A 144179-nucleotide genomic window follows, 5' to 3' on the forward strand; every position below is an offset into this window, starting at 1 on the left:
CATTACAAAGAAGGGACATTCCCAGTACTAGCTAAGTCTGATAATGTCCACAGTGATCTGTTTACCACGTTTCTGATCATAGCAGCAGTGAGGCCAGATCCTCCCTGCCTCCGGGGTCCCAACCAGGCTGCATCCTCAGTGGCTCTGGCCATCTGTGCGGGTTTCTTTCCCCTCATTAACTGCGACAGCCTCACCTCAGGCTTCTCTCTCTGCAATCGACTCCTTCCACCTGCCTCTAACTGACATGCTGCTGAAATCACACATACACAGATTTTTAAATTATAACAATGTTGTCTTCCCTTCCTTTTCCTTCAGGGGGTTCTCTGTGACCCTTATTATAATGCCTTTCCCCAGAAGGCTGCATATCATCTCTCTTTTTCCTGGGACATGGAACATTTGGAACATTTAGAAACTTGGTTCTGTTCTTGACTTTGAGTGGTTTATTGGTGGTATGTTTACCCATCCCCTTACTAAACTCCTTTGCACACATTATTTTAACAGTTTGGGGAACCCCATGGCCTATATGACATCTCAGACCGGTCAGAAAAGACCAGGCAGATTTTTCCTTCTTCATCTTATTTGTGCAAAATGGATTCCCCCATGACTCCTTCGAATAGGCCCTACTACTTTTCAAACATATGTTTATCACTGTTGTATATACAATGCAAACACTTTGCTCTGTAGTGATGTGTTTCTGTTGCATTATCCAACAATCCGTGTCACAAATAGTTATGGAGTACCTGCTGTATGCAAGGCATATAAACTAGAATGAACAAACATGAGAAATATTTCTTTGAATCAGGGAGCTAGCACCTTTGAGTTTTCCAAAAAACACGTCTCCCCAGTGTGTTCAGTGATGTGGTGTAGAAGGTCCACATTTAACATACTTAAACTACTTAAACTCAGATGACATCACTCTGAAGTATACTACCAAAATGTTAATTGAGAAAAGCTGAAAATAGTTTTAGTTTACTTATTATCACATGCTAGAAGAAAATTTTGCATGAGAAACACTGAAGAGGTAATTTTTTTTTAATCCAGATTTCAGAAACTCATGGTGCAAAATGGGTCCCACAGCTTCCTCTATTATAACTGCTCTTAACTGCTTGTTGGCTGCCTGGATGTCATACCAAGATAGATAAGAAAGGATCCCTGTTTTCAATGGGGACTGGAGGAAACAGAAGCACGTGCAAATAGAAATCAGATTGGACACAGCCACCCCCATTTTCTGTTCTACATTGATCTTTGTCAAGACATTTGCTGCTTATCAATAGTGAGTACAGAAAACAGAGCTTTGCAAAGATAGTGATAACATCTGAAGGAATGCAGCACAATGTAATATTGAAAATGTGAACTAACTCAAGTTAGTCTTTTGCAGGATGTCAAGCAGATGTTGAGTAGCCCTGTGTTTCTCCTGAAATTTTAAGATATCATGCACAATCCCTGTGACTCTATTGTAGCACCCTGGGGTGTCCTAAAGCACATTTTGGGAGCTGTAGCTATTTTAAAGAAAATCAGATTATCATGAAGCTTTCACAAGCTTTAAAATATTTTATTTTTGTTTTTCTTGCTATTTAGCAGCTCATATCAATTTGCCATGCAGTTAAAATGTACAATTCTATCTGTGTATATCATACATGCCCTTTTTTATAACAATGTTAGTTGCTATATGCATGAGCCTTGAGGGAAGCAAATTGCTACTGTCAGGTGTTAGGTTAGAAAGCTGGACATTTTATTTTATTCAGACAATTGTAAACCAGTAAATAATTATTTTTGGCTATACCTAGTAAAGATGGTCTAACAGGTTCTCTTTTCTTTGACCAATTATATTTTTATTTTAATTAGATGAATGATGGAGGATGGGGTTCAGAGAAGTAAGGAGTGAGTAGTTACAGGTGTGTTCGATGCCTGTCACCTGTGAGTGCATGGGCACACAGGCACATGCACTCACACCTCTCAATCCTCTCCATTTGCTGCCAGCCTTTGTCAGAAAGCTGCTTCTGCTCTGTTCAGGGTAAGGGAGCTACCTTGCTGAGATGGAAACACTTGAGCGATTGCTGCAGAAGAGGACTGAGGAGACACCTTCCTTTCTCCTTGGCTTCCCTAAGCCAGCTATTTTCCTGGAGTTCCTGTAGGTCAGTCCTGAAGCAGGCATCTCCCTTGGCCACCTGCTCCGGCAGAACCCCTGGGCTGTGACATGATTCTGAGCACATGCTTTTCGGCTGTGTCTCTTCATTCTTTATTGTATAACTCATGAGGAGCCTGTGGAAAATGGGCATGTGTTCCTTTACTTGCATTTCTAGACACCTGCTCTTTCTAGTAGATACATAAGTAGTGGTAATATAATTCTTATACTCAGTATTAATGCAATTCACCTGTTTGCAATTATAATTGAGGGTAATACAATTCTTATACTCAGTAGCAATTCACCTGTTTGCAATCATAATTGAGGGTAACACAATTCTTATACTCAGTAGCAATTCACCTGTTTGCAATCATAATTGGCAGCATGATGCATCATTTGGGAGCTGTGAGAGGATGAGCTTCAGAGTTCTAAACTACATTAGATCACATTGCTGTCTAGGGGCTAACAAGTAAGTGCACACTACATGATAAAAATAAATATTGATGTGTACATGACACTTGAATAAGTATGTTAACCTGAAATTAAAAACAGACTCTCTAAAAGAAAAGATATTTATTTGGGAATACAGCACTGCAACGGGAACACACATGCCATGGTAAACTATGTGCATATTCAGGGAGGCAAAGTTTCGCTCCGTCACCCAGGCTGGAGTGCAATGGCGCGATCTCGGCTCACCGCAACCTCCGCCTCCTGGGTTCAGGCAATTCTCCTGCCTCAGCCTCCTGAGTAGCTGGGATTACAGGCACGCGCCACCATGCCCAGCTAATTTTTTGTATTTTTAGTAGAGACGGGGTTTCACCATGTTGACCAGGATGGTCTCGATCTCTTGATCTTGTGATCCACCCGCCTCGGCCTCCCAAAGTGCTGGGATTACAGGCTTGAGCCACCGCGCCCGGCCCGACAAAAGTCTTTAAAGGAAAAAAATGAGGAGGACTGGATAACTATTTTAAAATCATTATCTTTGGCTACAAAGACCAAAACCAAGAGGGAAGAGCAGGAGGTTAGACAGGCAGATGCTGGGCAGGGATCCTTGCAGAAGCATCTTTTGCATAAGGTTGTGATGGCATTTGTGCAAACTTGTGGTTGTTGCAGAGTCTTTCTCATTATCAAGCATATATGCGTGAGATCCTCTCCTCATCCTCTTCTCTGGCTCTATTTGTCACTTTTCTTAACATTAATGAGTTCTTTTCGATTCTGACAAATTTCATAAGGATAAAGATTTCCTATGAGCTTTCTGTAATGCACAAGCAGTATTATTTGTAATTATGAATTCTAGAAACAAAGCAATGAGAGACTAAATGAAACTTAACAAGTTTCCCTGTTGCAGGAATTCTCTGAGCCTTTAATATGCTTATATGAATGGTTAAGCTTCCAAAGGGGGCCACAGTGTTTAGTATTTTATAAACTTTATTTTAGAAAGTTTTACTTTCAGAAGCAAATCTGGCTAATGCTCACAAAATATAAAGTAGCGTTCTTTCGAAGTTGAGCTATGGTGATAGGATCCAAAAGTTTGTACTTTCCTTGGTGTTCTTTCTCATTGTTGAAACGGAGATCATCAGCCCATCTGTCAAAGACTCAGGAAGCCTGTTGGTAATTTGGGCTCGCATAAGCACATAAAAGCATTGGAAGTGTAAGGTATAACCATATATTTGAGCTGTACATCTTACACAGAATCCACTTTATAATACATACTTATAGTTTTATAATCTGTAAACTTTGCTTGCAGATTGAAGGCCAAATTTTCAAAGAGTAGCTTTTCGTTTGCATCCTGAAGGACGTGCAGGGGCAAACATTACATGTGTGGCTTGCTGGATTGGCAATTCTTACCAAGGCAGCTGAGAACTGCTGCTTAAATCTGATGAAAAAGACTCCTTAAAAATGATCTCCAGTTATACAGTCTTAATCTTGAAAAAGTTATCTATTAGTCAAATATTTGCATTCCTTTTGATTTGAGATATTTCACCAGAATGTCATTTAAACATTTAATGACTCACAATAGAAAATATCCAGAGTGTTACTGTAGAAATCTGACTTTGAAGCCTGCTCATGTAAAGATCTAGGAGCTGAAAAGAGCCCATTTTACAAATGTGTGTTCCACCTACAGGTTGCTGAGTAAACACTACTTAGGGATGGAGAAAAGAATGACTAAGTGTTTCAAACATTTTAAGTGAATAAGAACAACAGAATACCAGTGCATACATATTTGCAAGAAGAAACTCTGAAAGACATGAATTAAGAAACATTACCATTTAGTTTTTAAAACTGTGGTAAAATATACAGAACACAAAATTTATTATTTTAACTATTTTTAAATGTACAGTTTATTGGCGTTAAGTACATTCACAATGTTGTGCAACCATTACCACTATCTAGTTCCAGAATTTATGACCACAAATGGAAACTTCTTACCCATTGAGCAATGACTCCCCATTTTCCACTCCCTCAAGCCTTCAGTAACCATTAATCTTTCTTCTGTTTTTCTGATTTTCTTGTTCTGGTGGTTTCACATAAATGGAATTATACATTATGTGGCCTTTTGTGATTGGTTTATTTCACTTAGCATAATATTTTTAAGGTTTACCCATTGTGTTAGAAAAAAACTCAGATTTTTTCCTCTGCTGTCACACCACAGCAATCATCAACACAGTTGACTTAGGTGACCAAATGTTGGGGGGTCTCTCCTCACAAATCAAGCAATCAGTTCTCTAGCACACACCAACAGGGTGTCTGCTGTCCTCCAATTCAGTTCTGACACTATCTACCTGGAGATACCATTAGCGCCCACAGGTTGAGGAGGCATCAATCCTCCTGCCTCCCCACCTCAGGACATGTTGCAAGTCCAGGACTTTGAAACTTCTGACTGATTGGCTTCAGGTTGGGGTCTCATGGCTCCTTCTTTGGATTCAATTAATTTTCTAGAAAGGCTCACAGAACTCAGGGAAACCTGTACTTAACGTTTACCAGTTTATTACAAAGAATATTTTTAAGGATGCAAATAAATAGCCAGAAGAAGAGATACATCATAGAGTGAGATCTGGAAGGGTCCCGAGCACAGAACTCCTGTTACCATGAGTTGGAGTGTACCACCCTCCCCAGCACATTGATAGTTCTTGTTCACCTCCTTGTAAGCCTCCATAGGTTCAGCTATGTGGAAGCTCTCCAAATCCTGTCCTTTTAGGCTTTTATGAATCATTATTACGTAAGCACAATTGATTAAATCATTGGCCATTGGTGATCAAGTTACCTTCAGCCTCATTCCCCTCTCAGCAGATTGATAGGTGGTACTTAAAATTTTAGCCCTCTGGGGACTGAGCTGGCCTCCCTGGCAGCCAGCCCCTCATCCTGTGGTTTCCAGGGGTTGTTCATAAATCACCTTATTAACATAAGCTCACATGTGTTGAAAGGGCTTGCTGTAAATAATAGAAGATTCACCTTTATCATTAGGAGTTACTTTAGGAACCGAAGTCAAGGGGTCAAATACTTTATCAAAAGTCACATGTGAAATAACAAGGCTTGCTGGAGCTGAGGGCCATGAATTGCTTCCACATTTTCGCTATTGTGAGTAGTGGTGTGATGAACATTCTTGTAAAAGTATTTTATCTGAACTTTTTATCTATATTTTAGCTGTATAAGATTTTATCTGAACACAGGATTTCAATTATCTTGGTATGTTGCTGGTCTTGTAGTAATTCTATATGTAACTTGCTGAGGAATTACCAAACTGTTTTGCACAAAGGCTGTCCTGTTTACGTTATCCTGACCCTACAGATTCCTCCACTAGGCATTCTAAGAGAAATGTATTGCTTAGATGCAGGAGTTTTAAATAAAAGTATATATTTGTGGAGAAACAATGACTTGGAGGAAGGAAACCTATTGTGATAAGAACTTTTAAATTTTCTTGTAAAATCTACTTACTGCTCAGTAGAGGTCAGTAATGGAACACGACAGAAAAAGATAAAGAAATGGAAACAAATATGAAAAACTTGAAGATATTAATATTAAAGTTTTTATGTATGATTCTCAAAAAGTCAAGTTAGAGATATGCCTTAGCTTAAACAATACACTTTAAAAATGTGCATGCATTTGGTTTTTAAAAAGCCATTTTTATGGAAGCATAATTTACTGTCAATAAAATCACACCTTTTAAGCAAACAATTCAGTGACTTCTGAATAATGTATGTGCCTATGAAACCACCCCCACAATCAAGATACAGGACATTCCTATCACCTCCAAAGTTTCCTTGAGTCCCTTCTCAGGCAATGACTAATTTTTGCCAGGACTATATATTTGTTCCTTGGGTATAGATGCACATTAAACCTTTCACTGTATATCTTAAATAATTTTAAAGGTGGTAAGATAACCATCCGTTAAACTACAACAAAAATCCTAGGTGAAATGTATTATAATTTTAAAAATATTAATCCTATGAATTATTACTTTTGAAATTGTTCAATTTGTCTTGCTAAAATAATTCTCTTAAGTTGTTTTTTTCTTTTCCACAAGTAAAATAATAGTTTAAAAGTTCTATTAAAAAAATTTTTTTTGAGACAGAATCTTGACCTATCACCCATGTCGGAGTACAGTGATATGATCTCAGCTCACTGCAACCTCTACCTCCCAGGTTTAATCGATTCTTCTGCCTCAGCCTCCCAAGTAGCTGGGACTACAGGCGCATGTCACCACACCTGGCTAACTTTTGTATTTTTCGTAAAGACAGGGTTTTGCTTTGTTGGCCAAGCTGGTCTCAAACTCCTGACCTCAAATTATCTGCTTGCCTTGGCCCCCAAAAGTGCTGGGATTACAGACGTAAGCCACTGCACCCAGCCTAAAAGTTCTATTAATATTTTAATATGAAAAATTTCTTTGGTTGCTTTAGAATCAAGGTTCATGCTTATTTTTCAAGCAAGTAGTCACGGTTATTTACAGAGCAAATGTGGATTAGAGGCAAGCAGAACGGAACATTTTGGAATGATTCCCAGCTAAGGTACATGAAAATGATGTTTAAACAAGCCCTGCTATTTTGCAAGAGATATTGCTTAAAAGTTAAGACAAATAATCTAGTAACAGACTAGATACGTGGACCATTTTAGAAGAGCACTGCGCTGATCAAAAAGTAGACTTTTAAAATTTGTACCTATGCACACATTTCCACTCCACATCTTCCAGCTGTCATACATCCTGAATGTGGTAAACACTAATGCTCCATTTGGCTGTTCCTGGTTTCAGCAGTTTTGGGGCTATTACTATGTAACCTGACAAAGAGGTTACACAGTAATATATATCATACATGGGGGATGATTGTAAACTCCTTTTAATTTCTTTTCTAAAATATGTGCTTTTATTTAAAGTTGTATATCTTTTACCTCTGATTTGTTTGGGACACCTTAACAAATGAATTACAGAAAAAAAACTATTAAAAAGTATATACTGTTAGACTTTGAACCACTTTACCACTATTCGTCCCTCTGTCATTCAGGGTGCAGAAGGGAGGGTCAGCAGCTTTCCTAAGCTGACAACCAGGAGTGCCAACAAAGCTCTACAAAGTAATCAGTAAAACACACCCAATTAACAGACCACGGAGAAGGGCCTTTTTGTATTTTCATCAAATACACAGTGCTCAGTCCTCTTGGACCTCTCCGAGAATCAGAGCTACTTTTCAGCAAACTGGCAGTTCTCAAAGGTAATCTGTAAATTCCAGCTTCTGAGAAAATGACCATTTTTGACATCACATGTCAGAAATGCTACATTTAAGAAAAGCAGGCCGGGCGCGGTGGCTCAAGCCTGTAATCCCAGCACTTTGGGAGGCCGAGGCGTGTGGATCACAAGGTTGAGAGATCGAGACCATCCTGGTCAACATGGTGAAACCCCGTCTCTACTAAAAATACAAAAAACTAGCTGGGCATGGTGGCGCGTGCCTGTAATCCCAGCTACTTAGGAGGCTGAGGCCGGAGAATTGCCTGAACCCAGGAGGCGGAGATTGCGGTGAGCCGAGATCGCACCATTGCACTCCAGCCTGGGTAACAAGATCGAAACTCTGTCTCAAAAAAAAAAAAAAGAAAAACAAAAGCAGTGAAAATGGAAGCAGCAGTTGAAATAGACCACTGACACCCACAAATGATGGAAGTGTCAAGTAAAAAGTTGGCAATATTGAGTAAAAGACCGGGCTAAATAATGCAGTGTTCACTCTGTGCTACACGAGGGACGTTGGAAACCTGCAGTAATACTGATGATGGGCTGGGTGTGTGGTTCCTTCGCTGGGTGGTGGTCCTATTGTGTCAAACTATTGGAGTGGCTTTGTGGAGAGATGTGTGTGTGTGTGTGTGCGTGTTTGTGTGGACAGCCCATGCTGGTCTGGGTCTTTTGGCCTGGGAACCAGGAGGACTGAGGTCAGGAAAGATTGACATCCCAGATAAACAGTCAAGTAAGGAGAGAGTTCAACTTTCTTCCACCTTTCTGTTCTCATCAGGCCTTCTGTGGATTCGATGATACCCACCTACATTGAGGAGGACCACCTGTCTTATTCAGTTCACCCGTCTAAATACTAATCTTGTCCAGAAACACCCTCACAGACACAAGAACTAATGTTTTGGCAGCTATCTGAGCATCTTTTAACCCAGTCAAGTGGACACATAAAATTAACTACCACCATGGATGATCCACATTTTTCCTGTCTCTTTGCATGCTAGATGAAAGGGCCTTCTGTCATCAGTAGAAATGGCACAGTAAGTCTGACCCAATGCAGGGGAAGCTGCATGCTCTGATTAACCTTCTAGTGGGAAAACCATCGAGTGTGCTGGCCTCTCAACACTGCAGCACAACTGCTACTTTAAATTTTTCATAAAAAGTTTGTGGCATTTAATACTCCTCCAAGTACTTCCTTGTATATCATTGGAGATGGCTTAGTGAGGAACTGATTTTCACTTTGTTCTACAGATCCTAGGGTTCTGTAGGGGATTTCCTAGCATCCTCACGCTACTTAAACCACACCAGCTGGGTTTATCAATCTATTTACTATGAATCTGGGTACTCTTTAGATGAAAGTGCTTAACTGATGAAAAAAAAAAGTTTGGAAAATATGAATAAAATACCTTAAAAGCCTGGATTTTACTCATGGCTTTACCCTATCTAGCCTGTGGTTTGGATGTTTAACTCATCTAAACTTTAAATTATCTGTCTACAAAAGAAGAACGGCAATATCTCACAGGGTTCTTATGAGAACAAGAGTTGATGATGATCATAAAACGTTCACTGCAATGCTTGACACCTAGTGCTCAAAACACAGTAGTGGTTGTTAAGACTGTTGTAATTTTATCAGATCTAGAAGTTTAGAAAATGTCTGGAGTGGTCTTCAGCATTATGAGGTTATAGTTATCTCTGTGTCCAGCTTTAGCACAGAGCAGAGTCTGCTCCTTAATGCACCCCTGGATCGCTGTAGACTTTGCCTATAGAGAGAGGCCTGGGGTCTCTGTGGCAGCACTCCTATCAAGAAAGTAGAGTCGTGGACAACCAACTGCACAGGTTGGGAGGTAAGAACCTTTTTTTTTTTTTTTTTTTGGAATTGAGAATAAGCTCTGGGGTGACATAATGGTGTAGTTTGCTTTAGATCCTTGTCTTTTTAATAAACTAAGCTGGGTGAGCAGGTGTTTTAGAAAAATATCTTAGGATCATAAGAGAGCTAAAAAAGCCATAGAGAAATCATTACAGGATGCATTTTAGTTTTGGAAATTATATTTAATGCAAACTGATTAGTTCATAAAATGATTTACAGATCCAATAATAGCTACCATATTTAACCACTGTACTTACATTTTAAAATTCCCATTCCCATAACACATTGCAAGGCAATGTTGTAAATATGAAAACACTTCCCTAAAATCAGAAGCTGGAAAGTAGCAGTAGCTGGATGAGGACCCGTCTTTCTGACTCCAAAAGTCATTCAGTATGTGCTTTACCGTATCTATAGTATCCCAGAAAATGTCAAAATCCTAGAAGATAGGAGCCCCTTATTGGGGATAGATGCTCCAAGTCTATCTGCTTAGATGGGACTTACACTTCACTTTCCCTGGTGCCCTGCCCCAGTGCCTCCTCTCCACAGGAGATTTGATCAAATACGGGCATCAGAGAGGTAGACATCATAAATCTTCCTCTGCACCAGTCTTGGGACTATGAGAGAGAGAGAAACTTGCCCCTCTCATTTTCTCTCACCCATCCTTCCCCTACCTAGTCTTTATTTAGAGCGTAATCAGAAATACTGTTACAGAGAACACCAGAATTCTAGAGCCAAGGAAATATGTTTACACTGGAATCATCCCTGTGGCTTATCCCTGCAGATGTCCCCATTAGAATTGTCATTTAGTTAATATTATAATGTCAAAATTTAAACTAAAAGGAGGTGGGCACTTACATTTGCGGTGAATCGAGCCACACCCTTTTCTTTGTTATTGGCACAGAGACAACCTGTAGGAAGATCATTGCCAATGAGTGGGTCATTTATTTTTTTTCTAGAAGAACTTACAGCCTCCATTAGAGTGGCAGTCAGAGTAAGACTCAATGAAAGATTAGTGCTTGGTTCAGAGCCTAAATCCTTACTTTGGTTTGCAAGTAAACATTTGAAAAGAGCCATGGCCTGGAGAGAGAGCTAGTGTCCAGGGAAGAGCAGACAAACAGGGATTGCCTCTGCCAACTGCCACGTTGGGCTGCCACTGGCACAGCTGCTGAGTCTGCAGGTGCGGTGATTATGGCTGTGAAAGATTTAAGCAGGACAAGCCTATGTAGCAGTGGCCGGGGAGCAGGTGAGATGTATGACTCTGGAAAAGGTTCTTGTTATTTTCAGCTGGAATTCTAGCAAGATAATGACAATTGGTACTAAAATGAGCTTAAAATGATCATCTTTCCAACATATTTTTTTTTTCCAGGTTTCTAGTGAATTTAATGCATGAGTCCCAAAAATCAATGGCAGAGGAGAAATGAATAAAATTAAAATGGGGTCAGGAGAAGAGGGCCATGGGCACACACAGGAGGGACAGTGAGTGGCCGAGTTAGGAGCTGGAGCATATATATATATATTTAATTAATTTTTTTTTTTTTTGCCTCCTCTTCCTTCCGGAAGCCAAACTGCTCCTTTATTTTTTAGAGCTGCTGATTGATTGTGAATCTCAGAGTCTTAAGAGAGAAGCCAAATATATTCCTCTTGTAAATGAAGAAATAAACCTATTTAAATCACCCCCTGTGGCTCCCTCAGCAAAAAGGCCCTGGAGTGGGGGGGAGTGATTTGAGTAACGGTCACACCTGTACCCAGCCTGCAGCCAGCATGTCACCCTGTACCCACCCAGGCGAACCCCAGAGCCCTGAACCTGGCCCATAGGGCCCTGAAGCCACAGTCCCAGCCTAGAACCAGGGGGGTCTCTGCATCCTGGGACCCGTGCAGGAACGGCTTGGGCTGTGCTTACCAGAGCAGGATGCCTGGGCAGGCAGTGACACCCTCCCTGGGGACAGAGCCTTAGAAGTGGCTTATATATTCAAATCGTGGTAGAAAAACAGGAGTCTTGGACAGATGGAGGCTGAGGGTGGCCTGCACTCAGGGCTTCCCGGCCTTCCTCAGATGTGCTTTCTTCTTCTTGCTCCCACTCTGGAGCAGGGTAGGGCTCCTGATGACCAAAGGCGGCCTTGTCTTTTTCCGTGCCAGTGTGGATGGTGGCGATTTGTTCAAGACCCCCTTTTTGGGAAGAGCCTCGTGGTGCTTCTTTTGGCCTGCAGGCTTCGTCGGGGAGCCGGGAGCTCCATTCACCTGGGACAGCTTCTGGTTGTTCTTCTGCAGTTTTGGGGACTTGGCAGGGGTGCTGGGGCTCAGGGTGGGGGTGCCAGGGGCTGGGTCCTTGGTGGTAGGTGTCCCGTTGGCCCGGGCCGGGACCTCGGCCTTCGTCCTGTTCCTCCTCCTGCCCGTGCCGGGGGCTGGCTCCCGCCGGTGGCTGCAGGCGTGCCGTCCTCTGACGTGTGTTTCTTGCGCTTCTTTGTCTCTGGCAAGAATTCCTTTTTCTTCCGCTTCCTGCTGATGGGGCTCTGGGTGGCGCTGGGGATCTCCTTGGCATCCTTCTTCTCCAACTTGGGGCGCGGGACTCCCAGGGTTTTCATGGCCTGTCAGTAGAGGTCGAGCAGGCTGCTGGAGCCGGTGGAGTGCGCGCCCTGCCGCAGGCCCTGCTGCTGCCCCTGCAGCACGCCCAGGAGCACCGTCAGGTCCAAGGTCAGCTTCTCGCGTTGGCAGGTCCTGAAGACAGTATTGAGCAGCTCCAGGGAGGACGGCGCCTGCTGGTGCTCCGCCTTGGTCTGCGCCTCCCCCAGTGTGCGCAGGTTCTCCGTGACCTTTCTCAGGACCTGGCCGATGAGCTGCTTCCACTCGGGGTCCTGGAAGCACGACCTCACCTCCCGCATGGGACAGGGTCTTCTGGAGCAGCAGGCAGGCCTGGGCCTGGTGGCGGGGCCGCCCTGGGCCTGTGACGTGCTGGATCAGGACGGGGAGCAGGCTCTCACAGAGCACCGGGTGCCGGGAGAAGAGGCTGAGAAACACTGGGACCGTGAGGGGGCTGTGGCGCTTGGTCAGGAAGGAGCTCAATGCTGACGAGAAGACGCGCATCGCGAGGTTCAAGTCCAGGGAGCCGGCAGCCTGCGGGCCCTCAGGCGCGGGGCTGGGGTCGGTGCCAGCCTCCAGCTCCTCCTGCGTCTCGTGCACGCGCCCCTTGGCATTGCCGCCCTTCAAGACCCGGAGCAGGTAAAGGGAGGCGTTGAAGTGGTAGAGGGCGGTGGAGGAGTCGGGCTGGCGGCCAGCCTGCTCCATCAGCCGCAGCACCTGGCCATGCAGGGCCTTGCAGAATGTTGCCATAGAAAACTCTAGACCCAGATCAAGACGCATTCGGCTTGTAACTATCGCTACAGACCCAAGTAAACAATCAAGAATAATAAACGCCCTGGAATAATGAAGAGCAACATAATCAATTGGTAAAGAGCTTTTTGAAAAATCACTGTTGAGCATTTTCAGAAATAAAAATTAAGAATTTAGTACAAATACTAAAGTCGAGCTCTCTAAAACCTCAATGGATAATTAAGAATTCTCTGAAAATTACAGATAATGCACACATCCATTTGTTCTTAACATTGACTATATTTGTCAATTTTATCAATCAAAAAAGTTCTAATTTCTAATTATAATGTTTTGTTTATTACTGAGCTTGAACATTTTTCACCGAAAAAAAAAAAAAAAAAAAAAAAAAAAAAGAATTTAGTACAAATAATAGTAAAATCCTTAAGGGAACATAGAAAGAGGGGATAGCTTTGTGTTCAAGACAATGTTTCACAAGACAATGTTTCACAATTACTTTTCCACTAGGTGAATTATCATTATCCACAGCTCGTTTTTCTTTTCTTCCTTCAGAATATGCCAAGTTAATATACTCATAAGAAGCTGCTTCTTGAAGAAGCAGGGGCCTGAGCATTGTGTATCCCAGGAATCTGGTCAGGTTCAATGGGACAGTTCAAAGGTTCAACAGGTGTGTATGAAGAGGGCCAGTCCTCCATGGGCTGCACTTTGTAGAACCTGGGAGAGTGACCTATGTGGCTGGTTCATGAGGGAAAATTTCTTTTTATTTTTCTTATTATACTTTAAGTTCTGGGGTACATGTGCAGAACATGCAGGTTTGTTACCTAGGTATACACATGCCATGGTGGATTGCTACATCCATCACCCTGTCATCTACATTAGGTGTTTCTCCTAACGATATCCCTTCCCTAGCCCTCCACCCTCTACTGTCTTTCTCTTAGCTCTCCGTCTCCCAAACAGGCACAGGTGTGTGATGTTCCCCTCCCTGTGTCCATGCATTCTCATTGCTCAACACCCATTTATGAATGAGAACATGCTGTGTTTGGTTTTCTGTTCTGTCTCTGTTTGCTGAGAATGATGGTTTCCATCTTCATACATGTCCCTGCAAAGGACATGAACTCATCCTTTTTTATGGCTGCCTAGTATTCCATGGTGTATATGTGCTGCATTTTCTTTATCCAGTCCATCACTGATGGGCATTTGGGTTGGGTAGATCACGGAACAGTTTGCTTAATCAAGGAAACTAGACAGAGTGGGAGGATCCAGGTTCAAGGAAAAGGTACAGAATTTTAGGGAAAGGGATGACAGCAAGTGGACTGTGAACAGTGGCTGGTTAGGGGAGCCTGATGAGTGTTCTGAACCCAGCAAAGTAGCTGCAACCTAGTCACAGGGACACTGGGCTTCAGGCATTGGTGGTGGGAGGAGAGGTACTGGTAACTTGGACATGATGGAGTATTTCAGTGCTCCATTGCCAGGTGACTGCCTTCCAACAAGACAACAGTGGTTTACTCATTCTCACAATACCATGGGTTTATGTCTATGTGGTTCTTCTGCATATCACAAACGGCTTGACTGGAGCTGGTGGCCAGACTGGCCTCTCTCACATGGCTGACAGTTGGTACTGGCTGGTGACTATGGCAGCTTTGTTCTCCCCAGTGTGGCCTCTCATCCTCCAATAGGCTAGACTCAGCTTCAATAGGCTTCCGGAAGAGCAAGAACAGAATCTGCAAAATCTTTGAGGGACTAGGCTTTGTGATTTGTAGGATGCCTTATTTCACATTCTGTTGGCCAAAGAAATTTTGAGTCAGCGCAGATTCAAGGGAGTAAAGCAATCGACTATCTTTTGATGGGAAGAACAGCAGCCACACATTGCAAAACAGTGTGGACATGGGGAGGTCTGGCTCATTAAGGATCCTCATTGTAACACTCTTAACACATAGAGTATTTTTCTTAACATGGCTTCACTCTTTTGGGGTATGCATTACGTTACATAGATACCCTCGTTCTTTATGCTTATTTTTGATTTCACGTAGGCCTTTCAAAATTTATTCAGTAAGTATCTTTTAGACACCTATTGTTTTCTTGGCAGTGTGCTAGGTTTTGGGAACATTATGGTGACCAAGATTAGACATAATCTTAAAGGAATTTTCTTTTTCTTTTCCATAAAATCAGGGGAATGGTGAGTTTATGCATGGAGTGAGAAGGGGGAGAAATACAACAGGATATATCAGGATAGAAGGATGGCAGTAGAAAGCTAGCAACACGGTAAAGTGGATTGGAAGAAGCAGGATTATATTCTCTGATTTTCTAAAAAGCTACCAATAAGGGATGATTTTATTCTTCCAGGTATAAAGTTATTTTTTTCTTTCTTTTTCAGGAATAATCTGACTTTAAAGAAGGGAGAAATCGGTGCTGGGATTTCTTGGTTCTAGTGAAAAGTAGTTTTTAAAAATTTAATTGACAAAAGTTATGTATATTCAGGTACATGATGTGATGATTTTATATACATGTACATATATAGTGATAGTCACAACCAATTAATTAATGTAACCATCACCACCTATAGTTACCCTTTTGTGTGCACATGTGTGTGTGTATATGTGCATGCAGTGAGGACACTTAAAATATACTCTTATAAATTTGAAGTAAACAATACAGTATTATTAACTGTAGGTCCCATATTGTACGTTAGATTTTAGAACTTATCCATCTTAAAACAAAACGTTTGTACCCTTGACCAACATCTTTCAATTTCCCCTGTGCCTGAGCCCCTGACAACCACCTTTCTACTGTCTACGTTTTTGAGTTCAACTTTTTTAGATTCCACATGTAAGTGATATCATACAGTATTTCCACATACAAATGAGACCATATAGCATTTGTTCCTGTGACTTTTTAAATTCTGTTTACCATAACCTAAGTTTCATCCATGCTGTTGCAAATGACAGGATTTTCTTCCTTTTATGGTCAAGTAATATTCTACATTTTCTTCATCCATTCATAAATTCATGAACATTTAGTTTGATTCCATATCTTGGCTACTGTAAATGGTGCAGCATTATTTGCAATAGCCAAGGTATGGACTCAAACCAGATATTAATTCAACATGCTTATTTTATTTTGTCTGGATACATACCCGGAAGTGGTGGGATTGCTGGATCATATGATCTGTGCAGCCTTGTGTTGTTGTCTGTGCATTTCAAGTACCAAACACGTCTTTCAGTTTGTGTAGCTGGTTTCTCTAGATAAAGGGCTTCTTCTGTTGGGTCCCCACGCTGACTCTGAGATTTCCTCTGGGATTACGGTTGAGCAGGGTTAGAGGTAGGTCATGTAGCTTCTACTGAGTGCATAGTGAGGTATACAGTAGGTGAGGTTGTTACCAGGGGCTCAAGCAAACATGGATCCTGTCTGGGTTCTGGGTGGACTGGACTATCCCCAGAAGCATGGCTGGTAGGGCTGGTGCTGAATAAGGGTCTACTTCAGAATCTGCAGATGGCAGGTCTGTGCATGGTGTATGGATAGGTGTGGCTTCCTCCAGGTTTCTGGATTGGTTTACTCTGGGTCACTGGGTGGGTCCCTAGGCAGGCAGTGATGGCCTTCAGACATGGCTGAGAGGGGCTGGACCTGAGTCACAGGGCTGATACAGGGTCCACAGATAAGACTGAGATCTGCAGGGCATAAATGATTTGGGAACACAAATGGTGTGTCTCTCTCTGGGGTCCTGGAAAGGCAGGCTGCTTTCAGACTGTAGCTGAGAGGAACTAAAGCAGATTCTCAGGGCTATTTCAGGATCTGCTGATGGTAGAAAGTAGTTTTAATGCTCTGGGCCATCTCCTAGAGAAAAGAAATATCCAATGATGACTTAGAACTACAGTAAGCCAAATGTGGGTTATCCACGACATTTCCCACACTCAGAGTTAAGGCCAAATGTGTTCATTCAAATAACTGTACCTGAAGCCTTCACTCCTGGAGCAATCCCATATGGATAGGAGCCATGGCATATTTCCTGGGTACAGCAGTGAGAGGAGAACCTCCTGCACTGGCAAATCTGATTGGTGCAAATGTGCCATCTGTCATTTGTCTGGCCTGCAACTACCCCTTCAAGTATGCCAGTGTGGGGCGAAGCACAGAAAACAGAGCCCGGGTCTGTTAAGTCCCTTGCTAAGCAGAAATGGCTGCCAGGGTGCCTCCTACTCAACTATGGGCCACCAGGGCTTGAAACAAGCAGAATCTCATAGTTTCTCAATCTTATACCTTTATGTTTTGTAAAAAAGTCAGAAAATACACTGTCACCTGGCACAATGAAAATCTATGCGGATTTATTACTTGGTAAATAAGATTAAAACTCTGATTATGATAATTTAAATAATCTGTTTTCATAACACTTAATTGCAGAAACCCAATGTTTTCTGGACTTTCTTTATAAATTCTTTTTCTTTCTTTCTTTCTTTCTTTTTTTTTTTTTTTTTTTTTTTTTTTTTGAGATGAAATTTCACTTTTGTCATCCAGGTTAGTGTAATGGCATGATCTTGGCTCACTGCAACCTCTGCCTGCCAACTTCAAGTGGTTCTCCTGCCTCAGCCTGCCGAGAGGCTGGGATTACAGGTGCGTGCCACCACACCCGACTAATTTTTATATTTTTAGTAGAGACAGGGTTTCACCGCATTGGCCAGGCTGGTCTCGAACTCCTGACCTCAGGTGGTTCACCCATCTTGGCCTCCCAAAGTTCTGGGATTACAGGCGTAAGCCACCATGCCTGGCTTTTTTTGTGAATTCTTTTAATATTTTCCTGAGATAGATGGAAAAGAAATACGTCTATTACAGGTGCTCAGACAATCTACTATAGGGAATTATACTGAGAAGAACTTAACACATGTCTCTTTCTATACAAGCACTCAGGTACCCTGCACTGATGTTAGAATGGTCCCAGGTGGGCATTCGCTTTCTGTGAAACCATGGGTGCCTGTCCTACAGTCTTTCAGAACATCTGCCAGTGCTACCCAAACAAATCCTGGTGTAATGAGGCAGTCCTAATGCAAATGCTTAATAGAGGCATGGCATTCTTGTTTGATTGCTTTGCTGCTGCAGAGAAACAGGGCCCAATTTAACATTAAGCCTATAATTAGTAAACAGTACTCTTTTGCTTATGTAAACAAAACCCCTTGCATTTTGATAACAACATATTCATAATTAAAATTAAACCAAGCTAGAAAATCATAACTCCAGGGTAGCAACTAAGTCATTCTCACACAGAGTGTTTATAAAAAGTAAGTTGAGGGTTGGACATGGTGGCTCACACCTGTAATCCTGGTGCTTTAAGAGACTAAGACAACAGCAAACTGACACAAGAACAGAAAATCAAACACTGCATGGTCTCACTCATAAGCCAGTGTTGAACAATGAGAACACATGGACACAGGGAGGGAAGCACCACACACTAGGGTCTGCGCGGGGGTGGGGGGGAACTAAGGGAGGGATAGCAGGGGGTGGGGAGTTGGGGAGGGATAACATGGGGAGAAATGTCACATATAGGTGATGGGGAGGAAGGCAGCAAACCACATTGCCATGTATGTACCTATGCAACAATTTTGCATGTTTTTCACATGTACCCCAAAACCTAAAACGCAATTAAAAAAAAAAAGACTGAGACAAAAGGATTGTTTGAGCTCAGGATTTCAAGACCAGACTGGGCAACATAGCAAGATCCCTGTCTCTACCAAAATACACACACACACACACACACACACACACACACATATTAGCCAGGCATGGTGGTGTGCACCTGTAGTTCCTGCTACTCCGGAGGCTGAAATGGGAAGGTCATTTGAGAGGAGAGCAGGACTGTGTCACTGCGCTCCAGCCTACATGACAGAGTGAGACCCTGTCCCAAAATTTAAAAAAAATAAAATCAAAAATAAGTTGACATGACAGTGTAGTAGAGTTGACTTTATGGAAAGAAGGTGGGGGCACTGGCTGTAACTTCTTTTTGTCCTTTACCCTGGGGAATTTCTTGTGGCTTCTAGTAATTTATTTATCTATATTTGTTTGTTGATTCAAAAGCACTTGTGGGGAATGTGTATGGATACTAGACAGACTATGTATTTTATTTAAGGGACGAATGGTGTAAATAATACAAAATAGGCCTTGATGTTCATCTTCCTGTGGGCTTCTATATATAAACCAAAAAGATTCTCTTTTATTTTCTGAGTGGGGGAAGTAGAGTTGGTCAGTGTCTCCATGTTTGTGGACGTTTATTGCTAAATATTGCTGTAAGGGCTCTTGTTGATAACCAGGGCAGCTCTATTCTCGTGTATCTCAGGCTGTCGACTGAGGTCTGAGCAGAGGCTGTCATTCTGTTTAGCAGTTACTGATAATGACAGATCTACTCATTTACTGAAAGTAACTGACTGCTGTCAGTCAGTTACTGATATTGACAGATATCACCACAGGAGGGGGTGGATGACATACAGAGGGTGAGTAAGACTGTTGTAGAGAGGAGACCAAGAAACTGAAGGATCAGGCTGTTGTAAGGATCATCTCTGTTGTAGATTAAAATTTCTAAGAATGAATTCAGGAGAGAGTCTCAGTTCTAGAGAAGAATGATGGGGGGCCAGGAGCACCCATCACTTGGAAATGTAGAGTGATGACCGGGGGTCTATAGGTGACAGGAAAAATAAGGAGTTACAAGTGGTGTTATTTTATGATATAATTTTCAAAGCTGGAGTGTTTCAGAGAAAAAGGAAGGGGGGGTGGTTTAAACGTGAGAAGGAGGAACAAGAATATCCTCCCCACCTCTGGGGAAAACTGTATCAGGATGGTGAAAGAAAAACATTTCTTAGAAGGATTACAGGAGAAGTAATATTTTCAGGGAAAGCCAGGTTTTTATTCTAAAGGTGAAATGAATATTTAGAGATGAGGTTAAAAATATGGGGGATTCAAGTGAATTAACACAGGAACAGAAAACTAAGTCCTGCATGTTCTCACTCAGAAGTGGGAGCTTATGCATTGAGCAGACATGGACGTTAATATGGGAAGAATAGATACTACCTACGGGGGTAGGAGAGGAGAGAGGCGTGGGTTGAAACTACCTATCCGGTACCATGCTCACTACCTGAGTGCAATATACTCATATAACAAACCTGCATCTAACATAGAAGTTGAAATTAAAAAAAAAAAAGAATATAGAGATTTTGCAGATAATGGATGGTGAGTTCTAAAAGGCACAATACAAGGAGAAAGGTGAGAAGAGAAAAAATAAAAGGGTCGGCGAAGAGCTAACAGGGATTGAAGACTGGAAGATGGTTGAAGGAGTCCAGTCTTGGGTGACAAAGAGAAAAAAGGCGTGAGTTTAATTCCAATGCATAATCGAGGCAGAGATTATTGGGGGATAAAAAAGTGTGTATTTCAGCAGCTTCCTGTTCATCTCTGATGAGGTATAGAAGGCCTAAAGGAGGAGACTCCTGCTTGACTTGTAATCCCTGTTGGTGGAGCAGAAAGTGTGTATCCTCCATCTTCATCCCCTTGGATGGAAGGGAATCTTCTCGGGAAAGCCCGATGTTCTGCACTCAGCCAGGCCTTTCACCCCTGAAGAGTCATGTGGGGATCGGCTCCTCCTTGTGCACTGGTTCATTTCAGACCCTGGGATAATGTGATGTACTGCCTAAATTGTCAAGGATTTGAGGTGTTCTCCCAATTCACAGGGATGTAGAATATTGAAGGTAAAAGAAATCTAAGAGAATTTCAGGCTCAACCGTTCAGTTTCACGAGAGAGAAAACTGAGTCTGAGGGGGTCGAGTACCTTGGCTCAGGTCTCCCCTATGAATAGAATTATAACACAGATATCCTGATTTTAGGCAATGACTCCCACATTTCAGTCAACAACCCTGTTTTGGTGTGTTGGTGCTGAGAAGTTCTTTTTTTTGAGACACAGTCTCGCCCTGTCACCAGACTGAAGTGCAGTGGAGCGATTTCGGCTCACAGCAACCTCTGCTTCCCAGGTTCACCCTCCGCCTCCCGATTCCCCTGCCACAGCCTCCTGAGTAGCTGGGACTACAGGCATGCACCACATATCTGGCTAACTTTCTGTATTTTAGTAGAGATGGGGTTTCACCTTGTTGACCAGAATGGTCTTGATCACCTGACCTCGTGATCTGCCCACCTCGGCTTCCCAAAGTGAGCTACTGCACCCGGCCAGGTTCATAGTTTAATTAAAAAAAAATTTCCCAGTCAGAAAATATATAGACTTTTTACTATATAAAGTATAGTAAAAACTTTATTATAAAAAAGACCTTGCTTGGTTTCAAGCATTTTCCACAATGTATGAAATACCGTTCCATAGACAATCTGGCATGTGTTCAAGGGGATGGTCTTCCATCAAGGCTACTCAGATTCCTTAAATTCACAGGTAGAGCCTTCACAGGGCACACCAAGGCTGTGCCCTATGAAGCCTCTGCCCTATGAAGGCTCTGCCTGTGAATTTACGGAATCTGGTACATGGGAACTGTATTGTAAGAAGGGTTTCTAAACTTCTGAGGGTAAAATAAAGCCTTTCCTTCAATACCTTTAGAAATACAAAACCCATTAGATCATCAAGATTCCAGAATTTTATAGCTGTTTCTTTAGTCAATAGTTTTTGAACTCTTTTTTTGAGGAGGTCTTTCCTGGGTTACTTGGGACTCTGCTTCATCTCTTTAGAACAAAAGTGGATAGTCCTCCACTGGTATTATATATCTGATGACACTTTATATCAATGCAATTATATAATAGGTGGCCTATTACAGGCCATAAAGCATAATCTTTTCAAGGTATATCCACGTTGCTGCATACATCACTATTGCATTCCTTTTGTTGTTTGAATAATATTCCATTGCATGTGAGGGAATGTATTCTCTTCCTGGGTCCGTGAGGGGGCCCAGTTTCAAGGGCAAGAACTTCCCAGTGCCATAAACTTGCCCCTCCCACCTCTCCATCTGGGGATTAGAGGTCTTTGTTTAAATTTTCCTGTGCTCTGGAAAGAATCAAAGATCAATCACTCCAGAAGTTTAAAGGAACTACTTTCTTAGGCCAGGGCACTTGGAGGAGCAGGGAATTCCTCCCAGGCTAAAAGTTCCCTTCTTCCACAGCCCTTTGGATTCCATAGTTGGGTCCCCTTCCACAATCTTTATGGATGCTTTCTCTCTCTCATCTTTTTCTCTCTCCTTTTCCTCTTTCTCTGCCTAAATAAATCACTTCCTGCAAAAACTCTTTGGGGTCCGATATTTACTTGGAAATGCACTGCACCTGGCATGGTCCCCTCTTCTATTCTTGGGTGAGTGAGAGACCAAGAGCCTGGAGCCTACTGGGGAGTGAGCTAAGGCTCCCCTGCACCCTGGAACCTGGCCAACAGCATGGATACATCCCATTTTGTTTATCTTTTCGTTGATTGCTGGAAATTTGTATTGTTTCCACATTTTGGCTCTCACGAGTATTACTCCTATGAACATTCTGGTAGAAGTTTTTGTTTGACACTTGTTTTCATTGTGTTGTGTGTTCGTGTGTGTGTGTGTGTGTGTGTGTGCGCGCGCGCACGTGCATATACCTAGTATTAGAATTTCTGGGTTATATAGTAATTCTATAAATAACTTATTGAAGATTTGCCAAACCGTTTTCCAAAATATCTACATCATTTTACATTTACACCAGCAATGTATAAGGGTTCTAATTTATCCAACTTCTTTCCAACACTTGTTCTTGTCTCTCTTTTTGATTTCAGCCATTCTGGTGTGTGTGTGAAGGGTTATCCCCTTGTGGTTTTGATTTGCATTTCCTTAATGACCAATGACATTGATCGTCTTTCTGCATGTTTATTATCTCCATGCATATCTTCTTTTTTGGAAAAATGACTACGCAAATATTTTGCTCATTTTTAAATTGGATATTTGCCTTTTCATTGCAAATTGGGAGAATTCTTCGTATATTCTGGAAACTAGACTTTTATTGGAGATATGATTTGCAAATATTTTCTACCATTCTGTGTTGTATTTTTCTTTGTTAGTGTGTCTATAAGTGCTATATATTATTGATAAACATTGACACTTTTATAATTATAAATATCCTTCTTTGTCTCTACTATAATTTTTTAAAATTAAAATTTATTTTATTTTAAGTTCTGGGATATATGTGTGGGATGTGCCGTTTTGTTACATAGGTAAACGTGTCCCATGGTGGTTTGCTGCACCTATCTACCCAACACCTAGGTATTTAAGCCAGCATGCATTAGCTATTTATTTTGATGCTTTCCCTCTCCCTGGCCTCCCCAACAGGCCCCAGTGTGTGTTGTTCCCGTTCTTGTGTCTATGTGTTCGCATTGTTTAGCTCCCACTTAAAAGTGAGAACATGTGGTGTTTGGTTTTCTGTTCCTGTGTTAGTTTGCTGAGGATGATGGCTTCCAGCTCTAACCATGTCAAAGGGCACGATCTCATTCCTTTTTATGGCTGCTTAGTATTTTGTGTTTATTGTGTGATATTATTATAGCCACTCTGGCCTTCATTTGGTTACTGTTTAAATGATACATTATTTTTTTGGTAGAAATTTTGCTTTCAACCTATTTGTGTTTTTGGATCTAAAGTGTACCTCTTTTATACAGCATTTAGTTGTGTCATTTAAAAAATTGATTCTGCCAATCTCTCCTTTTTTATTGGCATGTTAATTCATTTATATTTGACATAATTACTGATGTATTAGGATTTACGACAGCCAGTTGCTGTCTTTCCTATATCTTTCTTCTTGCCCTTGTATTTTTCTATTACTATCTGTTTTGTGTTAAATAGATGGACTATTCTACTGCACGCTTTTAATTTTCTTAGTTTGCAAATTTTTTGAGTTATTTCTTAGTGCCTGCTATTAAAATTAGCAGATTAGATTAAAAAATCTAGTTCACAATAAAATCAGCTAAATTTCAATAATATACAAAAACTTCACTCCAGCCTAACTCTATTCCTTCCTCCTCCTTTTTGCTATTTTCTAATATAAATTATATCTTTATGCATTGTAAGCTGAGAAGCACGCTCGTGTAATTATTACTTTATGCAGTTGTCTTTTACATCAGATGGGGAGCAAAGGAGTTAAAGACAAAAAATACATTTATGCTATCTTTTATTTTTATCTATGTAGGTACTCACTGGAACTATTTATTTCTTCATGTTCCTTCTGCTTACTGTTTCCTGTTCTTTTATTTTAGCCTGAAGAAATCCCTAGAGTATTTATTTTTTGTAGGCCAGTTTTGCTAGCAACAAAATTCTTTTAGTTTTTGTTTATCTGCAAATATCTTACATTTCTCTTTCTTTTTGAAGGATAGTTTTGTCAAATATAGATTCTTGGTCAAGGGTCTTTTTCTTTCAGCACTTTGAACACGTCATCTCACCGCCTTTTGGCTTCTAGTTGTTTTTGATGATAAAATAAGTTAACTTATTGGGAAATTATTTGTAGGTAATAAGTTGATTTTCTCTTGCTGCTTTCAATATATTTTTTCCTTTCCAGCTTTTGATACTTTTGACAGTTTGACTATAGTGTGTCTACGTGTGGATTTCTTTGAGATTACCCTCTTTGAAGTTTGTTGCATTTCTTAGATTCATAGATAAAATATTTTCATAAATTTGTAAAGGTAGCCATTATTTCTTCAATTGTTCTTTGTGCCTCTTTCTTTCTTTCTCTCCTCTACTTTTGGGACTCATATTATACATGCATTGACATATTAAAAATATCCCACATATATCTGAGGACTCTTAATTTTTTTAAATTTGTTCAGACTTGATTCATCTTCAAGTTTACTTTGTTCTGCTAGCTTACATCTGCTACTGAGACTCTCCTATGAATTTCACATGTCAGTTATTGTACTTTTCAATACTTGTCTATTTGGTTCTTTTTTAAAAAAAATTCTATATCTTTACTGATAGTCTCAATTGGTTATTCATATACTCCCTTTTAATTCTTTAAACATAGTTTCTTCTAGTTTTTGACTATATTTGTAACAGCTGGTTTTAAGTATTTGTCTAGTAAGTTCAATATCTAGGCTTCCTTGCATAATATTTCTATTGAATATATTTTCTTTTATTGTGCTATGAGCCATACTGTATCTTTGTGTGCCTCATAAGTCTTTGCTTAAAGCTGGACATTTAAAATAATGTTATGCAGCAATTCTAAAACTCAGACTCTCCCTTACTTACCATCATTTTTCATTATTGCTATTTGTTTTGGTTGTTGCTATTTACTGTTTAGTAACTTTTCTGGTCTAATTCTGTAAAGGCTGTAAGCTTTATCATGTGCAACCACTGAAATCTCTCCTTGGTTAACTTAGTGGTCAGCAAATGATTGGGCAGAAGGTTTGTTAAGTTCTTTGAAAGAATAAGTGTCCTATTCTTTCCAAGGGTCTCTCAGTGAGTGTGTGTGTGTGTGTGTGTGTGTGTGTGTGTGCGCGCACACGCGTGCGTGCATGTATGTGTGTATGTTAGAGTATGCCTTGAATGGAAGTTGACAACTTTAACTTAGCCTTCCCTCCTGCTTTCAAAGAACCTAAGGGTCAGTGAAAAGGGATATATTAAGGCAGTCTTAGGTCTTTCCTGGAAATACACATAGCCTCACACATGCATGTGACTTTCTAGATCTCCATGTATATGTCAGAGCTTTTCCAAGAGCTCTGTGGGCACTTTGTCCCCAAGACCTTGTTTATGGTTTCGTTACTGTTGTTGTTGTTGGCCAACCTTTTTAAAATCTTACTTGTTTTTTAATTTTTAAACAACTTTTATGTAATAAAAACTGAAAAATACTCTTGTTGAGTGTTTTTTTCCTACACCAGAAGCTATTCAAATAATGTACTATTTTTGTAGACACATTTTCTCATATTTTGCATGTATAGATTATTAAAAATCATGTAATACCAATCCTTTACTTGTTCTTCTCTACTGACAAGTCTTTGGAGACCAGAATTATATCTTGTTTACCATTCTATGTACAATAAACTCGTACTTTGGTTGACACATGTTATTCAGTCAATAAATACACAGAGGCAACTTTTAGTGGGAGAATTTATTGAAGAAAATATTATGATTGATTTTCTTTTAACGAAATGCCTAAACATCTTAATACTTTCATACTTGGTGATAACTGTAATGTGAGATAAATTTCCTTTGTCATTTCTGTAAAAAACCCATCTGAGTGGCTGGGCACAGTGGCTCAAACCTGTAATCCCAGCACTTTGGGAGGCTGAGGTGGGTGGATCATTTGAGGTCAGGAGTTCAATACCAGCCTGGCAAACATGATAAAACCCCATCTCTACTAAAAATACAAAAATTAGTCAGGTGTGGTAGCACATACCTGTAATCCCAGCTACTCGGGAAGCTGAGGCAGGAGAATCTCTTGAATCTGGGAAGCGGAGGTTGCGGTGAGCCGAGATCGTGCCACTGCACTCCAGCCTGGGTGACAGAGCGAGACTTCATTTCAAACAAACAAGCAAACAAACCAACAACCCATCTGAGCTAAAATATTCAATAGTGAGTGTGATAATTCAAACAACTTCTGACATGTTCCATAGATGTTCTCATGTTTTAGCATGCATTGTTTTCATGAGTTATTTCTGTGCACCATGGAAGAAACTCCTCCCTAGCCAGCATTGAGCAGCTCAGTTGATAACTGAAAATATTAACTATTAGAGGAGGAAGATGTTTACAAGATTAACCTGTCACTAATCCGGTATACAAAAATTCACGTGATGCTTCTGTCAAGGACGTGGATCATGCCATCAATAGAAATGTTTTGAAATTTGCATGTTATGTTTTGTCATTCTTCAGATAGAAAATCAAATCCACATATGGAAAATAATACTTAATGTTATTACTGTATGTCGTACATGACTAATGATGCTTTTCACGTGAAATCAATAGTATTTAAAATCATCTTTTCTTTTTGTAACCTCCAAATTTACTTTCAATTGAGTCCAAAATTTGCATCTGTGCTATTTTCATTATGTATATAGAAGAATTTATACATTAGCTTATGCACCAGCCTAAGAAAAATGTAAAGTTCCATACTTTTTTTTTTTTAATCAAGTGACTCCTTTAACTTTACAAGAATTAAAAATTTGCAGTTGTTTTTATGGAAAACTGTAGGAAGATATACTTTCTGCGTTTATGCATTCAAAAATATGTTTGAATGATGTTTTTGAGTCCAATTTCTGAATTGATAGAAAATGAATACACACATATATACAATGTCAAAAGCAAAACATCTCATTTAGATATATTACTGAAGTAATTGGTCTTATTTTAATGGATATATCATGAAGAAATCTGAATTATCTAAATGTTCTCCACTCCCTCAAAATCTTCCTGACTTAAAAAGTTCAAGTCATAGAATTTCTATAATATGATTAACATTCAGAGTAATTTTATATTAATCACATAAGATATAAATCAAAATGTTCTCCAGGTGTACAGAGTGTGTGGTGCTTGGAGCCAGAGAGATTGTAAAATAAGAGAAGCAATTCAGTCATAGGACTGACCTTTTGCTCCATCAGATATAAAACCTAATTTCAGCAGTTTGATATTAGCATTCTTTTCTGGATAAGACTTTATGCCATTATCAGTATAGAGTACATTTGTAACAACTTAGTAGCACTCAAAGTAGATAAATATTTAAGTAGAAAAAAATAAATAATAATTGTTTAACCTTATTAAAAATATCAATTGGCTGTGTCTATTGGCTCATGCCTGTAATCCAGCACTTTGAGAGGCTGAGGTGGGAGGATTGCCTAAGCACAGAAGTTTGAGACCAGCCTGGGCAACAAAAGAAGACACTAGTTTCACAGAACAAAACAAAACCAAAAAAAAAAAAAAAAGAAAAAAATAGGCAGATGTGGTGGTACATGCTTGTGGGCCCAGCTACTTAGGAAGCTGAGGTGAGAGGATAGCTTGAGCCTGGGAAGTCAAGGCTGCAGTCAGCCACGATCATGCCATTGCATTCCAGTCTGAGCAACAGTGAGAACCTGTCAAAAAAAAAAAGCAAATTGATTGGAGGGTTATTATTTATTTAATTTTTAATTGATTGTTATACCATTATATAATCTCATCATCATTAGCAAAAGCAACTGAGAAAATATCCTATGAAAGAAAAAGACATTAATTCTCAATATTTCAACTTAATCAATGATATGATTAATTCATTGGAAAATACATGGAATAGACCATTGATTTACTTATTTTTTTCAAGCTCTCTCATTTAATGGCTTCTGTGGTAAAAGTTAAGCTTCTCAACATCAAAGAGACTACAAACATAGATATTAGGCACATACACTTGAGAGTCCTAGTACTTGGGCTTAAAATCCAGCTTGTCTACTGACCAGCTGCATAACCCTGGGCAAGATGACTCAACTCAACCTCTTTATTCTCAGTTTCTTTATCTGTAAACTAGAGCTAATATTCACATTTCAGGTTGTTGGTATGAAGGTTAAATGAAAAAGTATATGCCAAACATTTTGAACAGTGCCTGGCATATAATAAGTACTATATGTGTTTGTCAATATTACTATTATTAAATTATTTTATAGGACAGAACACATCAGAAATTTTAAGAATAGTGTATTAGTTATCATAGCTAAATAATATCCTTATATATTGCTTTTACTTTAATTATCCATTCACTATTAATTTAAAAATAGATACCATTTTTACTTTTGAGGTCTTTATACAGTAGAGGCATCTGGGGCATTTTCACGAAATCATTCATCAGAAGGTCCATTACCATTAGTTGAACTAATGGCTACTTGCACCATTAGCTTAAATCAATTAATAGGCAGCAGCAATTTCCTCAGTCTTTTTTTATGAGTAACTTTTTTTTCTGCTTGGACACTTATTTAGGTTTAAATCTAGAAGAGTTACTAAGGATTTGTTTCACTAGTTATATAATGTGAGAATCTTGACAATTACTCATATTCTAGCTCATTTCCTGCTCCCAAATTCAGTGCATATGTTTAAAAAGCTTTCACTTAAAGAACAGAAGGAGGAAAATAAAACTATTGAGGTCAGGGCAGATGGAGAGTACATATGGACTGTTTTCTGATTGTGGTGAAGTACTAGATTTAAAAAAAAAAAATTAAATTTCTAAAACTTTCCATCCTGTTGCTGACCAATACTTTTATAAAATACAATAGAATTGAACTTTTAACAAAGTTGATCATGCGAGTAGATGACATAGTAATGTCAAATTGCCATAAATGTTTCTGAGCTTCTGATTTTAAATTCCGTATCTTGAAATGCACTGGTAACAAATACTTTGTGTGCTGGTACCTTGGGTAGCACTAACATAGAGCACATTAAGATGGGCATATTTCCAAGGATTACTTCAGGACATTGGTTTCTTAGGTAAGTGGTAACAAATTTCCACCATCCTCCACAGAAGTGGCTTTATATAATTACTTATTACTCATTCAGTATTTAAATTCTAATTTAAAATTTAAGTATAGTAACAGAAAACAATTCAGTATTTGCCTGAGTATGAGGGTGGGAGGATATGGACTAGAAACAGTCATAAGGAACTTTCTGGGGTGCTGAAAATGTTTCTTACCTTCTTTGTATTGGTGGATTCACTGACATATACATTTTTAAAACTTTTTGAATTATGTGCTTAAAATGAGTTCCCTTTATCGAATGTAAATTATATCTCACTAAAGTTGGTTTAACAATACTGGTTTTAGAAAATATGTTGTTTGCTTTGCGAGGAATGAAGAAATTGAGGAACAGACAAAGTTCTTCCCTTACTTCCAAGATAAAGTATTATGGACATATATCTTTCTCATTTTGGTTCTCACCATAACCCTGTTGTCACTTACCATGCATCAGGTGGCACTGCCTGGTGACAAGAACCTCATGGTGTGGGAAACTTCTGCATGTGATAAAAGTGGCTGTTTTGCTCATTGTGTCATCTTTCTTGGCCTGAAGAAAGATCTCCTTCCATTTTCACAGAAGCTATTTTTTTAAAATAAGAAGATCCTAAGTTTTTCACAAGAAAATTTGAACTCCTTTTAGAACATGTTTTATTATTGTTGAAGGTAAAGTAAATTTGGGTTCTTCTCAAAGGGTAATTTTAAATTAAAATTTTAAAACAGCCAAATAAAATTTTAACAAATTACACAAAATACAAATATTTTTGGAGAACCAGTAACCATGCATCAAAATATGGAAACTTGAGATTAAGCTACTAAGAAAATCACAGAATAAATATACAAAGTCCCTTTATAGTTTTTATATTACAGACACACATTCATGATTTTGTTACTAGCAAAAAGCTCTTATTTATCCAAGTTGACAATACTGATTGGTTACTCAGCATAGACTAAAAATACATTTTTCTGCCAAGTGCAGTGGCTCACGCCTGTAATCCCAGCACTTTGGGAGGCAGAGGCGGGTGGATCACGAAGTCAAGAGATTGAGACCATCCTGGTCAACATGGTGAAACCCCGTCTCTACCAAAAATACAAAAAATTAGCCAGGCATGGTGCCTGTAATCTCAGCTACTCAAGAGGCTGAGGCACGAGAATTGCCTGAACCCAGGAGAGGGAGGTAGCAGTGAGCTGAGATCGCGCCATTGCACTCCAGCCTGGGCAACAAGGGCGAAACTCCATCTCAAAAAAAAAAAAAAAATACATTTTTCTCTACCATAATCACAAAGCATTTTAAGCAAATTTCTTCTATCATAATAGCATACTGTACCATACTACACTATGCATTGAATGAGCAGTAAACATCTTTTAACAAACGAATATATTATGGACTACCTAAAACCTCAGACTAGACAGCGAAGTGATTTTTCTTCTAAATAGCATATAGGAGTGGTCGTTTGAAGCTGCCCAAATTTCCTATCTTTTTGTTTCTGTCTATCTATCTATTATATATCCATCTTTCTGTCTTCCCATCATCTACATAGGCACAGGAGAATTATTTTCTTTATTTTGGTGGGTTGTTGCCCTAGTTTCAATAATTGAGTTTTGTATTTCAAATAATATTTGCTTTCTTCCTGTTTATTACATAGAGAAGTGTAAGAAACATTAATATCATTCTTAATCCATAATAAAGAGATAACCAGTATTATTATGCTATGTATCCTTTCTTTTCTTACTCTATTGACCATATATATATATATATATATATGGTCATATAGAAATATGACTTTTGACTTTCTTTAGCCAGGACACCAAATTTATTATTTGATATGATTTGGCTGTGTTCCCACCCAAATTTCACCTTGCATTGTAATAATTCCCACATGTCAAGGGCAGGACCAGGTGGAGATAATTGAATCATGAGGGCAGTTTCCCCCATACTGTTCTCATGGTATTCTCATAAGATCTGATGGTTTAATAAACGCGAGTTCCCCTGCCTCAGCTCTCTTGCCTGCCATCATGTTAGATGTCCCTTTTCTTCTCCTTTGCCTTCCACCATGATTGTGAAGCCTCCCCAGCCACGTGGAACTGTGAGCCCATTAAACCTCTTTCCTTTATAAATTACCCAGTCTTGGGTATATCTTTATTAGCAGCCTGAGAACAAACTATTACATTATTATATATCAGGTGTTCATATAATGGAGAAACCTTGAACATAGGACAAGAACCCCGGGAGCTCTGGACGACTAAACAACACACACTTCAGCCTCATTCACACAGCAGATGGGAACTTATGAATCAGACCACCAAGTATTGCCTCCTCCTTCAGTCACTTTAATTGTAAAGAACATAATTTTCTGTAAGCCAGAGAGAGATGGAATCAGCAATTCTGGCTTCCACAATGGGAGGCTACTACTTCTTTCTCTGGACTCTCACGGTGGAGAATTCTCCAGAGAAGACTGGGATACTGGAGGAAGTGGGTGGTTGAGTGCTAGATAGCTAGAAATTTACCAGTGACCACTGTGGGCCTCAGATTTTCCCACCCAACACCCACACACACCGTGTTAATATACTTATACATTAAAATAAAACCTATCCCCACCTAGCAGAGTGAGACATCTCTCACACAACTCACAGGAAATGATCCAAAGTCTAGTTGGTTTCTACAGGCAGATCTGAATAAGCCCAGGATAATTATGTGCAAAACTGCAACGTTAACTAAACACAGGGTATGTATATCAAAAAAAATGAAAAAGCGGAGAGAAATGATTAACAACAATTTTAGTCATGACATAAAGAGGTGGGAATGTAGGAGGAGGGTATAGTCTGTTTCTGCGATTTATCAAAAGGCTTTTGCTGATAGTTTTTATGACTTCTTTACTATTCATTCTCTGTTCCTCTTGCCTTTGGTCTTCATATCAGCTTGTCTGAGTTTTTTCGTAATGGATTGACCCAAACATTCATTCCTGAGGTATCTGTGTTCATGTGGATTACCCTCATATAGGACTGCCCATGCCTCCTATTCAATTATGTGTTTGAACCTGCTGGCAGTACAATGAGGCATCCCAGGATTTTCCTGATTTCTCTTCTCCCTGTGTTCGGTGTGCAATAATCACTGCACCTTTTCCCCCTTTCTACTCAGAATTTCACCCAAGTCATTTGCTGACCCCCCCCCCCATACTTGTTTTTTCAGTGGCATAAGGATCTTAACATGGTCAGGCATCAACGGCAGCTCCAGCTTCTTGTTTGGTGGAATCGCATGGTGCCCTGGGAGAAGTCTGCCTTCACTGGATATTTTGACAAACTGGGTTTTCGAAAATGGTCACAATAATATATCCCCTCCCCCATGCTCTTTTTATTGTGTACCTTTGATAGTCTTCTATCAAGATATGGGGTCTATGTTCCCTTCCCGTGAATCTTAGTGGGCCATGACTCCCAGGGAAGTAACACTGTATGACCTCTCAGGCTTGGATATGAAAGGCAATACAGCTTCCAGCTGGCTTTCTCTTTCTCAAAGCATGTGCTTGAAGGAGGTACATGTGATGGTCGGCCTGATAAAAGAGGCCCAGCTATTCAGAAGCCACCATGCAAGAGTGATCCTGTAGAGAGACCACAGAGCTAGAAATGCTCAAGGAGTTCCAGCTGCTCCAGTCCCCAGCTATTCGCATCTTCTCAGTGGAGAGTCCAGGTGTGTGAGTGAGTGAGCCTTCAGATGATTTCAACCCTTAGCCTCCGGGCCTCTTCAGCTGTTGCTTATTCCTGACAAGCCCTCTCTAAATGGCACATGCATGAGAAAAGTAAATGTTCTTGACTTTTAAAGCCAATGTATACTGGGTAAGTGTTCATATGGAAAAATAGATAACCCAACTAGATATTATGATCTCTAAACCGGCAGAGCCCAGAGTCTCTGGGATGGAAGGCAAACATTTTGTGAAAGGGTGATTAGATGTAATTGTGAGTGGTACAACCTCCACTCCACCCCTTGGCTCCTGAACCTGGATATTCTAGATATGGGAGAAAGTATTATATTACCATATTACGTTCACTAGTTCAGACAACGTTCTGTATCTTGTGAGAGAGAACCAAACATTAAAAATTACAGCTAGCATTGTGACTGAGAACTTGATAGATCATTACAGAGTTGTGTAAAGCCAACTCCTTCTGGAGGATGAAGACGCATATGAATTCCACATGAGTTAGTTCATGCCATATTACTGTCATTGTAAAGTGAATTTCATAGAAGCAATGCTGTGGCTAATACTGTACTTCTGTATTGGGTACTTGTTATTCTGCAGATGGTGGTGTTGGCTCTGTTGTGAAAGGTGTGGAGAACAAATCTAAATCCAGAATAAATGTTTATTCCATTTATTGCCAGTGATTGCCTACTTCATGGTGGAAAGAGTCCAGTGTACACAATTGCCAAGCAGCTGCTTAGTTACCTTGAAGCATGAGGTCTTATCGAGAGCTCAAGGTTAGTCACTACTTCTGGTAAGCTGTATATTTGGCAGAGGCTCTGGTCAGATAAGCAAGCTATGGATCCATTTAAATCCGCCATTCTTCTGCCTATGGCCACTGCTTTCATGAGTCTGTTGAATAAGCAGGTGGAGTAGGGAGAATATTGAAGAAGAAATGGATAGAAATAATAGTTTTGTCCATTTGATCCATGAAAGACTTCTCTATAGGAGTGGTCTTTTGTCAGGCATTCATATGAAGCACATATTATCACACTCTCACACCCTGGGCCCATTCAGAGAGGTCCAATCACATGTTCCTTCCCCAAACCACTTCGTCATCAATCCTCTATCCTTGCTTTTTCCAAGCCCTTGACCCTCTGGTCAAAGGTTTTTCTATTGCTCATAAGTTTATATATTAGCAGTTCCTCTCTTCTAGAAAAAGTGGACATTGAGGTGTGCTGTGCAACGTTCTGCTCAGTGAAGGTGTTTCACTTCCTCATTGTTCTCTAAGCCCTCCCTGCATGGGAAGTACCATGGCACAGGTCTCCTCTGCCTCTATCAGCATAGGAGGCAGACCTACCTGTAAATTAAACTCAAGTTTCCTCAGGTGAAAGCAAAATGCTTAAAAACTTTTATATTTATTACAAAAGAGAAGCTAATATTTTCAGGATAAACAGCTATAAGCCAAGCACTAGAGTCTATCGATTTGCTTCAATGAAATAAAATCCGAAATAGTAGCTTTCATTTGTGTCGTCACCTGATTAAGTTTAGGACAATTCACTGTCTTTCTCAAAAACCCATTTATCTTGGCCGGGTGCGGTGGCTCACGGCTGTAATCCCAGCACTTTGGGAGGCCGAGGTGGGTGGATCACCTAAGATCAGGAGTTCAAGACCAGCCTGGCCATCATGGTGAAACCTCATCTTTATTAACAAAACAAAACAAAATTTATCTTTGGTGTACTACACTGGAAAATTAAATGAAAATGAGATAAATTACCACCCTGGTATCATTTAAGTTTTTAAATGATGTCCCTATCCCTGTGATTTTTCTGGGAATGTGAGAGTTTTTAACGTACTATTAGTGGGAATGCAAATTCCAAGGACTTCCACTTGAACTTTTCTATCAGAATATCTATTGATGAAGGAGTCAATATGGGAATTCTGACAATTTTTACAGATGTCTTTTCAAAATATATGACTCAACAGGGTGGTTCTTCCCAAAGAGTGCCCAGTCTCCTCTTTATTCAAGGAGTTCTTTGTTTTTGAATTAATTAAAGCCTGAGAATTGAATGAGAACTACAATTCTCTACTGTGGTTGCTGTAGACTGGATTCTGTTCTCCAGATCTGTTTTCTTTTTTTTTTCTATACAATCAAAGCAGGATCTTTTTGGGCTGCTTATCTCTGCTTGCTCTAGAAAATCCCTGTTCAGTAAGCTGCCATGGATATTACTGTGCTCAGATCATGTGATTACCATGTGACAACCTGGTTCTTATTAGGATAACCATGCCCACTTTGCTTTTACTTAAGTGCTGCTACTTGACTTTTGATAGACTGAAGTCCTTTAATTAATTAATTAATTTATTTATTTATTATTTTTATTTTTGGGACAGGGTCTCATTGTGTTGCCTAGGATGGAATGCAGTGGCATGATCATGGCTCCCTATAGCCTCGACCCCCCCCAGGCTCAAGCAGTCTTCCCCCATCAGCTTCCTGAGCAGCTGGGACCACAGATGTGCACCACCATGCCTGCTCTTTTATTCATTCACTTATTAGAGATGGGGTTGCACTATGTTGCCCTGCTGGGCTCAAGCAATCTTTCTATATCAGTCTCCCAAAGTGCTAGGACTACAGGCATAAACCACTGCACCTGGCTTTCTATACTCTATATGTCAGCAGGAATGCAGCCACTCAAAGTGTTATCCTAAAAAGAACTTGGTTTGGAGAGACTATAGGTGATAATATAGTTTTGTGGCTACTTTGTAAAGTTCTGCATTTCCACCTGGGCTTATTATTGAGAATTTCATTGCCTTCTGTTTTACCTTAGACAGGTGACTAGATTCAAATTCTCCATATTCCCTTTGGAACCTGTTGCCTACACCTATTTTGGGAAATAATTTCTATACCAGGTAGGATTTGGGGATGCAATTAGCAAAAGTAATCTCTTAGCAAAAAGAGGGATTTATCAAAATGCTACAAAAGGAGCTCGTAAAATTGATGAGGGCTAGACCATTAAAGGGCCTGCTGGGACCAGGAAGTTCAGAGGGCTGGGTAGGAGGGGTGACAGTGTCTTAAGACAGAGGCAGGGCTGCCAGAGTCCACTGTGGTTCACAGTGTGAGAAGCAAGTCTACTCTTAGAAGTGATTATTCTTAGCATGTATTGACTTCTTTTGATAGGGGCAGACTTCTAAACACAAATAGACTTCTCAGCTAACAAACTTAAATGTACATATATCTTTCAAAGTATTTGAAGAGTTTAATTAAAAGGCATTTCCACTGCCTCTAAAAAGTTTTTATATTCAAAATATCTATCCTAGTAGACAAACACACAAGAGAGAAAAAACATGAATAATTTTCCCATTTCCAAGCATGAACATCTTTGAGCCATTTATCAGATTCTCAAGGAAAGAATTGAGTGTAGGTGAGACAATAGATGCATAGACATATGGTAAACCATCAACCTGCACAGTCATGTCTTGTCTAATGTATTTTAGAATACCTGCGGGACATCTTGGTTTAGAATTAGAGACATTAATTAGGACAAATGTTCTTACTAATTCAGGAACGAAATAGGTTATTTGAAGATTTAAAATCAGACAAACACTTTCGGGAAAATATCTATGAGCTGACTGAAGTTGCCATCCAGTGAAGAGGATAAATATTTGAATTAAGGGTGTTTTAAGAATTCAGATTACAATGACCCAGCATGGTGGTTTATGCTTGCAATCCCAGAACTTTAGGAGGGCAAGATGGGCAGATCACCTGAGATCAGGAGTTCAAGACCAGCCTGGCCAACATGGTGAAACCCTGTCTCTACTAAAAATACAAAAAATGAGTCAGACGTAGTGGTGCACACCTGTAATCCCAGCTACTCTGGAGGCTGAGGCAGGAGAATCTCTTGAAACCGGGAGGCAGAGAATGCAGTAAGCTGAGATTGCGCCATTGCACTCCAGCCTGGGCAACAAGAGCAAAACTCTATCTCAAAAACAAACAAAGAACAAACAAATAAGTAAAACAAAAATTTAGATTGTGGCAATTTAGTGGAGGATGGTATGAAGTATAAAGAGGCAAAGAGACAAAGTCATAGATGCGACTTATCTTACAGGGAAAAAACATCAACAAAAATGCTAAACAAACAAGCATGCAAGAACAATAAACTCCATTTTCTTTTTCTGTTTTTGAAACCATGGAAAAAATATAACCGAGTGGTTGACAATTTCACATGGTATGACATTCCATGTAAACCCTCAGACGGCTTCTAATTGCAAAAATAAATTATCCACAAGTAGAGAAAATGGTGAAGAAAACTTAATCAGTGGACTTGTAAAAAAAAAAAAAAATTCTTCTCTCAAAAAGGAAAGCCAATTACAGGCTTGCACCTGTAATCCTTGAACTTTGGGAGACAGAGGGAGGAGGATGGTTTGAGGCTAGGAGTTTGAGATCAGCCTTGTTAAGAGAGAGAGACCATGTCTCTACAAAATAATGATAATAATGATAATAATAATAAGCGAAGTGTGGTGACAAGTGCAGGTACTCCCAGCTACATGGAAGTCTGAGGCAGGGAGATAGCTCAAGTTCAGCAATATAAGGCTGCAGTGAGCTATATCAATACCATTGTGTTCATAGCTGTTCCCCAGGGTAGAGATTTAAGCTGTCTTAAACCTCAGCTTCTTCTAGCCTGGGCCACAGAGTGAGACACTGTCGAAAGAAGAAAGAAGAAAGAAAGAAAGAAAGAAAGAAAGAAAGAAAGAAAGAAAGAAAGAAAGAAAGAAAGAAGGAAAGAAAGAAAGAAAGAGAGAAAGAAAAAAGGACAGCCTTGTAAACTGTGGTTAGGGCAGACAATCACTGAGTGATTGCTTCAGTTCACCACAAGGGAAGCAAAAATTTGTGATCTGAATTGGGCTAAGAAAGAATTCTGTGTCTCTGTCCCTGTCTTTCACTTTACTTAGGTAACATCTATTTGTCCTCACAGCCTCAGGGAGGGGAGACTACCTGTTTCTTGCTCCCAGCGGGTGGTCATGGTCTACAAGGCTGTTTGTCCTAGTGATGGTGGCGTTGCTGCCCAGAGTGGTGGTTGGATTTGAAAACCCAGCGATTATCTTCACATACTTGTAGAAAAGATTTGAGGCCAGTGTAGCCAGAGAGAAAGAAGTGGTTCCCACAAAACAATGCAGATGGTGCTCTATTAACCCTGAAAAGTCTTCCTCAGATTAACTCCATCAAAATCAGAAGCTGAATTTGAACCTATCTGTTTCATTCTCTGTGTATGTTTCTGTGCTAACTATATAATTTACAGAAGGTGAATTATTTTATTTTGGAACACATTTTTTCTTTCTTTTGTGTTTTGAGTGAAAGAAAATGTCATTTCTCAAACTGCCATGTTTTTCCTTCAGGGGTTTTAGATTTCACATTTACTTATTGTGGACACTAGGGGTCAGCAAAGAATAGATGTATTTTCCACTAGCGCTCAAACTTCAGCTGCTGCTGTTTTAAGCTGCCTAAAGATTCAAGAAGTGGCGATTCCTCAATGACCTAAAAATAGAAATCCCATTTGACCCAGCGATCCCATTACTGGGTATATATGCAAAGGATTATAAATCATTCTACTATAAGGACACATGCACACGAATGTTCATTGCAGCACTGTTTACAATAGCAAAGACCTGGAACCAACCCAAATGCCCATCGATGATAGACTGGACAGGGAAAATGTGGTACATATACACCATGGAATATTACACAGCCATCAAAAACGATGAGTTCCTGTCCTTTGTAGGGACATGGATGAACCTGGAAACCATCATTCTCAGCAAACTGACACAAGAGCAGAAAATCAAACACCACATGTTCTCACTCATAGGCGGGTGCTGAGCAATGAGAACACATGGACACAGGGAGGGGAGCACTACACATTGGGGTCCGTTGGGGGGAAATGGGGGAGTAACGGGGGGTGGGGAGGTGGGGAGAGATAGCATGGGGAGAAATGACAGATATAGTTGAGGGGAAGGAAGGCAGCAAATCACACTGCCATGTGTGTACCTATGCAATAATCTTGCATGTTCTTCACATGTACCCCAAAACCTAAAATGCAATTAAAAAAAAAAAAGAAAAAAAAAATAGATTCAAAAAGGCTCCACGCGGACGCTCACACCTGTAATCGCAGGTGTTTGGGTGGCCTAGGCAAGCGGGATCGCTTGAGATCAGGAGTTCGAGACCAGCCTGGCTAACATGTTGAAACCCCGTCTCTGCTAAAAATACAAAAATTAGCCAGGCGTGGTGGCGGGCTCCCTTAATCTCAGCTACTTGGGAGGCTGAGGCAGGAAAATCGCTTGAACCTGGGAGGTGGAGGTTGCAGTGAGCTGAGAGAGCTTGATTGCACTCTAGCCTGGGCAGCAAGAGTGAAACTCTGTATCCAAAAAAAAGGAGGGGGGGATTAAAAAACAAGCCATGGTATATGCACTATGAAGATTTAGATATCTATATTTGACGGAGTCTTTTGAATGATCGTTTTTATTTTTTTAACCTACATTCACCATTGGTTCACAATGAAACATCTTTCCCAAAAGCTTAAAAATCAAGGTTGTAAATAATATACTTTTAATACTTATTCCAAAGGTTTTCCTGATAATATCACACAATACACATAATCATTTGAGGAAAGTCTGAATATAAAATTTACAATCAAATGAATGATAATTAGTAGTCTGCATTCTTTTAACCAAAATAGGCAATGTACTTTTCCTATGCTTACTGTCCCAGTGCCTTTCTCTTCCCTTCCGCCCTTTTCATATTTCTTACTAATAAAAATTATAAGTACAAGATTAGCAATAATTTCCCACAATCTCAGAAAACCCTTGAAAACCAAAGAAAAATAAATTATAACAAGGTAGAATTAACAAACTTCTTGCTGGATTTTAATATCTAGGTTGTGGCACACTTATAAGGGTATATTTTATGAATTGCACTTTATTATTAAGTTCGGCTTTCCTACTTATTCCAGTGTGCCATATACACAAACACACACAATACACACACACACACACACACACACACACACAAATGAACACTGTGTTAAGTTCTTCATTGTTTCACTGCTAGCCAAGGTGAGTTAATCCATTGCCAATTAAATTAACTACTTCGGAATAGCAGCAGGAAGAATATTAAAGGGAAGTAAAAGTGTAAAGAAGAACAATTTTTTAAAAATGAAACTAAAGTTGAAACTATTTCAATGCACAAATGGGGAGGTTCCATATTCCTGTGACCCCCTTGTAACCAATGAGGTTAACACGGTTCAAGTTCAGATGAAAAGGGTTTCTCTGAAGATAAAATGTACATCTTACTTTATGAAAAGAACTTCAGGACTAAATAAAAAAATCAAAAGCATCTTTTTCCCTTTAAAAGTACATATTTTTTTCTTCATTCAATTGTATTAGTTTATACATTTCTAGAGAGCGATCACTCAGTCATTTTATGTTTTGCTTAACATGACACTCCATACACAAAGATCCTTAAATAAAATTTAAAAAAAAGCAACTCTCCCTTATCTAGTAAAAAAAAAAAAAAAAAAAAAAAAAAAAAAAAAAAAAAAAAGAACAAAAGGAGTCTGCACTCCTCTAAAAGAGAGGATTAGTAAAAGAAATATTCTTGAATTTCCAATTGTATCTATTGCCCAGTGTAGTCAATCATCTTCAAATTAGAAGGTCTTTACTTGCAGAATCATTTGATAAAGAAGTGTCAAGTCACAGCACAGAGGGAAGACGTCCTAATGAGGTTCCCGATGTTGAGACACTCTGAGCCCAGGAGAGTTCTCCCTGTCAGTCATCTCCAGCTTGCTCTGAACCAGCGCTTTGTGGACTGCAGCTCAGCTCACCCGTTGTGGAGAGGCCATGCGCTCTCGCTGCCAGGCAGTTTGGATCAATTGACCTTTAATGATTTTTATTGTTTACACTGCCCTTTAAAGTATCCATCATCTCTTTTTTAAAACCTCTAGTCTAAGGATCTTTCCAGACCTAGATAGGCAGAATGCTTCTTTATCTAGGAAAATGAAGACTCTTCTCAGGGTTTAGTGGTGGGAATACAAGTCATGGGGTGGAGAAAGCCCTGAAGCTAAGAACAGGGCACACATTTCTTTCTCTTTTTTCCTTCCTTCCTTCCTTACTCCCTCCCTCCCTCCCTCCTCCCCCCCTCCTCCCCTCCCTCTCTCTCACTTTTTTTTTCCTCTCTCTCCCCTTCCCTCCTTCCCTCTCCCTCCCTCCCTCCCGTCCTTCCTTCCTTCCTTCCTTCCTTCCTTCCTTCCTTCCTTCCTTCCTTCCTTCTTTCCAGGGTTTCACTTTGTCTCCCAGCCTGGAGTGTAGTAGTGCTATTTTGGCTCACTCTAACTTCTACCAAAATGAATTTCTTTTGTATTTGTAGTAGAGACAGGGTTTTACCATGTTGGCCAGGCTGGTCTCGAACTCCTGACCTTGTGATCCGCCCGCCTCGGCCTTCCAAAGTGCTGGGATTATTGGTGTCAGCCATCGCGCCCAGCTTTGGGCACCCTTCTTATATGTCATTAAAGTATTCCCAAGTTATAATAAGCATCTAAATATTGATGCTTAAATATTGAATAGGGTAAAACAGAATGATAAGATAAAGATAAAAAGTGGTTCAGGTACTGATTTATTGGGCTGTGGAAGTAAGATGGTGCTTACTGTGAACATTTTGAATAATAAATAGGGAAAGTTAATTATTAGTTAATACACCACTGAAAATAAAAGGAGTAAGGCTTAGTAGCTGTGATCAAGTACCACTACTCAGTAAGAAATGCTGAAGGCGATATGAAGTGTGGTGTTAGGACATAAAAGGGAAATGTACGTTATTTTTTACCCTCTTGCCGTTTATGTGGGTGATGCTGAAAGAAAACAATGCCGAATGAAATCTACAGGGAACTGGAGCGAAAAACACATCAGCAGGTGCACTCCATTTTCCTCACGGAAACACCAAGCAGCAGGCATATGAGAAAGGCAAGCTCGCAATGGCCTTGTGAAATAAGAACTCGGTTTTAAAGTCCTCAGGAAAAGGATGCTAGGAAAAGATTTGTATCAATAAAGCCAAGAAGATCAGTAACAAAGTGTAGAGAAAGAAAAGCCTTCTTCTGCTCCACCGTTCGCTCCACCGTTCTAAGTTTAGGAACCAAACAGCTGCTGGAGAGGCTCTTTGGGCGAAGGGAGGGAGTAATTTTGTTGGGAAATGAGAAGCCTTTATAATAGAAATGTCTTAACAGGGCTTAGTACTTCTTAGCATACTTACAAGACTCAAAATTGTCTGGTTTACTTTTTCCAACACTATCTTCGGATGTTTATGAAGCTCTCGTCAAAATCACGGCCCAGTAATAGGAATCCGCTTGAGGGACTAAGTCCCAGTGCAAGACTGTCGTGCTTAAGATGGAAAGTTAGCATGCCAGGTATAGGCTCGGAGATGAAGAGGTTACACGGATGTAAGAGAAATTACTCTGAAGAAAATAAATAGAAAATAGAATGAGACAGACTGTCTTGCAAAATGCTGGAGGGAAGAGAAATTGGTTGAAAAGTTTCCAGTCAGTTATTTTGTAAAATACATAGACCCCTAAAACAAAACCCATTTCACCTATCAACTCTATTTTTTTCCCAAGAATCTATCCTTAATATAAATTAAACAATTACTTAACTAAGAATAATACAGGTAAGTGTCATGTGCAAACATGTTGCACTGTACTGTTTTAATAAAAATTACCAAAAAAAGGTAGGTACTAGAATGCATAATGCTTTCACAAATAAACATTTATAGTGTTAAAATAATTATATAGGAAACAAAACTTTGGAAATGTTTAGACATCGGCTGTTGTCCTTAAGTGGTGTGTCCTTAAGTAGAGATTTGAAACATTTAGATTTGTTTCATTTTAACACTGAGCAAAATTAAATCAATCAGCTAGTAAAGTATGGCTAGGTCCCCAGGATACAGGCACTATAAAAAGAACCAGTGGGAGATATATATTAACAGATTTGTTGCAAATGACTGGCTTACACATTGTGGGGTGTGTTAAACAAGTCTGAAATCTTTAGGGCAAGCCATTCAGTTCTTGGGCATGAATTGAATGGCTGTCCACTGGCAGAATTTCTTTTCTTTCTGGAAAGCCTCAACCCTACACTGAAGGCCTTTCAAACACATTGAATCAACTCCATCCAGGTTTTCTAAGTCAAGTTTGCTTGCGTAAAGTCAAATGACTATGGAGTTTTATCCCTTCTACAAAATACTTCCATGACAGCAACAACTAGATTAAGTTTGATTGAATAACTGGGGACTACCACAAAACCTGTCCGTCACAGTTTACTATAGGTCAAGTTGGCATTTATACACATGTCCTTAGATTATGCATAATGTCCAAATAAAGACAATAACATGAACATAATTCCGCCATCTAAGGCAAAACTGTCCCATATACAACCAAAAACATGCTAATCCTTTCCCCAGAAGAGGATGTCTCCAAAATTTAAAGATGCTTCCTAAGCATTGAACTTCTTTTTTAGTTGTAGGAAGAGCCAGATGCAACAACTTAACTTCACCTTAGAAGGGATATTTTGATATGCTCTACACCACTGGACCTCTAGACATTTCACTGAGGTACAAGGCCGTGGCATTTTTGTAGATTTATTTCTATCCTTGGACATGAAATCGACTTACAAATATGTCTAGAGTAGTTGCTATTTCCTGCTTTGGAGGTCCACTGACCATAATGACCTGTCTGTAATGGACCAGTGTGGTATCCTATAGAAGGGAAAGGCAATCAAAAACGCCGTGGACTAAATTTTAGCTGAATTAATTTATGTGGACTAAATACATGGCTGGAGACTTGAGATACCCTTGAGGCAGGATAGTGTAGGTTTATCTGTGGCCCTGCCAGCTAAACAAACTGCTTCTGCTTGCCTCTACTATCAGAGATCAACAAAAAATCATTTGACAGGTCAATGGCTACACACCATACCAAGGGATGTGTTAATTTGCTCAATTAACACATCTGAAACAGTAACTGCAGTTGGAGTCCACCTGATTCTGTTCCTGATAATCTACTCTTACTCTCCATGATTCATCTGTTTTCCACATAGGCAAATAGGCAAGTTGAGTGAGGATGCGGTGGGAATCATTACCTCTGCGTCTTTCAGGTCCTTGATGATCGCATTAATGTCTGAATCCATCCAGAAGTACGGCATTCGTTTTGGTTTGCTATTTTCCAAAGTAGAGGCAGTTCTACTGGCTTCCTCTTGGTATTTTCTCACTATAATAGCTCTCACTCTGGAGGTCAGTAAACAAATGTGGGAAGTCTGCCAGTTGCTGACTATTTTTATCTAACTATTTATTCTGGAACTGGAGAAATAATTGCAGGATGGGTTTGGTGACCCGCTGGGTCACTGTAAGATGGATCCAGGTAAAACTCCATCTGACCTCCACAAGCTCTTACACTGACTGGTGGACAAATTCGTGTTTTAGGGTCTCCAGAAATGAGTATCAATTCACAGCTGGTGTTCAGTTACTCTCCAAGAGATTCATTGTTTTCTTTTCCTCATTGCACAGTCGCCTTAACAGGCCATGAGTTCCTTATGGACAGCTGAGAGAAAAATATTAATAATATTAACAATATATAAAGATTTAACAATATAACGTTTTAACTGTGTAGCGGGCTTTCTCCTCAAATGGACCCAGCCTCTCTTTCATTCAAGGAGTTCTGGGTCTATAAACTGGCTCAAGTTGGGAAACTGGTTGAAGAGCTTAGTCTGTCTGTTTCAGTGATTCATGCTAGACTTCCATTCACTAGGTACAGATCCCTTCTGCTAATATAGTTTAAGTTCTAATTTAGTAGACTGCCCATCTATTCCTTTTCTTTTTTTTTTTCTTTTTTTGAGACAGAGTCTCACCCTGTCACCCAGGCTGGAGTGCAGTGGTGTGATCTCATCTCACTGCAACTTCCACCTTCTGGGTTCAAACGATTCTCCTGCCTCAACTTCCTGAGTAGCTGGAATTACAGGTGCCCAGCACCATGCTCAGCTATTTTTGTATTTTTAGTAGAGACAGGGTTTCACCATGTTGGCCAGGCTGGTCTCAAAGTCCTGACTTTGTGATCGGCCGGCCTTGGTCTCCCAAAGTGCTGGGATTAAAGGTGTGAGCCACCATGCCTGGCCTTTTTTTCCTTGGTGAGATAGAGTCTCACTTTGGGGCCCAGGCTGTAGTGCAGTGGTGCTATCTTGGCTCACTGCAACTGCCACCTTCCAGGTTCAAGCTTTTCTCCCACCTCAGCTTCCTGAGTAGCTGGGATTATAGGCACTCACCACCATGCCCAGCTAATTTTTGTATTTTTAGTAAAGATGGGTTTTCGTGATGTTGGCCAGGCTGCTCTGGAACTCCTGACCTCAAGTGATTCCCCCGCCTTGGACTCCCAAAGTGCTGAGATTACAGGCATGAGCCACTGTGCCCAGCTCTATCCCTTTTCTAGGAACATCCAGGATAAACTAGACAATCCCATGGGTCTTGGAGAAACAGATTTTTTTTACTGCCACATTGGCTCTCCTGTCCTTTATAGCAGCCATGCCCACCTTATATGAAGCAATGAAGAGCCACCACTTGGCCCCTGCCACCCTGACATACTGTTATATACATTGCACTTAGAGATCCCATTTTTGGGGGGGAGGAAGCAGGGGATGGAGTCTTGCTCTGTCACCCAGGTGGAGGGCAGTGTTATGATCTCAGCTCACTGCAACCTATGCCTCCCCAGTTCAAGCAATTTTTCTTAATCAGCCTTCCACCAGACCCAGCTAATTTTTGTATTTTTAGTAGAGATGGAGTTTCACCATGTTGGCCAGACTGGTCTCAAACTCCTGACCTCAACTGATCCACCTGCCTTGGCCTCCCAAAGTGCTGGATTTACAGGTGTGAGCCACCATGCCAGCCTGAGATCTCATTTTGATGATGTCAGTTCCCACGGTACTTTTTGACCTGAAGAGAGACAAGAGAGCTCTTCAAGGAGGCTGGGACATCCTTCAGAAATCTATTTCTCAAAGTTGTGGGGAAAAGTGTGTCTTATGGACCCTATTAGGATAATTGAACAGATCTTTCTTACATGATCTTTCAAACACTCCACTTTTCTTAAGCCTTTGGATACCTTATTATACAAAGTACCAAGGCAGTTCTAACATTCAGTATTATTTGGCTTAGGCCACCTTCAGGTTCATGTTTCTGCTAACCCACCAACCAAACCAAGCCTTTTCTAAGCCCTCAAGTTAACCCAAATATTTGATTAGTGGTTCATATCAGGAAATTTGGCCAGATTCAACTTTATATTTCTTCCATGACAATCTTACAGTCTTACAATGCACTCCCACATGAATTCCCTGGGTTTCTGCCTGTATAATTTGGAAATACCATGCAGTTCTTTTCTCCTATGACACGCCTTCTCACAGTTCACACTTTCTACCTCACCCTTGGGGACCTGTTGGGGCTTGAGCATAATTATAGGTCTAGAAGAAAAGAGGAGTACTGGTAGTGGGTCCTAAGGAGAATCAGCATTATCTTTCAAGGCAGTTACCTCTAGGAAAGCCATTCGTTTCTTCTGGCTGATCTCTGCAGGCAGGTTAGAAAGACTGCTAGTATAGACAGAGAAGACTCAACTTCATTGTGATCTAGCTGTATGTCCCCCTTCAAACTTTCAGATTCCCTTCCTTCCCAATCAAAGCTCTCTGCTTAACAAAAGATGCCCTTCAATGTTGAGAATCTAAGTTACATTTTAATTTAGCCACTAATAGGGTTAGACTCTGAATTTGGTTTTCAGAAATTCTTGCCCCTGGGTTACAGATGGTAAAGGCTTTTTTCAGGGCAGTCAAAGAAGGCTTTAGATTATTTATGTAGAGATTGAACTGAGAATTTGAAATTCTGAGCTTATCCTATTTGTTCCCCACTTTCTTTAGTATGATTAGGAATAACCAGCCAAAACCACTGTACTTTTTAGTTTTACTAAAATGTTCTAAGGTAGAAAATACACAGTAACCCAAATCTCACCTTTCATAGGTAACTGATTAAGAGTACCCAGTGGCTATATTTTTTGTATCTCCATTGTTACATGGCGACATGAACTACCAATGCCTTTTTTACCACTGGAATAGATCCGTAGGTGTCTTTCAATGTAATCATATTAGGGAACCAATTTTAGAAACCCCAGATCAAGGCAGAAAACTCACCATAAGGTTATAGTCCTCTAGAACTTCTTCCAGTATCAAAATCTGTACCAGTTAGGGTTCTCTAGAGAAACATGTATGGTAGGAGATATATATTAAAGCAAATACATCCTTCTTCATAAGGTGGCAGGGGAGAGAAGAATGAGAGATGAGCGAAGGGGGAAGCCCTTATAAAATCATCAGATCTTGTGAGAACGTACTATCACAAGAACAGGATGATTTATTTATCTCTACATAGTCCTTCCTATGACACATGGGGATTATGGAAACTACAATTCCAGATAAGATTTGGGTGGGGACACAGACAAACCATATTATCAACGTCCTCTAAAACCTATAGGGAAAGCCACCGGGAAAGGCAGACTTGAACTGCTGGGCATGAGTTGAGCTTGTTGTCCACAGGCAGAATTTCTTTTCTTTCTGAAAGTCTCAGTACTGTTCTTAAGGCCTTTTAACACAATGAATCAGGCTACCCAGGTCTTCTAAGTCAAGCTCACTTACAGAAAGGCAACTTATTATGAACTTTCATTATGTCTATGAATTGCCTTTATAGAACATCCAGATGGGTGTTTAATTGAGTAACTGAGGTTTTAGCATAATCGAATTAGTAAGTAAAACTTACCGTAATAGTGCTCATTAGACATGGTGCTGCCCGAACACATGCAAGGGGGTCTGACCATCAGTCTAGAATCTTGGTCTGCTCACAGGCTTTAAGAAACAAGCTGCCATGAAGCCTACAGTTACAGGAAATGAACTCTGTTAACTTGAGTGAGCTTAAAACTAGACCCTTCCCTAGTCAAGCCTCCAGATGAGAATCCAATCCTGGCTGGCACCTGGATTGCAGCTTACAAAGGACCCAGCTAAGGTCATGTCTGGGCTTTAAATCCACAGGAACTGTGAGGTAACCAATGTGTGTTATTTTAAGCCATTAAGTTGTGGTAATTTGTTACACAGCAGTAGAAAGCTAATATGGCAGTGTTTAAATCCTGTCCTGCCTGGTCCCATGCCTTGTCCTTTCTCTGCTAAGCTTTATGGGTCCAAGTGGAGTCCAGCTATACTGTACAGCTTTAGATAAAGGCACTCAGAATCAGATGGAGGCAGCCAAGGACACAGTGTCTGTTATCAGCAGAGTGCTGAATTGGAAATTCTCTTCCACTGAAAATTTAGGGAAACTAACTGAGGGGTTTGTGACAACTTGAAAGCAGGAGTTAAAGTGGTTCTGCAGAAGCAGTTGCTGTTAATGGTGTTAAAAATGACCAGAAGGCAGAGAAAAATCAAGATTAATGATCTTGTTTCACAGCATAGAGACCTTTGGAAAATGAGTTAAGAATAGTTTCTATGGATTAAAGGAATATAAGTTAGATTATATCAGGGAGAAAATGATGAGGTGTTCAGTTTAATGTTTATAAGAATGCAGACATTTGAAATCTTAGGAGACTGTTATTGGAGACTTAATATGGCTTTTAGTTGAAAATCATGCCTTTTTATGAAACAGTATATTAGGAAATATGATGACAATTATGACTACATAAATTCTTTTCATTGAACTGAAGCCCATGAGGATATTACACAATCGGAAGAAGAAAGTGTCCTGTTCTTAAGACGTCTCCAATAGACGCAGCAAAACGTACTCCTCCTCACTTGTAAGTTTCCAGAATTAGATGGGAAATATAAGCAGCAGAGATATGGGGTTAGGAACCTGGGCACACCTTCAGATGGGCACTAGGTGCCACAGCGTTCTTGTCATTTGGCGCAGACACACTATCATTGTTTCAGCAGTGTGGGAAGACCTGTTCTAACATGAAGCATCTGGGAGTGAGGTGTGGAAACCCCCACTCCTAGGACCAGAAAAACCAGTGTGAAACTCCACGTGAACCACGAGTACAAACTCAGAAAGATTGCAGCCATTAAAAAAAAAAAATTGTCATCTTGATGTCAATGGCAAAACAGTGAGGATATTTACCTTTTAAACCTTCTTCAAATTGGTAACTTTCAGGTTCTTCTTGACATGGGCTAAAACTTACCCAGTGGGCATTATTAAAAACAAACTGCCTAATCCTAATGTTTTCAAAATGGGTAGAGTTGCCCCATCTATAGAAATGGTTTAAAGGATTTAAAAGTAAATGGGAAAATATTATGTATTAATGTGCCCAAGAGTCAGAAAGAAAGGTTAATTGCACATTCAGAGGGAATCTAGTAGAAGAGACCCTAGGAAGCAAAATTGAGGCAGCATTTTTTTTTAAAGAAATTATAGATTTATACACATTTTTAGATAACCAAAGTGATGGTAAACATTTGGATTTTCCTTTTATTTTAGTTTCAGGGGGACTTGGGCAGGTTTGCTGTATTGAAGCAACTTTTATCCTCTAGTAGCCTGTGACTATGAGTCTACTTTTGTGAATTGTTTAAGTGCTGTGTCACTGAAACTATTAATGGCACAGTATATGGAAAAGTGCAGACACTGATAACTTTGTATTGAAATAAGATTCTGAATAGTTGGGTAGAAAAAACGAAGTCATTGAAATACTTTAACCAACTTATTTCACTTATGTTTTTCTTTTAATATATGCATAAAGTACTATATGATGAAATCCATGTCTAACTAACTTGAATGATACATTTCAATAAATATAATTAAAGTTTCAAAATAATAAGGAAATGTTTTTCCTTAATTCACAGCTAGTGTTCTTCTTTGTAGTACAGAAAATAATATTACCCCTGTAAATAGATTATGTCTTCAATTTGATGAATCAGATAAGTCAGGTACTTAGAATTTTTCTTAGCATTAACTAACAGAAATCTCTTTTTGTAAGAAGCCAACTAAGTAAGGTTCAGGAGATTGACTTGTGTCTCCTTATAGAGATCTGTTTGATATAGGCAACAAGGACTGTATGAGAGGCTGGAAAAGTGTCTATCAGTACTACTTATCTGTAGTAAAACTTTTTTAAAGCTCATTTATGACTGTAAAATCTGAATAACCATACATGGCTGGGCCTGGGAAAGGCAGAAAGGCAGATAAGTGAGTATTTGCCTGAACCAAGTGATACAGGACACAGTGCACTTGGAGGAGGAGGAGGGGGATTGAATGAAAACCAGAAAGCAGTTGTAAAAGCAAGTGGAACTCTGCGGTTTAATCAGCAGCATGTACCATAAGGTCATGAACAAATTTGATCCAATTCACTGGTCAATAACCTACTATTCTAACAGGGATTCTACTGACACTTTGGGTGGTAACATCTTCATGGAATTGCTGATGTCTCACTCTAACGTTTGCAACTGGGTCACTTGGCACTCGAAATTCCTTCCAAATGGAGACTCCAGTTCCTACCTGGTTCAATGACTAGGGTTCAGATGAAGGGTTTTGCTGTCAATCATATATACACCTTGGTACAACTTTATTGTCTTTGCCTGGAATGCCATTTCTTGCTTCTTAAATCTCAAATAGATCCCTTATTTGGGCTCCTAAGACCAAATGACAGAGTTTTTCACCTACTACATACATGCTGCAAATATTTTCTCCCAGTTTGCTGCCATTTATGTATTTCTGAAATGCAAAATATGTATTTGAACATCATTTAATTTTTAACATAGTTATACATAACATAGAATACATATAAGATATAGAAAACACATTGATGTAGCTAAATACATTATTATATTTTATCACATATAGATTTGATAAATGAATAGACCCTTTCCTTATCTCTGCTGGGTTATGGAAAAACTCCTTGCATGTGTTCTTTTGGTACTCGTACGGTTTCATTTTTAACATTTATTTCTCAGATCAATTGGAATTTCTTATTTTGTATGGTGCAAGTTAAGGATCCAATTTTCTCTTTTTTTCAAATGTCTTTGTTTTTGCTTGTTTGTTTTAGAGTCAGGCTTTCTCGCTGTCACCCAGACTGGTGTACAGTAACAAAATCATAGCTCACTGCAGCCTTGAACCCTGGGGGCTCAACCAATCCTCCTACCTCAGCCTCCTGAATTGTTAGGACTACAGTTGCATATAACAATGCCCAACTATTTGTTTGTTTGTTTGTTTGTTTGTGGAGATGGGGTAGGCTGTTGGCAGGGAAGTTCATGCTATACTGCCCAGTCTTGTCTCGTACTCCTGGGCTTAAGTAATCCTGCCTCAGGCTCCCAAAGGGCTGAAGCTATAGGCATGAACTACTGCCCCTGTCCTCAAATGGCATTTTTTAAAAATTTTGCCCCAGTAATTTAAGACATCATCGTCATCATACATCACATTTCCATTTTTTCTTAGCTCAGTTCCTGGACTCTGTATTCAATTCTAGTGGCCCATCAGTCTATTCAGGTGCCAGCACCACACTGCGTTAGTTACAGAGGCTTCAATGTCTATTTTCGTATCTGGTAGGGTTTCATTTCCTGATGGTTTTCCTTTTTCAATGTTGCCATAGCTATCCTAGCACTTTATTTTTTCATTTGATTTTGGTATTGGCTGATCTAGCTCCATAAAAATGCCTGTCATTTATTTTTGATCATGTTAGGTTTATAAATCAACTGAGGAAGAACTGATATACTAATGACGAGTTGAATCATCCTATCCCAAAGAGCAAAAAATGTCTTTGTGTTTATTCAGGTCTTCTTCAGGAGTCTTTAAAGTTTTCCTTATAGAGGTTTTGCAAGTTTCTTGTTAAGTTTATTCTTAACTCTTTTGTATTTTATTTTCTTGCTGGAAATAGGGCTCTCTCATACCTTATGTCTTCTAACAGATTATTTTTTGTGTTGAAGACTACTGTTTCCTGTATGTTAATTTGACAATCCACTTTATTACTTAATCGTTATTGAGTCTACTTTAATTTTGTTTGCAAATGTACTATCTTTCTATAGTATTTTGAGTTAAATGAACTTTGGAGGATAGCCTGACCTCAAAAACACCACTGTTTTTCAGGAAAAACACATCGTGACTTCCTAACAGCCAAGCTACAAAGAAACTTTTAGAATACAACCCACACATAAAAATAATTGTATTAATATTCTAGCTACATATATAAAGAAATGTAAAAATACCATATGCTATTTATTTATTTGTTTATTTACTGGAGAGGGGAGTCTAACTCTGTAGCCCAAGATGAAGTGCAATGGCACTGTATTAACTCACTGCAGCCTCCATCTCCTGGTCTCAAGCGATCTTCTCACCTTAGCCTCTTGAGTAACTGGGACCACAGGCACACACTGGATTTTAAAAATAGAGATGAGGTCTTGCTATGTTGCCCAGGCTGGTCTCAAACTCCTGCCCTGTGTGATCTACCTGCCCCAGCCTCCCAAAGTGCTGAGATTACAAGTGTGAGCCACTGTGCCTAGCCTAAAAACATTGTATGTCATTTTTTTAAAAGTGTATGATACGATACATGCCACTCAATTTATATATTAATTTTCTTTTATAGTTTGGATTTAGTGCTATTCCTCTGAATTTTTTTAAACTATGGTTTTTTTTTTGTTAAATAAGAATGTGATTAGAGGAATTTGATATTTCCTTTAAGGTAAGACTTTCTTCATTTTTGCCACATTAAATTGTATATTAAATATTCTGTATATTTAAAGATTTTTCCAAGTTTGTTACCTTTCTGCTGTCTTTGCAATCCATAAAACTGGGTAATTCCTTTTGCTAAGGCATCAACACTTATTTAGTGCACAATAAATGGTAATCTAAAATATTTTAGGTTTGCTTTCTTCACCAATTGCTGATATATAATCTTTTTAAACTCAACATACTGATTTTATGACCCCTATCATAGCATCCCAGGCCTGAGAAACACCTCACAAAGCAACTATTCGGAATCCCTGGCTCCACAGAGAACCAGAGAACTTGACAATTTTCTTCAGAAGCACACTTTAGTGTTTAATAACCCATAATGCTCTTGGAATTTTTTTTTTCTGTTTTCTATATTAAATAACCAAGGGTGCACAGATTTTCAGTTCTAATTCTAAATTACTGGAATAAATGATCTTTTCTAGAAAAACAGACCGCCACATAGGATCTGAAGAAGTGTGAAATAAACGGAAATATGACCTCTAGAGTAAGAGATTTCCCGTCAAGTGCCCATCTCTACAAAGTGTTTGTGCTGCAGTAAGCTGGGTGGTTATCATCAATGGTCTTGGACTCAACCTTCTTGGACTCCCATGAGTAATATTAATACTGGGATCCAAACTGACAGCACAAAATGAACTATGACATGGAGTCGGATGAATTGTAGTTGTGTTGTCAGCGTGATGGGCTATGCACAGGAACATGCACTCCCTGCAGGCATCGGTGAGCACGCGGGGTCTGAGCGGACAAGGACAGGCTGACTTACAGTGTCTTGTTCTGCTTGTGCTGCTTGGGCAGAGACTCCCTCCCTCCCTCAGCACCACTGTGAGTCTCTTCCAGGGCAGGGTCCCCTGTCCTTTTTCTTGTCCTCTAAATGCTGGTTTGTCTGATGTCTGACCTTGACATGTCTAATGATATCTGGTTGTGGATAGTCATGTGTTCGCAGGAATAGGCAGAAACTCTAGGGACTGGATAGCATGGTGGTTAAGGGGACAGTGCCATTCACCACCTGATTCCAAACCAACAGGAAGAATGATGGACAAGGCATGGAGACAGTGTCTGGGAGAACCTCCCAAACACACTACAGACTTCCTTTTGCTTTTTAAAAATGTATGTTATTGTGTATAGTTGAGGTTTACAACATGAGGTTATGAGATACATGTAGATAGTACAACAGTTACTATAGTGAAGTCATTGAGCATACGTCTCATGTCATATGGTTACTTGGCATGTGTGTGTGCAATAAACAAAGGCTTATTATCCTAAGCTGCTGGGATTGTTTTGATTGTTTCTTTAACTTTTAAGTTCAGGGGTACAAGTGCAGGTTTGCTAGATAGGTAAACTTGTGTCAAGGGGATCTGTTGTACAGATTATTTTTATCACCCAGGTATTCAATCTAGTACCTATTAGTTACGTTTCCTGGTCCTCTCCCTCCTCCCACCATACACCCCCAAAAGGCCCCAGTGTGTGTTGTATCCCTTTATGTAACCATATTGTTTCTTGTTCTGGTGTGACTTTGACTCTCCTGACCAATGCAATTTCGAATCACGGTTGGAAGGTGCTGCATCTTCTGCTTTTCAAATTTAACATTAGGTCAAAAACATATGGCAGTATTTTAAACTAATTGCCCTTTTAAAATGATGTAAGACTCTCTCAAGTTGATGCATCATCATCTACTCAACTAATTTCTTATGGTCGATTATTTAGATTTCCTCTCCTCTCCCAATTCATAGAACTTCGTCAGATTAATTTTCAGGAATGGGTTATTGATTTTAATTAAAGTATAAGTTAACTTATTTCTTCCTAGTCTCAAAATACATAGGAGTTTGAACATTCCTAGTGGGTCACACCGAATGGAGCCAATACACTGTGCCTAACAGATGAACTTGACAATGATTGTAAACGTGCCATTGAATACAGCACAGGAGACAGTCCTATGCCAAGCACCATGCTGGAGTCTGCAGGTTCACCATCGGGGGCTGTGGCTCTAGTCTCACTTTTTGGCCAGAGAGGCCTTGGCAGTGAGTCGTGCATGGTCTCGGGCTTCACCGCTAGAATAGGGGACAGCCGTGGCAGCCGCTATTACCTGCGTGCGCCAACCCAGGCCACGGGACGAACAGAGGCATTTTTGTCCCCACTGAGCGCTCGACTAGTGGGAGCTGGAAGCGATGAGTACCCGCGGTAGATACCTCTTGCATCATGCTTCAGATAGACGGTTTGAAGATAACAGTCAACTTGTCAGCATCGCGTCCTCCAGTCTGCACTCTCTGGATTTGCCCTCCCTCCTTCCCGGCCTTTCTGCATTTTCCTTTCACTCTTGCTTCACTGAGATTGAGCTCCTCTCAAACATCCTGGCTTAGGAATTTGTGCTCAGGCTTTGTCTTCTAGGGAAACCGGACATACAAATTACTATTATTTCAAAAGACACTGAAAAAATGAGGGGAAAAAGAGCTAAATGACTCTGTTTTGTTTTGTTCTGTATTACCACTTTGACACTATACTGACTTTTTTTTTTTTTTTTTTTTTTTTTTGAGATGAAGTCTTGCTCTGTTCCCCAGGCTGGAGCTCAGTGGCACAATCTTGGCTTACTGCAACTTCCGTTCCCAAGTTCAAGCAATTCTCCTATGTCAGCCTCCTGAGTAGCTGGGATTACAGGTGCCCACCACCATGAACAGCTAAGTTTTTGTACTTTTAGTAGAGATGGGGTTTCACCATGTTGGCCAGGCTGGTCTCGAACTTCTGACCTCAAGTGTTCTGCCCACCTTGACCTCCCAAAGTGCTGGGATTACAGGTGTGAGCCACTGTGCCTGGCCTACACTCATTATTTTAACATTGCTAAATATATTGCAAAGGAGGCCAAAGATCCTAATTCAAACTCATGTTAACTTTGTATCAACAAAAAGTTTTGAAGTGTGTACAGCTCAGCTCACAAAGGCTTTTTAAATTTCCGTAAGTACTATAGATATATTTTGTGCATGTAACTGGGATACCTTGAGCAGTGGCAAAAAGAGAGAAAACTAAATCCTTTCAGGAGATGGAAAAAAAGGCAGATATGTTGAATGATGATTAGGTGCTAGGGTAGACTACTTTCTATCTGCTACATTTTTTAAAAATCTTGTTCTAACAAGATACGTAATTGTAAGTAGAAAATGGAAATAGTATATCTTATATAAACTAAAAAAGAAAATATATTAAATATTAAAAAACACAAATGTAATGCATTTTGCCAATGGCTTTTAGGTTCCTTGCACAGGTAGTTTGTTTATTTATAGTTTATGGCTGAAAAGCATACCTAGGAAGAAGTGAAAATCCTTTATAATGTTTGTCCTGAAAACTTAAATCTTTTTAATCATGTGTGTAATTAGGGCAGGCAAAACAATTTTTGTGTTACGCCCTTGAATAGTTCTTGCTTACCAGTCATTTAAATTGTGTAGCTTTAACTTCAGTCCTTGCCATGACACATTAGGATGAAGATGTGTGATGGATCTACCAAGCAAAGCACTGTAGAACATGTTGCACTGTTCTGCCACTGAGCAGATGAGAAGCTGGGTATTCATCCACCACTGTCCAACTGTCATTGACTGAATGCTGTTTCCAGAAGGACTCATTCTCTTGCTTTGCATGTGAGCACAGAGTGTTCCCATGTCAATATCAAGCTGGGTAATGGATTCCTCTATTTCTCAAACCCTAGCATCCTATCATTATGGTGGGTGTGCTCTATATTTCTGAAAAAGCCCTTTCTTTCTAAGGGCTTTTTCAGGATCCTCTGTGAGCTCAGCTTCTTAGGCTGGAAGTGCCAGGGAATTACATCACCATATTCCTTCTTTTGCTGGGGCTGCTAAGTACCCTGCCTCCTTCTGTAAGACACCGTAAAATTTGCAGGCATTTGTTGACTCTTGCTAATCAAAATATGCTTTGTTTTCTGGTGCAAACACTTTATAGTCTTGTTAAATTAAGTTTAGCCTAAAGCTGTGTCCTTATAGATTTTAAATTCAGCCTAAAATTTATTCTGTATGTGGTGAACTGTAACTTAACTAGATATGTAAACCGTCTGTAACCTACTCTTGTACCAATCAGCAAGTTTCAGCCAATCAAAGGTGGCCAACTGTTCCAACTAGGTTCAAATAAGTCAAACACTGAGCTGTAATCAATCCAGTTGCTTTTATACCTCACTTCGGCTTTCTGCACATTGTTTTCCCTGTTTTTTTTTTTTTTTTTTGAGACAGAGTCTTGCTGTGTCACCAGGCGCTAGGCTGGAGTGCAGTGGCGCAATCTTAGCTCACTGCAACCTCCGCCTCCTGTGTTCAGGCAATGCTCCTGCCTCAGCCTCCCGAGTAGCTGGGACTACTGGCACGCGCCAACACACCCAGCTAATTTTTTATTTTTTAGTAGAGACGGAGTTTCACCATGTTGGCCAGGGTGGTCTCGACCTCTTAACCTCGTGATCCGCCTGCCTGGGCCTCCCAAAGTGCTGGGATTACAGGCGTGAGCCACCGCGCCCGGCCTATTTTCCCTGTTCTTATTGTAAGGTTTATTGCCGAGTTTAAAATGAGGAAACTAAGGCCAATATAAGAAAATGAAAAATCCGATTTATTCAGCTCCTGGGCAAGGTTCCATGGTCCTGGGGAAAGAGGTCAGGGAAGTCGAGCCAACTTCCTGGGGTGTGGGGTTTTTATGGCCTAGGAGGAACGAGCAACAGCTGGGTGCTCTGATTGACTCCAGGGGAGCGGGATTGAGACCAGGTGGGCCGCTATTGGTTGGTGGGTTGTTGGGCAGGTTTTCCGGTGGGAGAGCCGGCCAGGAGCCTTGCCTCAGCTGCAGCCTTCCAGGGGAGCCATGCGGCAGAGCCTGGTGCCGAGCGCAGAGGTGGGTGTGTCCAGCCTCCCGGAGAGGCAACCGGCCTTACACTTATCATAAATCCCCTCCAACCATGTGGCAGCGCAGAGTCTCTCTGAACCTATTTTGATTCTGAGGGCTGCCTGATTTGCAAATCATTTCATAACAGATGGTATCAAAAGTGGGACCTGAAGTGGGACATCTAGCAACGCCCTGGAGCATCGGGTGACCAGGCGTGGGACCTACCAGGCCCAGAGTGTCCACTGTTCTCTCGAACTGACAGGGGATTGTGGGTAAGTTTTCTCTTAAATTCTGAAGCTCCATGAATTTCTGTTTTGAGTTCTTCCTTTATAGGCGTCCCTGGGCAAAGACAAAGCTATTTGGGATTCAGATTGACTGGGGAAGACAGGAAGGGTACCTGTAGTTATAGTTTCAAAATTCTTTTCAGTAATTCAAAATGTTAGAGTCATCTTATGGTAAAGTAAGTAATACATAATTATAAAATGGCTGAGTCATTTTTAGGTAAGTTAAAATACTGAGCATTACTAAATATAAATACAGGTTAACATACTTCGTTATCTTATTTTCACATAATATAGAACAGCTACATATATTTAGCTTTGTTAAACAAAAAACTTGAGAAACATATCTTTCAAATATTATAAAGTGGTTTTCATCTTCAAATAGTGGTGTAAAATAATTCAAAATAACTTACTTCCTAGAGTTTTCATGAGCAATTAGGGTTATTAAGAGTTAACTTTGTAGTTATTATATGTAATTAAAACCACTAGATATAAAAGAAACAATTCTGAATATAGATTCTAAAAATAGCAAGATATATTTTTGGTAAGAAAGTTATAAGGCATAAAATTGTGCATTTGTCAAGAACATATAATTCTGTACAGTTTAGAAGTTACTTAAGTCATTTCAAATTAAAAGAATAAAAAATATGAAGGTAGACTAGATCAATATAAAAAGTTGGAAATTATCTGAATTATGATATTTTAAAATAGTTTCCACAGTTAATTCCCTATCTTTGATGCATTTCCAGTCTATTGTGGAAGCACTCAAATGTATTTTATATTTCTTTTAATGATTTCTCCAGTTTTAGAATTCCTATTTAATTCTTTTAAAGAAATCTGCCTTTTTGGTTAATTTTCTATTCATATCTTAAATTATTATTCTGATTTCTTTGTATTATTTTTCAGAATTCTCTTGACTCTCATTGGGCTATTTAAAAATCAATATTTTGAATTCTTTAGCTAGGATTCCAAAAATTTCCTTTTGATTAAAGTTTATTGCTGGGAAATTTTTGTGTTTCTTTGGAGGTGTCATATTTCCTCATTTCTTGTTTCCTGTGTCCTTACATTGACATTTGCACATCTTTCCTGGAGATATATTTCAGTGTTAGTTGGGTGGCATACTTCGCTTTGATTCTGGATGCATACAGTAGTGTAGTCTCTGATTTCTTTGACTGTAAACAGTGTTAGTGCTGCCTGTGATTTCCTCAGTGGGTTGGAAATCAATTCCTTTAGTGAAGGCTGTGGTAAAGCTGTGCTAGGGACTGTGACGCCAGGTGGGCCAGTCTGGAGACCATTGGTGGCAGTGGTGAGCTGGGTGTGCCTATCTCTGAGTCCCAGGGCAGGTGTTTTGGTACCTGTGTTGATAGTTACCAGCAGGCTGAGCTTCCAGGTGACTTGCTTGAATTCCGGCAGTGGCAGCAGTAGACTGAGCAGGGGGACAAGTTTTCAGGCCCTCGGAAGCCAGTGTGGCATGGACAATGTCTGTAGGAGTGGTGAGATGATTCTCTGGCTCTGCAGCAGTGTGCACTGATGTTGGTGGTGACTTGGATGAGCTGAGTGGCCCAAGCTCACAAGCAGAACCGGCTGATAGGTACCAGCTGAGTTGGAGGTTGATTGGGTGGTTAGGATCAACAACCTCAGGCCCCTAGGAAGAGTGCTCAGGTGCCCAAGTTGGTGGCTTGGGCAATCCCTAAGACTCTGGCTGTGTACTCTATTTGGGGAAGGTGGGGGGCAAGGACGGGCTGGGCAGGCTTGTGCTGAGGCCCCCAGTGATGAGAACAGGCAGTGGTCATGGTGGCTGAGGATGGGGGAATCCTCAGGTCCCAGACAGAGCACTTGGGTGAGGGGTTGTGGCAGCTGCACTGAAGCCCTTCCACTGGAGAGGGTGGAGCTATCGTCAGTGAGCGCAGCCCAGTTCAGCAGGTGGAAAATGCACATCTCGCTCACACTCTGATCTAGGCAGGGTTCGCTCTCCAGCTTCAGCAGGGATACCCTGTCCCTAGCTCACACTCCCACTCCAGCTGCAGGAGTCCTCACCCAATTGGTGAGCAAGTCCCAAAGGCAACTTGTGCTCCATTTGTATCCTGGCCTCTGTCCTGGCAGTGCTCGCTTCCCGGCACCAGCAGCTGCAGCCCATGCCTTGCTCTGGTTATGGGAGGATTTCCACCTTGCTCTCCAGACCCAGCAGTGACAGCCTGAGTTTCCATAGCCCCTCAGTTCCAGAGCTGTTGGGCTCTCAGACTGTGTGCAGCATGCCGAAGGCTAGGATTAAAAATGGTGCTTTGAAAATGGTGCTTTTCGGTAGCCACTTACATCTCAGAAAGGGTGTGGGATCCAGCATAAGCTCTCTCCCTGGAGCAATTCCATCCCATGTTTTCCCAGTAGCTCCCTATGTTAGATTCAGGGGTTGGGAGGGTTGAGGGGTTCTCCTGTGGCCAGGATTGCATGATTCCACCATGGAGATGTGAGCTGTTGGAAGTCTCTCACTCAGCTTTTCCCTGAATTGGGAACTCACTCCTGTCTCCAAGTCAATTCTAACCAGGTAAGCTACCTCTCTCCTTTCTCCTTCCCCACTTTTCATGTTTCTTGTAACTTCTCTGTTGAATGCCACCATTTTCTCTTGCTAATGTATTTGAAGTGTGACTGTCTATACACTACTTTGGCTCTTCTAAGTGGAGGAAGTGGGCATGAAATGCTTTTGTTCAGCCATCTTGAAGCCTTAATTCTTTAAACACCCTCAATTGTACTGTAGAAGGTTATTTCTTGTTATTAAGAGTTTGACAGGAAGTCTCATAAGAGAATTTACTTTTACCTTTATGTATTATTTATCTTTTCTTGATGCTTTCTTTGTGTAGACTGAGTTTCTGAATATATCATTTTATGTTACCCTGAAGAAAATGTTTTAAAGATATTTTTTAAAAGTAGATTTAGGTTCAGAGCAAAATGAGGCAGCAAGGACAGAATTCCCATATAACCTTCATTGCCACACATACATAGCCTTCCTACTACCAATATCTTGGTCTAATGTGGTATATTTGTTACTATGAAGTTTCATTGACTTTCACCAGTCAGTATCACCAAAAGTTCACAGTTTACATTCGAGATCATTCTGGGGTTGTACACTTTATATGTTTTGACAAATCTGTAATGGCACATATCCACTATTACGGTGGCATGCAGAATAGTTTCACTCCCCTAAATATCCTCTGTGCTCTCCCTTTGATGTCTCCCTTTCCCTAGCCCCTTGCAATCACTTATATTTTTACTGTTGCCACACTTTTGCTTTTTCCAGAATGTCATCTAGTTGAAACCATATGGTACGTAGCTTTTGTAGATTGATGTCTTTCACTTAGTAATATGCAATTTCACTTCTTCTATGTCTGTTCATAGGTTGACACTCATTTCTTTTTAGCACTAAATAATATTTCATTGTCTCAATGTATCCGACTTAACTCACTCCCCTGCTAAAGGACATTGTAGGAGCCAAAGAAAGCTTCCCCTCCACTCTCTGAAGGGTCACTGAAAAATCAACTCATAAAAGGAGATTATTAGGAAAAATGGAATTAAATATATTAACGTGCACATAAGGGAGAACCACAGAGTGATTACCCCAAACCCCAATGGAGTTCAGAAATTTTTTATATACCATCTTGAGGTTAAAGAAAGAGTAGGGTCTTGGATTATAGCAAAACAGGGTATGGTGGCAGAAAGGTTATGGGAGGTGGGGAAAGAAAAGGCCTGGCTAGTAAAGGTGAATTTGTTATGTAAATACAATCTCACAGGTGTCAGTCCTCAGGAAAAATAAATGGTAAATATTTATTTCAGACCCTTAAAGGTGCCAGACTCTCAGTTCATCATTCCTAGATCCAGACAAGGGAAGGCCTCAGAGAAAGCCAGGCTGCCTCAATGTTGATCTCTACAATGCAAATCTCCCCTGCAAAAGATAGCTTTTCATCTCTTCTTGTACCTTCAGCCTTTCTGAATAGCTATCTTCAAGGAAATATATTTTCGTGTGAAATATTTGAATTTTCTTTGTTGGGTTGCTTCCCAGTTTTGACAATTACGAATAAAACTGCTGTAAACATCCATGTGCAGGCTTGGAGTCAGACACACATTTTCAGCTCCTTTGGGATCAATATCCAAAAGCATAGTTGCTTTTGTAACCAGAGGAGTGTACCCAGCTCCCAGAGCTCATAGGTTCTTGGCCTCTCTAACCCAGAAGAATAGGGAAAGGGGCCCCGGAGGCGTGGTGAGTTTGCCGTTCAAATAAATTTCATGGACCCAAAGAGTTTTGTGGAAGAGCGATTTACTAGACAGAGAGAGAGAAAAAAGACAACTCCCACGCTGTTGTGGGAGGGGACCCCAGAAATGGAAATCCATTTAGGTAGGAGCAGCTGAAGTTTTAACCCTTGAGTTATTCCCTCCCCATTCATGTTCTCATCCAATCAGAGGAGTTCTTTCTTCCTCTGGCGTGATTGACCTTTGACTCTGATACCGGATTGGCTACTTATTCTACAATCCCGAGTTACAGAGCCCCCACCTCCCAGAGCTTTTGGCAGGAATTTGGGACAAAAGAGCCCCACCTGCCTTTCCCTACCTGGCCCATGATTGGAAAAACCAGACAAAAAACTTAACATTTTAAACTCCTCTGGTCTCTGGATGGAGGCATGGAGCCAGGAAATTCCTGCATTTGAAACCCCTCCCCTCGTGGACCTGGGAAGAGAAGTTTTTTTCAAACAGTCCCTCACTTTATCTAATATGAAGAGTAAGTTTAGTTTTGAAAGAAACTGTAGAACTGCTGTTACAGTATGTTCCTAGCCAACAGGCAGAATAAATTCCCTGTGTCAAAATTAAAACAGAATGAGGCAGCCATGTCTGGGTGAGGAAGCTGTTACGTAGTCTGTGCTCACGGAAAGATGTTGTAAACATGTCACAGGACCTCCCGTTCCACAATCAAGCCAAGCCAGTTCTTGCTGGCAATGCTGAGATTGACTACAGCTGGAAGTTCCCCAACTGACCACAAACAGACCACCTGTTGCCAACTGACTGACCACCTGCAATCAGCCAATTAAGAGAGACTGGTAATTTGGGGCTTAAAGGTCCTCCAATCAAGATTCTCTTCTCACTCCCCTGATATCTCTCTCCTGACCTGCAAGTTTTGCCTTTATCATCACTACTCTAAACTCACCCCCTCATGGAAGGCTTTCATTTTACAGTGGAGGCTGTATATCCCCAATCCACAATTTTTTTTTTTTTTTTTTTTAAGAAAATAAAACTTTCCTTTTTTTTTCCTCATCAGGTCTCATGGTTCTTTTGTTAACACTGCCTTTCAAAGTGGCTGCACCATTTTGCATTCCCACCAGCAATGAATGAGAATACTCCTTGCTCCAAATCGTTGCCAGCATGTGGTATTCTCAGTGTCCTGGATTTTTGCCATTATAATGGATATGTAGTGGTATCTCATTGTTGCATTACCTCTCTACTTACATTACCCATTTGTCCTTGCATTTTGTCTACTTTTTCCATTAGAGTCCTTAGCACATTAATTATAATTAGTTATCTTAGATTCCCTGTTTGATAAATCCAAAATCTGTGTCTTGTCTGAATCTACTTCCAATGCTTGCTTTGTCTTTTCAGACTTTTTTTTTTTTTTTTAATGCCCTTGGTATGTCTTGCAATTTTTTTTTTTTGAAAGCCAGACATGACGTATGAGGTAATGAGAACTGAGGCGAATAGGCCTTTCCTGTGAGATTTTATGTTAATCTGTTAGGGAATGGGATGGATTTAATGTTTGCTGTTGCTAGAGGTGTCAGAGATTTCAATTTTCTATAGCGTCCTTGTTTTCTATCTCCTTGGTTTTCTTTAGTTTTCCCTAAAATCTCTTTATAAGTAGCATGCTAATGGAAATAAAAATATTTAACCTCAAGATATATTTCTTTGACATATTTTGAGGTGACTGTTCATATGGCTGGCAAACAGAAGTTGCTCTGAAAAGCTGTGTTTTATGGGGGAGATTTGCCTCTATCATCTATAGAGAATCAGCATTGATGCAGCCAGGCTTTCTCTGAGGCCCTTGTTTGTCCGGCTCTAGGAAAGATTAACTGAGAGTCTAACACCTTTAAAATTATGAAAAAAACGTTTCCCATCTATTTTCTCTGAGGGCTGCTGCCTGTGAGATTTCATCAATATAAAAAGACGACCTTTGCTAGCCAGGCCTGCTGTTTCTGCTCCATAACCTGTGTTGCTACTATATCCTAATTTACCACTGTCACCTATTTATGGCCATGTGCTGAGCCCCCATTTCTTCTGTAATTCCAAGATGGTAAACAACTTTCTGTACCTCACTGGGGCATTGGGGTCGTCACTCTGTGGTTCTCCCTGTATACGTTAATACATTTGTATGCTGTTTCTCCTACAGATTTGCCTTTTGTAAGTTGATTTTTCAGTGATATTTCAGAGGGTAGCTTTTAAGCTGAAATCCCCTGATATTATACTGGAGCCTTATTGATGTGGTAGTAGGATGTGAGGGGAGGGTAAGCGTTTTATAATTCTGTGAGTAAATTCGGTCATTCAGTGTGCCTGTGTCCCTGGGCTGCGTACCTTGAGAAATAAAAGTACAATTCTAAGCCCCTAATCGACTGAATGCATCATCTCTGGCCAAGGGGACCTGAGAGTAATCTTGAAACCAGTTCTTGGCCATAACAGAACGGGAGGAGTCAGACCCACCCTGTTACACCTCCTCCCTCACTAAACATGATTAGGATCAGGCTTTCTTCCCTAAGGGCCTAACAGAAACCAGCCCTTGCCAAAGACTCCACCTCTGATATCAACCAACCACCTGATGATGCCCCTCCTTTTTTGCCTGATTAGAAACCACTGACCACAGCGTCATTCTGGCCAGACTACAGAGAGTGCACAGTGAGGATTTTCACATCCTCTGTTTCACCTTTTGATGTCAGATGCCTGGAAACACCCTTGAATCATGCTAATGCCACTAGGTTTTGTACATGGGACCCATGAAGGAGTATCATGCTTAACTTCACATGTGCATGTTTTCCCTTTTATAAGTCTTCATGACCCCTATAGCTTATCAAATATGTGTATTTGAACACCCCACTCAGCATACATTCCTGTCCCCTTTGCACCTCCCTAGAACTTTTTTGTTTCTGGCTTCAGGCCAGAGGCTATGCTTTCCAACCTGTCAGAATGGCCACCCTGCAGGCTGCAGCCCTTTATGAGAAATACAGCTCTCCTTTCCAAGCTTATGAGCCTTGTCATTCTTCAGTTCATAACCTCACAAGTCTTAGTTTCTTTCCTCCTTAAGTGAGACAGAAAGGCTGGAATGTGTAGGAATTGGGTTATTTCCCTTCTTCCTCTCAGATGAGGCTTTAGTAAAGTTTGTCTGCATGAGTCAATCTTTGTTACAGAAAAGGCTCTAGAAATATTCCAAAATGGTCATTTTCTTGCCTTCCTTCTGCCAGAAACATGAAGGTTTTTTCTCTGCTCTTCAGCATGAGAACATGGTGGGGTTCCTGGAGATAAAACTCTTGAAAAAGGGGAGCCCCTAAGGCTCTAGATACCAGGAATTTCTCCTCATACTAGTGTACATTTTCTTTCTAACACTTCCTCAAGGTTATTGTTTAAGTGTTTCTACCGGCTTGCAGCTCTAATGGCATTTGAACCAGAAAAGCTGACCTTGACTGCACTTTCCTATATGCAATTGTCTCTTCAGGTTTCGGACTGCCAGATTTCCCTGTGACCTGAAGAAAAAAAGGGACTTCTATTTAAGGAATGCATGTCCTTTAATGATCAGGCCCAGCGAAAGATTAAAATGAGACAGCAATCACACTTTACTCCCCTGCTTGAGTTATGTAATCATTTCTTGAAACTGATTGCTATTGCTCCACGTAACTATAAATTAACCTAATAGGCTGGGAGTGGTGGCTCATGCCTGTAATCCCAGCACTTTAGGAGGCCAAGGTGGGTGGATCACCTGAAGTGATGAGTTTGAGACCAGCCTGGCCAACATGATGAAACCATGTCTTTACTAAAAATACAAAAATTAGCCAGGTGTGGTGGTGTGCATCTGTAATCTCAGCTACTTGGGAGACTGAGTCAGGAGAATGGGTAGAACGTGGGAGGCGGTGATTGCAGTGAGCCAAGATCGCACCACTGCACTCTAGCCTGGGTGACAGAGCAAGATTCCATCTCAAAAATAAAATAAAAAATAAAAATAAATTAATTTAATAATGCCATACAGGACACTAAAAGCCACACCCTATTGCTTAATAATGTATAGCCAATCACTAATCAATGTTATTTCTATAAACCAATGAGGATTCCTGGTAAACAATCTTGTATGAGCCCACTCACTTTCCCTCTTTTTTTTTTTTTTTGCCTTTAAAAATCCACTGGTTACTGCTGCTAATAGGAGTGTATATTCAGGGAAATTTGAATCTATGTTCTTTGGTTGCAATTGCCAAACTTTGCCCAAATAAATTTCTTCTTATATTAATTTTGCCTTATTCTCTTCTTTGTAAAACCCAAAATGAAATTAAAAACCCCCTAACCAACTGAATGGCTCCTTCCTCTTGGCCGAAGATATTCCAAAGTAAACCTGGAAAATTAGTTCAGGCCACAGTGGCATGAAGAGGGTGGACATGCCTCATTGCACTATCCTCCCTTTAGAATTCAGGCACAATTAACCAGCATTAACAATAAAACAGAGATCTTAAGAGTGACAAAACAGACTCTTTGTAGTACAAAATACCAAATTCCAACCTGGCTCTAATATAGCATCATATGATTGATAGCAGGCTCTGACAGAAATGGAAGTATTTTACTCTAAAATATATTTCTTTGACATATTTTGAAACAGCACTGCAAAGCTGTCTCTTGTGGGGAATGTCTACATCCTATAGAGAATCTCCCTTTAACAATCTGTTCAGAGAATACGTGGGTCAGAAAAAAAAAAAAAAAAAAAAGAATCTCCCTTTGTTTTCAGATCCTTTCTTGATGTAAGAGAGATTAAACTAAGAGTCTGACACCTTTTTAGGTCTGATAAGAGATATATATTATCTATTCTCTCTGAAGCCTGCAAACAGGAGACTCCATTGACATAATAAAAACCACGGTCTCCACAACCCCATATCTTAACCCAGAAACTCCTTTCTTTTGATTCTAGGTCTTTAGATCATATCTTAACTCTTTCAGTCAATTGCCAATTAGAAAAATCTTTGAATCCACCTATGACCTGGAGTCACCCTTCCACCCAACTTCAAGTTTTCCTGCCTTCCTGACCAAAGCCATGTACATCTTACACGAATAGATTGATATCTGCCTATAACTTCTGTTCCTCTTGAAATGTATAAAATCAAGCTATAACCCAACCACCTTGGGCACCTGTTCTCAGGACCTCTTGAGACTGTGCCCTAGGCTTTGGTCACTCATAGTTGGCTCAGAATAAATACCTTCAAATATTTTACAGAATTTTACTCTTTCTCATCAACACCTTTTAGGTTGACATATTTGGCAAAAGTCAGCAGGATTCAGAGTGAACCCCCAACACTCTGAACATGGCATTTGGTACCATCATGATCATTTGTCTGCAGAAGTCCCATCAGGTGTTGCTGGTCAGGTCTCCTGAATTTTGACCTCTCACCTTTTGGTCTCAGTTGGCCTTACTTGGTCTCTTTTGTACCTTTTATTTGGGATGTTTTTCAAATTACCTCTTTAAGACTGAGGGGTTCTGCCTCTGTCTTTAAACAGTTCATTTGGGTTAACATCTTAAACATGTCTAGTCCCTAGTTTCTGTTGACATTCATCCATGCAAGCTCCCAGCTTGCTTGTCTATGTCTGCAGCGTGACGTTACAGGCTGCTTTGCTAGGCAATGATTTTGGGCTGCTTTTCATTTAAAAGAAAAGTCTTACTGGTGACTTCTGTACCCTCACTATTTGCCTAAGTAATTTCTTCTTAACTCCTGTATCACTATGAACCCCTTCTGGTTCTGGTGACTGCCTGATTCTCAAACTATTTTTTTGCCCAATTAAAAAGATCATTCAAAGGACAATATGGGTCTCTACTATTTAAAGGGTCTCCTTTGTTGCCTAGTTTACAATTGCTTAGGGCAAAAAAACAGTTAATTAAAAGATTAATAGTCTAAAAGGGGAAAATGAACAAAAGTAAAACTATAAAAATTCAGATGCAACAATTTTTTAAAAATTTTTATTTATTTTTTAATTTTTTTTAAAACAAGTTTTCACCATATTGGTCAGGCTGATCTTGAACTCCCGACCTCAGGTGATCCGCCCACCTTGGCCTCCAAAGTGCTTCAATTACAGGCGTGTGAGCCACCACACCTGGCCCAAATGCAACAATTTTTTTTATCTAAACCAGGACTAATGACTGACATTGATGTTGAAATGCTAACTTCCAGGGAATTACCTAAACAGCATTCCTGCTGAGATCTGATCTAAAACAAGTCAAAATCATTGTAAACCCAAGCTGCTTGATTTAGCTCCTTTTGCAAGAGTAACAGTAAAGGCTGCCCAATCCTCATAGTCTAGGAGTAAGGATTCTATGCTTTCACCACTGTGGCCTGGGTTTGATTTCTGGACAGGGAATCAGTCCCTCTTGATTTGATATTTGTGTGACTTTTTACTTTTTGTGGTACCCATTTGTTACTGATCCTTTTAACTTCCATGGACAATTTTAGATTTCCTGTCTTCTGTCTATGGGGCTTTTGGACCTCTGTGAGTTGATGATAAGCTGAGAAGCTGACACCTTAGAAAATATGGCCAGGTAGAAATGTGGATTGTGACCCATTTGTGACTAGTGATCTTTACTTTCTTTGAGCTGTATTTTGGGATGGTTCTGGATCTTGTGAAGACTGCTTTAGTCCTCTTAGGAGATGTCTCATGCATTCTTGGTTAAGTCATAACCTTGATTAGAGCTTATTCATTTTACTTGGGAGGGTACTTTTGGTAAAAAGAAAACAAAACAAAAGCCATAAATGTGGGCTAGTCAAGCTAAACTCTGATGATAAGAGATTTAAAAGGATTTTTAAAAAGCGCTCTATAAGCCGGGTGCGGTGGCTCACGCCTGTAATCCTAGCGCTTTGGGAGGAGGCGGGCAGATCACCTGAGGTCAGGAGTTCAAGACCAACGTGACCAATATGGTGAAACCCCGTTTAAAAAAAAAAAAAAAAAAAAAAGCGCTCTATAGTCAAAAGTTGACTTAAAACTGAATTTTAAGCTGTATATATATACACACACACAAACATATATATATGTGTATGCAAAACTATATATATATGCCTCTGTTCACTCTCTGTAAAACTTCTCAGCCTACTGAATTTCTCTCTTCCTAACCCCTGTTAACCATATGCCCACATGCACCCCATTTGTCTTTCTTCATTTACTTCTGTTGGTCCTTCCTTCCTCTTGCCACCCTTGATACACACGAAGAGACCTAAAAAAATTTCTAACAGCCTGGGATCCTTTAAAGAAGACAGAAAGGGCACCATAGACTCTATTCTTTTTTTAAAAAAACTTTTGTTTTATCTCATGGGTTCCCAAGAATTTTAAGTGGGCAGATTCTTTTTTTTTTTTTTTTTTTAAAAAAAGATGGGGTTTCACCATATTGGTCAGGCTGATCTTGAACTCCTGACTTCAGGTGATCCGCCCACCTCAGCCTCCCAAAGTGCTAGGATTACAGGCGTGAGCCACCGTGCCTTGTGTGGACAGATTCTTTTCAAGTCTAAAGCTATCCCCTCTTTTGCGTTAAACTTCTTGATCTTTTTGGCTTTTAGATACATACATGTGTACATATGTATGTCACATGTTATATCTACACATATATATTTCTAATTTCTACACATATATATTGTCTACACATGGTAGCAAATTAACTTAAATTTAAATGAGTACTCATAAATTAGTCAGGCCCAATACTTTATAAATTAATGTGACTTTAGTAATTTTTGGTAAATAAAAATAAGTTTAAAATGATTGGTAAACTAAAATAAAACCATATTCAAAATTTAATTTAGATATTTTTGCTAGAGTGTATTGGTCATACAGGTTTAGGCTGTTTCTCTTTTATGTTTTAAGACCATAAAACTATTGCTTCTGTCATACTTTTGGTACTTGCTTAATTCATCTGAAATCTAAAGCTGTAAGCGCTGACTGCTGGGTTCTTTGAAAGCCTCGTACACATCTTACTATGAACTTGTCTTTAGTTTTAAGCCTCCAAATTCTGGAATCTAACCAAGTGACCCTGGTGAGCCTTGGGATCAACACCCAGGCCCCATCTTTCCTGGCTCAGCTCTGTCTCTTGGCCATGCTGAAAGGGATTAGATCCTCCAGTATTGTCTCCACAACTCTGTTTTTTGTCCTGGACACTGCATCTGGTATTTAATAAAAAGTTATTTCCTAGGGTTTTCACTAAAAGTAAAAGTTACTAAGAATTAAAATTATAATTAATATATAATTAAAATTGCTAAATATAAGAGAAACAAGCCTATACACAGAATGTGTAAAGAAAGGAAAATTCAAAGACAATTGTAAAGAGAATGCAATTTTCCTTGACATGACAGATAACTTTCTGTGGTCAAAATAGTAAGGGGGAAAGGAATGAAAATTTTTGTCCTAAAAGTAAAATGATAGGACAACATTGAAGATTTAAGCAAGTTGTGGAAGGTTTGTGGAAGACTGATTTATGTGAAAGGAATTTCGTGTGTAATCAAGATGGCAAAAATTAAAAGGGAATTATTTAGTTTTCCTAAAAATTGAACACTAATAGCAAAGGCACACTAATGTAGGGCTAGAATCTGGACCCCTATGTTGGAATAACGGCGTTTTCTTGGGGCATTAACCTGATATTTAATAGAAAATTATAATGTATTATAAAAGATTTATAGAAATATTATTTTCTGTAGAGACAGGGTCTCCTTCCTTACTAGTCTCAAACTCCTGGACTCAAGTGATCTTTTCTCCTTGACCTTCCAAATATCAGGACTGCAGTGTGAGCCACCATTCCTGGCCCCACATAGACATTTTTCAATTAAAAATATATAATAACAGAAATGGAAACTAAATGGATGGGCTAAACAGCAGAATAGGGAGGACAGAGGAAAAAAAATCAATGAAATAGGAGATAGAACAATAGACATTACATAATCTGAACAACAGAGAAATTAGACTGAAAAAAAAATGAACAGAACCTCAGAAACTGTGAGACTAAAACAAAAGGTGTATCTTATATTTCATTGAAGTTCTGGAAGGAGAGGAGCAAAAATGCAAAGGTGATAAAATACTTGTAGAAATGATGGCTGAAAACTTCCAAAATTTGACAAAAGCCAAATACTATAGATTCAAGAAGCTGAGTGCATATCAAAGAAGATAAACTCAAGGAATCCACAAAAACACATTAGCTTCTGAAAAATAAGAATAGAGAAATAATTTTCAAATCAGCAAGAGAGAAAAAACATGGCAGAAAATAACTCAAATGGCATAAGATTTCTTATCAGAAACTATGAAGGTCAGGAGGCTGTGACACAACATTTTTCAAATGCTGAAAGAAAAGAACTTTCAGTCCAGAATCCAACATTAAGTGAAGCTACCCTTAAAGGATGAAGGGGACACCAGTGCATTCTCAGATAAAGAAAAAACAAGAGAATTTATTGTCAGGAGACATATCCTAAAAGAATGGTTAAAGAAAGTTCTCTAAACAGAGAGGAAATAATCTCATGAATCATTTAAAAAATGTAAATCAAAACCGCAATGAGATAACACCACATACTTACCAGAATCATTTATATAAAAGAGTGACAAAACCAAGTGCATGCAGAGGAACTAGATTACACATATACTGCTTGTAGCAATGTAAAAATAGTACAGCTACTCTGGTCATGATTTTGACAGTTTCTTAAGTAACCAAACATGGAGATACCATATGACTCAGCAATTACACCTTTTAGCATTCATCCTGGAGAAATTAAAGTTTATGATCACACAGATCACACAGAAACAAAAGCTTATAGCAGGTTTATTGGTAAAAGCCAAAAGTAGAAATGACTCAGATGTCCTTCAGCTTGCAAATGGTTAAATAATCAGTGGTTTGCATGGAGTACTATTCAATAATAAAAAGGAATTAAGTATTGATACATGCAAAATTTGGATGAAGCACTACAAAATTATTCTGAGTAAAAAGTCATTCCTGAATAGTTACATATTATGTAATTTCATTAATACAATATTATTTTAATTAACTTTTTATATAAAATCCATAAACCACAAAATTCACTTAAGTATTGAATTCAGTGGTTTTAGTATGGCACAGAGATGTGTAACCATCACCAAAATCTAAATTTAGATTATTTTCATTCCTCTGGAAAAAAAAACATTTTACCCATTAGAAGTCACTCTCCTTTTCTTCTCCCGGCCTCTGAAAACCACAAATCTGCTTTCTGTCTCTATGAATTTACCTATTCTGTACAAGTCATGTAAATGGAATCATATACAAGACCTTTCGTGGCTGGCTTCTTTTACTTAATATACTGTTTTCAAGGTTCATCCCTTTTGTAGAATGTATCCATATTCCATTGAAAATTTTTGCCAAATAATATTCCATTTTATGAATATACCACATATTGTTTATCCATTTATCAGTTGATGGACATTTAAATTCTTTTTACTTTTTGGCTGTTGAATATTTGTGTGCAAGTTGCTATGAACATTTGTGTGCAAGATTTTGTGTGGATGTATTCTTTCATTTCCCTTGGGTACACAATGAGGAATTTCTTGGTAATATCGTTAACAGTATAGTCTACTTTTTGGGGAATTGCCAAACTCTTTTCCAATGTGGCTGCACTATTTATACACGGAAATCCAGTCAAGTGGGACGATGCAAACCAAATTTTAAAATGTCTTCTTCAGTGGCCCCTCTACATCCCACAAATCTGCGCTCACTTCCTGTACTTCGCCTAACAAGATCCCTACTCTTCTCGCCAGCACTTCTCCTCTGCTGCTTGGCTTACACTCATTGGTTTAGTTGAATATCTCTACTCATTCCTTTATCATTATCCACCATAGAACCTTACCCATCCTTCAAGATTCACATGAAATATTATTTTGTTACAATGGAACCTCATTTTCTTGTCCTCAGATTTTGAAGTGGTCTTTCAGACATTTGTCTTCTTTAAGGATTATTCACATTTTTCTTCTGTGACATTTTACACTCATATATTTTTCTTCTATACACACAGAAAATTGCTAGACTAGACTCTAAGCTCCAAGAAGGCACGGTTTATGGATTTGTTTAGCGTTTTACACAATAGTTTTAACAGGCAGTCAGCAAAGATCTAAAAAATACTGCTGCCACCTGGCCTCTCTTTTAATTCTTTGGAGAACATGTCTTGTTATCTGATTTTTCCTTATTGATTGTTCTGTTGAAGGACTGCGTTCCACCACCAGAATGTAGACATCATTTGAATAGAGACCTCGTCTGTCTTTTTCATTGCTATGTGCCACTACCTAGAACACCCTAGGTGTTCAATCAAAATGTGGTCAGTGAATAAATGAAATTATAAACCTGTAGTTTCAGGAAGCAATAGCTTCTTCATACACTAACATAACTTTATTTTGTGATTAATAATAACTTTGATAAATAAGTTTCCTTAATTATCTGTGAGCTAGTGTTCTTGTATTTAGAGTTTACTAAATAATTATACAGGAAATAGTATGCAAATTCAAAGACATTAATTTTATAAATATAAAACTCAATTTATCTGTGGGCAGGTATAGCATTCTTCAGGACTAATTATTTTATGATGTGGCATTTTAAAAGTTTTATCCTGATTTTGAAGTTCAGGAGATTGGACAACTCACTAGTTATCTTTTAATGCTTCCTATTGCCTGATAAATTTTAAGAGGTTAATTACTAATATGCTCCATTATTATTCTTAAGGATAAGACATGATGAACAGAAATTTCTATGCAATTATTCCATTCTGGTGAGTTTAGAAGGTGGTAGGCAGATAAAAAAATCATCTTATCAAGCAAGAAAAGCACCATTTACTGAAAAAGGTCTGCTAAAGTTTTATCATGACTGAAAATATAAAAAGACACTTCAAATGGATAAATGCAGCTATTACACACAATTGGCATGGCTGTAGCGATAACAGAGTGAAGAGGTATTTGATCAGTCATTTGTCATAAAAGCTCAGGAAAAACAAAAATTTCTACTTAAAAATATCCCTTTATTGCTTTCTCATTTTTTTTTTTGGACTTGCTAAATTCAGAGTTAAATCATATCCATATGGTCTCAGTTTTAACTGCAACCATATTTCTAACATCACCCTTTTCTTGGCTAGAAAAATGACTCCATGTCACTTTCGATGCCTCCTTTTATGTTCATGCTTGACAGAGTGCATACATTTAGGCTCTGTGTGGTGGGGAAAGCTTAAAGTGGCAGGGCACATGTCACAGTTATTTTCCATTGGCAGGTGGTAAAAGACGGAGTTGTCAAACTCTAATCTCAAACAGAACGGAACTTGAATCCTTCCTCAGACAACACTGTGTTCACGTAAACAATATAAACTCTGGTCTATAAGATCGGGGATAAGAACAAAACCAGTTTTGCATGGCTGTGGTGCGGAAGGTAGGAGACAGTGCCTAGAGGTACGACACATGTGCTGTGTTCAGAGTGTATTATCCACTCAATGTTCACACCAGCCCAAGAAGATCAGTACTGTTACTACTCCAGGTCTCAGAGGAAGATACTGAGGCACTGACAGAGACATAGTCAAATATTGGTACACAAGAAGGATGTATAGGTTATTACTTGACTAAAAATATACTAACACTCAGTGAGCGTTACATTGACCCTGGAATTAGGTTGAATACATTACATGGGTTTCTAAATTAATCTTCAGCTCATCCCTGTGCAATGCTATTGTTGCTCCCATTTTTCAAATGAGAAAATGGAGGCTTAAGGGGATTAAGCTACATATCTGAAGTGTTAGAGCTAGAAAGCACAAAAATCCAATCTACAAACCCAGGAGGTTTGATTTCAAGGACTGTAAAAGTAACCCATAGCACTGTATACTAATTCTGGCCACTTACTTCATATCTAAATGACTAAATTAGTAAAAGGGGTTGGATTTGACAGAGAAGGAGGTCATGGAATAAGAAGGCAAGAGCATCCAGAGTGACTTTAACTCCACTGAGTACACTTATATTAATCTTTGAATGACACTGTGTCATGCATTTTAGGAACACAAAACAGTATCACATGTAGTTAATCAGGATACCTTCATTCTGTAACCTGGATGATTATTTTATTTACAACTAAGAAAGAGAGTGCTCCATGTAGAGGGTGTGGTAGGAAACCCCACATTAAGCTGAGGCAATGACTACATACTTGGTGTGAAGGCAAACAAGAAATAAACCTGACAAGCAGAAAAGGACAAGAGAAGTTGCCTGTTTAGATCTTGGCACTGGATGAGGGAGAGAAGACAAACCTCACCTAAAAATTTAAAGCTAGTACTTACTCATTTTTGGGTTCTGAATATACACTGCAAGTTTCATCTAGATTGGTTTCAAATTGGTAGTTTCTGACAGAAGCAAACTCAAATACTGTCTACAAGAACTCATTGCAATTCAAGCCTATACTAATTTTATACTCCCATTTATTGTAAAGTGCATTCTGCTTTCAGAGATAGTAAAAAAGGAATAAAACACACATAGGAGTGGATGAACAGATGATATGAGATGCACTTCTCTAAAAGGGCTGAGAAATGTCTGAGGTCGTGTGATCGACAAGATAAAACAAAAACCAAACAAGCTATTATATCAAAGCGCAAAATTAGTTTTGAGATGTGTAGGGAGATGGTAATTCACACTTGGTAAACTTCTGGGAAGAACAGTGAAGTGGGAAGTCTTTGTGGGAGGGTGAGACTTAATCTAGACCTTGATACTTGGATTGGGTTGCAATGGGGGAGGGAAAGAGGGACCATATATACCAAGTAAGGTGTGGAGTCAGATTTAATGACAATATTTTTAGACTGGAGAAAGTGAGGAGACCATTCCATCTGAAATGAAGAGCTTGTATTGGGTAGCAGTGGCAGGTAAATTTAGAAAATCCTACTGAGAAGACATAATAGAAGGCTCTTAAGGAAATGCCAAGCTAAGGAATTAGGAATGGAAATGATATTCATTCAGTCATTCAGTTAGCTACCTGGCCAATCATTAGCCAACCAACAAACATTAAGCTGTACATGCCAGATGCTGTGCTGGGAATTAAGGATAAAATGGTGAATAACACAGCATTTTGCCCTCTAAGTTACAGTATTTTGGTTGAATAGACAAATATTGATGTAGCTTCAACTTATTGAACAGCTGTTTTTTTTCCGGTATATAGGTAACTTATGTTGTACATTACATTTCAAAACAAAAGTATATCCATATTAGAGATGAGAAACCTGAGGGTCAGAGACACAGCATTTTCCTGCACTTTTTAGTATCTCCATAAAGATGGATTGTATCGCTTACAATAGATCCTTGATTACTCAAATTATGCAAGGACACAATTATAAAATACTCAAAATCCTGGAAAAAGACTTTACAACTTTTTTAAAATAACCAAGAAACTTGTATCTTGATATTAAGACAAATACGTTGAATGACGACTCTTTAAGCCAATTAATATCCTCAACTCTATGTAATCTCTGAGTTTGCTCAGTTATTTTGGAAACTTAGCTGAGGCATGGCAAAGCAATGATATAACCTATTATCTGTAGCAAATCATTAGTATGTGTCATAAGTGTCATTAAGTTAAAGCCACATAATTCTAAATGGGGAGACAAATTTTATATTAATTTAGTGAAAGCTGTGGTGTGGATTCACCTTCCTCCCAGTTCCACTTAAGGCAGAAATGTTATTTCCCTCATTGCTGACAGCACAAGGACTAGCATTTCTCAGATGCATTCCTGTCTCTGGGATTGTCATCCAATGAAAAGAGTGGCCTCACCCAAGATTATGTCATGTTCCCAGGAGCAGCCCACACCCAGTGACTAGTAGTCCATGAGTGCTAAGAATAGCTTTCATCCTAGTCCCAATAAAGGATGACTCTGAAGGGTCATCTTCTCTGCAGGATAACTTAATTTACTTCCAGTTCTCTGTGGTAGGCAGAACGAAGACCACCCAAAGATATCTGATATTCTAATCTCTTGAATCTGTGACTATATGAAGTTAAATGGAAACTGGGAGTTAAGATTGCACATAGAATTAGGGCTGCTAATCAGCTGACTTCAAGATAGGGGTATTATCCTAGATTATCTGTGTAAACCCAGTGTAATCACAAGAGTTCTTAAAAGTGAGTGAGGGAATCAGAAGAGGAGGTAAGAGTGATACAGCCTGAAAGAGACTCAACCTGTCATCACTGAATTTAAAGATGGAGGAAAGTGAGAGGAACCAAGGAATTCGGGAAATCTCTAGAAGCTGGAAAATGCAAAGAAAGGGATTCTCTCCTAGTTTTCAGAAGGACACTGATCCTGGAAAACATCTTGATTTCACTTGAGTGAGACCCACGTTGGACTTCTAAACTACAGGTAAGGTTAGAAATGAGTGCTACTTTAAGTTAACAAAGTTTGTTGTAATCTGTCATGGCACCAACAGAAAATTAATATATTCTCTCTCTAAGTTGGCTTCCTTCCTTCCCTGAGCAGTGTTGATTCTGAATGTATTTCCTAATCAACTTAGTACAGCAAATCTCTGCCTCAAAGTCTTGTTCATGTGGTATATAGCCTATGACAGAAACACATATTAGGCTCATATTTTTCTATTTAAATTATAGATCTCATGTTCACCTAACCATTGGTAACACTGCTGAGACAAAGGCACAGTTTAGTTGTGAATTTGCTGTCTGATCCCTCAGGCTATGAGGGATCACAGTCAAGAGTGTGACTGGCATATACTGCAAGTCAGGTGAATCAGAGGCTGCTACGGTTTGAATGTTTGTGTCTTCAAAATTCACGTTGAAGCTCAAACCCCAATGTGATCTTACGAAAAGGAGTGGCTAAAAGTCATGAGGGTGGAGCCTTCATGAATGAGATTGATGACTTGTAAATGGGTTGGAGGACACTGGCCAGGGCTTTTGTGCCCTTCTGTCTCTTCTGCCATGTGCCAGCATTCAAGGCACCATCTTGGAAGCAGGGACTGGGTCCTCATCAGATACCAAACCTGCTGGCTTGTTGACCTTGGAATTCCCAGCCTCCAGGACTATGAGAAATAAATTTCTTATATCCATGTATTGCCTGGTCTCAGGGATTTTGTTATAAGAGCAGAAAAAGATCAAGACATAGACCTAGGCCAGCTATGTCATGGAGACACAGGCCAGCACCATAGGCCCTGTCAGCTAAGGGTCATTTTGGGGAAAATCTCTAAGGCATATCTTGGGAACACAGTTCAGGAGACTGGAAGACAGAGGATTAAGAACCAAAGGACCTGGTCAGTAAATTTCATTTGTGAAGATACTGAGGCTGGTGTGTAAGAGGCAATTAGTAAATGTTACCTCCCTATTTCTCCCCCCATGCAGATATCGGAAATACTTCTCTACTGCTTGGGAAACTTGTTCAGTGTGCAATTCCCATAGAAGCAAGAAAAGAAATTTTTGTTTGTGGATACTTTAAAGTAAATAAAGCTATTATAGAAGGCAAAAGAAAAAAACATGTCAAACAAATTCTCTTTTCATTTAAAAACAAAAACAGAATAACAAGCCCCAGGTGTATGTTTGAATGTAACTACCCAACTAAAGGGAAAACAAATGTGCTCAGCATTGCACCTACCCATGGAATGTATGGTGTGCAGTGGAAGTTAGGGATCAAAGCTTTTATTAGTGTCACTGAGTCTGCGCCGTGGGACCTGTGAGATGTAGGAAATGCATTAGGCACAAAATGTGTTCATTTGAGCATTTTTCTTAAGATGTCCTCAGGCTTTTTCACATTAGTCAATGTACAAAGCACACAGTCTTCTGCAGTATCTTGAACAGAATCATCCCAATACCAAATGGACTATGGTGATGACCTAACTAACTTAATCCATGTTGTGAATTGATCTTATGTTCAAATTATCCCAGCCCTTGAGAGTAAGACAGTGGCTGTGACATTTGCTCAAAGAGGTTCAGAGAAAGAGATTTCTGATGCACACTGGGCTTTCCTTCTTTGTGCTCCCTAATTAGTTTTAAACTCTTTGTTGTGTGCGCATTTGTGATCTATATATCCATTACCTAATAGACTTAAAGCACCTTACCATGAGGGTCTGAGTCTGATGATTTTTTTTAAAAAAGCAATCTCCTATGTCATCTTGCATAGCAAATGCCTATTGAATGAAGAGGAACAGCAATTTGGGTTGAAAACGATCTATAAAAAGCACAATTCAGATGATGCTAGGTATATTTGATGAAGCTGAGATCATATGATCACCTGCTCCCTACACGTCACCATCACCTCTTGTATTACCATTGCCTAGTGGTCCTGAAAGTGTACCTCACAGCTTTTGATGAGCAAGGGAGGAGGATTTTTTTTTTTTTTTTCAGTAAGCGCTCAATAATAGCTTTTATTATCATTTTCAGCTCAGAGGCAGGGAGGAGTGCAATACCATGGGAGGGCTGTGAGAGGCATGGCAGGGGGGTCAGGGGGAAGAGGCAGGAGGGTGGATGGGGGGAAGCAGTGGGCACCAGGGCAGGGCTTACTGACCTGTCTTGGGGCCCTGGCTGGGGGCGAATATTTTGGGATTTTAAAAATAATTTGACTTTAATATGATATAAAAGTGATCACCAGAATAAAGGGGTCAGCAGAAATGTTAGAGTGATGGTGTACAATAAAATTCAACTTTATAGTCATTAATATCTGTATTTGTCTACTCAAGATACCATAACAAAACGTTATAGATTACATGGTTTAAACAACAAATTTATTTTCTCACAGTTCTGGAGGCTGTAAAGTCCAAGATCAAGATTCTGTCAGGGTCCAGTTCTTCTTTGAAGGGCACTCTTCTTTGCTTGAAGACTGCTTCCTTCCTGCTGTGTTCTCATATGGCTGAGAGAAAGTGAGCTCTGTGGTGACTCTTTTCAGAAGGCCACTAATCTTGTGGGATAAGCGTCTCATCCTCATGCCTTGTTTAACCTTAATTACTTTCACAGAAGCCCCATATCTAAATACAGCAGCAGTGAAGAGTTACAGTTTCAGCATATGAATTTTGAAGGTACCTAACATTCATTTCAAAACATATCCACTAGGTTAATTTGGAAACATTTATTTATTGACACATAAAAATAATGTTGACTTGTGAAGTATTTTATAATGTACAGAATTTCAAGAAGATTAGTAGCTATGACTAGATGGCTATTGCTACAGATAGTTAAAAAATCATTTCACATTTTTACTGTGCTTTTCAGTTTATAATGCTATTCCTTATATACGAATGTTATTTGTTTCATATTTTTATTTTCCTGTCTTAAGAATACAATGTGTCTTGCTTTTCACTCTAAACTATGTAACACAGAGACTTGTCCACTGCAGACACAAAGGAAATGTATACTATAATAAATTAACACCTTTCAATATAAATCAACACAATTAAGAATTTCAATTTTCTCCATCTATCAAGACTTTGGCACTGCAATAATTTTAGAAATAATGGGAGAACAGAAAACCCAGCTTAATATGTTCTCCTAGTTAATATATGTTGAAAGGCATTGGTGTTAAATTCATAGCAATATGGCATTGAGTCCTATGTTTATTGCAAATTAGATATTTGATCTTGACTGAGTCGCATGACCTCTTTGAGCTTAAGTTTCTTTTACTTCAACTTAAGAATCATTCTATTTGCATCATAATTCTAATAGTCTGGAGAATTCTATTCTAACATCTTGCTGATGTTTTTCTGACCATCTTTTGCCATCAGATGTGCCTGTCACAGTCTCCACCAGGAACTTTATCTTACTACAGAGTCCAAGGGCACTGTGGCTGTGTTCAGGCTATGATCTTCCTCTGGAGAAGAAATGAAGATGAAATTTATATTCTTTTTGGACATAGTTTTGTTAGTTGGTATTTTAATTATTGTTTTTACTTCTTCACTTTTTATTTGTCATCCCACTCTCTCTTGGCCTATAAGATCTCTTCTGAGAAATTTTCTGCTTTACTTACTAGAACTTCATTAAATATTATTTGCACGATTTTTCTCATTGCTTTCAGGATTTTCTCCTTGTTGCTTGTTTTTGATAGCTTGACTATAACATGTTTTGGTATAGTCTTGTTTGAATTGAATTTGATTGGAGGACTTTGCCCTTCCTATACCTGTACTATTTGTATTCCTCTCCAAAATTTGGAAAGTTTTCTGCTGTTATTTCTTTAAATAAGGTTTTGGTGTTGTCTTTTTTCCCATTTACATATTCTTATTACTCTAACTTGCTTTTCTGATGCTGTGCTATAAATTCCATAAGCTTTCTTCATTCTTTTTTCTTTTTTCTCCTCTAACTCTATATTTTCAATCAGTCTTTCAGATTTACAAATTCTTTCTTTCTTTGATCAGTTCTGCTGTGGATGCTCTCTGTTGCATTTAAAAATTTTATTAATTGTATTTTTCAGCTTCAGAATTTCTATTTAATTTTTCAAAAAATAATTTCATCTTTCTGTTAAATATCTTATTCTGGACATTTACTATTTTTCTAATTTCAGTTAATTGTTTCTCTGATATTTTTCAGATTATTAAGGTTTCTTAAAACAATTATTTTTAGTTATCTATCAGACAATTTGTTTATCTTCATTTCTTTGGGAGTCAATTATTGTGAGATTATTGTGTTCCTTTGGTGGTGTTATATCTCCTTGGTTTTTCATATTTCTTGTTACTATATGTTGATATTTGTACTTTTGGAAGAAGTAGGGACTTATTTCAGTGTTTGAAGAGTGGCTTTGTCTGAGAAAGCCCTTTACCAATCTACCCTTTACCAATCAGAGATCCTGGACAGGCTGTCTGGCATAGTCCAAAGGTGGGTTTACTGCTTGAGTCCTCAGGCAGGCTGACCTTGAGCCTGAGTCAGCAGATGGATGGCCTGGTGTCTGAGTCTGCAGGATTGAGATAGAAGCCTGGATCCACTAAGGTGGACCTGGCCCTGTTATGAGTGTGTGTGGATGGTCCTGGACCCTGGGTTCACAGGGACTAAACTGGTGCAGGGATGGGTCCTAATTCTGAATCTGCAGGGGCTGACCAAGATCTGGGATGGGCTTAGTGCCTGGGATCACTGGAAGGTACTTGGGCTCTGAGTCCACATGTGCTGGCTTGGAACCTGTTTCACATGGGGTGGTCTTGGAGCCTCAGTCCACAGAATCCAGCCTGGCACTGGGATGTACGGGGTGGGCTTGGGCCCTGGGTCTGCTGGAGCAGGCCTGGTCTCTGAATCCTCTCACGTCAGTGGTCACCGGAACTGGCTTGTGGCCTGGGCTGGCCTGGTGCTGGAGCTGACATAGAACCTGGGTCCAAATTGGCTGGTTTGTAACCCAAGATTTTAGTTGCTGGCCTGGTGTCGGAGCCACTGGGGTTGGCCTGTAACATGGGATTGCGGAGATTGACCTGGAGCTTGTGTCTACTAGTGCTGGCCTGGAGACTGGATTTGCAAATGCTGGCCTGCAGGCTAAGTCCTTAAGGGTTGGCCTAGGTCCTGAGTCCTTGGGAACCAGTCTGGAACTTGGGTACACAGGGGCAGTCCTGCAGCCTGGGTCTATGGCGACCAATCCAATCCTAGGGTCTGCTCAGACCATCCTGAACCCTGGGTCTGCTGATGTGTGAGGCTGCAGGGGCCAAACTGGACAGTGGGGCTGTGAGGACCGGCCTGGCACTGGGCAGACCCGGAAATTGTGTTTGCAGGTGCCCACCCTGTATTAGAGGCCAGCAATGTTGACCTGGTATTAGGGTATGCCTGAATCCTGGGGCCACAGGGGCTGGTTTTACGGTTAGTGGTCCTATTTTCTGTATCTGCAGGGTCTGGCCTGGTGGCTAGGTCCATAGGTGCCAGCCTGTTGACTAGGGCTGTGGAGGCTGGGATCATGGGGATCAGCCCAGGGCTTGGAGTTGCTTGGAGCCCAGGACTACTGGGGGCAGCCTGATATTACCTAGGCTGGGCCTAGAATCTTATTATGTGAGACAGCATTAAGGAGATGGAGACCGAGTCTACTAGGCAAGCCTGAAGTTTGGGGCTGTGGAATCCTACCTGGCACAAGGGCAGGCTTAAAAACTCAGTCTGCAGATACTGACCTAGAGACTGGGGCTGCGGGTGCATGCCCAGTGCTAGGTTTTTCTGGAGTGGCTCCAGTGTTAGGCTCTGAAGCAAAGGTCAGTGCTCAATTACCTCTGCTTCCTTCAAATGCTGGGCATCTTCTATCCCTTCTTATTTTCATGCTATACCTAGGTGTGTTCTCTCTCACCTCATTTTTCTAGCCCTTGTGAAGATAATTTTGTGCATGGATAGTTATTCAGTTGATGTTTCTGCAGTGGGATGAATTTTGGAGAATTCTATTCTAACATCTTGTTGATGTTTATCTGATCATCAGTTGCCATCAGCTGTGCATGTCACAGTCTCCACCAGGAGCTTTATGTTATCTACAGAGTCCAGATGCATTAAGGCTGTGTTCAGGCTATGATCTTTGTTATTTTCAGCTTGTCAACTCTACTAATATGACCAAATAATTGGTCTTCATATTCCTTCGAAAGATAAAAGTCTAATTTTTAGTTGTCTAATTCAGGTGTGGGTACCTCTTCACTATTTATAGACTTAATTATAGATTATAAAACTAATTATGCACTCTGTGGTTTTTCCCTCTGAAGCTGCTTCAAAGAGTCTACATTCATCTTCACTACATCTTTGTGATGTGTTCATAGAACCAATTATTTTTCTCTAATAATAAAAAAAGGAGCAAAGTGGTTTGCCCAAGGTCACTGATCAAATCAGCACTGGAACTTGGTGGCATGAAGCTCAAGTCCCATGAATACTGCTTCTGAACTCAATCCAGAAAGCCCTGATGCTTCCCAAAGCATCATGCTGTCTCAGAAGTGGCTCCATGTAAGCTAAGCAGGCAGACCTCTCCCTGACATTCAGCTAGAAAGAGAGGATGCAGTGTAACCTACTGCATGGTCAAATCTGTTCTCACCCTTCAACCAGATAGCAACATATGCTGAAGAGATTACACAGTGACCAAGAAGCAGCCCTCATCTTTATCCAGTGCAGTGAACCCTGCTGGAGCATCTCAGCCTTATAAACTCCTTGTTACAATGACAGAAGAGTCAGAGGTATTATGTATCTGTCAGTCACATTAATCTTTTTTAAAAAGTAGAGAGTTTAATACATGGAAGGCCCTAAGGTATTTCTCTTGGATCATCCCATTTCATCCTTATAAAATACAATGAGGTACATATAAATCATGCTGACACAGAACAGGTAAGTGTGAGAGCAGATATCTAAACCCAAGTCTGTCTAACTCCAGCCTTGCATTGTTAGAACAGGAGGCAGCATGAAGGTGAAGCCTCACAAAACAGGTCACGGCCACTCATGGGGATGGGAGAGATGTCAGTAGGGATGGAATGAATGCCCCTCAGGTTAACTCTTGTCTGTAGTACTAATTTAATTTTGTGATCTTGGCATAGTGAAGTCCATTGTCAAAGAGATTTCATAAAGATGAAAATGATTTCTGAGCACAACAGATGTGAGGGGATTGAATAATGATGACTATCCTCATAGAGGAGGGAATACATGGAAATCTGTCTTTCAAATAGGTTTGGATTCTGGATTTTTGTCTGTCTATCAAGGCATTACTGCTCTTTTTTAAAGACATTGAAGAACCACAGACACGTTTCAGCATAAATATGTAGTATATTCTGACACTTAAAAATATACCCATTGAAAGTGGGGCAGGTTCAAATTAAAGTGCTGTCAATAAGCATAAAGGAGAGGAATGAGTGAGTAATGTGTCACTTTCTACAGTGTAGAATAAATGGTTCACAGGGCCAATTGCTCTGTGGTGAGTTTATTAGTTAGCAATTTTTGTGCAACAAATTACCCTCAGTCATTTATTTAGCTTATGGTCCATGAGTCAGAAAATTGGTCTGGGCTCAGTTGCGTTGTTCTGCTGGATTTCTCTGAGATCATATATGTGTATATATTTGTGTGTGTGTGTGTATGTATATATATATATATATATATATGTATATGTATATATACACATAGATACACACACATATGTATACACATGTATATATATATAAACATATATATACACACAATCACACACACACATATATATACGCATATATCTTCAGTAGCTGCTTGTTAGCTAGATGATTCAGCTTCTAGGGCTTCCTGGGGCTGACTGTTCAGCTGGGGCAAAAGCTGTGATTGTGCCACACATTTCCAATTAACCAGCAGGCTAGCTCAGACTTCATACAGACTCAAAAGCAGCAAAAGAGGAATCCCCAGTGCACATGCACTATTTCCATTATTTGCTTGCTTAATATTTATTTCTATTCCATTAGCCAAAACAAGTTACAAGATCAGACCAGACCCACGGAAGTAGAGGAAGATTCAACATTTGATGGCAGACCTACAAAGCATTGTGAATATTTTTGCAATCTACCATAGTCTACTTTCTGGCTCTCACTTGTAAGAAATGCTCCCCAACTTAGATCCCCCAAAAGCCTCATATAATTACCACATCAGATTTGAAGTCTGGGGTCTCAGTATCCCCTCAGATATACATTCTTTATAGCCAGACACTAATGAATTAAGACAAGGTGTATGCTCCCTACCATACACACTCCCTATATGCATACAACATAGATACCCCATACAAATCACACTGTGCCATATGCTACCAAATAGTTATAACATTCCATAATAGACATTCTCAATCAAAAAAGGCACTCACTGGTTCATAAGCATTTTGAAATCCTGCAAGACAAATATGCCAAATTCCTTGTTCCGTTGTCAGCAGATGTTTCTTAATTAGAGCTTGGTTCTGCTCCCTGGGAGTCATATTCCAATCTATTTCTTCCTAATCTATTGCTAATTCAAGATTAATGCCTTCCTAATTTATTGCTAATTCATGGCTGTTGTCTCCATCTCTTGGGCTTATGGTACCTTTTGGGAAACGTCATTTTCTCCTTATTAAAAAAAATGGCCCATTTTGCAGGAGAGCAGCTATCTATATCTGCTTTTTTTCAAGTGGAATTTCAAGATCTCAGAGATCCTTTCTGAAATATGAATAATTTCAATCTCTTTAGGTCAAATGCAGTAGCTGTTTTGCTTGGGTAAGTTTCTTAGAAACCCTTTCATTTAGTTGAAAGATATTTCTAGTACCACTCTAAACCTTTTAGAGGTCTTCCAATTGGCTTATTAATTAATTATAATTAGTTAGCTTACACAGACATAGTTTTATTTTTATTTATTTATTTATTTATTTATCTGAGAGAGTCTCACTTTGTTGCCTAGGCTGAAGTGCAGTGGCATGATCTCTGCTCACTGCAACCTCCGCCTTCTGGGTTCAAGCAATTCTTATGCCTCAGCCTCCCAAGTAGCTGGGACCACAGGTGCCTGCCACCACACCCAGGTAATTTTTGCATTTTTAGTAAAGAAGGGGTTTTATCACATTGGCCAGGCCAGTCTCAGATTCTTGTCTCAAGTAATCCACGTGTGTCAGCCTCCCAAAATGCTGGGATTATAGGCATGAGCCACCACACCCGGCCTACAGACGCAATTTTGATTTGATATTTACTACTAAGAATTTTTTACCAGCTGAAGAGGCAGAACATGAGATTTTATTTACTAACTCAGTAAATGCTGAGCATTCTATATTCTTTCTAAATTCAGCTTCAAAATGAAACAGTTCTTTCTTTAACTCATCTCTCTCTTACTGCCTCTCATCATAAAATAATTTAAATAGTACTTTCAAGATTCTGGCTGGTGGTCTCTTTAGCAAATCTGAAAATGTACTGGGTGCTTGCACTTTTCGGAGTTGCTGCAGATATTAGTTCTGTCAATTGCTTTGCTTCTATAGAACTCCACTCACCATTTTCCAAACTTCAAAGAACTTCACTGCTTTTTTAGCTGCTGTCTGTTGCCTGGTCTCAAAGCCAGTGACACATATTTTAAGTTTTCCTTTGATAGCAGTACACATCGGGCTTCCAATTTTATAATCAGTTATCTCTTCTAGCATAAAAGCTACTGCAAAACTTGGCTGCCTAAAACCACAACCACTTATTTGGCTTACAATTTGGTGGGTCAGCAGTTTAGGCTGTGCTCAGCCAACTGTTTTTTTTTGTTGGTCTTTTGTTACAATCACCATTCACTTCTGTGTCTTGAGTTCATTTCAGCTAGAAACTTTGCTTTTGGAGTTAACTGGCTGGGCAGGTTAACTGGGGCCATGACTGGGCCATGTGTTTTTCATTACATGGCAGTCAAGCTCAGACTTTTCTATACAGTGAGATGGCAGGGCGCCTAGGAACAGTATGGAGGAAGCTCCAGCATGCAAACCCTTCAAAACTTCCACGTGTGACACTTTTGCCATTATTTCATTGTCCTAAGACAGTCACAGCCAGTCCAGATTCAAGAAATGTCTTCTTTTTGTTTTTTTCTGTATTCTGTTTTCTGTCGCCCATAAATTCCTCTCTTCCTTTTCTACTTTATGTTTTCGTTAGACCACAGCCTTTTAAGAAACAATGGGACTTTTGTTTGTTTATTTTTGTTGTTGTTTTACAACTCTGTTGTTTGAAAATGCCCTTCTGGTCTGGCCTGATTCATAGTTTGCCTGGTTATGTAATCGGAGTAAGAGATATTTCGCCTGTCAAATTTTGAAAGTATCTTTCCAAAGCTATCTTTGACATTGACTTTTGAAAACTCTGAAGATATTCAAAATTTTGATCCTGTTCATTTGACCTGAATTTCTTGTTATGAAACTGTGATTCAATTTTCATCTCTTAAAAAAGGTACAATGGTTATCCCTCAATGCGCTTGGAAGAATAGCATAAGAAGGTGATGTGTGTGAAGTGCTTAGTGGAGATGTGGCAAATAGGAATTGCCCTCCGAATGGTAGTGCTATTCTCCACATTCACCCACTTCTATGGGGTAACTACACACAAGGAATAAGGGGTTGGCACACACTGAGACACTGCTCATTCTTCCAAATAGCCCACATCTTTTAAATGTTCTCAGATATATTTTGCAAATAGATTGACTGAAAAGAAAAAAAAGATGGTTTTAGAGCTTTATTTCTGTCCTAAAATTTTTGGACGAGAAATTTTTCTTGTCCTTCTAAAAGCTTTTATCACTCTTGGGCAGTAGTGTTGGTTCTACATATGTCTGGCAGTGTCTTTGACAAGTTATTGATTCGAGAGATTTTGGATTACATGCTAGCTAAGCTAATGCTGACCTCTGTGCAGAGAAAATTTGGATAATCTTTACTTTTTTTTTTTGAGATGGAGTTTTGCTCTTGTTACCCAGGCTGGAGTGCAATGGCGTGATCTCAGCTCACTACAACCTCAGCCTCCTGGGTTCAAGCAATTCTCCTGCCTCAGTCTCCCAAGTAGCTGGGACTACATGCGTGTGCCACAATGCCCAGCTAATTTTTGTATTTTTAGTAGAGACGGGGTTTCACCATGTTGACCAAGATGGTCTCGATCTCTTGACCTTGTGATCCACCCACTTCAGGCTCCCAAAGTGCTGGGATTATAGGCATGAGCCACCGCACCCGGCTGGATGTTCTTTCTTAACACTGAAGATCCCAAATTTCATTTAAAAAGTTGATTCCACTTAAAAAAAGAAAGGGTTGAGATGACATTATTCAGCTAAGATGAAAATCAGAAAATTGTTATAAATATTCATTTCAAACCTTCTATAAGAAAGACAGTTATGTGCCACTGCTAATTAGTGCTGAATATTAGAGGATTAGGGAAATTGATCCAAAATGAGATTTTAAAATCCTTTCTCTATTTTGTTCCTTAGTTCTCTTTCTTCAGTATTTCAGATGATAAAGAGGTATTTAAAAATGACATAGCATCTCTTTATCATGCAAATCTGAATATAAAATGTGAATAAAATAGAATCATAAGTTGTAAGTTGCAGAAAAATAAAAACATTGAAGTTGTTGTAAAAACCCCACTTTTCCCACAGGAAATTAGCCTTGTAAATGCATTTCCGTTTCCTTTCAGAAAAGAATTTATTATTTTGCAGGTGCAGATGGTAAATCAGAAAATATATTCAAAAGAATTTTAATTTTAAACATATGCACTTTATTGTTTACTATAGACATTCTCTGAGTTTGAAAAAGAATATAAAAGCTCAACCATGATACTGCAAAATACCAAGCAGATAAGGATATGGCAAAGAAAAAATATTCATCGAAAGAATGTTTTAGTTATCACTGTTAATTCTCATCAATTCTATATCACATGATTATTGAATATATTAAAATACAAAAACAGAACTGATATTTTGTTTCATATTGACCAAGTGTGTAAATAATAAGCAAACCAATGTCATGTCTCAGACCACACTTCCAGTAGCTAACTTGGAAATCAATATCTACCTGCCATATGCCAGTATTTAAGGAAACATCTACTTAATTGCCTTGTGGCCATATACATGAGTTGATGCTCATTGAATTATCCTCTAGACTCAAAACAATTCATTATGTTTTAAAGAAAACTGACAAATAAATACAAAAACACAAATACCTATACCATGGTTTGAATGTATCCTCAAAATTTCATGTGTAGAAAACTGATTAAGTTTTAATGCAATAGTGCAATGCAGTAGTTTAATGCAATGCAGCACTGTTGAGAGTTGAGACCTTTAAAAGGTGCTTAGGTCATCAGGGCTCTGCCCTCTTGAATGGATTAATGGAGTTATCTTGGGATTGAATTTGTTATAGAGTGAGTTTGTTGCAAATGTGTTTGGTTTTCCTCCCTCTCTTTGTACTTTTCTTTACCATACTTTCCTCCCTCTCTTTGTACTTTTTTTTTTACCATGGCATGTTGCAGCAAGAGAGCCCTTGCCAGATATTGGCCTCTCAATCTTGGACTCCTCAGTTCCCAGAACTGTGAGCCAATAAATTTATGTCCATTACAAATTACTCAGTCTTAGGTATTCTCTTATTACAGCACAAAGTGATCTAAGATAGTCTACAGGTAATTGTAATAAAACATTGGGTATCACATATGCTATAACAGAAGTAAAAACACTCTATAGGTATATGATCAGTGCCTCTGCTTTAACAAAGTTCAGAAATTTGATAACATTATACAGTTATTAGCCTATTAGTAATGTAGGATGATGCATAAAAACAGATAGTGACTGGAGGCACAACAACCAATTAAAACGTTGTTTCTTTATTCTAGGCCAGAGTTTTTGAATACCTGAATCTGCAAATATTATTTGAATAGGAAGGATGGGCAGATGCAAGACATACTGTGAGGGGAATCAGAGGTTTGAGTAAAAGATTTCTTGCCATCCTAAAGGAAAAGGAGTTGAGATGAGGGAACAAATCATAAAATTAATATGAAGATTTCTACATCTACAGTCTTCAGAGTAATCAGATTTTGAAAATTTGATCAAAATGTAAGCCTCTTCAGCTATCAGAAGGACACTGTCTTCTGTGGAAACTGTAGATCTAGCACCTCCTCTGGGCTGCTTCTTGCTTAGGAGGGTCAGGCGTCTCAAATGAACGTTTTATATTTAATAAAAGTTACCTATGCAACTGGTATAAAATTAGGTACTTAAAAAACACAAATTCAGATCAAACCTATTTGTTATGCTTGAGTCCTTGCAACTTTTGAAAATTAATGGGCATCTGCTATGTTCTAGAGGTGCTTTGACACCCAGAAAGGGGCAGACCCAGCGGCCGGGTAAATTCCGGAGCAAAAGGCTAAAAGGTAACATTCAGTCTGTGCTGGTTATTTCTGCTTCTTTAATAATTGTCCTTCTTAGTCCCCTCATAAGGAGATAAAACAAAATTTTAAGGGTTGAAGAAAGAGGATGAAGTAGGAGTGAGAATCACCCCAATTTCTTCTTCTTTTTCTTTTCTTTCTTTTTTCCTTTTTTTTTTTTTTCAGATAGATCCTTGCTCTGTCTCCCAGGCTGGAGTGCAGTGGCGTGATCTCTGTTCACTGCAACCTCTGCCTCCTGGGTTTAAGCAATTCTCCTGCCTCAGCCTCTGGAGTAGCTGGGATTACAGGCACCTACCACCATGCATGGCTAATTTTTGTATTTTTAGTAGAGATGGCTTTTCACCATGTTGGCCACGTTGGTCTCAAACTCCAGACCTCGTGATCTGCCTGCCTCGGCATCCCGAAGTGTTGGGATTGCAGGCGTGAGCCACAATGCCTAGCCAGAATTACCTCAACTTCCACCAGTGCCTCTCCACTGACACCATCCTCACTAAGGATGGACGCCACTAAATCCAATGGATGTTTCTCTACCTCTGTAGCAGTCAGGAGGAACAGAAATAGCAGAATAATTGAAAACAACAACTCAAACTGGTATGAGAAAATAAAGGACATTCGTTCATTGGCTTACAAAATTTAAAAGTCCCAGGCTTCTAGCTCTGTACCAGTTGCTCCAGGAAAATCTCTAGCATGGAGTCCCATTGGCCTCACTGACTCTCAGACCTCTCCTGTTCTCTGTGTGTGGTGTGGCTGGGGGTTCACAGGTGGAATGCCTGCACCTGGGCCACCCCGAGACCCACTGGGTGGAGTTCGCTCAACCCAAACTGGATGAACTATAAGTAAGGTAGGCATCATTCCCCCACAGGAAAGCTACATTCCCAGAAGCATGGGAATCCATATATATCAACTACAGTTTCTATTTTCTTTGACTTGAAATGAACATTAGACATACTCTTTCCTTGCTATCTGTGACATCATTTTGCTTTCTTCCACTTTTCTATCCTCTCAGTTTTCCCTCACAGGATGTACCAGATCCGCTTTCAGTTTGCATTTTAAAAACTTCATTATGTACTTTTAGAAGTGGATTCACCCATTCTCCTTGACTCCTAGCTAGAGAGGCCAAATGAAAGCTACATCATTTAATTATTTGCAAAACTCCAGGTCCTGCACCAGGACTGCATCTCTTCACACCGACATGTTTCTGATCCCCCAGTGCTGAAGTTTCAGAAAGTCTCTGCTGTGCCCACTGTAAAGGGAGTACTAGAAGTTCTTAACCAAGATTAGTGCTAAATACACCCATAGAGGCTTTTGCTTTCTTGATAGCTACCTAGAAGGGTTGGTTAGCATAACCAAGAAATGCAGGAAAGCAATGCACAGGGAGCCGGAGTGATCAATGAAAGGCAGCAAGTAAGAGAGAGCCAGAAGAGACACTGCACACTCTTTTTCTGCCCAAGAGACTACTTCCAAGGGTAGTGGTTACACAAAATCTCTTTGGAGATTATCTTGTATAACCAAACACCACACTGAGTTTCTTTTGAGGCTGTGGCAAACTATGTAGCACATCACTATGTGTTTGTTTTACTGCCTTTCCTATCTCACTTTCATTTATCTCTTATTCTTACTGTCCTGCTATGACACACCCTTCAGCAACCCCCGACCCCAACTCCCCATAGGAAATCTGGGATTAGACACAGGACCACCTTTCTCTGATGATCACACATTTACAGGGCTCTGTAGGGTTCTTCCAAGATCAGTCATCTTCTGACAACACACATTTTTTTGGGGGGGAGACATCACTCATGCCTGAGATTTCAATCACCAACCATCATCTGATGATGCCCAGATCATCTCCTTTGGGCTCTGCTCCTGAACTCCAGATCCACAGATCCAGCACTTTTCAGACATCAGTACTTAGAAGGCTCACAGGTATCTCCAACTCAACATGCACAAAACTTATCCATATGCCAAACTCAAACTACTCTTACCTTGATGTTTTCTTTCTTAGTAACCAGCACCACCATGCATAACAGCTGCCTAAATCCAACATCGGAGAATCCCCTTGATTCTTTACTCTTTCCTACTCCTCACTCTGCACATTTAGTCTCTCTTCAGGTCCTGAGAATTCTACCTCTAAGTCCACACCAGCCTTATCAACTTCATTCCATCTCCACCACAAACCTCTGCAAGCCACCTGCCTACCTCACTTGCATTCCTCCAGTCTATCGTGCATACAGCAGTCTCTTTGAAATATCAATCCTGAAGGCTTTTAGTCCTCCTTAGGTGAATGTTCTTTGATGTTATGTAGTCTGTTTTGTACGTTCCACCTGTAGTATCCACCTATATTTTCAGGTTCATTGCTTGCCTCTCAACAATCTAATGGGTGTAGGTTCCAGCCCTATTGAAGTTTGAGTTTTGGGGGCCCTGTGCCCTCTCTTACCTCTTAAGTCTTCACATAAGCTATTTCTTCTGCTTGAAAGAGTCCTCCCTCTTCTCTTCACCTTGTTAACTTACACTCATCCTTCAGGTATCTGCCTACATTCCCCTTCCTCCAGAAAGTCCTTCTGGATCCCCAACCATTCCTCCAGTTCAGGTCAGGAGTTCTTGCCATGACTCCCACTGTACCTGTATGTCTGCTGTCATTCATTGTATTACAGCACTTAATCAGAAGGGCTGTTTTAAAATTATCCTTTTCATTTCTGTATAAGGTCAGGACTTTGCTACTATGTTCACTTTTCCCAGAACCTGGCTTAGTGATTGGCTTAAAAAGATATCTAATGTATAAACATATTTATAAGGTTTTTTTTTCTTATTTTCTTTTCTTCTTCTTTTTTAAATTTCTTGACCTTTTGGCAAATCTGTAACATCCAGTTTTGTCTCCAAGGAATTTCACAAAACTAGTATATGCTATCTTGCCTTTGCAGAGTCTTTTAACAGCCTTTCTTACAGAATTATATGAGATGGTATTTTGACTTTTAAGACACTAAGCTTATAGCTAGATGTCTTAAACTTCTAAGAAATATTACCACAACAATGTGAATGAAATCCCTATTACATATTTCAAAATCTGTTTGCTTACTGCTTTACATTCTACATTCTGGTTTTTCTGAAATATATGGCTTAAAACCTACAGTTTAGGAACTGATTTCACTGCAAGTGAGTTGACGAAATACTCACTTTTATTATTTCCCAGGGACTATCACTTGTGTACAGAGAGCCTCGTATACACTTACAATGTAGACATTTTCAACCATATATCTTTTGGAGTTTATTTTATTGTGTGTATGTGTGTGTGTGATTTGCCTAATCTAATATACAGTTAAAGATTCTTTCATGTAGCATTAAATTTTTTTATCATGCTAATTATTCAATGCAGTAGCTTAAACTTGTTGATTAAAAGCAACCAAAAGACCCTTAAAAACATTTCTAAAAAATACTTTTTCTCTTAAAACGAGCAAATCCCCAGAGTCTTTAAAAACATTTGTGGTGCTATAAAATTGCATATTAAAAAATTCCAGCACATAAACATTCACTGTGTTGTATAACACACTGCTTAGCAGCAAAATAAATTTCTTTCTAAAAATATGTTAGGTTAATATAGACCGTTAATTTTCAGGGTCTAGAAAAGTTATTTAAATTTTACTAATATAAACTGAATACCAGAGGTAAGAGAGTTGAAATATAGTACAATTCAACTCTAAAGCTGGTTTTATATTTGGTTTATCTAAGGAGAATTTGTAAAATTTCTTATACCAATATGTGATAAATTTTTGTTTCAATTTTGATTTATAAATTTATAACTCTATTTTTAAAGGCAGTAGAAGCTATATTTTGCATAAATGAAATCACAACTTGCCCTCTAGTTTCCTTAAGTATATTTCTAAATACCTATATAAAGAAGTAGATAAATGAAGCAAATGAATTTTGTTTTTTTGAAAGAAAAGGCAGGCAGGAGAAAATCTCTATTTTTTAGTGATTGTCTATCTAGAATTAATTTAAAATGGTAGATTTTTAAGGTAGGCAAACATTCTACATTCTAGCAGGCATTTTTCTTAAGAGATCTTTTTTACTTTCAATCTCATAGTGAAACCTAAAGTTTATTGTTAAAAAGTTGTCAGTTGTACAAATTCTAATCATACTAATGGCACCCAAATTAATCTTGTGAAGGCAGGACTAAGAGTAAAAATTGGAAAATAATTATGAAGGCAGTAAAAGAGGACTGCAAACAAAAAGATTTAAATTGTTAAATGAACAAAAAATCTGAATGAGGAGGGAAAGCTAGATCTACAATTTTACATTACCTATCTCTTTTGTTTTATCTGAGCTGCAGGCAGCCATCACTGGTTGGTTCACAGGGATAAGCAGGGTGTCTAAATTCCAGACAAAAGCTCAAAAACAATTGATGAGTCTAGAACGGGCGTCCCCAGACTTTTTACACAGGGGGCCAGTTCACTGTCCCTCAGACCATTGGAGGGCCGCCACATACTGTGCTCCTCTCACTGACCACCAGTGAAAGAGGTCCCCCTTCCTGAAGTGCGGTGGGGGGCCGGATAAATGGCCTCAGGGGGCCACATGCAGCCCGCGGGCCGTAGTTTGGGGATGCCTGGTCTAGAATCTAATAACAAATGTATCATAGTTTTTGAAATATAATTTTTCTCTCTCCAGTCCTCATTTTTATTAACAGTAAATAATGATGAAATGGATTTGTTTGCAGAATAAGCTTTAGGCTGATTATTTGGCTGATTATTTGCATAAAACACAGCAAGAATAATTATTTGCCATAAAGGCTCCTTTTAAAATTGGTATTAATAGAACTTTGTTCCATAAGAGATCTTAGATAAGACTTTTGTAAAGCCTTAAAAAAGAGGATAGCTGGGCGCGGTGGCTCAAGCCTGTAATCCCAGCACTTTGGGAGGCCGAGGCGTGTGGATCACAAGGTCGAGAGATCGAGACCAACCTGGTCAACATGGTGAAACCCCGTCTCTACTAAAAATACAAAAGATTAGCTGGGCATGGTGGCGCGTGCCTATAAATCCCAGCTACTCAGGAGGCTGAGGCAGGAGAATTGCCTGAACCCAGGAGGCGGAGGTTGCGGTCAGCCGAGATCACGCCATTGCACTCCAGCCTGGGTAACAAGAGTGAAACTCCGTCTAAAAAAAAAAAAAAAAAAAAAGAGGATAAATTCCCCTCCTCTTAAGGTCCCAAGGTGATAACTTGGGGCTTCTGGGGCTTTTAGAAAATGATATTCTTCACTTACCACAGGTCAAGGATGCTGTACAGAAACTGTGTAGACCAGGTATGAGGTTAGGTTTCCCAAGGGGTTTTATGGACTCTGTAAGCTGAATTGGATTCCTTAAAGGAAAGCATACCATTCCAGTGAAAGTTTTGGGAAAGTAACCAGTTTCTCAAATTGTGTCCTCTTGCAAAGAAAACAGATTCTTACTGCACTTATGCAAATAACTATATTGCCATAATTTAAGAATACTCACAAATTGTTTCCAAATTCTGGAGACATCAGGTAGAGAGAAACAAATATGCTTTAAGTTTTGTGTATAGGAGTATACTTTACTGAATTGTTAAAAGCTCTAAGTAGCTCAAAAGCTTCCGTTGCTCTGAAAAACACACAAAGGATCAGCAACATTTTAAAGAAAAAGTTTATATAAAATAATTATAAAATAATTATTTCAGTCTTTCATTAGTTCAGTCCATGCTGTTAACTCCTGTTCTGCTTGATGTTCATGAACATTTCAACTTCTCATGAGAATCCAGAAAGTTTTTCCTTTATTCTAATGTCACAATCCCCAAAGTTATCAAAACCTGCAGTTAAGCATACAGCTGACTATAAAATAACCTTTCAAAGAGGATTAAAACAAGACAATATTTGCATATGGATGACAAATATCTAAGGGCAGCCACAGTCAAAGACACAATTGACAAGGAAATTTGTTACCTCTGAAGTACACAATAATTTAACGTAACAATTATAATTATTACTGATGACATATACTAAGTCATATCAGAATTAGAGGAGTTTTGTGTAACTTTGGAACATATACCAAAATACATTTATATAAAAACAGTCTAAAGAAAGTCAGATTTTTACCTTTGCATTAGTGTACTATTGATGTCAAACTCAGTTCTTAATAAAACCTTATAGACAAATCTTCAAATCTTAAGTCAGTTTGACTATAAGGTAAGATTCTCAGTTCTTAATAAAACCTTACTAAACTCAGTTCTTAATAAAACTTTATAGACAAATCTTCAAATCTTAAGTCAGTTTGACTATAAGGTAAGATTCTAAGTTAAACTTATTAAACTCAGTTCTTAATAAAACCTTATAGACAAATCTTCAAATCTTAAGTCAGTTTGACCATAAGTTAAGATTCTCGTAAGCCTTTTATAACATTTTACAATTTTCTATTAAAGAGAAGAACAAAGCTAGGTGCACAAATTATGAAAAACATATCATGAAAAAATTATGTTTCAAATTACCGGATGTAATTTGAAACATAATTACATGCCTGTAATCCTAGCACTTTGGCAGGCCGAGGTGGGTGGATCACCTGAGGTCAGGGGTTTGAGACCAGCCTGGCAAATATGGTGAAAATTTATCTCTACTAATAATACAAAAATTATCTGGGCATGGTGGTGGGTGCCTGTAATGGCAGCTACTGAGGCAGGAGAATCACTTGAACTCGGGAGGCAGAGTGAGCTGAGATCACACCATTGCACTCCAGCCTGGGCAACAGAGCAAAACTCCATGCCCTCTCCAACCAAAAAAAAAAAAAAAAAAAAAAAAAAAAAAAAGCCAAACAGTGCTTTGAGAAAACTGTGCTGTCCTTTTATTCCAATGTTCAATTGACAGAAAAACTGAATAATACCCCTTAAATTTTAGCCAATATGTTAACAGACAGATTTTATTTAGAAGATAAAAATTTTCACAAACCTTCAACATTTTGCTTAAACCTTCAGTTTTATCCTACCTAACTTAAAACAATCCTTTAACCCTCTAAACTTGGCCAAAAATCCATATTCCCATCCTTTCTTAAAATATTTTACCAAAAGCACTTTTTATTTTCCTTACATTTCTTGCATGCAAAACTGTTTTGTAATAGTCTCAAGTACATGTTACACAGTTAACTCTTGGTGACTCACTTTTGATGAAAAACCTGGTAAGACTCTAAGTAGTAGATGTGGAGCTTAGGACACTAGACCAAAGTGCAGATGAGGTTTCACTCTGTCTACCATAGCTTAACGAGATTTGGATTTTTCTTGTTTGCTTTATTAGGCTGTATAGGACAGTTAACTGATTTTTGAAAGTGATGAATTTTTTCATTGATAATATTAATTCATAGAAAACATATACATATTATAAAACAGGGTTTTGCTATGTTGGGAAAAGCAAAATCTTTTCTTAACCCCCAAATCCTCTTCCTGAAGGTAATAGAGAAAGAAAACAGTTTTATTATTGAATAAGCATTAAAGCAGAATGTGATGGGCATCACAGACAATCCAGTAAGAGATTACAAAGACAGAAAGGAATCTCATTCTTTTACATAGCCTAAGAGATGCAATCCATAGCAGACAACTCTGTATGTCTCCAGGCCTTACCTATTTGGTAAGGATATAGGTCAGCTTCTATTCTTGCCTCCATGACCTTGTAGTGACTCTTGCTCAGAGCATTCTAGCAACAAAATTATTATCTCCTTTCTCAGATTCCTATTTCCCATGTTCTTTCACTTGATGAGAAGCCTGTTCTTCAGTTAACTGTTGCAAGGGGGCTGAACTTCCTTCCCTTGGAATAGAACGTTGAAGGTCTTGATGAGTATTGAGAAGGGCATGGAAGTGATTAGAGAAATGAAGGCCACAGGAGGAAGTGAGAGGGATATTCATGGAAAGCCTTCCTATGCTCACAAAAACAGCAGCCCTCAGATTAAAGACGGCAATGTTTATGTGCCCTTTTGATGTAAAGTAGTAACCTGCAGAGGACTTACAGCTTGGGGTAAGAGTTCATAAATAGCAAAGGAAGAATTTTCCCTCCTCCCAAAGGGGTGGTAACTCAAAAAAAAAAAAAAAAAAAAACCACAAAGTAGACAGGGTCCTTAAAGGGCCACACAGTGTGGCCCTATTTAGGCAGACAAAGTGCTTCAAAAGCCACTGAAAAATTTAGGTCTGAGGCATAGTAGGGACAGAAAGTGTATGATAAGTAGGACGGGCGCGGTGGCTCAAGCCTGTAATCCCAGCACTTTGGGAGGCCGAGGTGGGTGGATCACGAGGTCAGGAGATCGAGACCATCCTGGTCAACATGGTGAAACCCCGTCTCTACTAAAAATACAAAAAAAAAAAAAAAATTAGCTGGGCATGGTGGCACTTGCCTGTAATCCCAGCTACTCAGGAGGCTGAGGCAGGAGAATTGCCTGAACCCAGGAGGCGGAGGTTGCGGTGAGCCGAGATCGTGCCATTGCACTCCAGCCTGGGTAACAAGAGCGAAACTCTGTCTCAAAAAAAAAAAAAAAGAAAGAAGTAAAGAAAGAGTATGATAAGTCATTAGGAGCTATCAGAGCCAGGGGCAGCAGAGCCCTTGCGGCTGAGAGGAATCTTTCTTGGTTAGAAAGCAAGAGAGCAAAAGGGAGAAGGCAAACCACATAAGGTTTTCAAAGTCCTCCAGCCAAAGAAGGTGAGGTGGAAAGGTGTCTTGCCACTGTGAAATGTATCTGAGTCATGTGGCAACAAAGTATGTTAGTGATGGGACATATCTGAGTCACATGGTACTGAAGTCTGTTAGTGGCAGTAAATCCATATGGGTCTCCAGCAACCTCAATTTTTGCTTCCCCAGAAGAAAGAGTTCTACTGAGGGGCATAAGGCAGAATGAGAGACTGAAACAAGTTTAGAGCAGAAGTGAAAGCTTATTTAAATGTTTTAGGGCAGGAATGAAAGGAAATAAAGTCCACATAGAAGAGGGTGAAGCAGGTGATGTGAGAGAGTCAAATGCATGGTTCGACCTTTTGAATTGGGGTTTTATATGTTGACACACTTTTCGGGTCTGGCGTTACTTCTCCCCTGAATTTTCCCTCAGGTTGGGCTGTCTACATGTGCAATGGTCTGCCAGCACTTGGGAGCGGCTGCGTGCACAGTGCTTACAAAAACTGTGCACATGCTCACATGTTCCTTTATCTGTCCGGTGTTCCCAGAGTAAGGTCATAGACCACTTAAATGCCGCCATTTTTCCTCTTAGAGCACATGCTTGAGCCTGTTGGCCCAACTCCTGAGATCTTACCGGAAAGGTGATCACTAGTTTCAAGTTTTTCCATCTATTGGGAGACTGCCTTTCCCGTTGCTGCTGTGACCAATTATTATTTTAGAGAGACAGTTCACCTGACCATGAACTGATGATGGGCTGACATTCTTGGTGTGTCGGGGGGTACCCCTCTCAGCCCTGCTCATGTCTGCCTGACTACCTACTACAACAATAGGCTTATGGAAATGAAAAACTATACTTAATTTATGAGTAATACTCAATAAATATTACTCAAGTTGAAATAATCACTTGAAAAATTCAATGCTAAAGTCCAATAATCATGTTAATATTAAATATATATTACTAATTTACTTTGAATTTTATTACAGTATCTAGATGACTTCAGTAACTTCAGGCAGTTGATAGTAAATAATTAAACTCTGAGACAAAAACCTACTTTTTAATTTATGCACTTTTTACTAGAACATAGATGTCTATTGTTAATAGAAACCAAAGGCAGTAAAAGCCTTTTGTCTTGGGACCACACTAAAATTATGTATACAAGTGAGAAACATCTTCTATTTTCAAGAGATGGTAAATAAAATATCACTAACAGGAAATTTGGTTTTATGTGCTTCATGAGATTTGTAGTTTTCTTTGTTTGCCTTATTAGGTTATATAGGAAAGTCAACTGATTCTTGAAAGTGATGAAGTTTTTCATTGATAAGATTAATTAGCAGGAAACATCTACATATTACAAAATAGTGTTTTGCCATGTTGGGGCCATATAATTAATTAAAAGAAAAATCTTTTCCCAGTAGTAGAGAAAGAAAACAGTTCTATTATCGAATAAGCATTAAATTAGAATGTGATGGGCATCACAGGAATTCCAGTAAGAGATTACAAAGACAGAAAGGAATCTCACTCTTTTATATAGCCTATGAGATACAATCCATAACATACATGTTTTCAAGATACACAAAAACTAGTCCTCAAATAAGAGGATTTGACTGTAGCATTTATTAAATAGTTCACCCTAAATTAACCAGGAAATTGGAGTAATCATCTATGTTAGTTGGTTTTATACAAAGAAAAATACATTTTCCCTATCTTTATAAAAGGAGGTTGTTTTGCAACCAGGAGTGAGTTGCATACTTGATGTTAAGCTCCCATTTTTGCACAGAAACTGGGAAACAGGAATAAACATCTCCCTTGATGTTTACATTTCAAAGAGATGGCTCTCAGGTCCTTGAGAAAAATATTTCTGGGTGAAAAAGCTGAAAAGAGGCTTATTTAGCTTCTTGAAAGATTTACACACATTTCAAAGACACAGAAAAAAACACTTAATATTACATGTTTTATAGTAAAAGAGAGGGAGAAAAAGTATCTCCCTTTCTTATCAACAGATAAGCCTCTTAGTTTTAAATTGTTCTTACAGCTATCTCTGTTTATTTTATTTATTTATTTTTTTTTGAGATGGAGTCTCACTCTGTAGCTCAGGCTGGAGTGCAGTGGTGTGATCTCAGCTCGCTGCAACCTCCACCTCCTGGGTTCAAAAGATTATCTTGCCTCAGCCTCCCAAGTAGCTTGGACTAGGCACATGCCACCATGCCCAGCTAATTTTTTGTATTTTTAGTAGAGATGTGGTTTCACCGTGTTAGCTAGGATGGTGCCAATCTCCTGACCTCTTAATCCACCTGCCTCGGCTTCCCAAAGTGCTGGGATTACAGGCGTGAGGCACCGTGCCCAGCCTTTTTAAAATTTTTATTTTTTAAATTTTATAGTTTAAATTTTTAACTAACAACTGTGGATATTTTTAGAAGAAACGTATTTATATTTTTTAAAATGAATTCATATAGATTTAGTGCTTTAAAATGCCCCTCCTGCCCCAATGTAGAATTTCTATCTTCTAAGACATAGATTTTACTGATGCCCCAAGTATTAGTCATTCTGGAGTTAATATTAACATATCAACTGCGAGTGTGGGAAAAAATGAGAAGTTAAATAATTTTGCCAAAATGAATGTTCCCTTACCCTTTAAGTAAAATTATCTCCAAAATCTTTCAGAGCTGGGTTCCTGTAGTTCTAGCTCTTAGAAGGCTCAGGTGGGAGAATCGCTTGAGTCTAGGAGTTAAAAGTTAGAGGCTGCAGGGTGCTATGATCATGCCACTAGTGGCAGAGCAAGACACCTCTAAAAGTAAAAAAATTTAAAAAACATATTTTACATTTAATATAGTGTAATCTTGTACTGCAGTGGTTTAAAACATGCTTTAAGTTTTTGAAAAATTTCTAACGTAATGGTCAGTAATCCTCAGTGTGGCTGAAGGATCTTTTGCATCAGAACTGCCCAGGGAAATGGTTCCCAAACCTTAGCAAGAAGAAACCTCACTTGGACTGCCTGATAATACCTTGGTTTTGGCATCAGTCTCTAGAGCTTTTATTAAGTAAGTCTGGCATAGAGTCTAAAGATTTGCATTTCCAACAAATTCCCAGACACTCTTGCTGTTGCTGCTGGTTGGAACCACACTTTGAGAACCACTGACTTCGGGTATCTGGAAGGCACCTATACACCCCATACTAGAACTAGAATTTCTGAAATTGGGGTCTCTGAGAGCTTCATTTGAACAAATACACAGGAGAGAGTTTGAAAATCGCATTTGGAGAACCAATGTGAAAATCTGTCAAGTTAATTTTCACTATCACTGGCCTTATCTGATGCATATTCATGACATGTGAGGATGGAAATAATTCTAACTCACTAACCCTAAGCCTGGCATGCTGAAAACATACAAGGTTTAAAGTATGAACCTGAGTTCTGGTATCTACCGTCTTTGTAACATGGGGCAAGTTGCCCAAGTCATCTGATCCTCAGGCATCATCTGTAATATGAGGTCATATCCACTTTTAGAGAAATAAAGGTATTTTGCCCAACTATAATGCTTGGTGTATAGTAGGCACTCAATAAATGCTATTATATGTTATATAAAATGCAAAAATCTATGATTTGATTAAATCATGTATCAGATTTGATTTAGTACCTGATTTGAATTAGCATCTGATTTGATTAAAGTATGTTTTTCTATTTAAATAGTTATACCTGAGGGCAATAGCATAATAATAAAAGCTTGTATTTGTTGACTACCTACTGTGGGCCAGATAGAACTTTAAGAACCTTACATATGTTAGCTCATAATCCAGATACACAACCTGTTAGGTGGGTACCATTATTATCTCTAACTACAGGAGAGGAAATGGGGGCACACAGAGCTCAAGCAAATTGCTCAAGGATGCTGCCTGCATATTAACTTCCTGTGTATACGTTTAAAGATATTTTTAGATGTTTAACAGAAACGATGCGCACTTACAGTTTAAGAAAGCACAAGTAAATAAATTGGTGTCCACATTAATGTAAAGAGTTGTTAAAAAAATGGAAATAAATCCTAATAACTTTTGGTGGATCACTGCTCCTGCTCATGCTCTGGTTTACAGTCACTCCTATGAAGTTTTCTAATATGGAATGTTCACTTAGGAAGAATTGCTCACTGGGACCCTAGTGTTTTCTTCAAAGATGGGAAGACCTTTCCTCCATGCAACGTTAATCATGCTATCTTTGTTTTCTCATGTGTTTCTTTTGAGGGTTCTTGGGTCTACTTTTGGATCTTCTTTTTTGTTTGCTTTGATAATTTCCTTTAATAAATCCTCAGGTAAGGCAGGTTGAAATCTGTATAAATAACTATAAGGATGAAGATGATACATGAAGTATTCTAACTCATATACAGCTGTAGCATCAACATAGTAAAAAGAAATTGCAAAATCAGAACAGCAACTGAGACCCTCTATAGAAGGATAATAGTTATATTTCCAGTACCAAAAGGTTCTAGGTAGAAAACCTAAAATTAATGGCTGTTTTGCTAAAAAGGGATGAAAAGTCTCTTTTCCAGTGTGATCTCTGGAATCCCCTGGTTTCACCTTTATAATGTCCGTGCATCTCTCCAGAGCCATGTATTCAGAGAAGGACACAGGTGTATACATTTTTGTTTTAACGGCATCAGTTAATCTCCTCGAGGCTTCTTTGCTCAGTACATATCCTGCTCCTCCACTCATGTTGTCCTGTTTTCTGTGGTGCTTAAATCTTTTCCCAAAATAAATAGTTTCATCAGGGTTATAGTTTGTGAGAAGCCATCTCAAGTTGTCCAGTGTGAGATATATATATATATATATATATATATATATATATATATATATATATACATATAGATATACATACAGATATATACATACATATATGATCATCTGCTTTCATGAACCAATCCATGTCTTCCAGATAATGGTCATGAGCATACTGAAAAACTTCGTTTTCCATGACAGTTGGTTTCTGCCTTCTTTGGTGTGTAATACCACAGTAGAGAAATCTTTATTTTCTTTTGAGCTCATAAACACTTCCTTGCAACCCTGGATCCATGTAGCTCTGATGTGTCTGGCCCTTTTTCTCTAGATTTTGAGGTCGTGTCATAACTCAGCAAAGAATTTTCACCTTTTGATAGAGTTTTTCAGCAACACCCGTGTGCTGGTATTTATGATGACTAGCATCTGCAATCAATTTCATCAGTCTTTTTAGATGATTCTGCCCAGTATTATCTGAAGGCCACACGTAAGAATAATTATTAATAATATTAGGTAACTGTTGCCCTGTTCTTCCAACAAAATACTGAATAGCTGAGAAAATAAAAAAAAAAAAAAAATCCCACTGCTGATCCAGAGGAAGATTAAACGACTTCCCCATTTTATAATCTATTTCCAACAGGGGTGGTTCTCTCTGGCTTCTCCAGAGGGAAGTTGGGGCGGCCACGTGGCCAGGATCCTTGCTGTTCTCCGAAGCTTCAGGTGCTCAGGTGCCCAGGTGGTCCCTGCAGCTGCACTGCAAAGGCGCCCTTGGAGACAGCACTAAGTGCTTCCGTCCAAGCTCCACCCTGCAGCATTAGTTATAATGATCTGTTTGTGTGCACGCATGTATGCAAGATTCTGTCTCAATTTATGTGAACATGCAGATTATTTCCATTACATTTGTTGCTCTGTAACAGCTGTAAAAACTGTAAAGTTTATCATCTGTTGAATTGAAGTAGCTGATGGCAATTTTTAGGGTTATTAAATGTAATATGGGCTTAGATCATAAATGAGAAAATTTTTTAAATGGAGTGGGTTTTCAAAGAAATCAACCTAAAAAATATAGATACAAATGTTAAAAATGGATTTTACAATATCTTTTAATAAACGTTAGCAATGTGTAAATTAACTTTCGGCTTTCAGTTTGATGTTCAGAAAAAGCTATTACAGGTTTAATAAGGACATTTTTATGTGGAAGCATATTATCTTTTAAACTGATTTTTTTAAATCGGTAGTTGGATCGGATTAAGTGTCTGAAAATTATTTCTAAGTCTTAAGTTATTTAAATGTGTAAATTGAGTTGAATATAGGGGTAGAAAGATGATCAAATTAAAGACCTTTCCCCAAAGTGGTATTTGCCACACAGCCTGTTTCTGGATGTTATTTTCATCTATCTAATAAGACAATGCAGAAATGTGTATGTTTTTCAGAGGGATAAATGTAAGGATGACCTGCTTGCATGTGCAACTATAATACTGAATGTAGAGAACTGTATAAACAATTAATTATATAAACTTACAAACAAATTAATCAGCCAGTAATTATTAATAACCTATTCTATACTTACCAGTGTCCTAGGTGGTGTAAATGATGCTATATGAAGACCTTCCAAATGTACATTAATTGTCTAGAAATTATTTTAGGGGAAAACCAATAAATGCTATTTGAGATAGAAGGCACATTAATATTTAAAAACGAATATGCAGACATTATTTAGTATTCAGCCATAACCAAAAATAACCACCCTATTGTTTTCTTTTCATTGGCTTTACTAGGTAAATATCTGATTTATTTAATACTACAAAGAGTCCTAAAAATCACAAACCCGACTCTCTAATAACTTTAGAATATATATGGGTGATATTAGGTAGAAAGGCAGACAGATGAATAGTGATATATTCTTCTGGTTGTCTAAGAGTACCATTTTGAAGGATTTAGCTGTTTCAAGTGCTTCCTTGAAAATAATACAAACAATACAAAAACAGGAGGAATAAACTAGCCCTACTCCTTAACCAGAATATAGTGATTTCAATTCCTTTTAAAGTATTAGCATATGAAAGTTTGACTTTTGGATCAGTCAGGATACCAAGAGGAAAGAGGTGGAATGAACAAATTAGGGTATTTAAAGAAGGGTTTTATTTACAAAGGAAATACTTCCCAGGCTTAGGTGGGAGGGTGTGGAATTGCAGTGGATGGAGCAGGAATCCAGCAGCAGTTGAGATATTCCCACTCCCTGACCTGAAAGTTGACGTCTCAGATGTTAACAGAAAGATGGTTGTGCAGACACACAAACAGAACACATGTGTGGCTGTTAATTCTGCTTCCTCCTACAGGTACTTTAAACATTTTAAAGTCATTCTTCTCAGTACTTTCCCAGTAGGAGAATCATATCTGAGGAGTTGATAAAGGACAAAAAATAACTGTGATTTCTTCCAGCATTGCATCACCACAACAGTTCTCTCCAAGGCAATCAGTGCCCCAATGCTAAATCCACTGGACACTTTTCTGTCCTTATAGTTATCAGGAATTTCTCAGTTACAAGTGACAGAAATCCAGGTAAGACTGGCTTTTGGAAAAAAGAAACATTTGGATCACTTAATTGAAAAGTCTAGATTTACAGCTTTTTCCCAATTGTTCTTGCAAAAGTCAGGAAATTGTGCCTTATTGACCTGGCTTGGTACATGCCCTCCCGGAGACCAGGAAGATGAATTTCTGATGGCTGTGTCTGGGTCATCTTCCAAGCCTAGGGCCACTAGATAGATTACAATCAATCCAGACCACATGATCCAGAATAAAAGAAGCGTAGTTCCCCACAGGAAATGTTAATTGCCTTTGCCACAAGAAGGGACGATGCATTAAAATTAACTACAGGTTGTATCCTATTTGACTTACCAGAAATGTTTACATAGATGACTCCTCCATGAAACACTTTCTTTGACTTCTTTGGCATTATTCAATTTTTCATCCACCCTCTAGGCCAGGCTTCCTTACAGGACGTACTATTCACTGTTCATACACTGTCACCCAGGTTTGTTTGGATAAACCTTCATCTTTAGTCGCACCAATGTACCCTAATCTCAAACTAGGTAAGCCCAGTGGTGGCTTGCATCATCACAGCGATTATAAAGTCCTGGCTGCCCCTGCCATTGCTTCATCCCCTGTCACCTACCCTTCTTTTTTGCCTCTTCCGAGAACAAGATACTGATTTTAGCAAAGCCTGCCTGGGCCTGCCTTAGGAAAGTGGCAGCAGCTCCAGTGCCCCATTTAACCCAGTGAAACCTCTGCGAGCTCAGTTTTTCCAAGCAGCTGCTTGGAACCTAGAAATATGCAGTGTTAACACACAGGGACTGAACTTTGATCAGCAAGAAACTGAAAATTGGAGAAAGCAAGGAAATTGTGCTTTCTTGTCCTGAAAACATACGTGCGTGCGCGCACACACACATACACACACACACACACAAACTGTTTCATGGGTTTTGCATGGCCTTTCTGGAGATGTCCTGTGTAAAGTAACACTTGGCTATGTTATCCTGTGGGGCTGTGGCTAGCTTGAAGTTGCATCATCTTCCTCCTTGACTCTGTTTCACCCTCACTGAATTCTCCCAGGCTTCTACCAGAAATAAAGTGTTAGAACAAAGCTTTGCCTCAAGCTCTACTTGCTGGCAAACTTGGTATATGACACAAGACTTCTCTGCCCATCATTCGAAGCTGGTATTTGCTGAGGTACTTTCCAGATCCTCTTTTTGTCTCATGACCCAAGTTCTGTGGGGGAGATCTCATTGACTCTCATGATTCCCATTATTGAGGACTCCCAAATCTCCATCCTAAGCTTCTTTCCTGAGCTCCATAACCAAGGATCCAGATCTTGATGGAATCACTATTTGGATGCTTCACAAGTGTTCAAATGCAACATGTCTAACATTTAAGTCATGGATTTTTCTACACCACCCCTGCCCTGAACTGCCCATGTTTTGACATTTCATGTTTTGTGAATGACATCATTGTGCACTAAGTTGCTTGAATCAGGTATCTGAGTCAAGCCTGGCTCCTAGCTCCTTCTTACTTCCCATTGTGCACATTCAATCTCTCATCAGCCCACGACCATCTCCTAAGTCTACCTCAGCCTCATCAACTTTATCCCATCTCTATCACAACAACCTCTTTATGCTGTTTTTCTATCTCTCCTGCATTTTCCCAGTGTGTTCTTTAGAGAGTGTTATCCTTGTAAAACACCCATCTCAAAGATCTTCTCTTGTCCTTAAATATTCTTTAATATCTTTACTTTGGCATATCTTTCCAGCTATATTTCTTGTTTATGCAATCCAGAATCCAGCCCTAGTGAATTTTTATTTTTTCATGGCCCCAGGATCTTTCTCACTTCTTAGTTTATTTTCTATGTTTCAAACAGTCTTCTCTCTCTTCTTCACTTTGAACTTATACTCATCCTTCAGGCCCCAGCCTAAATACCTCTTCCTCCAGGAAGCCCTTTGTATCCCTATCTATTTCTCAGTTCAGGTCAAGGATTCTTGCCATGGCTCCCACTGTACCTGCATGTCTGCTCTCACTGCATTATAGCATTTAATCAGAAAGGCTATTTAACTGTCCTTTTCATTTTGGTATAAGGGCAGGCCTCTATCTACAATGCTTATTATTGCTTTCCCCAGAACCTGACACAGTGAGTCAGATTTAAAAGTACTTAAAATATATTTAATAAAAATACAACATCACCACAAAACCCTCATTTAAAGTCTTATTTTTTTTTTCCTGGATATCAAATTCTCCAAATTTCAGAAAATGAAGGTGCAAAGTCTTGTTTTGTTTGATTGTGTTATCAGCTCTCCTTACAAAATTGTAGGAAGTGGCATTTTAATGAGTTTTATGACACTGGCATCCAACATAGAATATATCATCACCTGCTTTAAGAAATAAAACCACAGAGATGTGAATGTAATTGGTATTACATATTCAGAGATTTTCTGTTTTCTGCTTGTATGCTAGATATGACAAAATACAGAGTTTAAAACTCACTATCTCAAAGTTTGAAAGATTTGGTTTCACAGCGAGTGAGTGATGAAACATTTAGGATGGATTGCTGGCAGGGCATGGTCTATCACTTGTGCAGATGTTGCCAGGAGACACACTGCATTCTTACACACTTGAGTCTCTTAGTGTTATCAATCATTGCTGTGTCTAATCACAGTGCTCTCTGGGTTTTATTTTGTGATTGAAATCGGCAAGGTTTAATCTTCTGTTCTTTTAAAAAAGTTTTTGACTCATTATTTTTTATAATTTTGGGCGTGCTTTTTTGTTGCTTTATATGGGAATAGGCATTGTTTCCATTTTATATGTTGTCATATGTATAATTTATCATCCCTTCAACAGAAATTGCTTATAGTGATTTGCAGAACTATGAAATAGACTGAAGGCTTATACAAAATAAAAATGTAGAAAATTCAATAGATTTTCAAGGAAATCAAAATTAATAAATATCTAAGTATGTTGAAAATGATGAGTACAGTGCTGTATAAGCATTATAACCATAACCGTAAACTCTAAGCATTAGAAATACACGAATTAACTTTCAGTGTGGTGTTCTGCAGGAGCCTAGGTGGCACAGGGAGTGGTCTGCCCAGCAGGAACGTCTATGTACCAGTTCTATGTCTAGAGCAAGCACAGTGTACTCAGCAAAGATTTTTAAATGTCTAAGCATATTATCTCCTAGAATTGCTTTCTCTTTAGTGTTTAAATTTCTCAGTTGGCAATTTTGGAAGGAAATGAAAAAAAAAGAGGCAAAGGCACCAGAAGACAGACATAAGTCTTTATTTTGTACACTACTTTTTGGTTTTAAATGTAAATAAGTTTCTCATATATTATGCAAAGAGTTGGCTCAACTCTCTGAAACTCATCTTCTAAGCTTTATTTATGCCTCTAAATTAATGTGGGCTTCAGAAATTAAATTGGCTAGGAGACATATGACCAAAAAAATTCTGTCAGCCAACAATTTCTGCATCAACTTTCCCCACGGTATAAAAAAAATGACTTTGAATTTTTGCAACAATTAAAAGGCTCTTGGCCGGGCGCGGTGGCTCAAGCCTGTAATCCCAACACTTTAGGAGGCCGAGGCGGGTGGATCACAAGGTCAAGAGATCAAGACCATCCTGGTCAACATGGTGAAACCCCATCTCTACTAAAAATACAAAAAATTAGCTGGGCATGGTGGCTCGTGCCTGTAATCCCAGCTACTCAGGAGGCTGAGGCAGGAGAATTGCCTGAACCCAGGAGGTGGAGGCTGTGGTGAGCCGAGATTGCGCCATTGCACTCCAGCCTGGGTAACAAGAGCGAAACTCCGTCTCAAAAAAAATAAAGGCTCTTTTGATTGAGCATTCAATGAAGTAGTGTCTTCTTCAGTCTCCAGACTTACCTACCTCTTCTAGCTCAACAACAGCTCAATCGTTGTGTTGCCCATCTCATCTCTCTAGGCCAGTCTGTTCTTATGGCTCCTGGAAATGCCTCTGATCACATTAACGTACCTCTCTCCCCTATTTGGACTGGGAGTACTTCAAGAGTACGGAATTGCGTGTTGTTTTTCTTGATAGCCTTGGGTCTAGCACCATGTCAGGCATATTGAAGAAAACTAAATGAATATATGCTGAGTGGCAGAAGACAAATGAAAAGGCCTCTCTGGAGGCTACTGATTAGGAAACCAATGACTGGGATTACTAGGATGCCATATTAATGTGTATTTTTAAATATGAACTACTATTAAGCTATGGCTACATTATTTTATTATGATTAGTTTTAATTAATTAAAATGTATTTAACACATAAGATATTTCATGCCTCCAAAATAATCTTTCAATTCACTCCAAGGTAATAATTTTCAAGAAAAATTATAGAACAAGAAAGAGCTTTGGAAAAGACTAACATCTTGGAAAATGATCATACCAATTTCTTGTGTCCAAGCCTTCACATTTAAAAATCTTAGTTATTGATATTTTGTATCACAAAATTGGTCTTATGGTCACAAAATGGAAATATAGAGTAAAAATTCCAGTAGAACTCTGATTGTCCAAACTAAACCAGATATGACAGCAGTGATGCATTTTAAATTAGACTCTAGAATAGATCTGCTTAAGAAAGTAAATCTTTGAGCTTCAATATCAGTTTAATATTTAACAAATATCAAATCAATATATTCATTTATCTTCAATATGGAAAAATATTTGAAAAACTTGGATCTAAGTGTCTGTGTACATGTGAATATGTGTAACCATGAGTGTATTTGTTTGTGTGTATGGGTATAGATGATATCCTTACCTCTTCATTACTTTAAGTATAGTTATCCACATTCACATTTAAATAAGATGCCATTAAAAAACACAGGTTTTCTTTTTACTGCTACCACCTTCCTCTCAGAAAAAAACCTGACTTCCTTATGTTTATCAAATGTAAATGAATAAACAGTATTATTCACATACTATTAGGTAGAATTTAGCTGTTTATCTCTCCCTTAAAAGGTGCTAGATATACAGTAATAATTTTGGATAAACACAAGGATTTAGGTTGAGTTCTTGCCAAGTATGAAGCAAACAATATCCTCAAAAAAAATTGCATTGCCTGCTTTTCCAAGAAGTTATCCCTGGTCTTGTGATACTCAGCTTTATGTTGCAAAATCATTAGGTGGTGAATTGATTTTGGTAGTAGTTACACAAGCTCTATTCCTATACCGATCAGCTTCCCCTTGTCCAACAACTTCTAATTAGCATTGCGGACAATAAAGATTCTGCTATGATTTGACTTAGATGAGTCTTTCACAATCAAAAGAACAAGGTGGACTCTTTCTGTGAGTAGTACTTACCATATAATTTCCCTTTGGATGTTATTTTAATCTATGTGTGAGAAATTTTTGAAAATACGATTTTTAAAGATGATAAAGCCATGAATAAACAGACTTCATGTACAGCTACACAGCTATATGTAGACAACTGCATGTATAAATATGGAAATAAATCATCTGCCTATGCCTAATACTGTGTCACGTGCCACAGACAAGGCAGAATGAAGGCCTTTAAAATTTATATTGATTTCTGGGAAACTATCTTAAAATAAATGTCATAAAATCATTCAGAAAGAAAAAGGCAAGATCAATATTTAAAATCAATACATAGCCATTATTTTGCTTTTAGTAGTGACTGACATTTCTGCTTTATATTTGTTTTCCCTAATCCTCTGACTTTATTACATGAATGTCTGATTCACTTAATCTTTCAAGAGGCTCTAAGAGCAGTAAACTCAAATGCTTAGTAAGTGGAACAGAGTCAGAGAGATGGCAGAAGCTTGTTTGCAGATGCCGTTGTGAAGGAGTTAGCTGTTGACCCACCAACTTTCCAACCAAGGAAATAAACACAAAACATTTTTATGTCCTACCTGAAGACCAACAGGGGTCAGTGTTCCCTAGTAAAGACAATTATGTAAAACTCTGACATTTGTTATCAGTCAAGATCCCAAGAGGAAACCGATAGCACATTGAAATTAGGATATGTTGAAGTAGTTTCACGGACAAAAAAAAAAAAAAAAAAATTAGAAAGGTAGGGAGATGGTAACCACACAGGTTAGATCTGGAACATGAACAATAGCCAGGGATTGTCATTGTTAGGTCTGAAAGAGGGAGAAGTTAGTGCCATTTGGAAGAAAAGAGTCCCTTAGTGATGGTGAGACTGAGAGGAGCAGTGACCTCTGGAGGCCACTCAGCCATCAGGGTCATATTTTGAATGATCTTTCTCTACAGTTTTCAAAATTTCCAAGATTTTAATTGTGCAACTGAACTACCCTTATTTTAAAACATTGGCTTCCTCAGTACAGTGTGGTTGTAGGCCTATCATGACATTGTGCCCCCTATACAATCTCCCACACATGAACATAAGACTTCTGGCCACCAACAGGGAGGGAAGGCCTGTTCTGTGGCTGCCAGTCATTTCCACATATGAGTTTAAAGACATGGAGGGGATTACATCAACCTTAGAATAACGTGTCATATAACTAAGTGGAAAATAATTATTTAGAGGGAAGACTGAAGAAATGCATCAGATTTGTAGCAAAGAGGAAAATCATATCTCAAGGTTTCCAATTATTAGTCCTACTATTTTCATGAAAATAACGGTATAATTTCCATGTTCAAAAGTGAACGTGAATTTGTGCCTTAATCTATACTAGAAAAGTTTATCTATGCCTAGGAATGTGATACCAGGACTAGCCTTTAAGTGACACAGAATTTTCCCAAATGACAGTTGTCCTCAGACCAATTTATCACAAGCCTCCAAACATGGCACAAAATGTTAATTGATTACTGAGAGCATTTTTGTTATTGTGATTAGATATTTCTTAGCTACAAAAATCCATCCATGTGGTCAAGTGCAGCTCCTTTTAAGAGGGGTTAGTTGGCCTAACAAGTACTTTAAGTTGAAACCTTCTTATATCTTAGGTCAGAATTTTTTTTTTTTTTAGCAGAAATGCAGCAGTACTATATGTTTCTGCTTTATGAAGATTAATTTAAAAATTATTAAATATTTAAATATTTTTTGGAACTTTTAGTTAGTATAATTTTATAACCTTATTTGGGGACTTTTTCATCTTGACATCATCTCATTCATCCTTGAGAAAATAAAAGCTACAAGAATAGAAACATCACTGCATCTTCCAATCACTAAAGCTAATTCCATTCACCTCCTGCACATACATTCTCTTCCATCTTGGTAAATGTCCCTGTGGCTGTCTAAGCTGAATCCCTCCACTTGTGCTTTAGATGGATCGCCTCTAGCTCATACTCTGGAATTAGCCCTTCTCTCTTGAAAAATGATTCTTCTCCCAAACTGATCATTTCCATTGACATACGAATGCCTTTTAATATTTTCTATATTTCAAACAACAGAAGCAAAAATCCAATGCTCCCTTGATTCTTGGTCTTCTCTCAGTTACTTCATTTTCCTGCTTACCTTGGCAGCAAAATAGGAGCATGTGCCAGTCTGTCTCCAAGGTCTCCTGGTCACTCTTCCTTCCATGCAGTGGTACGGAGATTCTCTCCTAGTCTGTCCATTGCAGGGCTGGTATTAAAGACAACAGAGATTTCCATTCTGTCAGCACCAATGGTCAGTTTCCCCTCTCCATCTTACTTGAATTCTCAGTAGTATCTGTCCTGGCTCACCAGGCCCCTCCCTCTTGAAATGCTTTTTTCTCTTCATGACACTTCCCTCCTGGCTTGTCTCAGGCTTGCCTGTCTCCAGCTCTTCCAGCTCCTTCAGTGGCTTCCTTTCTCTGATCAGCTTTTATGTATTAGAATTCCCAGGGCTCAAGCCTTAATTCCTTTTTTTTTTTTTTTTTTTTTTTTTTATATTTGTAAGTCTCAGGTGATCTCATCTGGTCCCTCAATTTTAAATACCATCTTAATTAGGATGGTGTGAAAGTGTGACTGAGTCACTTTTCCTGCCTCTGAAGGTGACAGAACAGTGCAGACATTTCAGCTAAGAGAGGACATTGGTGAAAACAAAGTCATTAACTTCTCCAGGGCCAATTTCTCAGCAAGCCCAGTTTTGGATGAGCGTGCTAAGTCACAGGGGGTGAGAGTGTTGGGACCACTCAGCATCAATATGGTTCAAAGGAGAACTAAGAATGGGAATGAAGCTGACTTTGGGGAAAATGCAGGGCACCTAAGTTCCTTCATATTAATTTACAGCAATCTGAACTATCCAGGCTGTACTATGTGGGGACTGATGATTGATTATCTCTATGTAAAAAGTAGTTCTACTTTTGGAAAAATGGCTAGATAACATTCGATTGTGGAGTGAGGGTAGAATCAGAGGCATTTGACAAGCAGTCTGGTGTGAAACAATTAAAATGGAGCTGCCTTTTGTCATGAGCATTAACTTGGGCCAGGTTTGAGAAAAAGAAGCTACCAGAAATATTCACAGGTATTGCCACTTTTGGCAGTCAGAGCTGCATTCACCGGCACTTAAAGCCCCGCTCTACTCTGTCTTCTGCTCTGGGATTTCACCAGGCTCTCCTGCTTGCAGATCAGAGGGTCCTCTTGAGCAACTTAGAGAATGACACTCTGCATCAAATAAGTTTCTAGGTGGGAATAACTAACACGTTATGACACATCTCACAGCGGTCTCAGTGTCTGTCCAACTCTAAGTTTCTCTCATTTCTATGTACTCTCCTTGCACCTTCAGTGCTCAGATGCAGGAGGTAACTCCCTGGTGAGGAAGACCTAAGTATATGGTCATGGATTCATAAGGAGAATGGAAGAGAAAAGTGCTTTTAAACATGATAAATTTGAGAAAGTCTTTCAGAGGAGATACTCTGAGTTTTTTTGCTTGTGTTGTTTTTGTTTCTGTGTTTGGTAAAATGGTTCCCCTCCCTGACCCATGATTACTTTATACAACTTAATGTGCCAGCCAGGCAAGGTGATGCATGACTATACATTCAGCTATTCCAGAGGCTGAGTCAGGAGGATCACTTGAGCCCCGCAGTTTGAGGTTACAGTGAGTTTTGATCTCACTGCACCCCTGAGCCCATGAAACATTATAAACGCCATCCTAAAATGACCAGAAATGTACTTAAGGCAGGTTTTATTCGGTCCAAAGAAACTGCCAAGTACATTTAACTATTGATGATACTATAATGTTTTTAAAAGGTAAGTACCACGTAAAATGGTAAAAAGTTCTGTCTTTTCAAAATTATGTAAAATCCAAGAAATATGCTTTCCTCCAAATAAATGAGCCTAGAAAAAGCTTCGGGGGATTGACCCATATTAAAAGGAGTTTGAAAAATCACCAAACCCTTTATGTGCCCATGATACCTTTTATTTTTATTTTATTTATTTATTTATTTATTTATTTATTTATTTATTTATTTATTTTTGAGATGGAGTCTCGCTCTGTCACCAGCTTGGAGCGCAGTGATATGATCTCGACTCACTGCAACTTCCGCCTCCCAGGTTCAAGCGATTCTCATGCCTCAGCCTTCTGAGTTGCTGGGATTACAGGGACCCACCACCATACCCAGCTAATTTTTGTATTTTTGATAGAGATGGGGTTTCACCATGTTGGCTAGGATGGTCTTGAGCTCCTAACCTCAGGTGATCTTCCCACCTTAGCCTCCCAAAGTGCTCGGATTACACACATGAGCCACGGCACCCAGTCTCATTCTATTTTAAATATTAAAAGTAGCACAATATGCCATACTTTTTGTACACAATTCAAGGTCTTTATAGGCATTAAAATATGTGTTCTTTCTGAGGTAAATAAACAATTTAGATTCAGTGTGAATAAACACCAGAATTAAAACAATGTCCGAAGAGTAGGACTAGGCAATTTTTTAACTGTTCATTTTGTACCTTTTCCCTGTTCGAATGTCTATTTCTAAATGTATATAATAACTACTAAAATAACACCTACGTTAACATGGCCCTTTTCTTTCATAAGATTTTAGCTCCTCAGTATAGCTCACTCAAAGCTTTTCTAGGCTCATTTATCTGGAAGGAAAGCATATTTCTGAGATTTTTACATACTTTTGAAAAGGCAAAACTTATGACTATTCTATGTGGTGTCTTACCTTTTAAAAATATTATAGTATTGTCAGTAGTTAGCAAAATATACTTGGAAGTTTTGGGGAAACTGAATAAAACCTGTTATATTTCTAGAAATACTAGGACACATTTATAATTTCTCATGGGCTGAGGGGTCAACACAATGTGGTTAGCATATTTTACCTTTTAGAAACCTAAACTTTAGATTCCACTGTGCATTCTTGCTCCTTATGTCCTCTTTCTGGTTCTCACCATCCTGCCCAAGAAAGAAGGTCCTGGATCCCTTGAAGTCCCAGTATGACTGCCCCAGTCCTTGAGGTTCAACCTCTGGGATGTCCCTTTCTACCCTACTCTTTGTACTGTCACAACGCATCCTGACTTAGAGAATGAGTTCACCGTGAACTCTTGGAGTTACCATCCCTTTGTAGGACTAGGAAGACCTGGAAGTCCATCCTGCCTCAATTAATAAGAATTCAAAGGACAAGAAAGGGGAACACAGAACATTCTTTTGCTGAAGCACTAAATGCAGCTGTTGAGAACACTTTCTGTGGGATCTGCCAGTCAGTTGAGCTCTTTATTTCCTTTCTAGGCAGGAAACTTCAGGCTTCATTTTCAATGTCCAGCAGTAACCTTATGACTGTCTTCCTATTGGAGCCTTCCCGTGTGGCAGGATATAGTGGAATTTGGGCAGAAATAACCCAGTCCAGAAAGACTGGCTGAGACTGGAAGCTCATTTGCATGTGTGTCTCACTGTGTACCAGGCATTTCTCGAAGCTTGCTGTGTCATATAACAGAGAGGTGACAATTGCTAGGAAGCCTTTGAACATCCTCAGGGATGCTCTTCAAAGATCCAGTCAATGAAAGCAGAAAATATTTGTTTTATGTCTGGCTTTATCTGCAATTAATTTTGTCATTAAGATATTCCTCGCTTGAATAATAAACTTTAAACAATACTTTATCAATAATATACTGAATTTTATTTAATTTTTTAAAAACTGAATTTTTGTTGGTATGTATAAAAATAAAATTTATAACAACAAAGGGACTTCATTTACAAATCAAATTTTCTTAAAAAATAATCATGAGAGTGTATAGTTTTGTGTTTCACTTACTCAAAACACATCAGTGAGATATACTAACAATTGTGTAATTTACCAACAATGGTAATGATTTACTATCATTATACGATATGAATTTTAGATTAATTAAACATACGTAATTCTGTCATGTAGTTCTTTGTAGCAGAATTTACGCCATGGCATGGTTTCCTCTTATTTAGAAAATCAATGCACTGTAAAACTTATAATTTATCTCTCGAGGACTTGTCAGCCACACTTTCATAAATACATTCTAGTGTATCAGAAAGGGTCTGGAGGAGAAAAAATGATTCAATTGGTGACAATGGAGTTACTGACCGACACCAACTGAAATACTGTCACACAGGCAGCTACAATTCACATGTACTCAAATGTCTTATTAGTTTTAAAGACAGGGTTTTATATTCAGGCTGACACATTTTTCTTAGAATTGCTAAGGATGTGACTTTTCAAAAATTCTGAGAAATTTAAGCTGGTCTGTGCCACTGCACATTTCATCTTCAGAGGGTAGGAAGGTATTTATTTGCTCTAGCACTAGCTGGACAGGGAATCGTAATAAGCAACACAAGGGCGTGGTGGTTCATGTGTGTCAGGGTGTGTGCAGGAGTGTTCTTGTGTCTCTGCATCAGGATGCGTGCAGGAGTGTTCTTGTGTCTCTGTAGAAGCTAAGTTATTTAAGGTCTTTGGAATTTTTGAAATACGTAAGTCCTGCATTTCTTTTTCCTGAGATTTTCTTTCTTTTTTTTTTTTTTTTTGAGACGGAGTTTCGCTTGTTACCCAGGCTGGAGTGCAATGGCGTGATCTCGGCTCACCACAACCTCCGCCTGCCGGGTTCAGGCAATTCTCCTGCCTCAGCCTCCCGAGCAGCTGGGATTACAGGCACGCGCCACCATGCCCAGCTAATTTTTTTTGGATTTTTTAGTAGAGACGGGGTTTCACCATGTTGACCAGGATGGTCTCGATCTCTTGACCTTGTGATCCACCCGCCTCGGCCTCCCAAAGTGCTGGGATTACAGGCTTGAGCCACCGCGCCCGGCTTTCTTGAGATTTTCATCAAGAAATTCGCATTATGATATATTGCTATAGAATATTTGGGGGACAGAAGGTCACAATTGTGAAATCGGTACTGCATATGTGTCGACTATTAATAGAATTGAAAACTTGGTGTTCCTGATCACAATTTCTAACCTCCAACTTTTTTGGGCCAAGGAAAACAAAGTAAAAATTAAAAAACCCAGCATTAAAAAAACTGCAATCTGTAAACTCTTTTACTCTGCATCACCCTATTAATTGGGTGGATTTTTAACTTGGTACATGTAGTGAGCTGAATGGTGCTTCTCCTCCCTAAAGATTTTCCATTTAGAACCTGTAAATGGAACCATATTTGGAAAAAGGAACACTGCAGATGTTATTAGGTTAAGCGTCCTGAGATGAGATCATCCTGGAATATCCAGATGGGCCCAAAATCCAGTGACAAGTGCCCTTATGAGAGAAAGGTGGAAGACAATTGAGACATAAAGACACAGAGCAGAGGCAGAGATTGACCAAGAAATGGCTGGAATTGCCAGAAGTTGGATGAGGCAAGGAATGGACTCTTTTCTAGAACTTTTGGAAGGAGTGTGGCCTTGCTGACAGCTTGATTTTAGATTCTTGACCTCCAGAACTGTGAGAGAATAAATTTCTATGGTCTTAAGCTACCCACTTTGTGGTGATTTGTGATAGCAGCCCTAGGGAATGAGTGCAGGGCATATGATGTATTTAGGTAAGTCTATTTTACACTAACCTGAAGATAGGACTTTACTCACCTATTTCCTCTGGGTGTACTTACGCACACTACTATGTGATTTCTGTAGCAATTTTATCTCCAAGTCATATCACTAAAAGATTAATATGTGGGAATACGGTAAAATTATCCTAAGACAGCTCCCAAATCTAAAACTACTCTACCTTCTTTGGATAGAGGCAAGTTCCTGTGGTCACCACCTGGGAGTGGCCTAAGCCTGTGACACTGACCTCTACAGGCCAAACTTTATATTTTGGTATCCTTGAATTTTCTTCAAATGTGTAATTTTTTTAAACAATTTGTGCAAATCTTAGAATAAAAGTTAATGTAGAATAAACTATATATAACTCTGATGACACAATGGCACAATTTCATGGTATATATCCTACTAGGCATTTAAAGTGTCAAAATATCTTTGTAAGATAGTCTCCTTTATGTTCTTTCATCTTCAGATCTAGGCCTATGAAGGAGAAGGACTATTTTTGTCCTCCCGAGATTCCCACTTTTGAGGCAGTACAAATTCCTCCCAAACTGAACCAGGATTTCTCACCAGTTGTCTATTCTGTGTCTGAATTCTGAGCTTTCTGTCTTTTAGGCTCCCTGAGCTGAGCCTCCTACAAAGAACAACATCTGGGATTCCCACTTTCGTCTTTCCTTCCACATTCCCTCCTCTCCTTTCTCTCCTTTTTCTTCCTCTGTCTCCTTTGTCCTAACATATTTGTCACGTGGCCACAGACCATTAGGGCAGCCCTTTGGTTCTTGCTTGGGTTTTCTTTTCGCTCATCCTTTCACTCCTCTTTCTTTTTCACTCCTCCTCCATAGGAAATTTGAAAGATGTTTGACAAAGCTAAGATGTCCAGGTCATGTTTCTTCCTGCCTTTGTCCCTTTTCTCTCCTCTGTCCCTGCATAGGTCACCTGTTTTATCTCAGAGAGGTGAAGGAAAGCATAGAGAGGTAATTCCAAGTTTTTACTATAGTTAAGTTGAACATAGGTGGCTTAATCCATCCTACATTTTTATTTTGAGAGAAGAGGGATGAAAGTCCCAACTCTGAAACTGAATACTAAGCCCTCCTGTCCCTCTTGTCTGTGTTCGTTGTGCTCTCCCAGAATAAAGGAATAGAGAAGTGGGGAGGTCACCAGGAAAGACAGGCGCCTCCTGGAGGGATTCCTGCCCTCTCCATATCCTCCACCCTCCAGATCTGGTGGGCTTTCTCCAAGGTGGAGGCCTGCCAGTCTCCCTGCATGACAGACTCTGGGCACCAAAGCCTCCAAGCCAGTGGCTGCCATCGAAGGTGTCCATGGCAGAGAGCATGGCAGCTGTGCTCAAAGATGAGCTGAGCTTTTGGCAGCTTCGTTCCCAAGGGGCTGTGGGCATGACTGTACCAGGCATCTCATGGACTGCCCTTTGGCTCACTATTCCTCGCTGTTATCTGCAGTGTCCCTCTCTCCTGCAGCCACTGACACCTACCCTGAGAGGCTGTTGCACAGATTAGAAATAATATATGCAGGGGCCTGGCAGGCAACTAGTGACAACACTTAACATTACTTTGATTTCCCATCTCTTTCCACTGTAGTTAACATTTCCAGTCTGAAACAAACTTTTTTGTTCTTCATTCATTCACTTATTTATTCAACAACTATTTATTGATCACCTACCAAATATTATGCAGTGCTATGGTTTGGATATGATTTATTTGGCTCTGCTAAATTTTGTGTTGAAATCTATTCAAAGGAAAAGGAAGAAGTATGCACAAAAAGATATGTACACACCAGCAACCCTTTACCTTTCACCACTTGTGGAAGCAGTCTGAGGCCTTCACCAGAGGCAGATGCCACTGTCATACTTCTTTTACAGTCTGCAGAACTATGAGCCAAATAAACCTCTTTTCTCTGTAAATTACACAGCTTCAGGTATTCCTTCAGAGCAATGCAAATGAACTAAGACATAAACTTTGCTCAGGCCCTAGAAATAAAGGTGAAAATGACAGGGTTTCTGTTCTCAAGGAATTCACAGCTTATTCAAACTGTCCAACCGCAGAAAGAAGGGCCACAGCAAGGCTGGGTATGATGTAAGTGTGCACTTCATTTTTGTTGATGGCAAAGAGTTCAAACATTATTATTTTGTCCATTGTAAGAAATATGAGACTTCAGAGAAGAGTCAGAACAGACATAGATTTGACTTTTTGCATGTGAAATCTCCATCTGAAAATATGAGGTTCCCAATAAAGAAAGTCTAGCATTGATCAGGGAGTTCATTTCCCTGAAATAGTAAGAGGTGAAATTAGTAATAGAAAAGCAGAAGAAACCATCAAGGAGATTACCCATGGAGAATAAGAAGAGTAGGAATGTATATCCTCTGAAATGATTTTAGTACTCATTTCTAAAATATTGATGGATACAAACCACAAAGGTTTACTATGTTGTGTACTTTATCTTTCAAATAATGAATTACACATTGAAGCTCAGTGATGTTAGATAACTTGCTCAGTCACCTGCTAGTAGGCAGCAGAGTGAGGACTTAAGAGTCAGGAGATTCAGGCGTCTGAGTCTGTGCTCTTCCCTTACTGTAGTTAGCCTTCATGCCTGTAATCTGAGAAACGTTTGGGGCCTCTCCACCTATCTGGGGATATTATCCATCTTATATAGATGTCCAGGGAGATGTAAACTTGGATCATTTGTTTCCAACATCGATGGAAATGAGGAAAAAAAAAAGCCACTTATTCAAAGAGCCAAAAAAAAAAAAAAAAATCCTTAATAGAGTCATGTCTAATAATAATTTCTATTCACAAACCACTTCAGTGTTGACTTCTGCCGTTTTACATTTTACCCTTGAAAACTTGGGATGAAAAATAAAATAATTTATTAAAGCCTTCATTCTCCACTTTGAGAAAAAAAAATTAGAGAAAATGATGGAAATATATTAAACTGCATAAGACAGAAGATGTTAGAATCACTCTTCAGATTTATGTTATTGCTAAACAAAAAAGGAAATGTCCTCTAGTTTCTCATATGGAAAACAAAGTTTCAACTTGTATTTTATGATGACTATTGGCATATGCAATCTCACAGTAGGAATTACAAGGAAAACTATGGTTTACAAGGTTTCGACTTCTAGGAAAACATTGAAGGGTTTAATAAATTAATGTAAACACTGAGAATAAATTTAGAAATATATACTAGGTTTTTTTTTTCTAAAGCACAGAGAAATTATAAACCAAACACTATACACCATTGCATTTGAATTATGAAATCTTTGTCCCATAAATTCTCTTTGGGTAGCCACCATTTTTCAGGACATCTTGAAGTTTACAATTTTTACTGGAAATGTAGTTTTTGTACTTTCTTTTAATATTCAAGAATTTGTTTCTAACTTTAATATCAATAAACATATATTTAAATAGCTCATAATAATAAAGTTTAGTTTTCAATTGTATTAATTTTCTACTATAACAAAGTTACATTAAAGGAGCAGATAGGGCAGCTTAAAGCAACAGAAAACAATCTTACAATTCTGGAATGCAAAGTCTAAACTCAGGGTGTTAGCAGAGCTGTGCTCCTTTGGAATTCTATAAGAGGGCAACCTTTTGCTTTTCTCTCACTTCTAGTGGAGGCTGGCAGTCCTTGGTGTTCTTGGCTTGCAGATGCAGCACTTCAGTCTTTGTCTCCTGTGTCATGTGGTATTCTTCCCTTGCATACCTGTGTCTTCTCATGAAGACACCAGCCATATTGGATTAAGGCTTCACCCTACTCCAGTATGACCTCATCTTACGAACTAATTACATCTGCAAAGACACTGTTTCCAAATAAGTTTACATTCTGAGCTATTGGGGGTTAGGGCTCAACATGTTTTTTGGAGAGACACAATTCAACCCATAACATCCATTGACCTTTTTTTAAATTTAAATTAAAAAAAGAAAAAAGAAAAAAAAAACCTTTTGGTATTGAAACAGTTTAGATGTACATAGAAGTTACAAAGATAGTATAGCGCATTCACACATACCCTTCACTGGGCTTCTCCTAACATTAGCAACTTTTATATCCATGCTACTATTAACTAAGCCAAAAACTTTATTTGCATTTCACTAATTTTTCCACTAATTCTTGTTTTAGTTTTTGATTTTGTTCCAGAATTCAGCCCAGAACACCAAGTTTTATTTAGTCAACTTTGTTGCATATCTAATCTGTGACAATCTTTTGTGTTTCCCTGGTTTTCATGAACTTCGCATAGAGACTTTGAAGAATACTGGACAAATACTTTGTAGAATGTTTTCATTTCAATTTTTTTTTCTGATTTTTCTTTAGGTTATATTGGAATTAAGAATTTTGGGAAAGATATTTTAGAGGCAAAATTCTCTTCCCATCACATCATATTGGGGATACATGATACCAACATGACTTATTCTAGATGATGTTAACCTTGACCCCCTGGTTAAAGTGCTGCCTGTCAGGTTTTTCCATGAGAAAGTTACCTTTTTCCCTTTACATGCTCTATTCTTTGGAAGCAAGTCACTAAATCCAGAAACATGGAGAGGAAGCAGAATTAACTTCACCTTCTAGAGAAAGGGAATATCAAAGAATTTGGGGACATGTGTTAAAACCAATACAGTAATTAATAAGTATCTTGAGGGAGGTAATTTGAGGCTATACAGATAACCTGTTTCTCCTTAAAGACTGCCCCATTAATTTTAGCACTCATCAGTGGATCTTGCCTGCAGCAATTATTACTGCAATATCCGGTGGTGATGTTCTATTTTGCTCATATCATATTCTTTAGAATATTCTAAAAAATAGAAATTCTGAGGCTTAATTATATCTACCAAGATGGTTTAGGACTATTAAAACACATTCACAGTGCTTTCTTTCTAATAATATCAGCCCTAAGAAGTAAAAACCCATGAGCATGCTTTCTTATGGATGCCAAGTACATTTGAGCACTGAACAAGGTAGGTACTTAATGGTCCCAAGAGAAGGTGTGCCACCCTTCCATGACCCAGCTCATTTGCATACACATGATTAGCCCCAGCAGGGGTGTGCATTCAGGGGTCTCACAGAGAAGAAACATGGACATTTTCAGCAAAAAGCGGCTTTTTGTAAACTTGATAACCTCATTCCAAACTCCAGGTGTCAGTTTACAGCTTTTTAGATTGACATCTTAAATCAAGAAAATGTCACATGTATATAGTAACTGGCCTAATCTTTTCTGTAAATTGCTGCCTGCGGTTTTCAAAAACATAGTAAATTGCTGGCAATTGACAATGTGTCTCTGCATGGGTAACTTCACTTCTGCATGGTTAACAAATCAGTCTTTAATTATTCATGCACATCACACTATGTCTAAGCCTTGATTGACAGCTCTTGATTTTAGGGAACTGTAATTCTCTCTTTTATAGGGAAGAAAAATATGTCACCTGATTGTTTTCATTTTATTAGATGTAAAATTAAAACTGTAAGCAGGAAAAACTACTAACTACATCTTCTGTCTCAATATTTCAGTTAAAGGTGAAGACAGCTCACTACACTACACTAACTGCCCTATGCTGCTATAGAGTAGGACTAGCCATTTTCTCAGAGGAATAGCTTTAATGTCCTTTAGTATTTTAAATACACAGAGGAAATTTTATCTCCATTAATTCTATAATTACAGGAGACCAATAAAATCATTAATTATATGTACAAACTAAAACATCAGATGGCCCATTAAGAAATGGTACTATTACTCCATTTCACATTGTTCTAGAAAAAAAGATTAGGTCATTTCCTAAAACAACTCAACCAAAGAAAATTTCCATTCCTAAAATAATTTTTGGGCTATGGTATTTGTTCTGAAAAGATGCCTTAATGCTGTTTTCTTCTCTAGAAGTATACTTTTTTGAGGGGATTTTTCTGGAAGCTTATTTGTCCTTCATTGAAGCACTTTTTTGAATTAGCACTGGCTCTAAACTAAATAATATACTTGTGCCATATAGGAGTATTGTATTTGAAAAGTATATCTGTCCACAAGTGCTTAGGAAAAATGATTTCAGGGCATCTTGAAAGGCACCCCAGGAGAAAAGCATGTTACTGCTGTTCTTGTCTATAACATCAAAGCTCAGTAGTTTTGTTTAGAGTATGTTTCTGGAAGACTACCTTCTAAGGACATCTGTGATGGTGTGTGATCACAAATATAAACTGCATATAGAAAAAGAGTCTCACAAAGGAATGCTTGATGGTGATGGACAGATGAATGCAACTGATCATAGGAGAAAGAAAAACAAACTGCTTTTCTCACACATTATTGGTCATGAACATGGTCCGCATATGTGAATATCAGCATTAAATATTAAACATTAAGGCTGTATTGTCTTAAGCACAGTAATGCATAAACCCATCACATTTTCCTCAGGGAGACCTTTGCTCATCCTGATGTATTTAACACTCTTGCTCTATGTACTCAAAGTTCTAAGGGAAGTCCTTGATTATTACATTTTTACATTCTATTATTATTACTTAAATTTGTTATTACTTATGTTTCCCATGATGTAGAAAATTTCATGAGAATGGAGCTGTCTGGTTTATTCTTATGTTCCAATTGCCATACTCATAAGTTCTACATTAAAATTTGGTGTTAGTTTGCATTAGGCTGAGTTATATATCACAGAAAGGCCCCAAAACAATGGCTTAAAAGATATTCTATCACATAAAATAAATTCAATATTAGGCAGACTAGAGATAACGTAGTATCTCTACAAGGGCTTTCCCATCTTTCCTCTCTATTATCCTAATCAATGACTTATCTGCACAAGGCTATCTTTTGGTCTAAATGGCCTGTTCTGGCCTCAGCCAATCTTCTTTCCCCCCATCTTTCCTTACACAGTTGGCTTGCTTTCCCCATCATCTTACTTAACTTGCAGTCTCAGACTTATCCTTTTTGGGTCAGGGATCTAGAACTCTTGTGCTAACCATAAGGGCACTTAGTGGCATCCTGTCATGGACATCTTAGTCAAATCACAAACCAAATGCATGGTCATTATAGTGCCTCTTATGTTCAAGGTCACTCCAAAGCATTTAACCCATAATTTCTCATAACATCAACAATAAACTTTCTCTGTGCACAAAGACATTTTTTAAGATATGCCTACAAGATACATGTAATTTTTTAAAAAGGTGTCACAGAGGCAAATTTTTTATAGGAATTTTGTGCATTTTTTTTTCTTTTATAACATCACAGAAGGTAGTGTTGCATAATGGCATTATAAGCTCCTCTATTCCTGCAAGGCAGTTCAAGCAAATGTTCATTTGCATCATTTCATTGTGTATTCTGTTTTATTGCATAAAACTACACAGAGGCATTAATTGGTATTCTATTACGAAAACCAAGAGGTGACATGCAAATAAATCCGTTCATCAGGCTTTCTTTTATCATCTCTGAACCATTGCAAATCTCACCTAAAATTTTTCATCGTTCAGATTTTACTCTTAGTTGAAGTTTCTCAACCATGAGATTGTATCCATTAAATGAATTCACATCACAGCAAGCGAATTCATTATCTTAATGGCACTTACTGGTGTTCTATTTGTTCTACATATTGTTGTTCTAGAATGACCTTATGTTCAGTTTGCTCCATCAAGAATTCCACTTGTATATTTGAAATTCCTTTTAAAAAGCACAGCAACACTTTTCATTAGAAGCTGTTCAAGCTGTTTTCTCCGGAGCACAAAACTACTTTCAATGAAGTTTGGCAGCCACGGCCTACCTTTAATGGTTTAATGTTTGCAATCTGTGGCCCAACAAACTCTCATTTACTGAAATAGGTAGAGCTTTACTGAGAAATAAATGTTTCTGTAGAAGCATGTAAAAGAACTCAGCAAATCCTTTTACATGAATCAGCAGGGCTCCCAAGGGCACTGGGGAAGCTGAATGAGAACAGGGTCACCTCCCAGCTTCCCCCGGGCTTTTTCTGGCAGGGTGAGATGACCACTATGGCCTATATCTTCGAACACTTAGGCAGTAAAATCTGGAAGTCAATGCCTGGGAAAGATAGAAAACCTTCAAGCCACAAGTCACAGTGTGGTTTTCTTTGACCAGAGATGGAGACATGAGACCAAGTTTTAACAATTCCAGCTAAAGTTAGTACAGAAATATGATGTGCTAAGGAATTAAGAAAGGGGATTTAACATGGAAGAGTTGGGGAGTGAGTTTTTAGAGAAAAAAGTCATTTTATATTTATACTCCTGAACTGAAACTATGAAGTAAATGAATGACACATGTAAAACATTAACTTTTCTTTAAAAAATGTTTTCTCATATTTGATGAAGGGATAATATAGCATAGAAGAAAAATCACAGAAACTATGTATTTCTGCATATTTATTCACTTACTTTTGCACAAACCTTGCCCAATAGAGTAACTCTAAACAAACAGCAGCAATTGCTCTTTGAAAACCCACTGCTTTGAAAACAGACAAAAATAAAACCTCTCTGCAACCTATTGTCTGCAAAGAGAGACATATTGCTGTTACACAAATTTCTGACTAACGGCAATTAATAAAACACCAGCCACACTGATTACTTAAAAAGTTAGATGTTTCTGTTTGTCACTAGATTGTATAACCCAGCAGTAAATTAAATTTTCTGAGAAAGATTCCCAAAATCTTTGTATTTGCATTAAGCCTCATGATAAAATACAATACAGGCTTCAAATTGCATAGATTCCCTTCATTGTGGAAAACATGTAGAAGGAAAAATTAGGTCACCATATCAGTGAGAAAATATTGAAACTTAATTTTTCAGGAATTTTATTCACTTTAAACTTTAAAGTCTTTGGAATAAGAGACATATCTCTATCTAAGATGGCTTGTTTCATTTTCTGAAATATAATTGCATCTCTTGGAAAAGTATTGTGAAGCAACAAAACATAGCATCTACTGTCCACAGGACTTTAGATTTTTTAGAATCAAGACAAAATCAAATTTAACTATAGAAATCTTTCGAATCTAGACAAACATCTGTCTACATTACTTCCCTTCTTTCACTCTGCTGTCCAGTGTTTGAGAATAAAAACAGAAAAGCAGAATGCATATAGAGCTTCATTTTTCCCTTACTGATCTAAAAGTGTTTATGCATTTAAAAAATGCCCAATTGTACTATCTGTTGAGTATTGACAATATGGTTAACAAACAAGTAGAAGTATTGCCTAGAGACTTATACACTAAATAGCCTGAGTAAATTCTCCTCATCCCTTCCAAAATGCCTAATTGACAGTGATATTAGATTATTAAAGAGGATGCCATTCTTGTAGCTCCTAAATAAGTGATAGCCTTTGCTGGGTTTTTAGAATGCCATTTCTATAAGGACTGCCAGATCACTTCCTTGAGACATTATCCTTGAATATAGGTATTAGCAGCCTCCAGACCTCCAAAAATATAAAATTTCAAGATTTCTTTCAGTAGTTGCTTATATAGGAAGATAACATACACGAGAAAAGATAAAAGTAAGTTTAAAACTAATTACTAGATTTAAGTAAGTTGTGTATGTTTAAATAATAATAAAATATGCAAAGTAAGGTTGCCTAAGCTTCACATTCTGAAAATAAAAAGAAACCTGTGAGGTAAAAAAAAAAAAATTAACTAGTTTATTAAATAAAATAGATGGATTGTAGCCACCTGGGAGAAACTGAGATTTGCGGTTTCCTACGTTTAGAAATCCTATTTGACTCTCTAAAATGTTCCCAATTCAAAATACCATGCCTGGCACAAAAAAGAACAAACCTGGAAGGTTAGAAAAAAAGAGTAAATTTTGAGCAAGACAAAATGTTTTCCCAGCAATGTTCTGAGGAAGAATTTAAACTAGGTAATAAGAATTACTTGACAAAGAAGAATTATTTTATTGACCCTGCCTGACTCCTCAGGTGAAATATACAGGTGAAATATTTCATGGGAAAAATGAGCTCTCATGGGCAGTGGTGTCAAGCCAAAATAGCAAAATAAGGTCTGGTACTTTGAAAAATTGCATAACTTTCTTAAAGAATTGTAAACCAAAAATAAAATTCTAAACCACCCAACCAACTGAATGGACCCCTCCTCTTGGCCAAGGGCATTCCAAAGTTAACCCAAAATGTGAGTTTGGGTCATGATGGAAAGTGGGGGTCAGACATACCTCATCATACCCTTCTCCCTTTGGAATTCAGGCACAACTGATCACCATTAACATTAAAACAGAGATCTTAAGAGGAACAAAACTGACTCTTCATAGCAACAAGACACCCACATGACAGATAGAAAGAAATCCAAGTATTTTACCCCAAAATTTATTTCTTCAGCATAGTTTGAAATGGCTCTGCAAAGCTGTCTCTTATGGGGGAAACACATTCTATAGAGAATCTCCTTTCCTTTCTAGATCTTTTTCCTTAACCAGGAGAGGATTAACTAAGAGTCTGGCACCTTTTTAAGTCTGATAAGAAACATTTACAATCTATTCTCTCTGAAGCTTGCTACCTGGAGGCTTTGCCTGCATAATAAGAACCTTGGTCTCTACAACCTCTTATTTCAACCCAAACACTTCGGTTACAGGTCTGCAGAAAAACCCTTTCACCAATTGCCATCAGAATATCTTTGAACCTACCTATGACAGGGAAGCCCCCTCTTTAAGTTGTCCTGCCTTTCTGGACCAAACCAATATACATTTTACATGTATTGACTGATGTCTTATGTCTCCCTAAAATGTATAAAACCAAGCTGTAACCTGATCATCTTGGGCACATGTTCTCAGGATCTCCAGAGCTGTATCGTGGGCATGTTCCTAACCTTGGAAAAATAAACTTCTAAACTGATTGAGATTTGTCTCAGATACTTGTTGGTTTATAGATTAAAAATGCCAGCAAATCAGGCCACTATAGAAAAACATCACAAAATATTGTATGTAACAGAAAAAAAGAAAAATACATACTTAAAATCCCATATTTGATAATAACAGATGATTTGTGAACTGTTATGTGATGGATCAGGCAAAAATCAGACCTGAGGATTGTAAACTAAAAATGAAATCCTAAACCCCCCAACTGACTGAAGGAACCATCTCTTAGGCAAGAAGACCCCAGAATTACCCTGAAAACTGAATTCTTGACCATGATGGGATGAGGGAGTGAGACTACCTCCTTTGCTAACCACAGTTAGACTTTCTTCCCTACGAGCCTAATGGAAACCAGCTTTCCCGAAAGACTCCACCACTGATATCAACCAACCACTTGATGCTACCCTTTCTTTTTTGCTTGACATACAACTACTGACCACTGCTGTTCTGGCTAGTCTACAGAGAATGCATAGTGAGGGTTTTCATGTCTTCTGCTTTGCCTTTTGATATCATAAGGCCCAAAACACTCTCAGATCATCGCCATTTTTGGAACATGGAGACACAGGGAGCTCCACTGTACATGTACATGTTTCTCCTTTCATAAATATTCATGACTCCTTCTGCAGCTTACTAAAGATGCATCACTGGTCACCCTACTCAGAATATTCCTGTTGCCTTTGGCCGTGCCTTGAAGTATCTGTTTTGAGCTTCTGGTCAGAGGCTATGCTTCCCAGCCTGTCAGAATGGCTACCCTGTAGACTGCAACTATTTATGAAAAATAAAGTCTCTTCTTCTAAATTATAAATCATATTTTTTTAAGTTGACAGGATAAAGTCTATTTCTCCCATTTGCTAAATATATTGTCTTAGAATATTACTTAGACTCTTTGAATTACATTTCTTGATAGAATAAGGAAAATAATATTCATCTCCTGATTGCTGTAAGAATAGAACAAAAAATGTATGTGTATGTAAGAAACATATAGCATAGGCAATCAGTACCTATATGTGATGTGGTAGAAAAGCCATCTTTTTCTGTCATTTCTTTTAGAAGGTTGCTAATTTAAGTTTGTGATTACTGTGAGAAAAATCTACAGATTTCTTAACATTTACTTGTCCTATTTCTATGCCTAAATTTGTTTCTGTATAATTGTACATATGTTGAACACTTGGAGAGGTTGAAACATTGAAAACATGGGACTGGAGGAAAAGTTCCACTTCTGTCAAGGAAAAGTTTCACTCCTCTCAAGAAAAGTAAATAATAAAGAAAATTAGCCTATAATTTTAGTCATCACCAAAATTAACCGAATAATGTCATATTCATTCCTTAAGAAAACAAAAGTACAATCTGGATTTTCAATGTATTTGTTTGTATCTTAAATGAGCCAGATGAAAGAAGCTTTCACATTTATGTGCTGCATGTATTATTCAGAAGGAAGATGATTCAAAGTCATGTAATTTCCAAGGAAGCAACAATAACTTCATTGCACACCTGCTGATCTTAAAGTACAGCGTGAAAAACAGTCTTGGAGACTTCTAGAGGTGTCCAAAGTATGCCTAGGGGAGCAACAGGGATACCAGGAGAATCTGAAGGCAGATGTATATTACAAAAGCTATTTACATGTTAAAGGATAGAATTTAATTAATAGTGTTACAGCTGTGGTGAAGTTAATGTTCAGATCTGAAATTCTATCGCAAGGGACGATTATATATATTTAATGTGTCACTTAGTCCTCCAATTTCCCCTTTTACTTTAATGCATCATAACTAATATATACCCCAAAGTATTTGCTGAGTGTTGGGATGACTGTTAATAATAACAGTAATGATGACCATGATGATAACTGTCATTTATTAAAACCTCACAATATGCTGGGTCCTTTACTAAGTACTTTTTATGCATTATCCTATTTAATCTTCTCAGCAACCCAACTAAAGTGATACTATCATTATCTCTATCTTGTAGAAAAGGAAACTAAGCCTTTAGAAGACTGAGTAATTTCGTATGGAAGGTACTTTTGTTTAAATACCCGATTGCCACTCCTTACTGTTGCCCTATAAACCTGCAAAGAACATACATTTCTCTCAAGCATGAGAACGTCTGGAGAGTCTCAGTGCTTCTCCAGTTCTAGGGTCTGACTTTGAGCAGCCTCACTCTGACACAGTCCTTCCGTCTACCTTGTGATTGACTGAGAGGTGAGACTGGACACGTATCTCTGAAGGAACAGTAAGGGATATTTTTGCTGTATGACTTATGGGAAGATAGTTTCCTTTTTAAAAAAAAAAAAAAAAAAACATGCTGAGAATGACGGTTTCCAGGTTCATCCATGTCCCTACAAAGGACGTGAACTCATCGTTTTTGATGGCTGTGTAATATTCCATGGTGTATATGTACCACATTTTCCCTATCCAGTCTATCATCGTTGGGCATTTGGGTTGGTTCCAGGTCTTTGCTATTGTAAACAGTGCTGCAATGAACATTCGTGTGCACATGTCCTTATAGTAGAATGATTTATAATCCTTTGGATATATACCCAGTAATGGGATTGCCGGGTCAAATGGGATTTCTATTTTTAGGTCCTTGAGGAATCGCCACACTGTCTTCCACAATGGTTGAATTAATTTACATTCCCACCAACAGTGTAAAAGTGTTCCTATTTCTCCACATCCTCTCCAGCATCTGTTGTTTCCAGATTTTTTAATGATCGCCATTCTAACTGGTGAGAGATGGTATCTCAATGTGGTTTTGATTTGCGTTTCTCTGATGACCAGTGATGATGAGCTCAGCAAACTGACACAAGAGCAGAAAATCAAACACCGTATATTCTCACTCATAGGCGGGTGTTGAACAATGAGAACACATGGACACAGGGAGGGGAACACTACACACTGGGGTCCATTGAGGGGAAATGGGGGAGGGACGGGGGGGTGGGGAGGTGGGAAGAGATAGCATGGGGAGAAATGACAGATACAGGTGAGGGGACGGAAGACAGCAAACCACACTGCCATGTGTGTACCTATGCAACAATCTTGCATGTTCTTCACATGTACCACAAAACCTAAAATGCAATAAAAAAAATAAATAAAATAAAATTAAAAAAAAAAAAAAAGCAAACCAAAGCAATGTTCTGTCTTCAAGACTGTGGATGTCACATAGATATAAGACCTAGATCTCCCATCAGCATCTTGTGAAGATGAAGAAACCTCAAGATGAAGCCCTCAAGCCACCTCCCAACACCCAATATCTGCTCTGTTTTCTCTGATATATAAAAACATCAGTGTTCTCTTAACAAGGAAGAAAAAGAGAATGGCGATTGAGCAGCTGTCACTGGTGTTTGTGATTGGTTTAGTTCTCACCTTATATGACATCTGATGGGCATTTAACACAGTTGCTCTAATGCTTTTTCTGGAGTTCTATGAAACAACTTTCTGTCCATTATTTCCTAACTGTTGCAAAAGTAAATATAATAAACACCAAACAAAATACAAATTGGATGCTTTGGGTACCATGGTTACATAAAAGCATACCCCAAAACTTAGTTGTTTAGAAGAATAAAAATATTAATTTTGCTCTCAATCTGCAATCTGGGCAAGGCTCTGTGGGTATAGCTTGTCTCTGTTCCATTCAATGCCAGGTAGGGAGGCATGAGAGCTGGAGGCTGGGATTATTTTTGGCTTATATATTTGGTACTTGGGTTGAAAAGACCAAATAGCTGAGCGTCTTTCTTATCTTTTATATAGTCTATCCATGTGATCTCTTAAGCTGTGGACTCGGGGATTCCAAGATATGTATGTTGAAAAAGAAGATGAGAGAGAGAGAGAGAGAGAGAAAGAGAGAGAGAGAGAGAGAAAGAGGAAATACCAGGAAGAAAGGAAGAAGTTTGATTGGCTTTTAAACCTGAACTCAGAAGTCATATATCACTTCCATCATAGCCACAGATGCTCACCCCCAGATATAAGAGATGGGAACATAAAATCCAGTTCTCTACGGAGGACTGTCAACATCACATTGAAAGGAGAGAATGTGGAATGGGATGTATAAAAGCATAGATATTTATACGTGTTTTTAGAACATTGACAACATTATTCTGAAAATTGTATGAAAAAGCAAATAGAAAACATAAGAGAAAGTTAATTGAGAGAAGTATAAGACAGATAAACTTCATCATATATTTAAAAATTACAAAACTAAAATAATTATAATTAATACTATTGACATAATAGTTTGGTACCTAAAAAAAGGGGCTAATAAAAACTTAGTATATCATTTAAATCAACGGAAATATTGCTAAGTGAATACTGTTCACTTGATTGTTTAAATATTAGCAGGATCTATTTTAATCTTTATCTTACAGCATGTTGTGAAATCAAACTGCCAAGAAATTAAGCAAAACCAAACACAATACTATATTACCAAAGGAAAACTGTCAAAAATACACACACACTTAGCAAATACAAAAACAATATGAGCTGTTTTTTAAGTATACAGGAAGATATTGAACTATATATGTAACCATAGAAGTACTCAGCCTTGAAAATAAAGCATTTTTTTAAACTACCAAAATATCAAAAGAAATGACATTAGACAGTGTTAATGACAGTGTGACAATTTATATATTGCTGTGATGGCATTTATATTGATTACCTATTGCTGCCTCACAAATTATCTCGAAAGTTAGTGACTTAAAACATCAATTAACATTTACTACCTCAGCATTGTCTATGGGTCAGGACACTGGGAGCAGTTTCACTGGTTTGGGATCACTCATGGATTTTTAGCCAGGATTTTGTTGGGGGTGAAAGCCAGCTAGAGTTGGAGGGCCTTCTGAGATGGCTCACACACTTGGCTGGTTCAGTTTATCACCATGTGGACTTCTTCATAGGGCTACTTGAGGTTTCTCACTATGTGGAGTCTGACTCCCCCTGGGTCAGTAATTCGAGAAAATAAAGTGGAAGCTGTAATGCCTTTTATGAGCTAAATTTGAAAGTCACACACAGTCACTTCCATAATATGCTATTTATTAGAAGCATGTCACTACGTGTAGTTGACATTCAAAGAAAAGTGTCAGGGACTTGGTCCACATATTTATAAACCATCACTATTTTTTTATTTGAAAAAAATAGGAAAAACATATTAGGAACCTTTTAAATGTAAATATTTTTAAGTCTATAATTTTGGTTCTGGAATTGTAATAGGGAAAACAAATTTAAACCAAAAAAATCTAATGATTTGTATTATCTCATTAATTATTACAGGGACTTTGGAAGCAACATAATTGACCAAAAAAAGGAGAATTGTGTATCTTTTCTGCATAACGACAATGTTGTAACAACTTCAAAGACTAACACTTCTGGCCATGACATAGTAAACTGGTACTGGAATTGTCCTTTTGATGAAAATAACAGTAAAACAACAAAATATATAAAGTAACTTTTCAGGCATTAAACATCAGGTAGATCAGCTATCTGATCCTTGAAAGAGTGAAAATATAAAATGTTATACACAAAATAGATCACCGTAGCTTCTTGACCAGAGACACTTTCTTGCTATGGATCAGCATTACTCATTAGAGGAAGACAGTTGGGTTTTTGAGTGCTATGATTTCAATGGCTTCTCTCAAATTTATGTGTTGGAAACTTAATTCCCATTGCCAGAGTGTTGGGAGGTGAGGTCTAATGGGAGGTGTTTAGGTGTTTAGGTCATTGTGCTAAATGGATTAACACAAATTATAAAAGGACTTAAGACTGCAAGTTTAATCTCTTGCTCTCTCTCACCTTGACTTTTCCCTTCTATTCTTCTACCATGGGTTGACACAGCAGGAAAGCCCTTGCCAGATGCCAGACCCTTGGTATTAGAATTCCCAGCCTACAAGACTGTGAGCCAATAAATTTCTATTCATTTTAAATCACCCAGTTTGTAGTATGTTGTTATGGCAACACACATGGACTAAGATATTGTGTTTTTGACAAGGTAAAAATTCATGTGATGGAGACTGAAAATGAGGGAGGGGAGGAGTAAGTGAGAGCAGAAGTTTTCATGAATACTCACAAACTTTTAGTGGCCAAGTGTTACAATGCACATGCACAAGATGGCTTTCTATGAAGTGTAGCAAAGATAACCTCTCTGGGGCTGAGGGATGAAATGTTCCTAGAGTTTGAGACTGGAAGATTTAGCATTCTGGTTTATCCAGAGTTGAAAGAGATTATTGAATACCTTGGACATTAATTTGTGACTCTAGAAGGGACATGTCTTAGAAGTAGGAAGCATGCTCTGGAGGAATGGCCATGTCTAAGGACTAAGTTGAACGCTGAAATAGATCTCTTCTAGCCAAGAGTAAAACCAAGACTTAAACAACAAAGGATTTTCCAATAGTTAGCTGCCTGCCAAAACACAACTCAGCACCCTGTAAAGCAAGGCAACATATCTAAACTCCCTATAATATATCATTGACACTGTTCTGCATAAAATAAAAAGTTAAAAAACACACAAATAAGAGAAAAAATATGGCCTACTATGGAAAAAGTAAAATACCTCAAGATGACTCAGATGCTAAGACTAATAGGCTAGCACTTGATTTATTATATTTTTTTTCAGTTGCTCATCTGCTGGTGTTATCTTTTTAAGAATTTTATTTTTAATTGACAAATAATAGTTGTATATATTTATGGGAAGCAATGCAATATTTTGATATATACATATAAATTATGGAATTATTTAAATCAAGCTAGTTAACAAATTAATCACTTTATGTATTTATTATTATTATTTTTTGGTACAAACATTTTAGACCAGGATTTTAAAATGCTATATTATGAATATGTTCAAGGACTTAAAGAAAAATAAAACAATAATAAATGAAAAGATACAGAATGTCATCAGAAAAATAGAAAACATAAAAATGAGAAATTCTAACAGAAAAGTACAATATCTGAAATGATCATTAATTGGATACGCTTAAGAAAAAATTGAAGACTACAGAAATAAGTAATGCTGACCTTGAAGACAAATTAGGAGACATTATCCAGTCTAAAGAACTTAGAGACAAAGGGATGAGGAGTGGGCAGAAGGAAAGTCTAGTGCCTCAATAACCCGATAACCTTAGAGCAAATATCTAGCTTGCAACATATATGCAATTAGAATCCCAGTGAGAGATTTTTTCACATTAAAACTAATAATACCAAAAAATTCTTAAATTTAGTAAAATGCTCCAGTTTACAGATCAGAGAAGTGAAACAAATTTCCAAGCAAGATAAACACAAAGTAAATACACTTAGCTATATTATAGTTAAACTGCTGCAAAGGGAAGATAAAGGAAATATACCTTAATAAAATGCTCAGAGAAAAAGAAGGCATTTCATACAGGTAAACTGTTAATAAGAGCAGTTGCCATGTTATCAGAAAGAGTGAAGGCAAAGCATAATGGAGCAACATCTTTGAAGTGGTAAAAGAAAATTATGCCATCTCAGAATTCTACATTTTGTGAAATTTTCTTCAGAAATAAGGGAGAAATTAAAATGTTTTTATATAAATAGAAGTGAAAAAATGTGTTGCTAGTATATGTATACTAAAATAAATACTATACAAGACTTTTTTTAAAAAAAGAAAGAAAATCAGATTAAAATTTGGATCCACAAGGATGTCATTTGGAAATTTCAAAAATGAGACTAAATGTGAAAAAGTAAAAAATAAAAAGGATATCAAAACCAGACAAATGCAATAAAATGTTTCAAAATATTAACAGCAGTTACCTTTAAATAGTTTGCATATGAGTCAAATCATCTATGGAAGCATCTTGCATATCTGACCCCCTGAGAGGTCTTCTGAATGCAAAGAAATAATCAAGAACAATACTTCAAAATTTACTCAAATATAGTAGGAGGGATAAATATATGAATAAAAACTCCATGCAGCTGCTTTGGACTTCTGGAGATGCAGTATAACACATCTGTAGGATGGAACGTTCTCTGTTTTTATATGTCTTTGGTTAAGGTCAAGACCAAGACAAAGAAAGAACTGTTTTATTCCAATATATAGGGGCAGAAATTTTGTTTTCCACAGTCTGGGCAAGAAGAAGAGAAAAACTCAGAAATCAGGTACATATGAAGAAATTAGAAAGGAGACCTCTGAAATAGTGGCACGTGGAATTGTTTGAAGAAAAAAATGACAAATTAGAAATTTCCCATGGAGGAGATGGTCCAGGATCACTGATGTCTAATGCTCAAGTCATGTTCTATTTATAATGTGGCTGTGGTCATCCTTTTTAATCACCAAGTCTTCAATTAGGGTCCTCTATAGACAATGGCCCTGTGTTTATGTGATTTTCAGGCACTGAGGAAGTGAGCTGGAAGACAGACAGCATCTCAGGAAGCTGAGAGTGACAATGGGAAACCTAATCACAGCAGAAAAGAGGTGACAGAGTGTTCATTCCACAGGGAAAGCCATCTCTAGTTGAAACAATGACTGATTTCACATCACATTAAATGGAAGCAAATAAAGTAGATTCAAATTATAGCCCACAAAATGAGTTGAAGTACAACATAAAACAATGTTCACAATTATTTTCTTTATAAAATCTGAAGTTATTTTATAACCTGGATGTATAGAAGATAGTTGTTGGGCAATTATTAAAATACTAGTACACTATTAAAGAGAAAAAAAAAAAAACAACCAAAAAGTGGGTAAAGAATATGAACAGACAGTTCTCAAAAGAAGAAATTTATAAGACCACCAAACATATGGGAAAAAAAGCTAATCAGTGATCATTAGAGAAATACAAATCAAAACCACAATGAGATGCCATCTCACATTAGTTAAAATGGCAATCATTAAAAAGTCAGGAAACAACAGATGCTGGAGAGGATGTGGAAAAATAGGAACACCTTTACACTGTTAGTGGGACTGTAAATTAGGCCAACCATGGTGGAAGACAGTGTGGCAGTTCCTCAAGGATCTAGAGCCAGAAATACCATTTGACCCAGCAATCCCATTGCTAGGTATATACCCCAAAGATTATAAATCATTCTACTATAAAGACGCATGCACACATATGTTTACTGCAGCACTGTTCACAATAGCAAAGACTTGGAACCAACCAAAATGCCCATCAGTGATAGACTGGATAAGGAAAATGTGGTACATAAACACCATAGAATATAATGCAGCCATTAAAAAGGATGAGTTCATGTCCTTTGTAGGCACATGGAAGAAGCTGAAAACCATCATTCTCAGTAAACACACATAGGAACAGAAAACCAAACACTGCATGTTCTCACTCAGAAGTGGGAGTTGAACAATGAGAACACATGGACACAGGGAGGGGAACATCATGCATGGGGCCTTTTGGGGGTTGGGGGCTAAGGGAGGGATAGCATTAGGAGAAATACGTAATGTAGATGACGGGGTGATGGGTGCAGCAAACCACCATGGCATGTGTATACCTATGTAACAAACCTGCACGTTCTGCACACATATCCCAGAACTTAAAGTATAATAATAAAAAGATACATTTACCATAAACAATTAAAAAAAATAGAATGAGGAGACTTTAGCTTCAGCTCCCACATGTAAAGAAATTGGAAATCATCACTCCCATTCTTAAACAGGAAAAGCTTTACAAAGTGAAAATCAATAACTTTTAATGGACCAATCAGAAAATGAAGGACAAACTGCCACCCTTACATTTGGAGCAACAGGCATATACAGAAAGAGCTGAAATCTACCTGGAGCAGAAACTGCTGGAGTCATAAGCTAGTAGGACACTTAATGTTGATTTTGATGCATTGCTGGATGCTGAATGTGAAATAACCTGAGAGAGAGAAGTTCCATAGGGCCACACTCTTTAGGGCTCCTATGCTTCCATGGGCTTTTCCTACAGAAACCTCACCAGGTTCTTAAGTGAGAGTCTGAGAAAGATCCTTTTGTGGCTCTCTTGAAGGGTGGGGAGTGGGAAGGAGTAACCACTGTGAAATATACCCAGAGCCTTCTCTACAGCAAAGCCTACCATGGAGAAAAGACATTTGCCAGAGCTTTATCTCGTCTGGAAAAAGAGGATTCCTCTCCACTCCAGACTTCTCCAGCCTTCCAGTGTCTAGTAAGGTGAAAAACATATCAAAGGTCTGTTCGTCAAGAAAGTAGATTGGAAACACTGCAGCCTTTACCAAGGGACTGAGAAATATAAATGTGGAGATGGGAGGGATGGGTCATTATAAAGCTGGAGAAACTCTTGTGAAAACCCTGAGACACAGTCTTACTAAAAGACGGATTTAGTTGCAAGATTGTCAGACACTCCCCCTCCCTCATGCCTTGTCATCACACCAATAGCTCTCCAGTGGCAGACTTACCATCTCAAACACGGAAGCAAAAGAGTGGAATAAAATATTTAAGGTGTTAAAGAAACACCAACCTTGAATTCTTTATCTAGGAAAAATGATGGAGAAACACTGTCTCGGATTAAAAGAACAGAAAATCAAACACCGCATGTTCTTACTCATAGGCCGATGTTGAACAATGAGACACGTGGACACGGGGAGCATCGCACACTGGGGTCTGTTGCCGGGAGCTAGGGGAGGGACAGTGTAGGTTGGGGAGGTTGGGGAGGGATAACATGGGGAGAAATGCCAGATATAGGTGATGGGAGGATGGAGGCAGCAAACCACGTTGCCATGTATGTACCTATGCAATAATCCTGCACGATCTTCACATGTACCCCAGAACCTAAAGTACAATTAAAAAAAAAAAAAAGAAGAAAGAAAAGAAAATTAAAAAAAAAAACAAAAACAAAAAGTGGAGGGAAATTTCTGAAAACAGACTTGCCAGGCAAGACATGTTAAAAATGTTCCTCAGGTAAGAGAAAAAAACCAGAAACTTGGTCTACATAAAGAAAGGAGGGCCAGACCCAGTACTTAGGGAGGCCAACACAAGTGGATCGCAGGAGGTCAGGAGTTTGAGACCACGCTGATCAACATGGTGAAATACTGTGTCCATTAAAAATACAAAAATTAGTCCGGTGTGGTGGCTGGCACTTGTAATCCCAGATACTTGGGAGGCTAAGGCAGGAGAATTGCTTGAACCCAGGAGGTTGAGGTTGCAGTGAGCCAAGATCGATCCATTGCACTGCAGGCATGACTCCATCTCAGATATACTTTCTTTTTTTTTTTTTTTTTTTTGAGATGGAGTTTCGCTCTTGGAGTGCAATGGCGCTGGAGTGCAATGGCGCGATCTCAGCTCACCGCAACCTCCGCCCCCTGGGTTCAGGCAATTCTCCTGTCTCAGCCTCCTGAGTAGCTGGGATTACAGGCACGCACAACCATGCCCAGCTAATTTTTTGTATTTTTAGTAGAGACGGGGTTTCACCTTGTTGACCAGGATGGTCTCGATCTCTTGACCTCGTGATCCACCTGCCTCGGCCTCCCAAAGTGCTGGGATTACAGGCTTGAGCCACCGCACCCAGCAGATATACTTTCAATAGGTTTTATAGCAGCTATTATTACAGGTTTTCTTTGGATAGTCTGCTTCCTGACATAATTCACTCCCTTCATTTTTTATCATTTGTTCTCTTTTATTCGTGAATTATTCTAAGAGTTCTTATTTCAAGCCACCTCAAATGTGTATCGGAGTACTCAGAATAGATAAATGAATGACAGATAGATAATTGATAAACAGATGATAGATAATCTTCCTCAGTAAAGAATACAGATCTCCTAATAAAAATTATTAATTTGTAGTCTCTTTCATTATATACTTTTTGGTTAACACCATAAAATGAAATGTTACTCATCCATCTTCTGTTACAACAGCATATTGTGTTTTTAATCTTTGAAAACTTTACCTTAAACATTTTGTCCTATGTGATAGCTATAAAACCTTGTTTCTTTTCAGAATGTGTTGCCTGTAGCTGCTCTTCAGGGATCTTTTTCTCTGAGCACAGCACTTGGGTTTGTACCCTCGTGCCACACATAGATGGAGAAACAAATGGCTGCGTTTTCAGTGTAGTGTTCCTGGGAGCTAATTAGAATCACAAGCAGAGAGAAACAGAGAATTGCCAGACTGCCCTTTCACTTACACTGCTCTGATCATTTTGCTTTGTTATCATTTCTATACACCTTTCAATCTGTGGATGCAGGAGATGGCGACAAGTCAGTAATTAGGAGGGACCCATGAGATAAATGTGTTTCTGGTGTGGTTGTCTTCATGCATTTTCTTTTTTATCTTCTCTGCAGCATACTGAAGGTGAATCTTAACCAAGGTAAATTCAGCTTGCTGGATGAAGGGCATTTCTTTTAGTCAGAGGAGATTAAAGCTATTTGAGCCAAACACCTGCCATGCATATCTAGCAAAATGCTTCGAGTGTCATTTTCACTTCTAATCTGTGGCTCCTACTGCTATCAATGTAGCTAATCATTGGTTCATTTTGCTGGAATATTACTTCATCAATGTATCTAGTGGGGAGGGGTAATGCCTGAAATATGACATGTAGTCCTACTACAGCAGATGGGATTGTAAAAATTATATAGAGAGAATTAAAATGGTCTTATACAATGAAAATGTGCTTACTAAAAACCCTTATGACTGTGATTTTCACTTTAATATCTGAAAAGAATTTTACTTCAACTAAGATAAATTTTCCTGTAAGGATTAGTTTTCAACAAACTGGGGTTCAAAGGAACTGCTTTCCTCCAGTTTTGCATTAGGACCCTTAGGTCATAGCAAGTAATAAGAAAACTTTGCTTTTAATACATGGTTAGTACTCATCAAAATTGCCGTTCTTGGGGAAACAAGAAAAACCATGTGCATTTACTCATAGCGAGACAGTAATGCGAAATAATTTTCTTCATGTAGTACTAAATACATTATTGCTAGCCTGAAGTTATTATTCTAAGAATATAATAAGTCAGTCATTTTATCAAGCATAGTAGCATGTAAATTATGTTTTTCTAGATTTTCTGTATGATTTTACCATCGTTTATTCTTTCTCTTTGTGTAGCTCTTTCTTCTTTTTCTGAGAAAAAGTGCTGCACTTTAAGAAGCAAACGATATACAACAAAAGGAGATGAACAAAAAACTTCTAAGATCTTTCTGATCATTTAGTGATGCAGATTCCCAGCAAAGGTATCTATCTCTACACTTTATGACCTGTCTGAAGACACTATTTTGTTACATTGGAGTTAAAAATAAATACGTTAGCTCAGAAGGACTTTGAAATATATATTGGAAATAGTTCTGTAAAAATGGTTGTAATACAAAGTAGAGTTAATCAGTAACCGTAATTTACTGTCAAACAGAACCTTACCAACTGATTATATATCAACAATGAACAAATAGCAATTTCTTTTTCTATTCATTTTCTGACAAGCAAATATTTCTTTTTTCTTTTTTCTTTTTTTTTTTTTTTTTTTTCCTGAGATGGAGTTTCACTCTTGTTACCCAGGCTGGAGTGCAATGGCGCGATCTCGGCTCACTGCAACCTCCGCCTCCTGGGTTC

The 144179-nt window shown here is 38.7% G+C and overlaps 1 long non-coding RNA gene and 1 pseudogene across 1 annotated transcript; one reads left to right on the forward strand and one right to left on the reverse strand.

The window, feature by feature from the left end:
- Positions 1-9559: 9559 nt before the first annotated feature.
- On the forward strand, positions 9560-58017 carry LOC141581429 (uncharacterized). The gene is made up of 3 exons (XR_012514016.1): positions 9560-9673; positions 48042-48235; positions 57891-58017. It is a non-coding gene; the product is annotated as an uncharacterized LOC141581429 (long non-coding RNA).
- LOC101030877 (myb-binding protein 1A-like) lies at positions 11725-44322 on the reverse strand (annotated as a pseudogene).
- Positions 58018-144179: the final 86162 nt, after the last annotated feature.

Source organism: Saimiri boliviensis, chromosome 15, assembly GCF_048565385.1.
Source record: "Saimiri boliviensis isolate mSaiBol1 chromosome 15, mSaiBol1.pri, whole genome shotgun sequence".
Taxonomy (NCBI): Eukaryota; Metazoa; Chordata; class Mammalia; order Primates; family Cebidae; genus Saimiri; species Saimiri boliviensis.